Source organism: Suillus fuscotomentosus (genome assembly GCF_016647785.1).
Source record: "Suillus fuscotomentosus strain FC203 chromosome Unknown F5891scaffold_18, whole genome shotgun sequence".
Taxonomy (NCBI): domain Eukaryota; kingdom Fungi; phylum Basidiomycota; class Agaricomycetes; order Boletales; family Suillaceae; genus Suillus; species Suillus fuscotomentosus.
In genome coordinates this window covers 432,688-552,773 of record NW_024539530.1, presented here as the reverse complement: position 1 = coordinate 552,773, position 120,086 = coordinate 432,688, and the positions used below count along the sequence as shown (strand labels likewise).

Here is a 120,086-nt window from a genome sequence, read left to right as displayed (position 1 = left end):
ATTATATGTACAGGATTTTCGCAGGAACAACCACCTCAGCCACTTTCACATCCACGTCCTTTGACACCCGACTTTGACTTTCAGTACTCACACGACGAAGATGAAGATGGTGCAGTGGCTAGTCTCACCTTGGTGCAGTTGCAGCCACATGTTCAGAACTTACGTCAAGACAATGCAGCTGCTAATCTCATGCTAACACAACCGAAGATAGATGATGTACTCAAGAAACACCAGAAAAAGAATGGCCAGCATCGTCTCCCTGACCCTGAGGCTCTTGAAATACTATGCCGGAAAACTGAAACTGATGTTCAACAAGAAGCTCCGACATCACGATCTGAAGCAAAGCCCACTCAACTCGGGTGGTACGGAACTGGCTGGAAAGGCTTCCTGGAGGACGCGAAGGCAGAATGTCGTGCAGTCCATGCATTGGAAAACCCATTTCCATCTCTGACCCATGACTTAACACGTTCGATAACGGAAGTCCTCTTATCGGTCAAGCTTGCATGGGAGCAAGCTGGGAAGCAGGTAGAAACCAGTAAGTCTTCACATGTTCCTGAGTTCTGTGGTCTCAATCAGCATAGGTGTGTGGCCTGCACAGAAATCCAACATGGCAAGGCTGGTAAGTATTTCTCTGTCATTACAAGCATGCTCACACCATATAATCACAGCTCTATGACGATCTCGCAACTTGGCAGTCCGAATTGAAGAAGGTCGTGATTTCCCTTGCCCTGAGCATATTGGGTCTTGTTCCCCCTGCTGAGGTACCTGCCCTGGAACGGCCAGCGTGGGTCTCACATGAAGCATCAAGGCAGCGCAAAGATTCTCTGTTCCTACGAGGTGGATTTGATGCCAATGTTTTTATTTTTATTTCCCTGTTTCACCCCTCACTGTGCTGATGTATGATTTGAACAGGGAAAGACTAATAACTTCGCAAGTCCTGCACTTCGAGAAGCCGTTGTGTTATTTTATTATACCGGACCTTACAGAATTGCTCAGTGAAGGCCAGAAATATTTCGCACACAGCTGCCTTTGTCATGCTTGGCTCTCGTCGCCACTGCAGTATTATTTACTCAAGTTAAATATCAAGGTTACTGACTCAATATTTGCAGTATGACTGTGGTCTCCTTGGCTTCGAAAAGAATGGTACCAGCAAGGTCTTTCCAAACTTCACTGCAAAGGAGTACAAAACCGAATACAAGGAGATGCTGGAGATGATGGGTGTCATTTTGGAGGATGCGTATCATGGCCCGAAACTGGTACAGCAGCTCTGGGAGTGGGTGGCATACGGCTGGTGAGTATTTTTATATCCATTTTCTATGACACTGATCGTATTTATCCAACGGCAGGTTGGAAAGCCTCAAGGTTGACTCTCGTGGCGGCTTGGAGATGAAGCACACTCACTTGAAGGTGGTACTTAATTAGTTTTGTCGTGTTTTTCTTGTCGTCACTCGGATACTATTACTACTGCATGTTGGCCAGCTGGGCCGTGTTTGTTTACAGTATCATTTCTGTCAGCACAATATGATCAGATTTATTTGGAACTCCTTGTGACAGTGTGAGTGTGTACTACTGCTACTCTATGGGACTGGGAAGCACTGGGGGAAGGTAATTTACAAACATTCAGCAACTGCCAGTGTCCGAGTTGTGGACATGCAGGACATTCTGTGATGTCTGTGAGCAATTGTACAGTACTGTCCAAATCACTTTTGGAAATCTGCTGTCTGTCACAAGGGGACCAGGCTGTAGGCCTGGCACGCTGTGTGGGCTTGTACAGCTCTGTACAGAGCGTGTGAGTTTACTGATGAAGGTGTAATGCATCTAACATATTCCACCGACTCATATATCTTGCTAATTCTGTCTTGCCCAATATTAATTTTTTGTAATACATGTGTAGTACTTGCTAATCACACGACGAATGTTTGTTCTCAACAAAAATAATATGATGTTTTGCTTGCATGTCATGAGATTGTGGCCTCATAATGTTACTTTGACATTTAGAACATTATTACAGTAAGAACTCAGGAAATACAATGTTAGCGCAGTCTTGTCCTTTGTTTGTTGTTCCAAACTTGAAACAGACAGAACACTTCCATGCCTCTTCAATGCAGTGTACAATCGACTTTGAGCAAAGAGATCCGATCCTTGACAACCATTAATGTAGTTACTTACGCGTGTCACTCAATTCACTGTCTTAGTCTGTCCATGACAAATGGTTTGGATCGTACTTAACACGGGGAATGCAGTGGCTTTCGAAGGTAAAGTTGTAAAGTTACACTTTGACGAATCGATGTTTTGTTCGAGGATGCGACGGACGAAAGAAGGACAGAATAAATTCTATAAACGAAAGTAAGTACTCAGTCTCAATAGTCGAAGACTGGGAGACTACTAGCTGACCTATAAACAAAAGTAAGTACTAGAGTAGTAGTCAGTATTGTAGTAAAGAGTCTAAATAAATAATATCATACCTCAGTCTCAATAGTCGAAGACTGAGGTGCGAAGTAATATAAAACTTCTAATGAGCGCATAGTGTATTATGTAAGCGAGTGTTGTTTGTTGTTGTCCAAATCGAAGTTATCACTTATCTATAATCTTTCAACATGCCCACTCAACAAATCAAACTCTCGCCGTTCAACACTCCCATTCCTTTGATGAATCGTCCATGCTTCTTGCGCACAAGTGCCTTCGTCAAAATGTTGGCAATCTGTCCGTTCATGGGAACATACTCAATGCATATCTCTCCTTCCTCCAACTTTTCTCGGATAAAGTGATACTGTATCGCTATATGTTTGGTACGTTCATGAAACATGGCATTTTCGGCTAACAGAATTGCAGATTGATTGTCGATTTGGAGAGTTATTGGGGGAGTTTCTGAGAAGTTTAGTTCTCTGAGTAGGGTCCTCAACCAAACAGCCTCCTTCGTAGCAGCAGCAGTGGCCATATATTCTGCTTCGGTACTGGAAAGTGCGACTGAACTTTGCTTCTTCAAACTCCAACTAACTGCTCCTCCAGATATTGAAAATATATATCCGGTTATCAAACACCGGTCATTGACATCTGAGGCCCAGTCCGCGTCGACAAACGCATGTAAGTCCATTTCTGACTTCCCTTGATATGTCAAACATTTATTGACAGTGCCGCGTAGATACTGATAGACACGCTTTAGAGCAGTCCAGTGCGCATGTCCGGGGGTAGCTGCAAATCTGCTTAGAGCACCTACTGCGAACGCGATGTCCGGACACGTCGCAAGCATCGCATACATCAGTGCACCTAGGGCACTTTGGTAAGTCTTTACGTCGACTTCGGCTTCATTCACTTTGATGAGCTTGGTATTAGGGTCCATTGGCGTATTCACAGGACGACTGGATCCCATATCGAAATGCTCGAGTATCGATTCGATGTAGCGGCTCTGTGACAGCTTGATCGTGCATTTATCGCGGTCGCGAATGATTTCCATTCCCAAAATCCAGCGCACTTCTCCCAAATCGGTAAGCTCATACTCTGCTGCTAACCGTTTCTTCAGCTCATCTATCATCTTCTTATCCTTTGACAGTATCATTTTGTCATCAACATAGACGGCGACTATAATGATTGTGCTGTTCTCAACCTTGTAGAAGACAGAATGGTCTGCATTGCTGCGTGTGAAGCCGAGAGACTCGAAGACGGTACGTAGTCTTTTGTACCATGCTTTGTGTGCCTGCTTAAGACCGTATAGAGCACATTTGAGCTTCCAAACTTGATTCGACAAGTCACAAAAGCCAGGAGGGAGCTGCAGGTAAATTTCCTCATCCAATTCACCGTTTAGAAAAGCTGACTTGACGTCCATCTGATGTATATCTAGATCGTACTTGGCTGCAAGGGCAAGAAGGACTCGAATCGTCGAGAACTTTGTGACGGGGGCAAAGGTGTCTGTGTAGTCGATCCCTTGGACCTGCGTGAAACCTTTCGCGACGAGTCTGGCCTTATAGCGTTCAATTTCGCCATGCGGTCCACGCTTAATTTTATAGACCCATTTCGAGTCTACAACCTTGCGGTCATGAGGGCATTCAACTTCCTCGTATAGGCCAATCTTCTCGAAGATCTTCAATTCTTCGGTCATCGCCGTGTACCATAGATCTGCGTCTGGACCATTCATTGCTTCATGGAACATCCCAGGCTCACCATTACAAGCTACTGTAGCTTTGTAAGCCTCCCCATGTGTCTCCGCAGCCTCAATCTCGCCCACTGCCTCAGGTATGTCTTGTATAACCGGTTCCTCTCTTTGAAGTGTTGACTTCTCATAGGCATTTATGAAGTAGCGAGGATCATCGTCTCGCATAGGTGCACGTCGCACTCGCGAGCTGCGCCTTACTTCAGGTGGAGGAGCTGGGCGAGGATATGGAGCAGGAGGTGCTATTTGTCGAGTGGCTGAAGGAGATAGTGGTTGAACACGGTTTGTCTCTAACGCACGCGTGTTGTTCAGTGCTGACACTTCCTTGTTCTGGTCTTCAGGCTCGAACTTGACCATGCTTAGAGGAGCTGGCTGTCCATCAACATCATCATCCTTGTGGGGAGATTCGGTAGCTGTATTTCCCACTTCCGGTGCGTCATCGTCTGATAATTCTTCTATAATTGTTGACTTATGAGGAGCTTCCAGGCCTTGCAGGTCATCTGTGTTGTGCTTTGCAGCAGTGACCTGTTTCTCTGGGAGAAATGTGTCTATCTTGACATGACTAGGCCCTTGTGGATCTCCTTCATCGAAGATGACGTCTCGCGACTCGAGGATGTGACCGGTTGGATGATGCAGGCATACATAGGCCTTTCGATGTTTGGCATACCCAAGGTTGACGCATTTGAGCGATTTCACACCGAGCTTCTGGCGTTTTTCATCAGGTATGTGTACATGGGCTTTGCACCCAAATACTCGGAGATGGGATACTGATGGCTTGTTCCCAGTGAACGCTTCGTGTGGTGTAATGTCTCCATCTATCGCACGAGTTGGAACCCGGTTCAATATGTGCACCGAATATAGGATTGCATCACCCCAATATGTGTTTGGCAGTCCAGCATCTCGTAGCAAGCTGCGTGCCATTTCAACTAAGGTCCGATTCATCCGCTCTGCGACACCGTTCTCTTGTGGTGTGTATGCGTTTGTTTTCTCGTTATGGATGCCTTTTGACTCGAGATAGGATGCAAATTGTTTTGATCCATATTCCCCCCCACCATCACTATGAAAATGGTTGGGGCGTTCTCCAGTCTCGGTCTTTGCATGTTCAAAGTATCCTTTGGTGAGTGCAAATGTTTCATCCTTGGTCTTCACAAGTTTAACCACGAGCTGGTGTGAATAGGCATCTATGAATGTAACGAAGTATCGGAAGCCGGCGCGCAACACTGTTTCCATGGGTCCGCATACATCAGAGTATGTGCGATACAGGACTCCTGGGCTTTCGACATTGGATTTCATTGGGATTGGGTTGCGGTGTTGCTTGCCTTCAAGGCAAGGCTGACACACTGCCTTATTGTGAGTACTTGAACCCTTTATGTTGATCCCATTGACCATATCTTTCGAAATTAACTTAGATATGGAGTCGAAATTTACATGCCCAAGTCATCGATGCCATGTGTCCAGAGTTGCACTCGAATGGAGCATGCGCGAGGTGAGAGCTGTTATGGGGACATCTGGATCGAGCGGAGCTGATGGTCCTTGCAGAATGTATGCATGTGCTTTCTTGCAGGGCTTTACTCGAAGGATGTATAGCGAGTTTCGCTTATGTGCGAGAGCGACAGTCTTTCCCTTTGCAAGGATCTTGCATTGGGAACCATCAAAGGTGACTTCGAGACCTTGTTTCATGAGGCGGGGAACTGACAGAAGGTTCACATTCAGGTCTGGTATGTGATAGACTTCCTGCAGGATGGAGTGGATGTACTCATTTTCACCAATGTAGATGTTTATTTCAGCACGTCCGATACCTATCGCATCTATCAAGCGTCCATCTCCGATGATTACTTGTTCAGGTGGGTTCAGTGTGCGATATTTGATGAAAATTTCCTGCTGACACATCATGTTTGCAGATGCACCAGAGTCCACTATCCAATCATCTTTGGATGCGGATGTAGAGTGCCCATGTGCCATGAATAATTGGAGCAGTGTGTCATGGTCCGACGAGATGTGTGCGACCTTCGCAGATAGGTCCGTTTTTCCTTTGTCTTTGTCCACCTGCTTCCCACTCTTTGCAGCGTCTTCAGCAGCTTTCTTCTTTCGACAGTCCTTCTCCTCATGTCCAGGAATCTGGCAGTATGTGCACTTTTCCTTTGACTTCTTCTTGTCCTTATCCTTGCGCTTAGGCTTATTCTTTTGCACAGGTCCCTTCGCAATGAGCGCAGATTGGCTATTGCTAACCTGTCATTGCCTTTCCTCCACCAGCACTTGGGCTATGACGGTTTCGGTGGTGAGTTTGTCACTACTGGACATTAGGATCGTTCAAAGGGTGGCATAGGATGAAGGTAAGGATATCACCATCGCAACTGCGACCAGTGAATCGTCGAGCGGCTGACCAAGCGAGGACAGTATGAATGCCTTCTGTCGCATGGTGTTTAGCTGCATTTCCATAGGAGATTTGTCTGTCAAGGTACTTTGAAACAATTCGCCAATGAGTTGAGCAATTGTTTGCTTTCCTCTACCCTCGTATCGCTCACAGAGCTTCTTCCAGGCATCTTTAGCTATGGGCACATAGAGTATCCCATTCAAGGGATCATCTTTCAGCGTGAGAGCTATCTGAGCTCGTGCTTCCTTGTTCCTTGCTAACCATTCCTGGTGTTGAACAGGGTGCGTTGTGCTATCTGGCATCTTTTCACTTCCTTCAACAATTCCCCATAGTCCTCGAAGGTCAAGGATTAACTCGACACGGTACTTCCATAGTTGGAAATTTGAACCATCGTTTTCGAGGGATGGAATATCATATAGACAATTTGAGGCTTGTGCAGTTCTGCTTGTAGATGTAGAACTGGATGATATGGAAGGGATGTTCAAGGATGAAGCAGCTGCACCTGAATGGGCTGCAGACACTGAGGGTGTGTTCGACATTTAATTCTTGTTTTGGTTGATGTTCCTTTGTGGTACTGGATTGATTCTAAGCACCAGGGCTCATAACCTTTTGTTCGAGGATGCGACGGACGAAAGAAGGACAGAATAAATTCTATAAACGAAAGTAAGTACTCAGTCTCAATAGTCGAAGACTGGGAGACTACTAGCTGACCTATAAACAAAAGTAAGTACTAGAGTAGTAGTCAGTATTGTAGTAAAGAGTCTAAATAAATAATATCATACCTCAGTCTCAATAGTCGAAGACTGAGGTGCGAAGTAATATAAAACTTCTAATGAGCGCATAGTGTATTATGTAAGCGAGTGTTGTTTGTTGTTGTCCGAATCGAAGTTATCACTTATCTATAATCTTTCAACACGACCATGCATTCATTGCTTCTGATCTAAGTACTCACATCAGATCTTAGATACAATCAGAGATCCACCTGTCGACGGACCTGCCAATGGGAAGATCCAGTCAATGGAAGCCGATGCAGAAGAACAAACTAGTATTGGTCCTACCGGGGGGTGCAAGGGCCAACGGGTGAATAACTTCCATGTATGGTATCCAACCCCCCGTATATATGTATATATGATTTGTAAGCCTGTAAAAGCCTGTGAAGCAGCGCCACAAAGGGATACATCCAATTTGGACAGTGGATGAGGAAACAGGAGGATGTATCAGGGTTTCTGGCTAACAGTACAGAATAGATATATCATCATGACAGTATGGGCTGACTGCTGAGTGCTGCGGCTATTGCTGAAGTGCTGCAGCGTATGATTTCGCCCCTACTTAGTAACAGGTATGGTATGTCATAATCGTTACTAATATGTACCATATATGGTGTTACCCAGGTGGTCTCTTCACCGGTTCACTGATGCCAAAGTGCTGCCAAGGGTAGCACTCAGGTGCCTCAGTAGCCACTCTTCATGCGCCACTGACAGCATCCTGACCTTGATGATTGGGGCCGTGTCGGTGGATACGTATTTCAGGTTCCCGTCTTCTTTATCGTGATCAATTATCCTTGGAAGTCTGTCACTCACTGTTGGACCAATGTCTTAGCTTGCTTGGGTCAGTGATTAAAATAAAACCCAAGACGCTCATACTCCGTTCAAGATTCTTGCAATTCGCCCTTCAACACTGTATTTTCGTCGACTGCGCCTATGCCTGCCCTGACACTTTCTGGCATTAGCAATGCGTATGCGAGCATGCGCTACCCAGTGATCAATCCCAGTAACAGCAAATGTTCCACGATCCCTATTTTCTCGCTGAACAATCAGTACTCTCGCAATTTCCATCTGTACGTTTCTCTAAGCAGTGTATACAGTGTCATATCTTATTGGTAGCCATGCAGGTCGTGGCTTGGATTTTTTGTCGCCTTGTGAATGAGATTTATTAGATGTTTTGTGCACGTTAGCCACTAAACGTGATTTGTTTATACAGCTTATCGTGGTTCGCATTCGCCCCTCTCATTCCAGATGCCATCAAGACTGACTTGAACTTGACATCTGAGGAAGTCGGTACGTTCAAATTCCGAGCCCATGCACTGTTAGTTATGATCTGAAACACTGTTAAGGGAATTCGAATATTGTTTCGCTGTGCGCCACCCTTGTTGTACGGCTTATATCAGGTCTCCTCGTCGATCGTGAGTACAGTTCGACACCCTAGCACTTCATATATTTGATCTTGTAGGATATGGGCCCCGCAAGGTGATGGCGGGTCTTCTCATTATAGGGACGATTCCTTCTGGCCTTGCTGGAACCATATCAACTGTGCAAGGTCTCTACATTGTCCGGTTCTTCATTGGCATTCTCGGTGCCACATTTGTCTCTTGTCAAGCTTGGAATACTGCGTTCTTTGACAAGAATGTCGTTGGTACAGGTGAAACTCTGTTTAAAAATCTAATGTGTTGGGTATTCTAATATAGTCGAATTCACAGCAAATGCCTTAGGCGGAGGCTGGGGAGATACGGGTGGCGGCTTCACGTTCATCATCATGATCGCTCTCTTCAATCAATTACTTGCTAACGGTATGAGCCCTCACGTTGCCTGGCGGGTGGCATTTGCAATCGTTCCTGTTCCCATTCTCCTCTCTGTTGCTGCTGCCACTCTAATGTTTGGCACTGACCATCCCGCGGGCAAATGGAGTGATCGTTATAAAGCTGTTGCCACTACACTTCCTACGTCAGATGATCAAACGAGCAATAGCGAGAATATAAAAACAAAGTCTGGTGATGATATCGAGACTGGAGACGAGAAGAACATCGAGGTTACTGTTACTGCTGTTACTGCTACAAGTCAGTGCTTATCGTTCTCTTTTGTTGATTTTTCTTGTTCGCTTAACCGAATGTTATAGACTTGGTTTCAGAATTGGACGCTGCTGTCAACAATCCACTTTCCCTGAACACGGCGTATGAAATCGTTCTAAACCCACTGACCTGGCTTCCCTCATTGGCTTATATGACCACTTTCGGCTACGAGCTTGCTATTCAAGTCAACTTGGCTACCGTTCTGTATACCCTATTCAAGTCCCCCACTTTTGGCCAAACCAAAGCTGGCTATGTGAGTCTCCTTTAACAGTCGCCATGACCTATGTGATGACAGGTTTATCAGATTGCAGGCATATATGGTCTCCTTAATGTGTTCTTCCGGCCGCTTGGTTAGTCACTTTCTTCGCAAGCTAAGCTATCTCCTCCTCATAACCACCATCTCATTACAGGCGGATATTTCGGAGATCTCATATATGTCAAATTTGGTGTAAGTGCCATTGACATTGTGCATGAAATCGGTTTGAAGAGGCTCTGCAGGTGCCTGGCAAGAAGTACCTGACCATCGCTTGTGGAGTCGCTCAAGGGCTTTTATCGCTTGGTCTTGGTTTTTACATTGACAACCACTCTCATCCATCTCGTGAGTTCGGACCTCAATTTATCACTGATGCCTGACAGCAACACCAGTTGAGGTCATCATTGTGATCTTTGTCATTGTCGCAATGTTCAATGAGGTCGCCAATGGAGTTAACTTTTCTCTTGTTCCACATTGCAACCCCAGTCCGTGTTCAGTGTACTAAATTGCCAATTTTCATGACTGATCCTGTTCTGTCACAAGACTCCAATGGATTCATGGTCAGTCTTACATCACTTGGTGTGTGGTGATGGCAGAATGATTCAAACTTGACTGGTCTAGACCGGAATTGTAGGTGCCATGGGAAATCTTGGAGGGATATTCTTCGCGATTATCTTCCGCTTTCAACCATATCCTCTTGGCAGGGCATTTTGGATTGCTGGTGTCATCACAGTTGTAAGTAAAAGGTCCACCCACCCTATACAATGAGTACTGAGATAGCACCCCAGGGTGTGAACCTCTTACTCTGTATTATCCGTGTACCTCAGTTTTGAACAAGGTACCTAAGTACCATTCTTACAGTACGTTTCTTTAAGGAAAATGCTTTCGTCTGTTCGTATCGTCCAACCACATGAGCCTGCATCTTGACTGATGTGAGATATTCCTGTCCTGTATGATAGTGAGAATAATAACTGAGCACTTCCGAACTCTTATTTCAATCAATCAATCGGGAAGGCTGCGTCGATGTCAAAGTGAGTTCGAGCAGGAGAGTATCGACTGAACCTACTAGTTTTGAATGAAAGATGTCAGTCGAAAATGGTCATATACTCAGATCTCTTACCAGGGATGTTTCGAGTGACAACATGTACGATTGAACTAGCCTAGACTACCTCTGACATGTAAAAGAGTTTTTTTATAGCTAGACAAGCGCTTCAGGCGGTCTGATTCATCTATACTACGTTAGCCGTTGTCTCTACGACCTCGCACTCTTGGCAGTGGAGTGTACAGCTGTCGGTGCGCAAGCACTGCTGCTGCCATCGCATATGGTCTGTCTTCATTGTCCGTGTGACTCCATGCCATGATAATCTCCTGGCGATGCATCTAATATAATCTCGTTGAATTCGTCTAGAAGGTGTAGCATTTTGAATGCCAACGATACCATGAAAAGAGCACGCAGAAGCCATTGGGGTGCGGAAGGAGCATGCGGAGACCGAAATAAAAAGGAGCCTCAAAGATGTTGGAGCGCCAGCGGAGCTCAAGTGGCGCGCGCGCACGAATGTCGAAATCGCCGCGTCCTTACAATATGCCAGATTTCATTGTTTCCCTCACCGCTTCTAGCTGCTACATAGGTGCTTACAGTTGCGGGTCCCGCGCATGAGATATCCCAAGATAGCTGATACGATTGCAGCAGTGCTGAGTGCACTGGGTCTGATATATGTTGCACATCAGTGGAGGAATGGAATTGGTCGAATAATCCTGACTCATAGCCATTTGAAAAGATGAGAAAGCCGTCGTGCTAATGACCGGGGTAAGGGTTGCTAGCGGAAGGTGCCGAGTAACGCATCACTACGAGGAATCAGCGCTCAGCACGGGCATGAAGACAATGGTCTAGTGCCAGCTAGTACATCACTATGGTACCACAATATTGTCAGTCGATATTAGTCGTGCGCTGCGAGAGGTGACATCGGACATAGCTACGATCAAGGTGACCAATATGAGCCTCGAATGAGCTTGCCACTCTGGTGTACTTCATGCGCCCATTGAATATCGCAACAGGCGGGACTGTTGAATGGTACTATCAATAAGGGGAAGTCCGATATGAACTGTATTGAGATGTTATGTTTCATCGTAGGACCCCAGGCACCTGCTCTGGTCACTTCTTTGATGTCCAAAATTTAGTTACGTCCGCCAAGCCGCAGGCACTGCGAAACTTTCCAAGGGATTCAACTTCAGTCTTCCGTAAGTTCCATGCGTGCTAATCGATAACAGCTTATCAGTTGACAGAACTAAATCAGTTTCTGGCCGAACACTTGAAAGGACCATGACAATAACGAGATAAATTCCCCGCGTGACTTGAGAGATGGTTAGTATTATCGAACGCCGAGCAGTGCTAGTGGCGACCCAATATTTGACTGTCACCCCACAATTCTCAAGGACTTCAAGTTCATCCGCCGACTCACCTAGTGCATTCGATCACCTGCTACCACTCCGTCTATTGCTTTCATGTCCTTGGTACGCTCCCCGGACCTCACCAACCAGAAACTTCAGGATGGTCTACCTGTAGCGTTCTTTCCCTCATTCCTCGACGGGCCCGAAAGGAATGGTCCCCAACTTCCCCAGTGCCTCCCACAGCTCCCAATCAATGCTACCCCAACAGAAGTAGCTCAGCAGGTTGTGCTGAATATTTCAGCGCACAACGTTAATTTGACATTTACATTCACCAGGATCTTGACACGCCAGATAACTGGGTCAATCGTGTAAGGACAGTAAATCAATGATATCTGTGTGATTTTTGAGTCCTCTGCGCTCAGAATCCAGAACTCGTACGATTGACGGGAAAACATCCGTTTAACTCTGAAGCGCGACTCAATGATCTATTTGAGTGTGTAGGTATCTTGTTTCCGATGTTTTGCACGGGACTGAGAGCGTCTTTACAGGGATTCTTCACTCCACCTCGCCTGCATTTCGTGCGGAATCATGGTGCAGTGCCACAGGTCAACCACGAGATAGCTGCTAACTGGACAATCCATGTGCATGGTCTGGTGGAACGAGAGGTTACATTCACTCTACAAGAGCTCCGAGAAAAGTTTCCCGTTGTTAGCATTCCTGTAACCCTTGTATGCGCCGGCAACAGGCGGAAAGAACAGAATGTCATCCGCAAGACACTTGGCTTCAGCTGGGGAGCAGCGGGAGGTGAGGTTTCAACTCGTGTTAATTCAAACAAGTCCTCACCAACATCAATATCAAGTATCAACAGCCCTTTGGACAGGCGTATATCTGGCCGACGTATTGAATTACGTGAGACCAATTTGTAGACAAGCCAAATACGTTGTCTTTGAAGGCGGAGACAAGCTTCCGAACGGGCCCTATGGAACATCGCAGCGACTGTCATGGGCTTCCAATAAGGACAAGGGTATGCTCTTGGTAACTCGAATCATTTACAGTGTTACGATTCTTCCTGACCTTCTACATTAGCCCGGGCAATGAATGGTTTACCGTTGGAACCAGACCATGGTTTTCCCGTGCGCATCATTGTGCCGGGTCAGATCGGTGGACGGTCTGTTAAAGTAAGGTGTTTCCCGATGACAATGAACCCATAGTCAATTAGATACCACTTAGTGGCTGAGACGCATCGAAATAAGTAGTCGCGAAAGCCAGCACCACGTATGCCAGTTCTTGTACAACTCAAATAAGCGTCGACTGATGGTTTTGTTCATGCAGTTGCACTTTTGGGTATGCGTAGATCACTTTATCCTCGAGGATGAATTGCACTAATGTTGCATAGGACAACAAAATGTTACCAGCGCAGGTTATGCCTGACCAAGCCCGCGCTGAGAAGCATTGGTGGTATGACCCAAGGTTAGTTCGAGTGCTCTGGCGTTCCTCAGCAAGTTACTCACCAGATCGAGGATATCTCAGATACATCATCACGTTGGTTTAATCTTGCTCTCTTATGTACCACATGTTGAACAAGAGTCTTCAGGGAGCTTAACGTCAATAGCGTCATCGCGAAACCGGATCATAATGAAAATCTCTACATCAATAAGACGCCGGATGAGAATGGCACAATCGCATCATATCCTATACGAGGATATGCGTATGCAGGTGGAGGTCGCAGGGTGACCCGCGTCGAGGTTTCGCTTGACCAAGGGGAGACATGGACATTGGGAAACATGTACGTCTACACGCTTCAGAATCGATACCTCATTGATATCGTGTCAAAAAGTGAGTATCCTGAGGACCGATTCAGAGAAGTGCGTCACCAAGACCCATTTTATGGAACTCTTGACGCATCAGAGCGCGATACGTCCTTGTGAGCAGCAACCATTACCGCTGCAATGAAAAATGTTCAGATCCCATCTAGCTGTTGGTGCTTCTGGACATTTGATGTCTCGCATGACATTCTAGCGAGCTGTGATGTGTTGATGGTTAGAGCTATGGATGAAGGCCTCGCGTTCCAACAAAGAGACATGTAAGGCAGGACCGTACTGTGCGGGTTCATTAACATCAACTGTTCCCAGGTATTGGCATGCACTTGGCATGATGAACAACTGGTACGTCTTGATAAACCTGATATTCTGCGCCCTGTTGCGAGCTGCTGGCAGGTGGTTTCGCATTGCCGTTCATAGAACCATCAACGATGACGGGAAAATCGTCTTGCAATTTGAACATCCAACACTCGCTGGGACAGCGAATGGAGGATGGATGGAGGTGATGCTTAATCTTTGGTCCCAGAAACAAATCCTGATGGTAGAAATCAGCGCATGAAAGCGGTAGGGGAGGATATTACAAAGCCTGTCTCCGGCGAAAAAGGACAGGATCTCGCACCACGTGCTCCAAAGCACGAATCAGATAAGGTCTGCTTGACCAAGCCTGGCATGAATCGGAAAATTACTCTGGAAGAGTTCAGGGCGCAAGATCGACAGCAACCGTGGTTTGTCATCAACGGTGAGGTTTACGATGGAACTCCATTTCTAAAGGACCACCCAGGAGGCGGGGACTCTATATTGCTTGTAGCTGGCGAAGATGCGTCCGAAGACTTCTTCGCCATACATTCTGCAGAAGGCAAACAAAAATTGGCTGAGGTAAGTCCTCGTGATTTTGCAGTAGAACGTTGGTTTATGGGCCGTTTTACAGCACCACATTGGTACCCTTGTAACCAGTTTAACCAGAGAAAGGCCCATAACAACGCAGTCCGATGGAACCTTTCTAGAGCGCAGCCGATGGAAGGATATTGAATTGTGTGCCATCAAGCAGATCAACCACGATTCTTACCTGTATCGTTTCGCCTTGCCAAAAGGAGACCAGCCGCTAGGTCTGCCAGTTGGACAACATGTTTTCGTTCGCTTACGCCGACAGGATACCGGGGAGATGGTACAGAGGGCTTATACTCCGGTATCGCAACAAGACGCAGTAGGCTTCATCGACTTTCTCATCAAGTTCATATTCTTCATCAGGATATGCTCTTCGCACTGAAGTCTTCATTAGATTGTATCTTCCTTCCGCGTCAATCCCCACTGGAGGGAAGATGACCACTGGCTTCCATCAATTACGTATCGGAGATAGCGTGGAGCTCAAGGGGCCGTTAGGGTCCTTCATTTGGGACGGGCCAAGCACTGCATTGTGGAACGGGATAAGGAAGACCATCAAAGAAGTCGGCATGATTTGCGGTGGAAGTGGTATGACTTCGAATGCAACATCGTAAACGTGCAATACTAAATAAAGTTGTGCAGGGATAACACCGATCCTCCAGGTGCTTTGCAGTATCTTCCAAAACGCGGAAAGCGAGACCCGAGTGTGGGTGATCAGTGCGAACAAGACAGAGCAGGACATCCTCTGTAGAGAAGAACTTGACACACTCTTTGCATTACATGGCAGGGGGCGTTTTAAGCTGCACTACACGCTTAGTGTCGCTCCTGAGGAGTGGCCGTACAGCGTTGGGCGAATTAATGATGTGTTGCTGTCGGAGCACATGCCTCGCCACTCTGAGCATGGACTCATCCTAGCGTGCGGTCCTGATGCTATGATAACACATGCCGTCAAGCCCGGACTGCAGAATATGGGATGGGATATAGAGAAGTCCCTAGTAGTGTTCTGAAAGGAAAAGGTTGTAACAAGTCGCCTGGACAATGGATGATAGTAGTATGATAAACTACCTGCAAAGTGTTCGTTTATGAGGCGTGTATGCGATGTGCCACTCCTCTCACCCTCAACTTATGCACCATCGCCCAGCTTCCTCGCACATTTGTTTGCATGTGTTGCCAATCGGTGCTGGTATCGTGTGTTGGCGCTCATCTGCGTTCATCTTCCCTCTCTTTGACTCACTGACATCTACATCACGCCAACGAGAATGTCAGACACGCCGTCTCCTATTTCGCATCAATGTCTCTGGCTTCAACACCACATCCCCACCAGACTGCACTGGCCTCGTCGTGCCTCATCGTGGTACTACCACCACCAAGGTATACTGCAATGTTCGCTTTTCATCGCTGGCTGTTTGACAGTGAATTCCCATTGGGTGGATCGTGGTTTCTTCTCTATCACCACTTGGTATCTATTGTATCCCTTGATAACAAATTGACGAATGTAAAGTTATTTTTTGATCGAACAAGTTAAGCAGGATTTGTACTACAAGAATCACCTCAGCGCGAGGGAACTGAAACAAGAACGATCGTCGGCAAAGATATACAGTAAGGATGGTAGTGCTGAGTACTGAAACTCTAGGTAGTAAAGGGTAAAAGCCCTGGATGCTTGCGTTAGTATGACAGTCCAAGGCTAAGTAGTACTAGCGTGGACTCACGACCCAGTTAAGACTTGACAGTCGGTAAGGAGGTTACCAGAACCTATGCCAAGTACAGTCGGTTAGCTGTGGGTGGCAGTCAGGTGAGTGGTCGGGCACTCGCCTTGGAAATCAGACAGGTAAACCATGTTGTTAGTAAGGTGATATTGGTTCTCTGCCCTCTAGACTACGGGCAGGGAATCCTCACACTAGTTCTACAGTTGCGCTCTTCTCATCATGGCAAGGTGCTGAAGCATCGCAAACCAGTCGCCATTTGGCACGGCGGGGCCAGACGACCACCCTTGCAACCACGCAGCAATTCCACCTAAGAACGTTATAAATATTGTGATGTGTTGCAACTATACAAAATCGTACCCTTCATTGGTCCCGAAGGCCCAAACCCAACTGTGCGGAGAATCGTGAGAAGAGACTCCGGGCCATTGGTAGATAGCATGCTAATCATGATACGCAAGAGGGCCCGTACGAGATTTGGATGCTGCTCGTCGATGTCTCCTGTATCATCATTTGATATCAGGTTGTCAACGAACGGTCGTTTGATCGTGACACACCGATGGTCACAAGCATATGTTTAAGACCAGTTTTGAGAGAACCTGTGAGACTTTTAAGGAGTTCCTCGCTCACTCCGAGCTCGCCAACAACCTGCAGAAAACACTCCTCAAAATGATCAAGAACCGTGTTCATCATGGTCATGCGCTTCTCATGACCAGAAGCTTCACCAGGTGGTGGAAACTGTTCTTTGAGCTCTTCAAATAGGACACTGAAGGTGTTTACAAGGTTATTCGATATAGTGTAGAGAGGAATGCCACATTGTTCTGCGGCTTCTTTGACGACTTGATACAGCGTCGTGGCTGTGCTGGCGACGCTGTCCACAGACTCCCTCAATTCTGCCATCTTGTCAGAGGGACAGAATTCCCTGGCATGCTGGAAGAATTTGTCTGTACACCCCTGGATATCTGAACCGAAACCAGCAGCCTTGTCCCAACAAAACTTTCCAGCATTTGGAAAGTGCGAACCACCGTACAGCATGTGTGCTGAAGTAGGCAACGATCCAAGTTTTTTCGTCAGGCTGCCGACCGTTGCAGTGCCTTGACGAATGACTGGGTGATCGAATTTATCATATAACGCGCCCGCAACTTGCGACGGCTTATCGAAAAGTGCTGTCAATCATTTCTGACATCAGTCTAGTAAAGACAGTACTAATATTGACTGTACTCACATTTTCTCACTACTCCCCATCCTTGTCCTAGGTTAAAATGCAATGTTCGTCGTAGGATAAGAGTGCAACAAACCCGGCGGGCCTGTCTCCGAGTCAGTGAGACTTTCGTCAGAGGAATGAATACTTCAACGCCGCCAGAAGTAACTGGTCGCAGCGTTGATGTCAGAGTAGAGAGCCACCGTGACTGCATCGCAGTATGATAGTACTAGAATAGACGACTGTCACGGTTTACTCACACATCGCAAGGCATATAAACCTACTGAGTATGTGATTCGATTCACTGAGTCACTTAGGTAACAAGTTCGTGATCGATCTGATCCATGATGCAGCAGCCTTCATGTATATGTACACGTAGTAACACACACCGCAGCACATGTCGCAATCAGCGTGTTCAATTGAGCCTTGAGGCCTTGAGGCTTGAGGGTGCGTGTACATCAAGCACTGGTATTGCAGTACTGCAAAGCAAGTGCAGCTGCAGGGTGGAGTCACCGTGGAGATCAAATGGACCGGCACACGATTCACACGTGTTTTGAACACATGTTCCCAAGGCTGATAATTTACAGTAAGATAACACTTGGCACTATGTAGTACTATCTAGATTCGAACCCAGGCGGACTGGTCAAGGGTATACCGAATAACAGTCAGGCTCCTCAGTCTGTCGAGGGGTCGGCGTCCAGCTTGGCTACATCACTAGTGAACATTTCAATGTGCGCCTTCTGAATTGTGCGAGTGCCATTAAATCAGATCTATGTAACGAACAGGTCTGTAATACAGCAGAGTACTCGATGGCAGTAACTCTAGGGCCATTCTCTAAAATCTTGCGCTTTCATGACCATGTTGATTATCCGCTGCCAACTCATAGCTTGAATGAGTTCACCTGTACACTGAGCTCCTGACCTTTGGCAACTACAGAAACCTTGAGCATTGTATCAGCATTCTTGGGAAGCCCGCCGCATTGCGACTGTCCGCAAAGTTTGCGAATTTGAAAAGGGAAGTTGTTGAAAGGTTGGTCGACATTGCGTTCATAAGACCTATCATGCGAACTTGTGAAGTTCTGGGTCAGCCACAAGGCCACTATTTATGGTTGGACCGCCCAAAAAGTCGCTTCCTAATGTTGACTGTTGGTGTACTGAATAGTCATGCAGCAAACCTAGGCCATGAAACAAGCGCGCCATCCAGAATCTCTTACGGTTGTACGAGGACGCGAGATTGTTTCCATTGCCCAGCGATACCAGTGACGGTGGAAAGTGTCTAAGTAGTAGCAGGTGGAGGTGGAGATCGTAGTTGCGATGATGATGGTGCGCCCTGAGTTGTTGCGCTAGGTTGCTGAGTGATATGAATTTGGGAGGGCGAAATGAAGTTTCTGGCGTGATAATTTCTCTGCGCGAACAAGGGGCCAGTGATATCGATAAACTGTGCACGAGACCTCGATTATTGGCAACTCTCGCGATTCTGGTTCATGTCGTCTGTGCAGCATGTCAAAGACATAGTACATGTTGTGAGTTTCTCAGGCTGAACAGCAAGTTGAGCGCTGCAGCGCTGACTGTGCAGATCATTGAAGCGCCTAACGTTAACTCTCGCGCTAATATTCACGTGACACCATCAAACCGGACCGAGTGCTGCAGCGCTGAGCGCCTAGGATTATGTATCCGATACATCCACGACTGTAAATATTTGGGGTCTATATGGTACTTACAATTATTTTCTCCTTATTGAAAATGACTATGGTAATTCGCACTTTTCGTAGCCCGTCACACGACCGCTACATAGTTATCTCGCAAATCCGCAAATGAAATCTGACAGAGATCTAATCACAAACTCCCATTACATCCGTCATCCAGCACCCGTTTACTTGTAGATCTGGTCCCGCACCTGCCACGTATTGTCATACCAACCCACTTTCTCGAGCACGAGATATTCCACGACATTATGAGGTTCTGTAGATTTAGCATCAACTGGCTGGCCCTGCTTGGTAAACACCTTGAGTTCCTGGAGCAGCGTCAGTTCGTAGACAATTTACGTGTGCTGGAAGAACACTCACCTGCGCAGTCTCGAACTTGACTAGTGCATGTATCACTAGTCGGTTGCCGCGCTTCGGGGGTTCCTTCGCAACATAAACCTCACCGGAACGGATGGATACGATGGTAGCTCCTGGTGATATTGCAAGTGGACGGAATACTGTATTATTGTGAACCCCCAAAAAATGGAGAGTGTAACGTCGATACTTACAGCTTTTCTCTTGGAATAGGGCTGTGTCTGAAACATCGCTTAGAACCTTCCATTGCCAAACTTCGCCAGGTTTACGAGTGCGAACAATCTTGTTCACCTTGGTGGCATGGTCGGCTGTTGTCAGCGCCTTCAGAGTGGCTTCATCCTTGCTGTTGATATAATTAAATATAATTGGGGTCAGCAAAAATTATACTCACTCAGCTATGGCACGGCCTATAGCCAGATAGTTATCCATTGCAATGCGTCGTATTGGTGCTAACCAGGATGCTGAAGAATGTGAGGTTACGCTGCCCAGTTGACGCCATGTGCGTGGTAGGAATAAGTGACTAAATCGAAAATCATGATTTATTCCCGTAAAAGCTCGAGCTTTGGCGATGGTATACATGCTGCACAATGAGGATGAAAGGGATAAAAGATGCATGAAACATTGGACGCGAACCTGAACGTGTTCTTCAACCAATTGGAGAAATTGTGCTGTTTTGCATGCCAAAACGCGCCTGGGTTTGTGAAAAGCATACGCAGTGAAGCGTCGCGTGGTATTTCTACGTCTGGATGGGTGATAAACTGAGTCTGAGTTATCCTTCTATAAAGAATACACACACCGAGAGTCACTAACTTAGTACCCCACATATCCATGGTTGGAAACAGGTTCGACGTGTTTGCCATGTTCATCATGCTCTCTATTTGTTTGAGCTGCGCCTCCGTGCTGTCTGTAGCAGTGAGTGCCTTTTTCGCTTTCTTCTCATTCTTAATTGGAGATTTTCTTGATGCATTAGACGACGTTGTGGCAGACGCTTGTCCACTCGTGGTAGAAGCCTTGGACGTTGAAGGGGGAGTAGCTGTTCGGGTAGCGGATTTTAAGGCCGAGAACGAGCGTTGTGGATAGAGTAAACACCTCCTCTTCAGTTGGGACCCAAAGGAGACACGCGGCACCTTCACCATTGCCATCACCATCGCCCCTGCAGCTGGAACTTGTTGTGTAACACAGCGAGCTCGAGTAAAGACTTTGAATTTTGATGTCAATTTCTCAAAAAGGATGTCACCGGAATCTATGCGTGCGAACAAACTCGGCAGCCGGGGACGCGTGTGTTCGAGCCGGGGAAGATGGATATAAAAGGTTTGCTTCGCCGGCCAAAAATTCCATCCAGTTCTACCCGAAGCACCTTTGCTCTGAACCACCATCTCAATCATCATGCCTGTAAGACATCTCAACTAATTGTCTTTTACCGTGAGCTTATTTTTTCTCTCTCATAGCGTTCTTCGCGTTCCTCCCGTCCAGCTGCTAAGCCCGCAGCTGCAGCTCCTCAGCAGTCCCGCGGTGCTCATACGGCTGCAATGCCTCCTGCTGCAGCCCACAGTAACCCAGCACACGCCCCCGCACCACCCGTTCCCGCTCAGACATCTAGTGGTCCTGGGATGTTTGCACAAATGGCCGCAACTGCCGGTTCCGTCGCTGTTGGATCTACCATCGGTCATGGTATCTCCTCCATGCTGTTTGGCTCCAGCTCATCTGCAGCACCCGCGGAGCAAGCAGCACCTGTACAGCAGCAACAAGCATACCAGACAACCGGCGCTGCTTGTGAAGTTCAAGCTAAGGAGTTCACCAAGTGTTTGGACAAGGCAGACCTGCCAAGTTGCTCATGGTACCTTGACCAGTTGAAGGCTGTGCGCATCCATTCAATCAAACATAGTTCTGTGACTGATTGTATTTTCAGTGCCAAGCTGCTGCTGCTCCCTATTAATTTAGCGGAATTTGACGGTATATACTGTTGACGAATACTATCGTATGTTGTTTGCCCTTTGTCTCATTCCACGCAATCAGATATCCCTGCGAATGAATCGACACATTCGGATCCATCAGAACGACAAACATAATTCAACATTTGAGATGATCGAGATGCCGGGGTATCGCCCACTGTAAATAATATCAACATCAATCCTCACGTCACCGTCGGAGCGCTCCTAATCCTTTGGATACGTCCGTTCAGAACCTGTAAAGGGTACTCTAATGTGTAACGTCCAAGATGTCATTGTCTGATATTTGTATGGTATGGTAAATGCCCAGTGATTCGCTTTCGTAATCACACCCCAGCCAGATTCTTCAACATCGCAAATTCATTCTCGCCCGTTGCCTCGCACAACCCGTAGAATTGCGACGAGGGGTCACAAAGCAGCACAGCGGGACTGAAGGTCTTAGTTAACTTTCTGCACCATATATTTCGCGATGACTTACCGGTCAAACTCGACGATTTTGCCTTGGTCAAGGAGCATCACCTGGCAGTCCATAAGTAATGCACAAACCACATAAGCTGAATTTTTCATACCCTATCATAATCGATAACGGTGCGCAGTCGGTGCGCGATGGTGAGAATGGTGCTGTTTGCAAATTCTCTGTTGGGCGTGGTCAATGTCTCGTGAGAGGATTATTAATGTGGCAAAACGAACTCTCTGATCGTCTTTCCGATGAGCTCGTCAGTCGCGTAGTCAACGCTGAAGTTACGTCAGTTAAAATCCCAGCTTCTATCATACGATCGATATTACCTTGCTGTTGCCTGCAACATAGCCTTGAGGAGTGAAACGTAGGTGAAGGACAAGAAAACGTACCTCGTCCATGACCAAAACTTTCGAGCGTTTCAGGATTGCTCGAGCCATGCAAAGAAGCTGTTTCTCGCTAGAAAATTCGTGAGCAAGGTTGTTCGGTGGCGTTAACAAAGCGCTAACCCGGTAGAAAAGTTTTCCCCTCCTTCCGATACTGGTGACTCTAGGTTTCGGAAAACATTAACATTGACCGCGACACCGTCAATTTCGACAATATCATCGGCATTAGACGGAATCAAATGAACACGTCGAAGAGCCTCAAACTGAAGAACAGTCAGTATACCGTTGCGGTCGACTAATGTGAATATAAACTGACAATTTCTGCGTCTCCATACTCGTCGAATACATCCAGCGTGGATCGCACAGTACCGCTGAGGATAGTAGGGTCCTCTGTTTGTCGTAAGTATGATAATCATCACTTGGCAGGACACGCACGAGGAATGATAGTAAGCTTGCTACGAAGGTCCGAAAGTCCCATTTTGGAGATGTCCAGACCGTCGATGGTGATGCAACCCTCTGTTGCCTCCACGAAGCGGAAGAACGAGAGTGCAAGGGTGCTCTTTCCGGAACCTGTGCGGCCTAGGATGCCGACCTAAGAACAAAACTCAGTTGCTGACAAGGGAGTCTTCGACTATCTAGTACCTTCTCCCCAGGGTGGACCTCGAAGTTCAGGTTGTGAAGAACATCGGGCAACTCGGGCTATGGGAAAGGTTATGAGCTGATGAGAGGTTCCCACTGAAACCGGCTTACCGCATAACGGATAATCAAATTTTCGCACTTGACGCCACCTCGATCTGGCCAGGAAGCCGGCGGACGCGGCTCGATGTATTCAGGAGGCTCGCGCTGAAGCTCTGAATACTCCTTGATACGCTCCAGGGCAACCTGTTAGAGGTCCATCAATAACACCGCACGTCGCACAGTATGCTAAAGTACTAGCCATAGATTGTTCAAGGCCGACGAACCGTCGCACCTGAGTTCGAGATTAATAAGAAATCTAGACAAACACCAGTTCACCTACTAGGAACAACAACTGCAGGCAGTATCAGCATATCGTTCCATAGTCCATGATAAGCAGGCACATACTGTGAACGTCATGCCTCCAGCAAATGAAAGAGCGAATCCAGCGAGCGCAGCTGAGATGGTCGGAGTGGAAACGGCGATACAACCTGTTACACCAACGGTCACAGCGGACAAAAGGTCAAACCGGGCGGAGAGCCAGCGATTGACTAAACACATCAGCCAATGTCAACAACTCTCGACAGTTAAACGACCGCTCGACGTACCAGCCCATTGCCAATAGTTCGGGTTTATATTCTAGTAGGCATTGATCAGATGAAGTGAAAGCAAATTCTGTTTGACCCACCGTATCGACGTAGCGAAGCATGTCTCGCATGAACTTTGATGAAGCACCGAAAGCTCGAAGGATGGGCGCTCCGGCAATGGTTTCACCATAGATCGAATAAAGGGGAGACCGTGCCACGGAGTCTTAAGGTAACTGAATTCAATCCAGCGCTCTTGAATATGAAGAACACTTACCCAGGCGCCGCATATCTCTAGCAGCTTGTCCATAGTCCTAGGCACTTTAAGCATTTCCTCAAGCAAGAACACGACAAGAAAGTACCTTTGAAACTAAACACAAGTTCAACAATCAGTGCTGAGTGATCGATCGAGAAAAAAGTTGCAGACCATCATAGTAAATGAAGCCCAAGATAATGATAGCAATCAGGAATGGAATGCCGCCTGCAAAGGTAACAGACACAATCGTGACGACGAAAGAAAATGCAAAGATGAGACTTCGACCAAAGTGATCCGCGAGTCGACTGTCAACGCCTATATTGTTACGTGTCATTGTATAGGCGAAGAAAGCATCGGCTTAGAAAACGGACCTTCGAAGTCTTTCCCGAATCGATTCAGGAGTCTCCCCCGCGACACAGTATCGTGGAAACGAATTTGCGCAAACAACACAGTCTCCAGAAGTTCTATCATGAGCAATGTAAGTAAGTAGTCAAAAGTAACGTCTTGACCTCGACCCACGTTGGTATAAAACGGTCGACGCATGGATGGAGCCGTTATCTGAACGAGAAATGGTTCAGTAGGGGTTCATGAGAGCGGGTGTAGTTTGCATACACAGTACGAAGTATCTGTAAGTCGAAATCAAAACACCTGAAAGACACTTAGCACCGTGTGGTACAAGCCAACTGATTCAAACCTGTGAGAGTGACCTGCAAGGACATAAGTCATGGTGAGGGATAATACTGTAGAGCTGTGCTTACTGCACCATAAATGACAATGTAATACACCGGTCCCTTAGTGTCGGCCTCTTCTGTGCTCGATCCCGACCATGTCCTATGGATGCCAATGTCAATCATGCGACAGTAGACTGCTAACATTATGAACATACTTGAGCCACCAGTTCTCTGCAACAGGACAGAGAGCACCCAACACGAGAATGGACAAGAACCATACCCAGTACCCGTAGGCGCCGCACGACTTTACATAGAGCTTCCAGACATCACGACTAACGCGCCCCACAGCGCGTTTCTCGTCTTCCACAACTTTCCTAGGTGCTTTCCGCTCCAGATTTACTTGCGGTTCATTGATCACGGTGGAGCTCGTCTCAGATATTGGGTCAGGTTCCACATCATCTTGCACGAGCGTAGAAACGGGAGAATGGTTCCCAGGCACCGATGGATTCTTCGAAGTACTTGCCGTGCCCTGCTTCTTGCCAACGCCACCCATGGTCTGCACTAGTGTCCCTTTCACAGGAGAAGCTTCAAAGGCTTCACGTTCACCAGCGAATAGAACTTGGCCGTTATCAAGAGCGACAACATATGCAGCACCGCTCAAGCAAAGTTGGACATGGTGTGACACAAGGATCACCGTTCGCCCATGCATCAACTCTCCTTTAATGCACTTGGAGTAAATGTGATGAGCGGTGTGAGCATCAACTGCACGCAAAAGTTAGCATTTAGAAGCACGGCGCTTGAAACGGACGTACCAGCAGACAGAACGTCGTCGAGTAACAGTACAGATGCTCGGGAGTAAACAGCACGAGCCAAGGAAACTTGAAGGAAATTCAGTATGTATGGCAAGTTAAATTTCAGTTCACCGACCTCGGGCTTTTTGTCCGCCTGACAAGTTTACCTGGCAGCGCAACTTCGATCAGTATACATGATGCTAAGTGGCAAAACGCAACATACACCACGCTCGCCAATTTCGGATTGGTCTCCGTCCTCAAGGATCTTGAGATCGCTTATGAGTGCACAGATCTAAAGGTACAGTTAGTCGAGCTGTTATTGTCCTTGAAGTATGGCTGACCTCTAATGTCTTATGATATCGCTCTTCGTCAAGTGGCAGACCGAACAGGATGTTGTCTGGAAATCGCGATAAGCGTACTTGAAATGGTTGGACGTCCGCGGCTCACCTTGAATAGAAGCATTTCGCAGCCAGGCAGCCTTGAAGTACCAAGTTCTTCAATTCATGACATACCCCACCACCACTGCCGCTCACCTGTGGTACGTAGGCGCAAACGCCGGGCACTACCCACTCTTCCTGTGTGACCTTCTGATCGGCGAAGGAAGCAAGCGCATCTGGTGGTGAATGCGGACAAATGACCTGACCGGTGAGGATGTCCGCCTCGCCAAGTAAAGCTGCATTGTCGTGACATTGAGCAGTATTCCAGAATCTGCTCTAAAAGACGTACCCAATAACAACAGGGTCTTTCCACTGCCCAGCTTACCACAAACGAGTGAAAGTTGTCCTTCAGGGAATTTCAAAGCGAGATCAACGAGCATAAATTTATGCCGGGGCGTGGAAGCTGCCGACGAATCTGCAGAACGATCATGAGGCCATGTGATGGTAGCAGATTGAACGGCGATAGTGTTGATGGCTGGTGCAGCCGAGAGGGGAGGTACAGGTGCTACCTCGGTTAGTTGGAGGTACTTCCCGATCCGCATGAGTGAAACATGGACCTGAAGCAGATTAATGAAAGTTTCTGGGAGTGCATTCATGGCAAAACGCATTTCGTTGAAAACTACGCCAGACTTGTTAGCTCAAGTACCATGCAGATCATTCACGCCTACCCATCATCTAAGCAAATGTGTTCAATTTGTAAACATCAAGTGGACTGATGAGGAAAGGCTTACAGATGTGAAGGCAATAGAGGGTGTCAATGCCTGTTGACGCCAAACTGCGAAGTGCCAGAAAGAAACCAGGGTGACAATAAGAGGAGATGCTTCCCTAAGCTTTCCGTTAGATAAGGCAGAGAAAACCTGCATGAAAACATACCAGAGAGCAGCGAACACGACCTGAAAGGTGGACACATTAGGAGTCGGATGACAGAGAAGGAAAATCACGTACCTCAATCTTGTAGTTCAACTTTTGGTATTTCAGTTCTCTCTCGCGAACCTTCATCACGCGCTTTTCGAAGCTGCGTTCCCATGCCATGAACTGCAAATCGATGAGGGGGAATTTCAGAAGATTATGTGCAAAGGATCATTACCTTCAGCATGCGTATCCCACCCAGTATCTGTCAGAGGTGTCATTAAAGTCAAGCCAAGAGGTGTTTCACAAGGTAGTTACCTCGTTCATGAGTGAGACCCGTTCGTCCCTGGCTTTCATCAAGTTGTCCTGTGTACTGATCACTATTTTTCCTGCCAGGTGATTCAATGGCAAAAAGAGGCAAATGACCGCAAGACCAATAAAGCACGAGACGCCAAGCATGCTGTAGAGCAACAACGTCCCTACAACAATTTCCACCGGAGAATCTGAAAGAAATCAGAACTAGAACAATGACATGATCAAAGAATCTCACCTGCAATGGCGAAAAGATGATAAGAAAACTCGGCGACCCGATCAACATCAGTGGTCATCAAAGTCATGACCTGGGATTTGCTCGAAAATTCGTTCTCTTCCTCGCCCTTCTCTTTGTCTTCTCCGTTCGTAGTTGTCGATTTTGTATCATCTTTCTCATTGGATGTGGAGGTGCCAGAAGATACAACATCCTTCCGAACTAGCGTTTTTGCGAAAAGGATGGTATTGAGCTGCGTCCGCAAACGCATTTGGATAACGGAAGTTGCGAAGTACCACATTTGGGAGTTGACTGCAGCATGTCAACGTCAAATTAGAGGGTGTTGCGCTGAAAAAACTTACGTTGCGTGACGATAATAAGGGATGCAAACTGTCCCAAAGCGTATACCCATCCCCATCCTTGATCGAGGCGGTCAGGATCATCTTCCAGGTATGCGATGAGCTTGCGAACGAAGAACGGGGACCCAAACCACATTGGAGCAGCTGCAACGGCCAGGAGTATCTCTGCAGTAAATGCAAGCTTGTTGACACTTATGAGGCGCCAAGCGAGGTCCCATCCTGGCTTGAGAGGATTTGCACGAAGATTCGTGCGCATCCTAAAGAACTGATAAGTCGCTCGCATCGTAGCCGGAAGGATTGGCAAGTCGCCAATTTCGACCGAAACGGAAGTTCCAAGCTGAACGACGCGTGTCACGTAACGGAAAAAGAGATAATCGATTACAGAAGTGCCCGGAAGGCCGCAGACGTTGTCGTACGCTTTATTGGTCGTGTCGTCGATGGTTTTTTTGGAGTAGATAAGTGAAGGGAAAAAGTGTAACGGTGGTCCACAGGGTGTTGTTGCAATTATCGCAAAAGTCAAGGTATACAATGCGGTCATGCTATACCAGAAAGCAAGTAAAGGAGGAAAAGCTTGTAGATTGTGGGACGAGATGGAATCAGATGAAGGAAGGATTGCCACGCCAAAGTGAAGGACCGAGGAGAAGAAGGTCAAGGCAGTGATATGTATCACCGACTCGGAATGACGATCCGTGGTGGATTGTCCAACGGAACGAAGAACTAGAAGGCCAACGTAGAGTCCAAACGTGGTCCGAAATATGTGTTCTGCAAGCACATTCCGAGCATCTGGGTAGGCCGACCAACCCAGGGAAACGCCCTCAAGCACAAGAATGGCGGCTGAAAGCAATACAAGGAGTAATTTCCTGTTGCGCATCTAAACCAAGATAAGACCCTTCGTGATACGCGACCTATAACCATTATAATGCTCACTTTGAACCAAAACGCATCTTCGTCGATTGGTTCTCCGTCGATAAAATCTTCCGGTTTGGTCACATTAAAAGGATCATCCTGGTTCACATCGTCGACCAGACTAGTATCTTGGGTAGTCGGCAAGCGTATCTTCCGCTGTTGAGAGTGCGCAAAAAAGAGCGCGAGGCTACTAATTGCTGCCGCCCCGACGAGTGCTTCTGCTAAAAGCAACTGGTATGGAGGCATAATGTTCTACACCTTCGGAGCACAACTTCCGACGTCCAGTTACTAGGAAATGGAAATTCGGTTAGGTGAAGCACAAGATACGGGTATGCGCCCAACAGAGAAATATAAGAACGTTAGACTGGCATCAAAATCATGAGAAGATTTTGGTTCCGTTATCCGTATGATCACTCATCCATGACTCGCTGGAGCCGAGGCGAACAAAAACTGAACATGTGACTCGTCTACTAGTACTAAAATAAGCATTGGGCGATAGAAATTGGTCATTGCGCATTAGTAAGGACTGGGTTGGCTGCCAGCATAAGAGGCCATCCGCAGCAGTCCGCAGTACAGTCTCGGTCCACTGTTCCGCAGGCTGGTAGACCGTATCTACTCGAGGCTCTGGGTCACCGCTAGTGCTCATGCTCCAAATCGTTATATTCCACAGGCAATTTACTTGTCGTCTGGACTGATCAGCGAGCTTTGATCTTGAGCGCCGAGCGATAAGTTCGTCATTGATTGGGTAGCGGGTGCGTATCAGGCAGACATTCGAGTTCGAACCTATCTCCTGACCTGGACGTTGCGATGGCTCGACGAGGACACCTTCTTTACCTGTGTGCGTGCAGGTCAAGCTCGTCATTCAGTCAGGAGAACTCGCCCTTAGTAAAATGCAGCAGTGGTCGAGGAACCCTCCCATGGAGCAGTTGATGTGGATCCGCTGTATTGCAAATAGTACATGCTTGTTGTGCATTACTCTCAGGCTTTTGCGTTGCATGTACTTACTCGAATAATGTATAATCACGGATGAAAGTGGATTTCCACGGATCCAGATATAGTTTCAAAAATTGGAGAGACAAACTGCCAAGAGCTTGACCATGCACCCTTTGACGGGCTATTATTCACCATACTTCTGTGCACAACAAGTTACTTGTGCAATGGTTGTTTGTACTTGTTGAATCTTAAAGCTTTTTAGACCGTTAGGTACATACTACATACTATTACTAAAAAGCCGCTGTTCCTTTGAAAATGCATACTATCAAGTCGTCTTCTGGCTCTACTTCCAAGGCGTCCAGAAAGAAAGCAAAACTCAAGACCGTGAAACTCGACGCGTCCTCTGAACCTCCGAACAAGAAACTGAGAACTGTAGGTTTGTCATAATTCGGGAACGCGTTTTTGCCCGGTCTTATACTACGCGTCAAAACAAGCTAAATCATCCTTGCACTCACTGTCATATCAGTCTGCAAAACTACCTGTGTTTGATCTGATAAGATCTGTACCTCAGCCGCGACGACAGGAGTCGCCCGTGTCGTCGCAACAACCCTCACTTCTGCAGCCGCAGATCCAAAGGAAGGACGTGAAGGGCAAGGGAAAGCCTCCAGTTGATCGGGGCGATGATAGGCTTTGGGTGGACAAGTATGAGCCAACGATCGAGGTCTGCCTCAGTTCATCTCTGGTTGTGCCCAGCTGAACGTCGGTGCAATTGTTCTCGTTGGGTATCACCCATAGGCCGATTTGGCAGTGCACAAGCGTAAAGTTGAGGATGTACGGCGATGGCTCTCGGAGGCTTTTGAAGGAGGATCGGCCGGGAAGCTGCGAAAATATCGCGTATGTCTTGTCCTTTTGATTTATCCATTACTCAGTCATATCTCATATCCCGCGTATCTCCTAACAGCGGATTCTGGTCCTTACTGGGCCTGCTGGTACCGCAAAGACCACTACACTACGTGTGTTAGCTCGAGAAATGGGTTTCGAAATCGTCGAGTGGCGCAATAGTATGAGCGAACGCGGCCCGAGTACTTTGGTTGACGATTTTGGGGGTGATGAGCATCGCAATGTACTATTTGTATGAGATCATTGACTCTCCCTTCCAGATGACTCTTGGATGGATACGGAAGCACTGTTCGACAAATTTCAAGCATTCCTCACGAGAGCTTCCTCATGTTGTAATATTTTCGCGGCAAGCTCTGCAATCGTGTCGATGCAGCCACAATCTCACACCCAGCCAAAATTTCCATCACAGTCATCCACGTCTCTCCCATCTACTTCCTCGAGCCGTCCTTCTAACTGTCACTTGATCCTTCTGGAGGATCTGCCCAATATTCTACACCTTCCTACGCAAGCGCGATTTCACGATGCCTTGCAGTCGCTCTGCAGCTCTTCTGAGTCTGGACCCCCAGTTGTGATCATCATATCCGACTCAGGTCTCCGCGGCGAGAATGCTTATAATGATGATACGTGGGACGGTGCAGGCGGTGCGCGCTGGTCCAAGAAAGAGACTATAGACATAAGAAGTCTTCTTGGAGCTGATCTTTCCACTAGCCCATATGTCACGCGCATTGCTTTCAACCCTATTGCACCGACGCTGATGAACAAGGCTCTGCAGGCGATGCTCACTAAGCATTTTGCATCTACTTCTGGAAAGCCACCAGCCAAAGATGTTGTAGAGATGATTGTCGAGTCGTCGAACGGGGATATCAGGAGTGCAGCGATGGCACTGGAGTTTGCGTGTGTAGTAACGTTGACCAAGGGTGGTGGCAAGGGAAAGACCCGACGGAATGCGGCTGGAAGTGCACGGGCTGTCTTGGAGGTTGTCACGCGAAGAGAGCAGAGTCTAGTGCTATTTCATCTGATGGGAAAGATATTGTATAACAAACGTGAGTACTCGCTTTATCGCCACTTTGGTTCAACCTCACGAGATGCAGGCAAGGGAGACCCTCCGGCAACACATCTCTCCACCAGAGATGCCGCAAAGGAGCGTGAGCTAGATGAAACGCTCCTAGACCCGTCACCTCTGCCAAACTGGCTTTCGGAACATGATCGGAAGGCGAGTCGAGTTTGCCTAGAGGTACGACTTGCATTGAATATGATCCTAATGTATGCTGAGGAACTTTTAATTGGCTGGCAGACGATTGCATCAGATTCGCCCATTGACTCGTCGCTCCTGGGATTGTACATTCACGAAAATTATACTATGTTCTGCACTGATGTCGATCAATGTGACGGGGTCTGTGAAGGGCTTAGTTGGGTTGACTGTGTCGGTGGTGTGAGTACAAATATCATCATATTTCCCCCTTGTAATCTCCCCAACACAGAACCTTCCGTCCACCACCCCACACGCCTTTCCGACACTTGCACTGTCCACGCTTCATGCTCTCCCGACACCGGTTCCACGAAAGGGACAGAAGGTGTGCAAGCCCTCATGGTTTGATGTGCGTAACAAGGAGCAGGATGCATTGGAAGGCGTAGGCGATGTCGTGACCTGGTTGGGACACGGAGGGGCAAGTGACGAGCGTGCACCGGGAAGATGGACGCATGCGGATGTTGCGCTTGAGTTAGGTGGCTGGCTGCGCGCTGTTGATCGCACTGGTATTGCTCAACTGCAGCTGCCTCGAACACATAGGCTTTTTTCGTCCCTTCCGTGGTGTGCGGGAGGTGTTAGTGGGAATGTCCTCGGAGAAGACGAGAATGGGGAGGCAGATGGAGTTGATGGCGATGGTGATATCAGGGTTTTGGGAGCTTTGAGAGATCAAAAGGAGGGAAAAGGCTGGTGGTTGGAGAGCGATGATATAGAGGAGGCTGAGTAGCACAGAGACGGAGGCTTAAATCTAGGCTGCGCATACAACGATCTTTACTACCTTCGATCAATATTACAGGTGTGTCTTGATCTCGACGCCATGCTTTTGGGCCGTGTCGATGAAAAGCTGTTTAAACTCTGGGCGCCGCACTCCAATATTCGGAAAGCCAAATCGTTCTCGCATCGTCGCTGGAAATATCGCTAATAGTCGTAGTCCGTCTTTCTTTTCAATGGGCTCGCTGTTCTCTGCGATGCCGCTGGTCTTGATAGGATCGGGGCTGCGCTCTTATCGGCAACTTCCCTAGCGCCCAGCTTTTGGTGTCTAAGAACCTCGTTCTCTAGATTTAAGCGGAATGTGGTGTATGCGAACTCGCGAAGGGTCATGCAAGCGACGTCGTTTGTGGCATAAAGTTAAATGGTGAACAGTGACTCGAGGGGTGTTGGCGGCGAGACCACGTGATAGTAGCGAGAAGAGAAGGAACACTCCACGAATACGCGAGTAAGTATGTCGATATTGAGGCCTGCCAAAACAGATGACCGTTGAAGTGGCCTCTGCTGACTGGTACTAGTTTCAAGGTTCAACTAATTCATGACGAGACGGCGAGGGTCCAGGCGACGAACGTTCTAGCAATTACCAATGGTACTGGAGCAAATACTATGGAGGGAGCATTGCAGTTAGTAAGTCACAGTGTTTGATGCATCAATATGACACGAACTTGTGAGCTTGGGATGATGAACCAGCGCCGGACGATGAAGATGATGAGTACAAGGAGGGATGAGACGAACCAGCGTCATGGGTGGGATCGCTGGGATGGTGGACTAGTACAGGACAGTGAACCAGTGCCGGCCGTGGAACGATGGATTAGTGTACCAGCACCGGGGATGAACCCGTAGTGGACGGCGATGTGTAAGTGGAAAAACCTGGTTCCGAAGTCGGAGTCTTAGGTCCTAGTCACTTCCTTACGATTAGCTTCATGATCAGTACTAATGAATGAAACACATTTACTAATACGTAGTAATACCCACACATACCTTTGAATCAGGCTTCTCGACGTCTCCAAGAATCTTTGTGAACTGTCGGCCGAATAGTGACTTTCGGAGGTGAACTTGACCGCGAGAGAAACCAGGCATCGAGTACAATACAGGACCCAATAGAATCAATGGTACCAGACTCAAGTATCAATGACAGGAGCATGAAGGTAGCCGTCCTGCAGTATCTGGGCATGATGAAGGATTAAGTGAGGATCAAAAGTGCGGCAGGTAGGTCTTAAGTAGGTAGGTCCCAAGCGTTGCGCAACTTATGATGTCATGCGTGGATGACATACTATTTATGGCAATTCTGTCATTCTATCATACAACGGACCGCCGGAGTCGGAAATGCCGGGCGCCTGGGCACCGAAAGAGACTTTACACTGCTACGAATTTTCGTTCATGGGCAATAGGAAAATCTCCGTTGACTTCAAAGTTGCAGCTATCCCGTCTGGCATATTTCGGCTCCGTGAGATCCTGGACTGTGTAGGATTCTCCCGGCGTCGTACCTTTCATCGCATCAAGGAGCTCCACGACGAGCCTACTAGAAGTGAATATCTTGGCCCTCCACGAACTCTCAATTTCAAAGACTGACAGTATCTTCTCGAGCTCGTTCATCGTTATCTTGATTGGTTCCTTGACGAACTTACGGCCCTCATCAAACACAACCGCTCTACAATTGTGTTGGCGATAGCGTGCTGCCTTGGACATTGTTGTTTGACCTTCTTGTTCGCTGTCTACATAATATCCTGCTTACCTCCCTATATGACTATATCCGCAGATCACCTCTACCCCATCGACCTGTGGTGTACAGTCGCTCGCATTTCAAAACCTCCAACGACTTGGTCTGCCACATCCGCGCTCGTGTGTTATACCTGCAACTCATGGGCTCTCCTGTCTTATGGGACACCTGGCTTGCATACAGTCCGTTCACCAATATATTGCCAGTGCGTGCATCGGAATTAATCCTGTATATTGGACTTTGAATATGAGTCCGCTGTTGTTCAAGCGTTGACTTCCGTTGACGCTGTCCGAGCGTATCCATCGTGAACAAAAAGAGTCGCGCGTGTCAGTTGCGGCCGAGCAGACCATTGAACGGCAGAACCAATGGCCAGTCCTCGTTCCTAAACATACTGTGACTGGGTGCCAGGATGCGTATTTGAAAGCTTCGCGGTGGACTGTCCCCCCAAATAGATCGGGAGTCGTCGGGAATTGGCGCGTACGCGGCGTTACGATCTAGTAAGTCTGGCTAAAATTGACAGAATGTTAGCGCTACGGTCCACCGGTTGTTGTGTTCGCTACAGGATCACAGCTCTGGCCATGGTGGCCTAGTACAGTTATGTACAGTTTTCCGCCCGAGTGATCTAGACATGCTTGCATGATCATCACCGGTTATGGCTTCGTTACAATGTGGTCAATGTCAAGCTGTTCTCTCAAGGATGCTACTTGAGACACTTGATCAGATCACACCCGAATTGTATTCAATAGCCTAGTCTAGACTCTAGCAATGGCGAGGAAGTAAAAAACACATGCTCACAGTCTGGTCACAGACCAGAGCAACACCGGATAACGTTCATCGCCTCCCATATCTTCGGATACCTCCCTTAAGTGTGCATCCACCTTGACCGTCCCTTTCTCGAATACTTCCCCATCCCACATAGAAGTCCAGCTCTCGACGCTGTGGGCGAACATGTCAACCTCGATACCCCAATATACTTGATTCACGACACCCTTCTGTTGAGCACCCGCGTGCGCTCCGAGAATGATGGAGCCTGGTTCAGCGGAGAGAAGGCCAGCAAAAGCACGTGCCATGCGCAGTTGTTGATCTTCTTTAAACAGGTGGAAGAAGGCTGTTGCGTGAATTGCGGAAACACATCCGCGTAACGAATTCAACGAAGTGAGGTTATTGAGGTCGGGAGTTGAAACTTCTGTTGTCTGTAGCGACGCAGGCGGAGCCACAGCGAGGATTTCTGGGTCAAAAGCGTCCCCGCCCACGAAGTGAGCTGGAAAAGTCTCTGGAGACGACTTGAAGAGTTCATGTCCCAGATCCCAGAGTTCTGAAATACTTCGTTCAAAGTTATGTACGAGGTCATATGCTATGCTCACCTTGATGGAGATCAGTTCCAATCGTTTGAGCTGCAGGAAAACCATCAAGAATTACTTCCCTGATGACATTTCCAACTACAAACCATATATCATGATTAGCATCCTACGTAGAAGATGGAGGGGGCACATACAGCAACAGCCGACGTCAAGGAAAATTGGGTTCTTGTGTTCACGTCCGATGCGCACAACTTGGTGATAAGCAGGTAGCCCCGACATCCTGCGTCTAAAGGGCTCGATTTTTGTGTGTTTACTCAGCACAAACATACAAACAAGATACCTGGTAAAAGAGAAAAGATAGATGCACACGTAAGGAGCAACCTAGTCATGAACAATTAAGTTTCGCTACGGCAGGACGACGTGTCCATGGGTCTAGATACCTTGTATGCCTTTGCTTGAACATCCAATATATGCTGCTTCAGAGTTGCATCGTCTTCGATTCCTGTCAGATCCTTGTGAAATGCAGCGTCTTGAGGGCGCAAGTTATAAAGGCTTCCGTCAAGAGAAGGGAAAGTGCGCTGAATCTCAATCTTTGGAGGCTCTCTATTCGTCATGTCGCGTTCCTTGTCGGCACCAGGACCCAAGTAGCTGGAGGATTATTCGACGACGTGACTGTACTTAAAGCTCAGAAAGTTGACTGCGCAATATTAGTTTAAAACCCGGACTTGGGTATAGAGTAATCAATTACCAAACGCACTAGTAGTCATGTCACTGCACGAAGAGCGCACGCAGCGTAGCGCCCGCGATCTCCGCTATTGCGATAAGGGAACGGGTCCTTGGCAGCCTATCCGCAATCTCCTTTAAGTTAGTAACCCACGAATGCTTTCGTTGATTCGCTCTACCCGGATTCTGACCCAGCAGCGCGCTTGTGCACCAGTGATGTTGAAAGGTCAAATATCGTGTTCTGTCTTTGATTAAAATTCGAAACACTCACTCTATACTTCAGAGCAGCATCGCCCTAGATTCCAGTGAGCTTCTTGGAAATTGCAGCTTGGGGATGCAAGCCATAAAGACTTTCATTGAGGAAAGGGCAAAGCGGCGAGCCCTGATCTTTGTGATTTGTCCGTCCAAGTCATCTCGTGTTTGTTCGCGACACTAAGATGGGTTTATTTAACGACGTGGCTCAAACGTGGCTGTATTGAGTATTCTGATCCTAGAAAGGTTAGCTGCGCAGCATCCAAAACTGCTTGCCGGGTATGCGTAGTGTGATCGATTACAACATTGTGGTGTGAGTGACCTTCCAGTATTGCTATGGAGTATGCTTCAGTCGAGAAGAGTTGAGCTTGAGCGTGTAAGGTGCGGTAACGTTTCGAAGCTAGTCCGGACCCAGTTAAATTCTTTCTTCATCACCCCCTATGCTCCAGCGCGTGTAAATTTGGTGGCAATGTCTACTAAGATCTGACCATATCCATGCAAACCTCTTCCTAATGGAAACGTAGCACAGGTACTTACATCAACCCACCTTCTTCATTTTCTCAACCCTCCGTAATGCTCCCTGGGCTTCAACAACGCCCTCCCTGATGCCCATCTTGCTACATTGCTCGGCGCTCTTCTCGAACAACTTCTTTGCACCATCCAAGTCGGATGACATCTGCAGGGATCATAAATAAGCATTTTAAATGACTCAATAAAGATTTACTTCTCTCAAGCTCCCCAAATTGAAGAGCACCACGCCGAGCGCCTGCTCACAAACCTCCCTTGCATCATCAGCGGGCTGTCCCCATCCGAACCATTGTGAGCTTTTTGGCTGCGCTTGTGCTCGCTCAATGATTCCCAACGCTTGACGTGCCCACGCCTCAGCTTGCGCACGTACTTCTGGTGTGGGAGTACGGCGCATTATCAATTCAGAAAGATTATTCATGAGTTGAGCGGCTTGTTGGTGGTCTGTGCATGAGAGAAAGTGAAACCGCAGTGCTCTTGCTCACCTCGACATCGGTCTTCAACGGATACGTTATTTTCTTTGGGTGGCAAGAGTAAGGATATCGCCTGAAGGTACAGTGGCATCGCATATCTGTTGGCAGAGCGTCAGCTTGAATGAAAGGCTGATGTCAACATGAGAAGGAGATCAACATTGCTAACTGGATGAGTGCTACTCACTCGATTCTACCTTTCTTTGCATAAAGGGCACCAAGGGCCTCCAGTGGAGCACCAAGGTCTGTCTTTGACATCCAAGATGGAAGTTCGAGATCTTCTAGTGCACTAGACCCTGTATTTTCTTGCGCTTTTATGTTCGCATCCGAGTTGGCGTTTGTCATCCCAAGTCCAGATAGCCTCAAAACTTCCTCTACAGCCCATATGAGCCATTTCTCCTCCTCATCCAGGTCCCGTTCACTTGCCATTTGGCCCAATTTATACGCAAGAGCTACGCGTCGAAGGCGTTCCTCTTTGCACAAGGTGTAGCATGACCATCCAGGTGCTCCTTCTACCACAGCACTTGGCGTCTTCTCGGCATCTGGCGAGGGAGAATGTTGTTCGCTCGGACCGGCACCTAGCTCCCAAGCAATCTGCAGGGCCTCTCGAGAGTGACGGTCTGAGGCGACTTCGGAAAGGAGGGAGGCTATGCCTGATAGCTTTAGATACGGACATGGCGCGAATGTCTGATAAGGAAGAGACAGTGCTGTTTGGAATGCGCTAAAATCAATGGTCAGAACTCCATAAATAAAGGAGTACCACAATACAGACCGGGTAATGTATCTCTCGCTCAGCGATAAATCTCCTTGGTTCCTCGCTTTTATTCCTGCGCGGAGGTCTCCGCGAACCTGCTCTGGCCAAAGGGTAAAGGATGTGTAGAACTCGTATCTTTGAAGAGTAACTTGAAGATTATTATGGTTGAATGAAAAGTTCGAAGGCAAGACTCACAGTCCAAGACCAGTCGCTCCGATCCCAAGCGCGAGTAGCGCTGTGAAAAGTTTGGAAACGCGTACCCCGCCGACTGTACTATGTGGTGGTGCAGTTGAAGAGAAACCCCTACATGCCACTGGACGGGTAATGACTTGGCGCCACGCTGGTCGAGAGTTGAGACGTCGAACTAGTCTACATTGGCCACCCCCAATTGCGGCCATCGCGGTTGATTTTTGAAGATAGTGTAGTCACAACAGTACTGAGTGCTAAGTACTAGCACGTTGGTTTGGTAAATAATATGGTTACAGTGCAGATATACTTACATGATGAACTTACACTCATTTCCGAAGGTCTTGACTCACGTGTTTGTGGCAATTCAAAAATAGTGAAGATGCTGAAAATTCATTTACATAAATCATTTTCGAGTTTTGTAGGCCTCTGAACGGCTTCAAACACACCATCTCGCACCTATTTCCTACTCAGACCTCGCTATGGCCAACCAGAGGATCAGTCCTGACCGAAAAAAATGAGCTTTGTACCTCCATTTGGAGGAAGGACGGGAAATCGAGCACATGCTGCTGTTTTTAAAAGCGTAGAGCGTATAGAGCGATGGGAGGTAAGTCTTAGCATATTCTACATATTTTGGATGGATGCCGCCAGCAAGTGGCAAGCCCTTTCATCTAGGTCTTCTCAGGAACGAACTCGATGATTTTCCAGTGATAACCACGCCGTCTCTTTGCACATTCAGTGACTACTGTTCGCGTTTGTAGATTGTATTCAGCTCCATACATCAAATATAGCTACTAGCTATTCCACTCTACATGTTATTGTTACAGATAGTCACTATGCCTATACCAGCCTGGAGCATTTCCTACATTTACAGCAAGGAAGCTGCAAGGTTCACGAAGGTCCTCAGGCTGGTCAGGGAATTGGTGCCGCTCACTATGTCGGAGATCTCTGATGCCGTCGTTTGCCGTGAAGATACAGGCAGATCTGATCACAAGTCACTGTCTTTCATCTTGAACGAAGTTGAGGCTCCGACTCCGAGCAAGGCAGCCCAAGTGACAACGGTCCCTGGACAACCGCTACATCGACAAAGACTAGAATCTACCCCTGCACATCGACACCCCGATCTAGTCCACTCACATTTCCACTTATACCCGGAATGGTAAGCTGGGTATGAACGTCTGTGTTGATATGGTGAGCGGGGACGGGTTGAACTTGTAGAGTTTACTGTTTTTGTCCCAAATGTACATGGCAAGCGCGGTCAATCCAACATAGACTACGATGACGCCCAAACGAGAAAATCCGGGTGCTAGGTGAGCATGCCACGCCAAGGGCTGTGCCTCTGACGTCTTGACCGTTAGGCTGCTCCTTAGGGACGGATTTATCTTTTCATTTTCACTAGCCTGAGATTACACAGGCGACCCAACGCCACTCGTTGAATTTCCTAAACATAGGCTGTCAGCGCTACTTCAAGTTGCTTATCAGCAAGTCTGATAGTCTCACTTCATTGAATCTCGTACGTAAATGTATTTCCGAAATTCACCCAACAGTCTTCTTTCACCTGTCTCAAGACTAGTTGATGATATAGCCCGTCTCGCTGGCTTTCTCCCCGCTCACAAATGCCTGTTAGTGCGGGAACCTTACCTAACCTCGTTCTAGTCTGTGACCAGATTGTGATATAGAATTTTCAGACGCCCTTCAAGCCAGGCGCTATCAAATAGTCTGACTTTTTTAGTGTTACCGGGCAAGAGGACGGTCTAATCCCTGACACCTGGCGACCATCGTATCGTTCGTGTATACGTCCACCAACGGAAAATTGATAGTCAACATAGTGAGTCGTCATCCGCTGGCCTTGCTAATTTCAGTTTCTTACCTGCTAGTGAGGTAGTGAGTGTTACGAATTTCAATCGAAGACAGAACACGATACTTGGCCTTCTAATATCACTAGTGCACAAGCGCGCTGCTGGGCCAGGATGCGGGTAGAGCGGATCAGCGAAATCATTTCATTTATAAATTCGTGGGTTACTAACTTGAAGGAGATTGCTGATAGGCTGTCAAGGACCTGTTCCCTTATCGCAATAGTGGAGATCGCGGGCGCTACGCTGTGTATGCTCTTCCTAAGAGTCCCAGTGAGCAGGAGGCTGATTAAATGTTAGCTCTTCGTGTAGTGTTATTGACTAATAGTGCGTTTGGTACTTGATTGCTCTATACACAGCAAGTAAGTCCGGGTTTTAAACTAATATTGCGCAGTCAACTTTCTGGGCTTTAAGTACAGTCACGTCGTCGGATAACCCTCCAGCTATTTGGATCCTGGTGCCGACAAGGAACGCGACATGACGAATAGAGAGCCTCCAAAGATTGAGGTTCAGCGCACTTTCCCTTCTCTTGACGAAAGCCTTTATAACTTGCGCCCTCAAGACGCTGCATTTTACAAGGATCTGACCGGAATCGAAGACGATGCAACTCTGAAGCAGCATATATTGGATGTTCAAGCAAAGGCATACAAGGTATCTAGACCTTTGGACATGTCCTGCCGTATCGAAACTTAGTTGTTCGTGGGTAGGTTGCTCCTTACGTGTGCATCTATCTTTTCTCTTTTACCAGGTATTTTGTTTGTACGTTTGTGCTGAGTTAACACATAAAATCGAACCCTTTAGACGCAGGATGTCGGGGCTACCTGCTTATCACCAAGTTGTGCGCATCGGACGTGAACACAAGAACCCAATTTTCCTTGACGTCGGCTGCTGCTGTATGTACCTCCATCTTCTACGTAGGATGCTAATCATGATATATGGTTTGTAGTTGGAAATGTCATCAGGGAAGTAATTCTTGATGGTTTTCCTGCAGCTCAAACGATTGGAACTGACCTCCATCAAGGTGAGCATAGCATATAACTTCGTACATAACTTTGAACGAAGTATTTCAGAACTCTGGGATCTGGGGCATGAACTCTTCAAGTCGTCTCCAGAGACTTTTCCAGCTCACTTCGTGGGCGGGGACGCTTTTGACCCAGAAATCCTCGCTGTGGCTCCGCCTGCGTCGCTACAGACAACAGAAGTTTCAACTCCCGACCTCAATAACCTCACTTCGTTGAATTCGTTACGCGGATGTGTTTCCGCAATCCACGCAACAGCCTTCTTCCACCTGTTTAAAGAAGATCAACAACTGCACATGGCACGTGCTTTTGCTGGCCTTCTCTCCGCTGAACCAGGCTCCATCATTCTCGGAGCGCACACGGGTGCTCAACAGAAGGGTGTCGTGAATCAAGTATATTGGGGTATCGAGGTTGACATGTTCGCCCACAGCGTCGAGAGCTGGACTTCTATGTGGGATGGGGAAGTACTCGAGAAAGGGACTGTCAAGGTGGATGCACAGTTCAGGGAGGTATCCGAAGGTGTGGGAGGCGATGAACGTTATCCGCTGTTGTTCTGGTCTGTGACCAGACTTTGAGCACGTGTTTTTCTTGCTTCCTCGCCATTGCTAGAGTCTAGACTAGGCCATTAAATATGATTCTGGTGTGATCTGATCAGGTGTCTTTCGTAGTATCCCTGAGAGAACAGTTTGACATTTATCGCATTAATGGTAACGAAGCTATAACCGGTAATGATCATGCAATCATGTTTAGATCACTCGGGCGGGGAACTGTACAGAACTGTAGGTCACCGGAAAGACGCCACATTCCGTGGCGCCGCTGTCAGCTAGAAACAAAGAGACCAAATCAGTAACCACATACAGATGATACATACTAATGAAAGCAGCAGCAACTAACATCAGACGAACATCAGCAGTTCACATAGTAGCTCGAGCGCTGCGCCTAACTATCTTTATACTGACACACTCTCTTTCCGCAATCATCCTTTTGTACCTGTTCACTTCATGTGACGTAGTACGAGTTCGAATCACACCGTCCAAGTATATTTCCCCCACCACATACAAAAGAAAGCTTATGACGAGATTATGTCCAACGTAGGGTCTACGACCCCAAAGGACCCCACTCTGAAGTAAAAAAAAAACTGTAGGTCACCTGGGGGTGGCACCCTTGTCTTGACGAAGATACCATGACGGAGGATCGTAGTGGTATTCAGCGCGCCAGTCTTCAACTCGATTTGATGCCCGTGTACAGCCTTGGCCAGAGCTGTGCTACATAACAACCGGTGGACCATAGCGCCGACATTCTGTCAATTTTAGCTAGACTTACTGAAACATGCGCTAGCAAAGTCTAGAATGAAGTATTCCGAAAGGGGTGGTCAAGTTGGAGGCAGTGTTGATGCAGGAGATATATGGTGATGCGACGACGAACTGACACCCAATCTAATTAGCCTGAGATGTGTAGAAGCCTCGTAATCTGTTCTGGCCAGGTGAAGATCTGATTGTCTAGGCATGACCATCTATAATGTGTGGATATGAGAATTTACCTTATGAAGAACACCCTCGTTCCTGTAGACTTGAAAGAAGATACACTTCTGTAAGCATCTGTTTCCATTTTGTAATGCCTGGAAATATCTGGGGTCGTTCGATGAAAGTATAACGCTGCTAGAAAGATCACAAACGATAAGCATCATGGCGTTTGTGCTGCTATGCCAGTGGTAAGGCTACGTGCAATCAATTTCTGCTATCTGACATAAGACGACTTGGCCACTTGCAATTCGATGGTATTCTGGGATGCAACGCAGCTACCATCGAACCTTATCAAAATCACTGCACGAAGTGGGGGTATTTAGAGGGGACTTACCTCGGTGAACAATCTGGCCGCCCATTAAAGTATATTATACCTGTGGAATTCAGCCATGCCGCATTGCGATTATTAACCCATACTGTTGCGATATGGATATCACAGACAAAACTGAGGCTGAGCTTCCGAGTCCAAGAAAAGGGGTATTCATAAGAGCGCAGATACAGAGGAAGATACGACTTCGGAGGCCAAGAAGCTCTCACAGGTGACGATGCTATGGTAAACTTTGGTTATGAAATCCTACGACTACTACTACTAGTAGCGTCACCATAGCACACCGCACTGTAAGTGACTAGTAGATTAATGCTGCACGCGTCGGTCTCCGGTCGATGTATTGATACCGGGAGATTGAACCGCTGCGGGGATGTCAATGTGCTGTATCAGGCTGTATCTTTCGAATTGAAAGTAAATGGGACAAACCCAGAAGAGCTGACGACGGAAGTCTTTAAGAACGTTGAGTTGATGTTGAGTCTTTTTAAGCGTCAACTTGACTTTTATGCTGACATAAGCACACCTGTCCCTTTGTTAGGCGTGACTTCACTTATTCGTGGCAGCGCCTCCCTCAATCCCAAACATCATAGTCACCACCAGATTAATTTCTTAGTTGTCATCCATCGCAAATGGCTTCGAAGGATGATACGCAAGCTAAAGCGCCTCCAGAAACCCGCAATGTTGTCCAATTCCTCCGCAGCAGTAAATCTGGCATGAAAATACGTGTTGGTGCGTTGAATGGGAAACGCGTCGATTATTTCAAAGGTATCTGATCGTTTTGGAGTCAAATTTTTTCTGCCATTGTTCTAACCATGACCGTCATCACCACCACTACCAGGCAAATCCGCAGTGAAAGCCCTCCTCTCGCCCGCGTATGCAAAAGTAAAAAACGTACCCAAGGTCACTACGGAAGTCGAGGCTGAGGCCCTCCTCCAATCATCCATACAATACGCTTTTTACCTCCGCGTAGACCGCGGCGCACCCACAGGCTCATCCATATCTCCGCGCCACGTCACTGTCGTTCCGCAACAACAATTTGCCCAAGACGCGTACTTCGTGTGGCTCTACGAAGGTTCTCAATGGACTACATATGCTGGCGGACTTTTGATGGTCGCGCTTATGCTTGCAGCCGTAATGTTCCCGTTGTGGCCCCCAGTGATGCGTTTGGGTGTGTGGTACCTGAGCATTGCCATGCTGGGTTTACTCGGCGCATTCTTTGGACTCGCAATCATACGGTTGATATTCTACATAATCACCGTGGTCATAGCAAGCCCTGGAATTTGGATCTTCCCTCAATTATTCGCAGACGTTGGTGTTGTGAGTTGTGATGTTCTTTGTTTTTTGTATTCTTGGTTCTTAGGCATTTGGCGTAGATCGAGTCATTTGTTCCGTTGTGGGAGTGGGATGTTCCAAAGAAGAAAGCTGGGAAGAAGAAGAAGGCAAAGGCTCCCGCTGGTGCGAGTCCTGAGGAGCAGCTTGCTAATAATGGTGGGGCTTTTATCGAGGAGGTTGGTGACGAGTCCCCAGAGCAATCGCGTCCAGGGAGTCGCTCGGCACGGGTGGAGGAGGTTCCAGATGTGGATTCATAACAGGATCATCGCATGTTTGTAGGCAATGTTTATTATGCTTTCAGTGGAGCAAATGGGGATGAGGGGACTAAAATTTCCTTTACACTCACCAGGAGTTTTGTCTAGACTACGCATTTCTCACACTCATTCCCTGGTCCCGGTTCGATCCATTCACGCTCAGGCACTGTCACTCACTAGCTAGCCCCATATGCTATCTCGGTTTCAGATTGGTTTTGCGGAATTTCAAAGTAGACTTTCAAACAACTGCAATCGTGTTATAGCTGATGGCGCAACATGCATCATAGTACACGGCCTGGCACGATATGCCCTCCACACAGTAGTAACTTGGGATAACCGAGCGTACGATGCATACCATATTCATAACAGGCATGACATATAAAGTGATGACGATAAACGACAAGGACTAGCACAAAGCTTACAGCTTGCCAAGAGCAGCCGATTTGGAGTCCAGACCAGCAGCTTTTGCGCGCTTGCGCATCATTTGAGTAGACTTGTATCCACGGAGACCACCACCCCAGTGGCGGCGCTGATCTTCGTACTTGTCAGTGCTTTAAATTCCCATTAGCACTGAAGCGTAGATACAACATGAAAAGGGAGAACTCACAAATTGGCTTTGGCGGCGCTGACGAGGGTTGCAAGCTCGCGCTGGTCTTCGCTCTTGACATCTTGGAGAGTAAGAATGGCGGCGGTCTTCTTGTGAACCACGGTGCCCAGACGGGCTTTGCCCTTGACGATGACGTAGGGGACACCCATTTTGCGACAAAGAGCGGGAAGGAAGACAACCAACTCAATGGGGTCGACGTCGTGAGCAATGATTACAAGGGACGCCTTCTTCGCCTCGATGAGGGCGACGCAGTGGTTCAAACCGTATTTGACGAAAAGAGGTTTCTTATCCTGTAGATGATCTATATCAATAACTTGCAATTTACAATACGTCAAATACAAACCTTGGCAGGCTCCTTTTCCTCAGCGGCAGCTTTGGCTAGAGCCTCGAGACGTTCCTTCTTCTCGACCTTGCTCTCCGGGCGGTACTTGTTGAGGAGCTTGAAAAGCTGTGTAGCAGTGTTCTTGTCCAGAGTGTGGGAGAACTGGGCAATAGCAGGAGGAACTTTCAAGCGTTGAGAAAGAATGACCTTCTGGCGTTGAAGGCGGATGTACTCGGGCCATTTGACAAAGCGAGTGAGATCGGTCTTAGGACGAATATGTTGGCCTAAAAAAATCCATCAGTTGACAATTTGGCGAAACAAAGATGAAGCGAACCAATGCCAAAGTTCTTCGGCTTTGCCTCGAAGAGAGGATTTTTTGTGATTTTTGCAGCTTTGCCAGCAGCACCTGGTGCGGGTGCGGGCTTCTTGCGGGAACCGGCCTTGACTTTGGGGGGCTGGTCATTGAGACGAGAACGAATCAGCATGCGAAGCAGAGCACAGAAGTGCCTGCGACGTAAGCTGCATGTCTCGGAGCTCTAGCACTCCTGGATGACTGTGCATCCAACGAGTCCAGCAATAAAAAGTATCATCATCGTACACGACGACTCCACTTGACTTGATAACAAAGATCAAGATTTGCGCTGAACCAATTCTAGATGAATATAAGGATGATATCCTATGGTGTTATCTGGATGAAGGACTTGCCATCCATTGTGTTGAAGGTTGAAGAGTATGGACTGAATAGTGCTAGGGTGCTCCGACGCACACAGAGAACGACGCTTGCTGGTAACTCACCATTTTTAACGGTCTTGAGGGGGTAGGTCTTGAGGTTAAAGTCGTCGATGGTCGATCTCTGTATGTCAAAGTTATGTTTACACTCCGCTTCGGCAACACCCGACACTGACTGAGCAATCGCCAGTCACTAATCATTAATGGGTTCGGCATATAATGTCTTCTAATATTTTGAGACGCATCCTCACAAATGCACGAGTTTTCTCGACCGGACCCCCTCCCACTGCCCGTTCGCCATACCGCTATTTCCGAACACTAACCCTTGGCGGTTCCGTTGCCATCACCGGCTACACCCTTGGCGCCTTCTACCCGCATCCTTACATCACATTCATCTTCCCCCGGCCAGCCCCAGCGCCCCCCAACCCTGATTCCCCACAATCAATTATATACACCGCGACTCTCGAACAAACACTACAGACGCTCCCACTCCTCACGTCCCACCGTGCTCAGCCCGACGCCCACGAGTGGTACGAGAGCCGCCCTTATGCTAATTACCCAGAGCAGCTCCGCGTAAACAGCCTCACTGCAGGCGCACTTCGTGGCCCCGGAAAACTCGCGCTTCCACCTCTCGTACGCGCTAGGAAGGATGAGAGTGAGGCTCTCGTTATCGTGCATGTAGGCCGGGGTGTGTGTGGCCATGATGGGATAATTCACGGTGGGCTACTGGCTACTATTTTGGATGAGAGTTTGGCGCGAACTGTGGGTTAATTATTCCGAGCATTCAGCGTGTCTTGATCTATTGTAAAAGGCGATTATCAATTTACCGGAAAAGATTGGCGTCACTGCCAACTTGTCCATAAATTATCGCGCCCCGACCTTTGCGGATCAGGCAAGTACCTCTTCCTTACACATACTTACGTGCTTGACCGGGCACTAGTTCATCGTCGTCCGGATCAGTTTAGTCGACAAGGCAGGTCGCAAATCCAAGGTCGCTGGCAAAGTAGAGGACCTTAAAGGCAACGTACTGGTCGAAGCGCAGTCAGTCACCGATCTTTCGAACCTAACTCTTCTTACCCCTTCCTGTATTGTCCAGCGCAACTTTCGTTCAACCCAAATATGCCCACCTACTCAAGAGCAAAGCTGTTCAACAAATGATGGGCGACCCCGAACCTGCTAGATCAACTCCCGTACTCCTCAGCGAGGGCATGCCGCCTCCCCCATCCAAGGCATAGAGCAATTCATACCATTTAGTGACTCATAGCATACCGTTAGAGATACCTGTATCATAGACCAACCCTAGATGCAACTTACCGCGGAGGATGCGACAAACTCGTTTCCATTCCTCAAAGCACAATTTACACACATCGCCCGCGTTTTCCATCCGTGCCAGCTATATGTCACACCTTTCAAATGCCGCGTCAAGCCACCCGCGCTCCCTCTAACGGAACCCCACTCCATTTATCCAGCGTATTCAGACAAATATTGGGATCCGAAGAAGCCATGCCGACGCTAATAGCAACGCTACAGCAATTAACAACAGGCGTGTGCAAAGTGATGGTCAACGTGAGATCTGTACTGATCTGGGCCGCATGACAGCCAGCTGGTAATTAGCAAAGCGAGGCGAGTGCTTTGATTCGTAACGCTGGGCCAGGAAACGCCTGTCCTTCGGATCTGCGAAATCTGGAAACAAGGGTCTACATGCATTCTCACCTAGATCGGAGGGTGGAATGTCCAAATCAGCGGTAAATTTTATGATTGAGCACCCTGCCGCGGCGTGTGCGTATAGTCCTCCGCTTGTTATCCGCGGATTTTTGTAATCACAGGCGTGGTGAAGTCTTGTTGACAAATCAACTATGCAGTACAAAAACTGAATGATCCTTGAGGCGAAAGGGGCTCCGGGGTTCTGTAAATGCCTGATGATTGTGTTGTGATTCCCCGCCGCATGCCCTATCTTTTTTACCCGAGGAAGAGCGTTGCCCCATAAGAACATCATGTGTGCCAATACACTGTTACTGGTCAGGCTTCCGGGCTGACTGTCACCATGATCCGGGGTGGAGCTATCCTGCTTGGAAGCACGGCGTTCACTGGCTTATGTACCACCCAGCTAGACTGCTATGCAACCGACTTGCCGTGAAAATCTTTTGGACACTAAATATAAAATAAATCACGGCGAGGTGAAGGCCCTGTGCTACTAGTAGCCGGTCTGCCGCTGTGTTCTTGAACATTTAAAAATCTTTGCCCGCCTTTTGATTGGTCTTCATTAATAGGATAACCCAGCCGAAGGTGCAATTTGCAAATGTCACGGGTACCTGTGATCATGAGAACCGGGGCCAGGGGGACAAGGAGGCTATTGGGTGTATGGCAAAGAAACCCTAGGCAAGACCGATAGAGGAGTTCAATATGGATATACTAGTGGTGGAGAAATGTTTGGTGGTTGAAGTGCCCTGGAAAGATCACTCGCAGCATGGGCCTGCCTAAAGCTATGTTCAAAAATCAAGACAAGGTTTAGCAAGGACGAGGCTCCAAACCAGTTGGCTGCCGGATGTATTCAATGATCAAGCTGTTACATTGTTAAGTTATGTAGATCTTGGACTCGGAGAGCGTCAATCCTATTGCTTACACTGAATGCAACACCGCACCTGCCAGCTGATTTGGAGTCAGAGACTCTATGCAAAGGCCTGGGTCTGCGACAGATTTGAGAAATTTTGTCTGTTAAACTCGAGATGGAAAATTTTACAAAATCGTCATGATGACGGTCAGCGTGGGAGTCGACACCGGGCATCAAGTTGAAACTTCTTCATCCTCTTATCTCTTCTACCCTTCATTGAATGATGTCATCCTCAAAGGTTCAACAGTCTTATATCCACGGCCAATGGCTGATGCCGGCAGGACATTAACTCGAACCCTTTTGGAAGGCCCAAATGTACTAGTAAGTTCGATCGTCCGTTTGTCGTTCGGTGGTAGACTGGTGAGACGGGCTGGTCACCAGTCTAGTTTGGTGGTGCGACTTCAGTTAACAAATTTATTCATTCACTTAGTCGGTGGCAGGTTTTTCTTCTGTGAAGTTCCGGCCCCATAGCTCGGCGACCGGTCTACTACCTGGCTAAATGTTTAAGTCTCAGCTCTTTGCAGGATGGCTAATCCAAACAACGCCGTGACATTCAACAACGCTGCTTACCCTAATTCATGGACTCCCTCATTTAATGCCACCTGGACTTGGGGAGTAGACAGGACTTAGTACCGGTCAGTGTCATCCAGATGCTGCTGTGTCAATATCGGCGGACTTCTTGTTCTGGAATCCCTTCGAGTCATTTCACCCATCTTTTACTACCAGAAATATCCGGCGCAGTTGTGGACCCGAATTACGCTTATAGGTTATTGCTGGATTGGTGGAGCCTCGAGCTCGGCTGAATGGGGGCTATTTACCTGTATGTTTCCTCGAGAAAGTCTGTCAGCCGTGAGCACTGGGAGATACCTCTGAATCATTGCATGATCATTCTTGTCCATCTGTTACTAATGTGACGTTAGCTATATCATGTGTTGTTCAATGGGTACAGACTCGGATGTCCAGGATTAGAGTGAACCTCAATCTCCACGTCACCCCTGAATCTCAGAACGATACGTAACAGAGTATGCGATATTATTCGTGTCCGTGTAAGCTCATGATCCACATTTGTAACAAGCACTTGAGCTCAGTTAATTTTCTGATTAGGGTCATGGGACTCGCCGATGGGCCGCCGACTCTGGATCTGAACGTGCGCTGGATTATCACCGAGTTCGTATCCCAGCCTGAGTGTCATCAGATTGAGGGCCTGTGCTCAGCATTTATCAATGAGGCCATAATCTTTTTGGACAGATGCGATACATATCTTGAGACATTCATGAACTTGAATGTATTCGAATATGGCGTCCAATTTGAACAGTTATTGCATGAGCCACGGGCTCTTATTTGGCTGTGTCTCAGGTGCGTGTAGTACGTCCTGCATGCGAATAGGCGCTAGTACTGTGTGCCCTCGTAGCATCTTGTCGGTTAAGTTATCTCCTTCAGCATGACATGATCCGTAATATCACCGGTTACGGAGAAGGGCGTGCGCCCCCATGACAATTCATATGAAGTTCTACAGACGGCAACCTGGCCGAAGATCCTAGCCTCATCTTTACTTCGCATTCACTGGATCAAGCGCTGGCATTTGACCCAGCAGGCATGTAATGCATGTAATCCTAGCACGAATACCAGGTATGGATGTTACCTACTACCGGCTTCCTCACTTTACTATAGTCAGATTGCCCATCGCAAGCGAGTTTAGTGTCGGTTTTAATGATCGTGGAGTGTACCTTACAAATGGCTTGAGCGATTGGGAGAGTCGTGTTCTGTCTTCTTAAACTTCGCAATGGAATCATGGCGTGAAAAGATTCATGAAGTTACGTCCACGACTGATGGTCCAGTCTCCCATGTGGCCAACTACATCTTCGGTCTTATCTTATGACCAGTATCCATCTGGCATCAACGCCTATTAACGGTCTAACACCTGAAGCATAACCCAGTCTCTGGGCTAGCTTGTGCGAACAGTACGACCTAAAGCTTGGTGACTGACTTCGAAGTTAGGAGACGCTCAATTCCGAGTCGAAGGGCTCGACCTGTTCTACTACTTGGATACGGGGACAAGAACCCCGTTGTCAGTCGATCAAGCTGCGTCACGTACTCAAGGTTTCAAATTTGCAGCGATTTACTCTTGAGAAGTACGAGACAGTATGGTTCACACCGCCCGAATCAAGGGTGGTACCGCAAAAATAAGTACCCCCAGTTGGCAACCACAGAACCATGCCACAAAACATGCGCCATGATTACATCTCGACGGTGAGCCTTCGCGAGAAGCCGTTGATGAGAGGGTAATAGTGTTGCAATGTCCCAGCGATGTGACGAAATATTGTCACTCGCGCTGATTTCATGAGAGAGATCATCAATCAGTGACGGCGTCAGTTAGTCATAGATCCCCTTTACCCTCCGGCGATGTGATCGTCCCGAACGCGGAGAATTCCTTTCATGTGAATAGCAACAATAAATATTTCAAACGAGGTTAAGTGACCTTGCAACTATCTTGCGCTCATCGGGGGAAATTGACTACTACCGTTTCTCAGGCCTGGGTCAGACCGTTGGACTCGACATGACGCTCTAAGCGTCAGTTCTTTGTTTAGCCTATGAATTGAGCCCCCACACTTGATGTGCGGCTTTCCTACTGGTAACATATGCACTGATCATGAATCTGTGCGCCAGAATTACTGGGTTTCTCTCTCATCTTTCTGGCTGGTGAGTGCCTACTGCTCGGGCCGAAGGAGCCTACTTTTCTTGCCACAGCTCAGTGTTGCTTGAAGGTCTCAATAAAATAAACGATAATCGATTTCTATTGGCTGACTACGTACGCTACTCGACCCTGAAGCTACGTAACACCCCTATTTATTCCGGCAACCCCACTTTGTGATCGACCTGTGCATGGAAGCTCAACACGAGTTCGACCTCGGCCCATCAGAACCTTTCACCTCAGGCCCTCGGCAACGGTGAGGGTTTCATAGAAGAGTTGCTCAGTTGAAGCTTCGTCAGTTCGAGAAGACTCTCATGAACAAGCTGGTCGGTAGCTCAAAAAGGATGTGCAGCGGCTCAATGAACCCTAAATTCTGTCAGGGCACCGGCTTTGCAGGATTGAACCCGAGATAACCGACAGTGTCCAACGGCGGTGGCTTACATACATGAACCTGCCAATGAACTGTAAGCGTCTGAATCGGAACAGACTCGCAATCTCCCAGTGTGCAGTAAGGGACAATTTAAAAAAAGGTTTAAATTTCTGGAATAGTAGGTCCCCTGTTATGTTAAAGCTATTTTTGTTAATCATACAACTGTTCTGCCACATCCGGGAAACTTACAGCCATGATGTTTGCCGTTAACGCCCCCAGTGGAGCACCCTCAAGTTATATTAGCCAACCTCCAATTGGTATGCTTCACCTGTTTTGATCTATAGTCAGATCACTATATTACTGTATTCTCCTTCTATCATTTGATCGCCCACACTCCACGCCCACCAAGCGCGTTTTGAACGCTGCCCATCGCCGGCAGCATGATGACAAGCCAACGTGATCCCGATCCTCTACAGCCAATACCACCGAGCCAAAGCACAGATGACATTGTTCGGACGATCATGAAGGTCAGAAAAAGTTGGAAAACTCTGAAGGGTAAATCCGAGCCTGTATGGCCACCTGGTCTCGAAGCCATGATGCTGGAAGGTGCGGATTGTATTCATAACCTAATCAATAGGTCACGTGACTCTGAGCCCAGGCCTTCAAGAATATGGATCCGCTCACTACTCTCGGGACTCGGAAGCACATGTATTGAGTCGGTTCCCTCAACGCAATCAGTTCATCTCAGATTACATTTATCGCAAGACGGGAAAGCACAGATCATCAAAACAAATAGGCAGTCGTCTACAACAGTTTAAGGACACAGTCGAGGGTCGGGAACGTAAGTATCCGAGTCCGTTATCCTGTGCACGGCGTAACTAGAATTTACTGTTTTGGAAGTGATCGATTCGCTTACCCTGCAATATTATGGTGCGCGGAGCGAAGTCGACTTGTCCCGGAGGTTTTCTCCTCATAGCCAGGATGAATCCAACCCTTCTCCTTCCTCTATATATTCCAACCTTTCGACGTCAACCAGCGTCGACTCATCCACTTGCTCATCTGAATCCACAGACTCGTTTATATCTTCCGGACAATACATGTCATCGTCTCAACGAAACCACCTTCCTCAGGATATGCGTACCCCAGTATACATTGACATCTTGCCAGAGTCTAGCTCATTCTCATCAAGTTCCCATGCACCATTTTCCTCTCCATATAACTTGCCCCCTCCAGGTGTCGCTTCGCACACCTCCTCAGACACACCACGTCCCATAAGGGACATCGATTCCACTGTTACCTTCGTCTCCCCCTCAGCCGTCATTGGCAAGTCATCCTACATAGTGTTATTGGATGGCGCACCCATCCACAGCGAGGACACGAAACTCGAATGCGTCGGACCATATTTTACCGGTTCTTCCGGTGAAGGTCCATTGCTGTACAGCACACCTCTAGTTCCTAAGTACTGGGAGACCCTGTGCAAATCTCCAGGTCCGTATTTTCCGAGCTTGATGCGTAATAGACGTTTGATTTATTTGTCGCCAAAGATCCTACCGTATACACCATCATTCAGGATGTGTACCGTATTTTGGACCCAGGAACTCCCGCAAGATCCTCAGGTCGCCCACGCCCAGTTCCTATCTTCTCTGCTACATACCATTTCCGATATTCCGTCTCTGTACAGATGCCCACATCTTCCATATCACCACATGTCGCATATCAAGCCAATTCACAACTCTTCGCAGACGCTGCTCATGCTTCTCCCGATTTACTTGTCCCCATGCATCCACTCTCTTCTCAAAATTACCCTGTGCCCTCGAGTTTCTCGGAACAAGGGATCCTTCAGTCACACGGATACAGCACGCAAAACAGGCTGGACGAACCATTCATATTGGATGGCAGCCTTGATACCTTCTGCCTAGATGATTTCGTAACCAATATTCATAACTCGCCTGACACGACACACAATGAGACGATGGCACAGTCTTCGCCAAGCTTCCCGAACGACATCCGCAATTATGTGAGTAATCTACCCAATGAGGGTGACCTCCTGCTTACATCTCCATCAGATTATGTAGAACAGTAGTGCACAAATGATTATATTGGCATGTACTGTATGATTGTAATCGTATCGGAGTCACGGTCTTCTAGTAAGGCTAGGTACTTTTTTTGGTTCACTTTGATATTTGTCCCTTGCTAGCTTTAGTAGATAACTCATTGCGCGATTATTGTTATGATGGTCATCTGGTGTGACGTAGGTTCGTATTATGAGCATCTCAGACGCTGACGGCGGGTCATCGACTCGGAGCCTGTACTGACCATTCTCATTCCTCTTCTGATTGATGTCGCGATTCCGTAGTGATCCCTCCATTGTGAGGAGCGCTAAATTTCCAAGTCGGGTGCATGATACCTTATAAGCCCATCTAACCGTTGTGGCAGAAACCAATGATTTCACGCTGCGCGTTTAGTAAGTGAAACAAAGACACGATGAAGCATTCTGACAGGGCAATTTTCAAATTGCTTAGGAGTGTGATTACTTCTTGTTTCGCTTTCAGCAAATAAACTTTGCATTCCACAGCGGCCTCGATCAGTCCAAGTTACTGCTCTTTACTAGCGAGATGAATTATATCCTCGCCACATTGATATCAGGGCGAGGGTCAGTCAACTGATCGGCGCCTTTGGAATTCCTTGGCCAATTTAGTCCTTCCTTATGACCACATTTTGCGCCAGAAGACGTACTGCTTATCAGTATTAAAGACACGACCTTCTTGACGTCTTCCTTGGCGCCAGTACTACTTGCCGTTGCAGCGATGGAACTAGAAGGTAGCTGAATATGACAAGATCGTGGTGTCTGGCTCCTTGGCGCAATTATTCTTGTAATAGCATTTTCTACAGAATGCGAGGAGCTGAAAAGGCATTCCGAGGCCCAATGCCGAGGGAAATTAAAGTAAGCACGTACGAGGACAGATGTTTGTACATGGCCTGTAAAATGGGAAACACGAGGTGACGGACGTTAGATATCCTGTGTATTTTAGATCATCGTTTTCTTCTCAAGTAATAAGTGGATGGCTAGATAGGCAACACAACGTAGAATAAATTAGTACAAGCTTTGAAAATCGCGAAAGAAACCGTAAAAAGACCGTAACACACGGAAGAAAAATGTGGATTGTCGGTAAGAAGCTGACAGATGGATGATTTACTACAGAGAACGGCAGAGAATAGATGACTTTCCTTGATAACAAAGATGCGAGAATGTTAGCAGCCACACTAGTGACTAATTGCTGGAGTCGAGCAATCTCGACTTCATCGTATCGAGACCCGGCCGACGACCGGTGAGCTTTCGCTTTTGTCGTATCCAGTTACTTCCTGATCCACGTTGCAATCATTACCCCGTGGCAAGTATTGTGGAGAGTCAGAACGATCGTGTTCCACTATCTCGACTCGACGGGCCACCACCAGTCGCATTTATGCGTGACCGCGTAGTCTGCTGAAGATTTGAACAGAAAAATTCATCAGGGAGCTCATGGATTGGACTGCAGTCGTTCCTGTGTATTGGGAGAGGCCGGACCACGGCAGTGACTATTACCGTGCCGAAATTGAGTCAGGCGGGGACCTGAGTTTAGATTAGTCAACGGATAGCTCTGTTGCCCAAAACAGATACAAATCGCCCATTAGGATATGTTTTGCACATTGAACAGCAGCATCGACCAACTTCCTTCCATCACTGGTCTTTTTATGATTCTGTTCCACAGTATTTGAGCCCACGGATATTCACCCAGTACACGATTGGATGCGCGGCATGATACAGGAAAAGTCTCCCAAGGTAGTGACCTCTTGACATTCTGAGACAGCGGCAACCTAATCGATATCGCGATCAGGGGAGGCAATAATAGGCATGCACGGCTCTCGATACCAAGATCTGGACCCTTCTACACTGGACACGCTGTCTATTCGGATGTGGCTAGTATGTCGAAGAGTAGCCGAGCCGTGGTTCTGGACCTTGATGATATCACCTGCAAGTTGATGTGACTATCTCGTTTATGTGCACCCATACCATGGAGTCACCATATCAGTGGCTTCGTACCTTGTATCTCTGGCGGACGTAATGCAGGGTGCATCGGTGCACCGGTGAGGTAGGGAACGGTGGGTGAGCTCCATTTGCACTCATCTAAATAAATGTAAACAGGCACGTCGCGTCTGCCTCATACGGAGTCATACCGTAATAGTAGGCGGGCTGGTCAAGCTTTAAATTTCAAGGTTGGTGCCCAGTCTACGCACTTCACGTTGCCACCAATACTAATTATCGCATCCCGTTTATTTTCATTCTAAGCTGTACATAGTGTGTCATACCGTCACCGATAAATTTCATCAAGGTTTGCACATACAGTGTCCCCCGGTTCAATCATTTGACTCAATTCACCGAACTCTTGCCACACTACCACCTTTGCATACTTATACCGGCCCATCGCTGCTACCAGGATGTCTATATTGACCGCATCTGTGCATCATGGCTACCATGACATATATCCCTCCCCACCCGAACCTAAATTCCCCAATCAGTCGCCTGCATAGACAGCAATTCATACATCTACTAGTTTGTGTAATATATAATGTTGGAGATATCATATGACATTCCGCCGCAAACCCAGATGCAATCGACCCCAAACATGCGCTCGCAACGCGACGAACTTACTTCCGCTCCCCAAGAATCATTTCCATAGTCTCTTCCACAGCCCACGCCCCAATCCGCGCCCAGCGTGCATCCTCTCTTCTCAAACACCTTGTAATTTCTTCCGCTCCAACCTTGACACTCTTGCCTCGCATCCCCTTCGCGCGCATGATCTTTCGCACAGGTGCAGCAAGCAATGTTGGCGTCACAGAAACATAAGCCTCATCTTCCTCATACATCGGTGGATCAGAGAGATAAGCATCTTCTTCAGACATGACGAACTTGGACGAAGAAGCCCCAGTAGAAGAAAACATCGTGTTATTGGCGGTTGAAAACACTGAGCTATTCGCACTTGAGCAATTAGCAGTGTTGTTCGCAGTCTTCCACAACCCGCTTGTGTCGCCAGACTCAGGAGGACGCGAACCGGAGACAGCAACGGGCGTCAGTGGTTGGTCCCAGAGCACGATGCTACCCTCTTCATATAACTTTAATACCGCCCACGAAAATAGGCGCTTCATCTTCACACGCGGCACATCTGTGGGCTTGGTCCTCGTTCGTGAATGAGTAAGGGCTTTCGATAAGGCCACATGGGTATTGTTCGAGGAGGTCTTCTGTGTCTGCATAGCCTTGTCTTTTTCTGCATCCCTCTCTGCTCGGGCGCGTCGCTTCCTCTCGGCATGAACCACCCGGCAAGCGAGAAGCGCGAGTTCTGGAACGCGGCGTAGGTGCGAGAGCGTGAATGCAGGGCGATCGGGAGCACTATCATTCAGAGTAGATGCGCGTGGCGTCATGTTATCCGTTGTATACACCGTTCGTGCCTTAGGAGTCTGGTCCAATGGAACGCGCGGGCGCTTGGTCGGCGTCGAGAACAAATTATCATCTGTGTCCCAATGAAGGGCCACAACAGCATGGTCCATGTAATGCTTGAGGTACAATCGAAACGTGTTCTCAGTCAAGTCCCGCGCATGTAATCGGGAAGGGTGACGAAGTTTCGGTGGATCCTGAAAAATGAAGGGTTGGGTGGTGGTTGTATACAGTGCAGAATACTCACTGTAGATCCATGTTTAATTGGACTGGATGCGGCGGAGGTTGTACTATCCGTAAGTGGTGAGGATGGGGCATGATCGTGTGCTGGACGCTTCAAGGGCGTGCGGGGCGCGGGGATACCCGTCCCCGATGCCGACGTGGATGCCGCAGCTGGCTGTCTCCTTTCATGCCAGTTTCCAAGCTCTTCCGAACCAGTCTCACATGAAGAAACAGCAAGAGGCGCTGGTATCTCAAACGGTTTCGGCACGGAATATCTCGACTTGTGAAGCTCCGCAACTGTTTTCCAGTGTTTCCATTGGTCATTAGTCGACTCGCAGGGTTCTTCAAGTTCATTCCCATGTTGCGTTCGTGAAGAGAAGTCACGGGGACACGCTCAGTTTGCAGCGAAAGATAAGTAGCGCAGCACTTACCAATAGATTCGACTACTATTTGTCTTGTATCGTAGAACCGAGAAACTTTGCCGATTACTTGCACTGGGTAACCGATAGCAGTGACAGGAGTGGGTGGCGCAGGAGGAATAAGTGACGTCGCCTCCCATTTTGAGTTCTGAACCGAGCGACTTGCATCAGTATTCGTTGGAGCTTTCGGTGGCAAAGGATGACGAAGCACGCAGTCTATGACAGCCGTAGAATCGTCGACTATTGAACAAGCTCGGTATTTACTCGAAAGTTTAGCCACAAAAACGGTTCACTCACTCGTGTACAACGTCCGTTTCTCGTAGTCCTGGATTCCAACCACTATGCCAACAATGATCACTTTTCGACAGGGGATGTGTCCCAGCCAGTAAAAGTCGGCATCTGAATCCACGGTTGGTTAGGCAGGTATTGCGGTTAAGCAAACGAGGCAGACCTCCGGTGTTGCTTTCCTTCATCGAGAGGGCGTCTCTAATGAAGCATGGAGCAGTCGCTTCCTTGGTGAATGTCCACTTCCAGATGTCCTGTGTGGATGGAGATGTGCTGGAAGAACTCATGTCGTTGGACTTGAGATTGTCAGCAATCTCGACATTCGCAGTCACTGAGTGAGTCGTGTATCGGACTTCAAAGCTTCAAAGCTAATGATAGGGTCGTGACACCACTGACGCGTAAATGACATGTCCACGTGATGTCGTGACCTTACTGAAAGTTACAGCAACTGTGTCTCTACAGTACATAGCTACATATTTGCGCAACTTGCTGGAACTATATAACGAAGACAAGGTCAAGTGGCCAAAATATTCCTGTGCCAATCCTGATTGCGACTTCTCAGAACTTGATCCAACGTATCGAGGGCTATATTATCGTCAACCAAGACGAACCTCTGAGCACGGTCCGACCTCCAGAGCTCGAGATGCATCCGTGTAACGAGCAAGGCATGTACCGTGACCTGTAGGCTTTGATAACATCCTATTGAGTATCTCATTCCCCGACACCGACACACGACGTACTTTGAAGCCATATCACCGTACACAGACTGTCATGCCGACTGGTAAGCACAGGAAGCATAAAGGCTAGCTGTGAGAGATGCGCACGTACAGGAAGAAGCGCTATAGTCAGGATGACAAGAAGCGAAAAGACTGGTTAAATAGTTTCAGCAGCAAGCACGAACTGCCGAGACTATTGTACCACGTACAAAGTCCGCAGATGAAATAGAATACGTTGTGCTGAATGAGAATATTGAGCAAGTGATTGTCGTTTGTAAGACTTCTGTAATGTTTGATGGAGCGGTATAGTGTAAAAGACAAAATTTCTGTGAGAAAACTGGTCAAACCTGATAGATTTTTTTTCATTCAACGCTCACTCACCAAATTCAGCGACTACTAGTAAAACATAGGCTACAACAATGATGCGACTTTCGCCGACATTATAACAGCTGGTGATGTTGGGGATCGGAGGTTCGGATACTTGTAAATGCATCGATTGGTGTCACTCTTTGGCAGCGACGGGAACACATACTTGTCACAGAGTTGCCAAAGCTAGTCAATATATAGATGACTGGGATCAAAATTGCCTGTGAAATAACTGTCTCTCAAGAGGGACGCTCGGGAGGGATCTAAGCGTACGAAGAAGGAACTCAAGAGAATGATCAATATCCTCCTGCTTCTTCCCCAGATGGCGTACGTTCTCAAAATGAACATCCCTACAGGTATGATGTTTCATCGTAAAAATAGTGCAGAATAGGGGTCAAAACCTACATTCCGCAGCCACCAGTGTGATTCCCTCAAGCCCTGTAGATAAATGAGATATTTGTTAATCTTGGAGGCTTGTAAGGCACTGACATGAGTTTATCTGGAAGTATGTCTGACATTGCTGGTTGACACGTCAGATATCGTACAGCACACTCTGAAGAAAGCACCTCACACTCAATGGCAAGGCAGGTTGTAATACCTCTACAACACTTTCAATCATGCAAACAGTAATACGAACTAGGGCTCACGGTAGGTATCTGCAGCCAATAGCACAAATGGCAGATAGCGACACATCAGATACAGTATCTTGACCTTCCCCCACGTGGACTTGCGAAAATAGGCCAGCTTCGAAACCATTGGACTCAGAATCGCGAGGATAGCAATAATCGAAGATGGTGTACCTCATCGTCGAATGTGATGATATAGTCATAGACCTTTATAAATGTCAATCGAGAGGTACAGAGAAACTCTGGCAACAACACGAACCCAGATCACAGTTGTAGACACTGAGTTGATTTCAAATAGGCTGGTGCCAGTTGACAAGAGTTTCTCTCACCATAGGCGTACTAGGAAAATCCAGAGTCAGCATCTGCGAGGTCACTGTTTGCATGACTCACATTTAGATTCAAAAGAGATCGCCCTATCACGAAGTCGGTTGGTTCATAGAGAGCCATGGGGTTGGAGGAAGATGTCAAATGGCGTACCACTCCTCTTGCCATCTACCATCTATAAGAAGCCGATAAATTCAGGCACGGATATTCGACGGCAGTGCCGGAGCGGCCATTAAATGAGCCCCAAGGGTGTGCGCGAGTGATGAGCACTGAGGCGGTAGCAGGCTGCAAGGACACAGTTACGCTGGAACTCGCTCATCGTCCAAGCGCATATTGAACGCAAATCATGGAATGGAAGACATTGGCTAGAGGGGTGCTAAGTAGGAGTCTGGGTGAGTTGAGTATGCGTAGACGCGCGGAGGTATCTTGGGGCTATGTCGCCGGGCTGATCGGAAATATTATCGACTTTTCGCCAATCAGATGACCGAGAACCTATGATATTCCCGAAGAGAGATACTAGGAGATACCCGCGCGGAACGCCTTGATCAATGTCACTGGATAGAAGTATCAAGGGTTTCCTATGAACATTCAGATATTTGCCCGTCGGCCTGGGTTGTGATCGTGGGAACTAGAGAAGTTACTTATACTGGCATAGACTACAACGATGAGCCGCTGACAAGATTGCGACGTCAGACGAGCTTGTAGCATGATCTCAAGTTACGGGTAAATTCTTACTATTACTAGTAGGTAATCGCACTACAGCTAACATCATATTCATAGGCCAGAATCCATTTTTGTTCATTCACCTGGCTGCTGGATTGTGACGGCGGTTTCCAACTATAGTGAGAGAAGATGAGAAAGCTGCGCAGTCCGAAGTATCGTAATAGGCAGGACCCTTTTGTTTGGCCAGCTCCACGAATGAACAAAAATGGATTCGATATGATGCTAGCTGTAAGTTCTGGCGAGTCAACCACCTACATATGTATACGAAGGAGGATAGTCGTTCCTTCTACTAGTAATAATAGCGTCAGTGGTCAACTCCCGACAAGTGACTTTTTACTCATACCTGTAGTGATTAATCTCAGTCACCTTTGGCCCAGCTTGCGTGCGGTTGGCACGGTGATGGATTCACTTTCAAGGCTGTGCGTACTCGGATCAAACCAATGGAAATGATACACATCCTTGCCTTGGAATCCCCACTCATCAGCTCAGTTTAAAGACTGTCACCCGTTCCTTTTTGATTCCCACTCGCGAACCCGGAGATCGTACTATTACAGTCTCACCGAGCACTAGTGCTGCGGAAGCCAGAACGACGCAGGGAGGACAATGAATGCTATCAGTCATGACTCATCGTGAGCCCAACACTCACCACAGCGGATCTCCGTCAACTTACCTAACTTTTAGATAGCCAATACATATTCAGCGAATGAAAATCATGTATCGTTCATCGACGCGTCCAGGAAAAGACGTTGGCAACATTTACACGGAAATACCATGAATTGATGCAGACCGCAGCAGGCTCACCTGGCTCACCTCCCGCGAGTCGTGAGTATACAAAATGAAAAATGGATACACCCTATATTGACTCGGAGGTCCCAGGATTCACTATCACGGCCCGCTTGTCACTTGCCCGATTCACCTCAGTAATACGAACCGGATCAGCGGTGACCCGCGCCTGGATATTTTTTCATGTCACTTGTCTGGAGTTCAGTTTTTGACTTTTACGAGCTCTCGCACAGTTGCCATTTGTTGTCACATCACCAAAATAAATTCAATTGATTGGATTTGAAGAATGTTTTTGTACCTGGGAACTCCTGGATACCGCAGCATTATCATGCCAATTGGTATAGCTCACGAGATATCATAGCAGTGACTCCGTAGTTCGGCAACCGGTGAGTCGGTGACCTTCACGGCGCGACAGTGGGAATGTAGAACATAGTTTGCGTATAGCATTAGCGGTCTTGCCATGTAGGCGAACTGTTTCGGTCCGGAAGACACCACTGTGATACACGAGCTCCTCTCCTACAATATACTCCTATGACAATCAAGCGGCGTTATTTTCCAGAATTCATGCGTTTGACCCCAAAAGGGTGTCCTCTCCCTCCTCGGGCCAAAACTTCTCCTCAAGTTCCACAACTCTCTCCCAAATACTCTCCATCGCACGTACAGCTGAGTGCGAATGCCCATGGTGACGTCTAGCAAAGTGCCTGTTTGCCAGAGCCTCCACGTTCTGGACAAATTCCCCAAACTCCGGTCTCGTCCAGTTGTTTGTTAGCTGGCGAATCGCATTTGCAGTATAGTCTTCTGAGTCACTTTGGGGAGGGAACAGGGATTTTACATATTTCCATGCATCGAGATATACCTAAAGAGCCTGTGTCAAGTAGCATAATATGTCGATTGCGAGCCATACACACCTGTTCCATTGCCCACAGAAACACGAGTCCCTCTTCCAACGAACCAACAGAAGCTACCCTCGCCATCTCAGCTGTGTAATCTCGCGTGGCCTTCCGTTCTTTCCACCCATCGATATCCAATTTCCACTCCTCTGCGACCCCTTCAAAGAATGCAACCTCGCGAATAATCCCCTCCAAGCATATCGTCAGCAGGGCGAGAGTCTCTCTGTTCAATTCCTCCTCAACAGCAGGTCCATCGAAGGGAATTTTTGATATGAGCAGACCAATAAAGTGTGGGTATGCGTGTGCCGCATAAATGCGATCCTGACAGAGCCAAAACGCAAGACGGGCTGGAGATAGGGTCAGCGTACCAGCAGCTGTAAGAAATTCGTGCCGAGTGGCTGCGTTGTAGCATGGCCTCAAGGTAGCTTGGTCTTTCAGATGTTGCGTGATATGACTATGCATGTTTGACAACTGAGTGGTGGGAGTGAGCGGGTAGTAATGCACGCATATACGTCATCATACATCTTATCTTATCTTATCTAGTACTCACTTCCCTGGCAACTCGACTTCCCAGACGCGCACACATCCATCGGCGCCAGCGCTCAAAACACGTCCTGTCTTTTTACCATCGGTGACTTGTGCATCACCGAGCCAAATGACACAGTTAACGCCCCCTGGACCCGCCCCCTTAATGAGAACACGTTTCGATATGTTTTCCAAACTCCAGACGTAGAGGTTGGTGTCAAGAGATCCCGAAACAACATGGGTCGGAGACAGGGCTGGAAAGAATTCCAAGGAAGATATACGCGCAGTGTGCCAGTCCCAGCGAGTCGGAATAGGCTGGTGGTCCATGACATCATTTCAGTGTACCCGGTGTAGTGATTAGCAAAACTTACCTCACCACTCTGTGAGTGATATAACGCGATCTTTCCGGCAGACTGTATATGAGATGTTGGTAACGGGAACCTGAATCAGAATTGGTGCTTTAATACTCACATTTCCTTGCACTATCAATGCTCCATCATTTGAAACCGCCAGCGCAGTTATCGTGCCCTCGCTTTCCGGAAGTACTAGTTTCTCCGTCAACGTATTACCGTTCCAAGTATAGACGTGCACGCGTTTATCCTTGAGCACGATAAACTGAAAAATCACAGTTCACAAAATGGAGATGCTCACCTCCCCACCTACTGCAACCACAAGTCCCCCAGCGCCCACTGCGCTTGGTGCATATGATGGTTTCAGTTCGAAAACCCGTTGATTGTTACGGATTGCTTCAACCGAGGTGATGCCAGCGACAAATACGGTCTCGTCTGATGTCACTGCAACAGACTTGGGCTGCGACAATGAAGGGATGGAAGCAGGTCTATCACATCCATTTCAATAAAACAACGACGCGGAATAGCAAAAAACAGACGTGTATGTGGATCCCTCAATCTCTCTGATGTGGTCGTCATAACCCGCGGTGAATACTTTCCCAGAGCTTGCAGTCGCCATGCCAGATACAAGACTAGTGTGTAGCGTGCCCCCTACCAGCTGAACGGCATCTGAAGGTGATGTCGAGTCCACGTTGTATGATAACACTCGCCCGTCAGCTGACCCAGCGAAGAATGTATTCGAAGACGTTGACGAGGCTGCGGTAATTGCTTTTTGTGGAGCCTGTACGAAGAGTGTCAAATAAAGCATCATGAACTCAGGAAGGGTTGCATACTTGAAGGATACGAGTTGGCTTATCTCCCGTGCGCAGGTCAAAGACATTCAAATCACCAGACATAGAGAGTGACACAAGGTCACTGATACCACTCCAGACACCGCCGACTTGCTGATTTGGTACGCCACTGCCAACCGTCCAAGCCTGCAACGACTTACGAGACTCGATATCCCCTGGATATGACGAGTTCAGTCAAGTTAGTAAAGCGCAGTACGTTTGAGTGCGCACATAATCTAACAGTGCAATCCAGAGAAGTCGTAAAGAATGACTTGCTATCTGGGCTCCAAGAGCAGGACATCTAGTAGAGACAATGTCAGTCTCTCAACTCGAATCACGCTTCCATCATAACTCACAATGGTTCCTTTGTGTGGGCTGTCAGTAAACTCTGCGACCGTCTCACCAGTCTTCCCATCATAGAGGAATATTTTCGAGTCTGAGCCCACACTGGCGAAGTGGTCACCTGAAGGTCCAAATTGAACATCTTGCACGAATTTTGTGTGCGTTCTGATAGTCTTCACACATTTTATAGTCAAACACTCATACCCTAAAGAAGTTTCAGACCTTATCATATTTGAAGGGGACGCCTGCAGGATGTCAAGCATTCAGTGTTCGTTCAATGAACTTGAATGCTATTTACCTTGATGAAAGACGATGGAATTATCATCGGAGGCGGTAGCCGCCCTAAAGGGGCGTTGATACCTAATAGAAACAGCATTGATTACCTACCCGAGATGAGCTTGCTAGTTCACAAAAACGGTGACGACGAACCTTTGAGTGTCCACTGATTTGACCCGTCGAAGAGCCGGAATCGGCAAGAAAGGCATGACCAAATCTTCAAAACCACTGTCAGTCTCTGTCCGCTCTACATGGACATTGTGCGTACTTCTCTCTGCCGTCGCCAACCGCAATTATCCTCTTGCTTTCGCCATCCCAAGCCAGATCGTTGCTACCGATTGCGAACAGTGTCACTCAGATAAATTCTCGAAGAGTAGATCATACCACTTACACTTTCCCTGAGAGAACTTTGTATTCTCCTTTCACAGTTTGATCCTCGCCTATGGTATCCCATATCTTGACTGTAGGATCAGATTTGATCAGCGACTTTATCACATAGAATACTGTAATAGATGCGCACCTGTTCCAGTGATGTCTGCAGACGCGCAGTAGAAGCCAGATGGTGAGAAACGTGCAACAGTCGTGTTGTATGCGTGACCAGAGAAAGTTGTTGATAGGGCGGCATTCTAGGTGGACCAGCATTGAATAAATAATAAAAACGAATATCAAGATCAATCCTCACCTTAAGGTCACGGATCTAGAGGTAGATAGCCCATGAGTGAACAGCATGAGGGTGTATGATAGGCGACGACGCACGATCACAGTTTTGCCATTGGTATAGACAACCTTATCTTTACTAGCTGAGATCTTTGTCGATGTTCCACGTACGGTATTGGGAGAGCAAGGATATAAAGCGATTTGCTTGGATGACATTGCGAGGATCACTGAAACTTAGCAAGTGTGGTTGACAAGGTCAGGTGTGTAGACTGATCAAAAGCCCGGGCTGCGGATACGGTTGTGTCAGGGGAAAGACAGATTAGGAAACCAGCTTGACGACCAGTGACTAGTCTTTAGCCAGCCTGCTAGGTTGGGGGTAGAGGTTAACAATCTTGGTTCTACACATAAGCTAGCAGGGTCATGATCTCATACGAATACTTTTACAAAACTCAAGACAAAACCCAAGACCAAGATGTTGGAGCAGGAGGCGGAAAGTGAGGGTAGATCATAATGTAGCATACTAACCGACAATAGCTTAGGCGAAAAGAGAGGTTAAACAAGGGGGAAAGATCATTCAGTCATCCTGTGGACATTCTTCGGTAGAATAATTCTTCAAAGGATCTTTCCTCAACGCTTCTGCTTCAGATCCAATAACAGGTCCCCCAACAGTTTTTAGTTTCATCACCGTTTCAGGTGCAAGCATTGCAGCCGACGGGTCTATTTCAGGCTAAATCGATAAGCAGCCGTCAGCAACTTTGTACAGCCGTACAGTAAAGTTTACTCGCCTCATCTCGAAACGGTGTGAATTGAGGGATAGACGGAATGCCGCCACCGTTGGGGACGTCATGAAACGGTATCATGGTGCTAGTCCTTGTGGGAGTCTCCGGTACTGTGTCCTTCTGCCTGGATATGGGAACACGAGGTGGGTCCATTACAACCTTTCCTTCCACGTCCACGTCTGGTTCGGGGTCTCTGAAAGGTACAATTTTTGGTGCAATTGCTCCCGAATTCGACCCAGACGCAATTCGTCTAGTACGACCTGCTTGCTTTAAGGTGCTGCCTGCAGCTTTGCTGACCTCGGGTACATTTTCTTTGACCCGAGATTTACGTGTTCCGATATCAGGATAAGGTGTGACTGAGTCCATTGCGTCGGCTGACCCTGCTCCGGAAGGGTCCACGAAAATTTGGAGACGAGCGTTTGTGCCTAGCCGTGGTCCACTTCGAGACCCATTGGCACCGGCTTGCGATGATGACGAAGGAGTTGATACTGCGGCAGAAGATGAGGAAGTCACCCCCAACGCTGTTCTACGTGGGGGAGCATTTGGAGCGGGCTGTGGAGTCATTGTGGCTGCAGTCATCATTCGTTTCTGGAATTCACTATGCTTTGCTACAAGTCTATCAAGGGGAGAAGCCTGACGTGCAATTCCAAGTAGATATGCAGCATCTGCTTCATTGCGCCTGCGACAAAACCTTGCTTCAAAACGAGCCTTGCGTGAAGTGAGGCTGAAGCTTACCGTCCGGCTTTTTCAAGTGCAGCCGCGTATTCCTCATACAGTAAAGCATGATCGGTTCCAATATCATTTGCGAGCAAAAATTTGTAGATGATGGTCGGTTTCTCCACATAGCTCGCGTACAGTACCCAAAGTTTGAGGTACGTCGACGTCCCTTTCCATCGTCCTTCTCGGTTGCCCTTTAATACCCTTGTTGCCTCTTCCAGAAGCTCTAGAAGTCCGGACTCTGCGCTTTGCCCTTGAGGGTAATTTTCGAGAGTCCATTGAACAAAACGCGAGTATGCTTCCAGCGGATCATCATCATCATCTTCGAGTGCAATTTGGATGTTCGTACGGAAGCGCTTGCGCGCTGCGAGTAGTTGCGCATCCCGCTGTGCGTGAGGAGTTTGCAGGATAGCTGAAAGAGTGGTAACTCTACGACCAGATGCAAGTGGCTGGATATTCTCTTTAGCAGCCTCTAGGACGTCACAGTCCACAATCACAGGAGTTGGTTTGGACACGTCGTCTTCTATATTCTCCATGTGTCAGAGGATCAAGAGTGAATTTTGGTCAGTGAAATGGTTGTAACTGACGTTCATAAGTAGCAACAAAACAAGTTTGAACGCTACATGGTCACGTGAAATACGCGTGACCGTCTCCAGAAATCAAATTAGATCGAGACAGACCCATGAATGAGATGGCTTGAAGCAAATGGTCATGAAGCCCTTATACATACTTACCATCCCTGAAACTCAAATCTTCTCTTCCAGGCAGTGTACTAGTATGCTGCAGAAAATTCACGTGCCAACACTCACTTCTATGTACTGAGAATGAACTTCATCTGTTGTGCATAGCGAGAAAATGTCAAATAATAAATGATAGGTTACTGCATGATTCTGTGTAAAACAGCAGAATCAGCAACCCAGAGATGTCTATAATTGACCCAAAATGACAAGCACTGGTAAATGATTGTCGGGAGAGAGATCTCGAGTCTCGAGAAGGTGACCACCAGGACACGAAGACTGACCTGCACAACAGTTTGTGCCTGTTTCAGGTGCACAGACGTGCCCAATCAAGACAACAAAATTCTTGCAGCACATCAGAACTGGCTTACAAGTGAATTAATCTAAATGGTTCTTCTGACTCTGCATGGAATAATTACCACATCACCACGGATATTCAGAAACTTGTGCTCACCATCAATTTTTGGGCACGCTGACGCACGTCATGCAGATAAGACACGACCTTTGCAGCACACCAGAAATCAGTAAGAGCACGACCATCTATATAGTTGTTGTGTTTGAAAGCTGCAAAAAGGCTGTTAACGCATACTTTCAAGACATTATTTGCTTACCAAAAAATTTCTGAATTCGGGCGTGCTCACGGGCGTCAATGTACAATGGAGTTGGTAAGGTAGCGGCAGTGCATGCCAGCATTGAGACTGCAATATTCTGTAGGACCGGGAGTTCAAGAGGGAATGGAAAGCTGCAAAAACATACGAGAGTAAGTGTACTTGCCTGCTGAAGTCACCAGCAGCTGTGGAGGAGTGGATGTGTTTGAAAACATTAATCAAAGGTGAGACCAAACTGATACCATCTGCGCAGGTAAAGTACTTGGAAAAGCCTCAGTCATTTCGGTTAGAAAAGTCTATTGCATACTAAATTTGCGTGACCTTTAGATTCGAGGACATCAGTAGCAGCAGACCACGGGATGTGAAAGCTTAAAAAAATTGACCAGGGTAAGTGCGAGAATAAATAGGGATGTACACAACAGTACTTCAAGCTTCAAGGCTTGCCACCGGCGCGCTGACGCGCCTCCGTCACCAAAGTAAACTCGTAAGGCTGCCAATGCGAAACCTGCAATTGTGATATTCCGTAGAATCTCTCTTCTGACAGGAAATGAAAACAAGTAGTGTATTGACCCACAGAACAGTTACTGGCGATGTCGAGGGGTGAAGGTATTGATTTACAAGTAGGTACACAAACGGACCGGTACTAGCCGGCACTGCAAGTTTGCTTTTCAAACTCCGTAAGGTCCTGTGATCATATTCGAGTCGCACTGGAGGTTGACAGTACTCCTAATTCCTGAATGCGGAACGTTGGCGTAACGACCATCTTCCTTCATCTCAAATGATCTGGCTAGGGGAGACTATGTGGAGCATGTGTGGAACTTAGATATGAAGTCCGAGGTGATATTATCCAGCCAGTCGTAAGTTATAGTTATTATAGCCTTATGCACATCTCTCAAGCCTTGCAGTTGCGACAGGAAGTCCGAGGTGGTGTTACTGAAACAACTTCAACTGAAGGCACCACTTTGCAAGAAATACCTCCGCCGATTCAGTTATCTGCTTTCGCCTAAACACGGACGCCGTGTGCAACTGGTGGACCCGCCTGAATGGCGTCTGATTGCCCTGGTAATGCCAGGAGGTCAAAAGTTGTAGCCTCCTAAAGAACTCAGTGCCATGTTCTTGTCCAGCTGATTGGTTGCTTCTCAGGTTGTCAGTACATCATTACCTTGGTCCGTCATATCACTGATGGCCTATCCGAGGATGCTGTAATAACATAATGAGCGTTCATTGTCCAGTATCCATTCTCATGACTCATTCATCACCACGCGATGTGGTGGGATCCTTTCGCACAGCGGCGGCATAGTGGCATGATGGTGCCTATGCCAATACACGGTAATGCGGCCATACGTTATGCCACATCTTGGACTGTCTTTTATCGCTAAGTACGCGCCCGGATCATCGACACAATGAATCATTTACTCATTGTCTCGATATCATTTCAATATTGCTGAAAACCATTTGGAGTATATGGCCGAAATTGTCTATATTTTCAGCCGTATCGCCTTCGCCCCTGAGGCCTGATTATCGCATCAAATATTGACGACCGAGTCTGGAATACGCTGCGCATATGTTCTGATCCGCTGAGCGCGCTGATTTGTGTCGTTTTCTTATATGGGAGCCCTAGCCTTCAATGGCTACCCAATAATGTAAGACATGACATTGACAGCGATTGGTCTAGATCCGAGCGCTGCGCGCTCCTGGTTGGTTCCATTTTTCTCTTGAACAGAGGTAATATCAATACTAGTACCAATTACGTACAGACCTGAGGTTGCGGGACTGTAGCGGCAAATCGCTATCAACTTCGAAAGAAACTTTATTACAATGTTTTCTTGTGATACTGAAACACGAGGGGACTAGTGCTGCCTCTCTAGTACATGGAATGGTGCTAGGCCAAAAAAACATCACTTGGCTTTTAGTTCAATTATGTTAGATGTTCCTCCCGAACTTGGAAGAATTATTGCCGTTAATCGAGTTCGAAAGGGTGCAACTCTTACGTTTCTGGATATACATATCTTGTAGAAACTACCGCCCAAAAACGGATTTCTCCTGAGATTACTCTTCGAATCTGATTTCATGCTCAGCTTGCCGTAGGATCGTGAAAATTACAATAATGTGCGGAAACCGCGAAAGTTGAACTTGCGGTCCGAAAGTAGGACCCCAGAAGGCATAATGGCAGGTGTTCGTCATTGAGCGCTCCTCTGAGCAGCATGCCGCCACGGCAGCCAAGCACAGTCCCTAAATTTGAAAGCTCGCATAGTACGTGTTTTGCACCAATGCAAACATTCCCTTGCAAGTATCTGCCATTTATTTAGTGTCAAGAAGACACTTACATCCAGCTGACTCGTCCTGCCAGCATTCCATCTCCAAATGCAAACAACGGGCATCGTGGCAAGAACCGCAACCTCATGACATCAATGTCATGGCCTTTATCACCATTATCCATTGCCGAATTCCCACCATGTGCCTGAGATGAGGTACAGCGCGAGTTACGGGCGTGTCGTGGTGCGTATCTGTAAATACCGTATGCTTCTCTGCACCCCGCACCCCGCACTGGCTAGAGTCGCTATCTTGGCCGTCAGAAGAGCATATCTGCTCGTGCTCTCGAGTGAGATGAAGAACGACGCGCTATCTTCATAAACCATGATGCCGAGATAGCTTCGGACCCGGAAACACTCATGTTCGGTGATGAAGCTGTGAAAGATGGAAGGACACTGATCCATCGATTCGGAAGATTGAAATTTGAAACAAGGTTCGCCTCATTTACAGCTTAGCACGGGTTCAAGAGTATCTCTTCTTAGTGACCTTATAGAGCGATTTGTGGTGCTTCGCAATTATACCTGTGAGGAAGTCGATTCATTGGGCTCGGTCCCGGAGATATGAAAAATGACTTCTTGACCTTCGTAGACCTTCTTCAAGTCGACTTTAATTGTGCCATTGATTTCTGTCGATGTATGTATCGAGATTTGCAACAAAGATGGTCTCCTGCCGAGGTATTTCTGGAGGGGATCCAGAAGTTGAAGCCATTGTTGAAAAGTTCATCTAAATACGTATGATATCTCCGACTTGCAGCCTCAGCTGTCATTGGCTTGCGGGGTCCTGCTTCGGACGTTTCCGAGACGTCAACTTGGCATAATTTGCAGTTGAGCTGTAAGTTCATTAGATATTCACATGCACAACGAGGCAGCTCGTATCATGGCATAGTAAGTGTGGCGACAAGCTCCCGGGACAAGTGGAGTTGCATCTACACTAGTACTAGTCATTACTAGCACTCGGCCTGAAAGTTACGTATAACTGATGAGATATGCAAGCTAAATTCCGGCCTAGACTGATCACACTAAGGTTGCAAGTAAGAGGAATCAGTCAACTTGATATTGGCTACAAGTACGACTTGGAAGTCAAAATACCATGATCATAATAAGGATCATAAATTTCTAAATGATAAGGAATAAAAAGTATCTTCAGTACGATCACAAAATTCACAGGTCGTGCTAACGCTCAAAAACTCGTACAGGTACGTGACAAATTATTTGTGTTATCGTTGAGATAAATAAGTCCAGAACGCCGAAATTGATTGATTAATGGGCGGGCCCGACGACCTCTTGCTTGACCCTCGAGAAACTGGCAATGGTAGCGTCATCGAGACCGAGATGTGCTTTGACAAGCTCAGGTGGCGTCAGTGCAAGCCACTGAGTAAGAGAGATATCCTGGAACAATCCTGTAGAATGATAATGAGTTTGACACGCGGCATATAGTTTGATATACAGAACCTGATCTGAAAATTTCTAGAAACAGTAACGTGGAATTGCCAGTATTCTCAACGTAATGGCCTAAAAGATATTTAGAAGAAATGTCGAACACAATCACGTTAAACCCATACCATATGATGGCGGAATATATGCGATATCGCCAGCCTAAAAGGAGAGAAGCATTCGTTGTTATATAACTGCCGAATCGCGGAAATTCGGAGACTTACTTGGAAGTCCATTGTAGTTGCCTGAGCGGAGGATCCGTAAACAGTAATGCGGGCTTGGCCCGAACTGAGAAGGATTTAGTTGGATTAGATCTCAGGTAAAACTGATACCCACACGAAGAAAGTCCACTCAGGTTCCGTGGGGTGCCACTTCACAAACAAAATTTAGAAAGATGTTCTCGAGACAGAAGGATTTCCTCACGTGAAGCTCCCTGTTAAACCATACAGTTGGTTAGCTCGGGCTCTGACAAAGACAAGTAAGAATCACAAACCTCATACCGCCCACCTCGACAGTTACTTCAGCACTACAGACCGTGGTAGACACAGGGAAGGTACGCGTGTCTACGACCTTGTATGAACCTCCAGGTGCCTGAGTTGCGTTGACTTGTGACATGGCGAAGGTGAAAGGCATTGGGGTGTCATTCGGAATGACCATGTCCGACTCAATATTCAATGGAGGGGGAGTAGCTAATGAAGACGTGAATTTATGTGATCACCGGGAATGGGAAAAACCTACATGGGAAGATGTATAATTCGCTAGCTGGGATGTGATCGAATGCTGAGATATTTACCTGGAAGTTCTTTGCGATAACTTCTTTGGGCACATGGGCCAGCCAGTCCTATTGATCATGTTCAGGCAAGGACTCATACACAGACAAACGACCAACCGTAAGAAGGAAAGTGGAATCTTCACTGAAGGAGCCAGAGTCGAAGACCAACAAAAACTCTGCGCCACCGGCTGAAGTATTTTTGGCCTGGATACTGGATCACAGTTTAGCTCATTGCCTGAGTGTAAATGAAACACATACCTATGGGGATAGCCTGCAGGGAAGTACCATATATCTCCTTGTGACTGAATCGCAGTTTAGGCAAGGTGTATGAGCGGGTGTGATGTACTCACAACATCACCGACGTAAACTTGACCATCCGGAGTTACAGTGCTGATACGAAGGTCACCCTGGATAATATATGCCCACTGTAAAATGACCATTAGTGCTGCACTCTGCAGTTCAAGAAAGTCGTATACCTCGCCGTCATTGTGCCAGTGCATCTCACGGATGGCACCTACTTCCAGGCGCATATTGACGCCTGCCAAATCAGTAGCGATACTCATATCATTTACTGGCAAGTCACGTTTCATCACTTGTAGGCGAAATCATGACATAAACCACGTACTGTTCTGCTGCCTTGCCCAACCACCAGTCTGAAGGCGATTGTGACTTAAGGAAAAAGGCCACTTGAAGTTCGGTCTAGTATGCAGTTTAAGAAACGAGAAAACACCGTGAGGTATATGCCTTACAGAGAGCCGGCGTCGGTGGTGGGAGGAGCTAAGAGGTCGGGGTTTTGCAGCTCCATTGGAATATTTTGGGGTCCAAGGATGGAAGCCCCAAGGGTGCCACGGATAGCTTCAGGGATTATGTCTTCATCTTCATTCCATAGAGGATAGTTGGGGTCGTCACTGGCATAAGGGACAGTTGGACTAGCTGCCGGAGCTGATGTCACTGATGAGGAAGCTGGCACAGCAACTGCAGATGAAAGGAGGGCCAAAATCGAGAGAATTCGGCACCACGAGTGCATTTTTTCGAGTATGCAGAAGAAGAACCAAGAAACTTAAAAAAATTACACTAAGGAACTACACAATTTGAAGTCGATCCTTTTTATACGGTCAGTGAATCTCGGTTCCGTCATTGTTAACGTACCAGGAAAGGGTCGCCGCACCAGACGACATTGATTACGCACGCGATAATTGCGGAAGCATTAACAGCAACATTGTTGCACAAAATGGTATCTTTCCAAGCGGCGGGTGTACCTGCAAGTTTTAGGACATTACCGGTTGGCTATAGAATGAAACCTTCACATGAGAGGACAAACTCATGGCAGCACATTGGCGTCGTTTGGGGATGTATTTTTACAATGTCCCAGAATGGAAATTTGGGCACGTTGCCGACCCTGAACTTGGAGGAAGTTGTTTATGGCCCACCCAACTTGGCGGTATCCTATTGACGCTTTCCTGCTGATCTTTCTCCTATTTGACCATCCCTATGTATATCTAAGGAGCTATGGACTATTTTGAGCCTAAGAGCACTCACATATTCTGGCTGCGCACTGGTTTTCCGGGGTCATGAAACTCGACGATCACCGACAACTCATGTTTCTCTATGGATCGGTGCCGAGCCTCGACGGACGGGTTGTCTAAGAAGGAACTTTTGGAAGTGTCCGTAGTCTGGTCATCTTGGGTCGGCGGTGTTGTCCAAGAAGACGCGATATCCAATTCACGGGATAGTCCGACCATTCAGACTTGACGGAACAGTGGATGAGGTAACTTACAGGCTCAAGCGCTCAACCATGTTTAGCAACGTATTGATCTTTCCTAGAGACTTCAGTCACTTGTTCACACTGCCAGCCCACTCTCAGCGAATCCGGGTTTTGGAGTGAACATGATCTGAGATGGGTGTTCTCACTCATTGCTTTTCGTTCCTGACGGATTGAACATCAGATGCAAAAATAGACAGGTCAAGACGAATTCCAACATATCAACATATAGGTCATTGATACTATTGCTGGCGCTATTTGATTGCCGCAATTCCATGTGGGCGAACTTATCATCAACAGAAAAATCGGGATTCAACAAGTTCTCAAGCACATGCGATTCTATTTTGACGCAGTTTTCAAGTTTTTAATTGCTTTGAAACCAAGTAGCATGACGAGCCGCGCGAGTCCGGGTCCTCCCCTCTGTAACCCAAGAAGACTGAACCGAATCACCTTGTCTATAGGCTCCTGGCCACCAAGCTAGGTTTGCTGCGCAATTTACCCTGGCATGTTCTCGGGTTTTAAGATAGACGCCTCACAATCCGTTAGCTGCGCCATCCCTTCTAATTCTGGAAAATCAAATGTCTGTTATGGGGACCTCAGGCCATTAGATCAGTCTTACAAAGCTCGTACCTTCCTGCGTTAGCGAAGCCGGTGCATATCTACATTCTACTTCGGCATCATTCGCTGTCGATTTTCTTACGGGTATCGCGCTGACTGATACATCCCGCCGTGTTTACTTATGTTATCATTCATTCTGGCATATTATAATTGGTGCGCCCACTTTGATTCAACATAGTTTCTTCTCAATTAAATGAAGAACTTCTTTTAATATAATACAACCGTCGCCTGAAGACTCGTCAACGTCCAATAGCGAACGAGAGGCGCTGAGGAAGGCAAGCACCAGCGAGCACCCACTATGATGTGACACATGGGTAAATGCCAAATTACACATAACTCAAGCGAACCTGTGCCACATGTGTAAAGGATATACTAAATTTTATGCATATCTCAGCTGCTCCGAGTCCGTGGCCTCGGTCAGGATCCTGACATTCATGTCGACAATACCTTGAGGAGGCATCCGCCTGGCACCACGCTTTGTTATCCGGGATGCTCCCAATAAATTGCAATGATGTACTGCTCTCAAGGGAAGGCCGACTACCTCAGTGAGGACTCGTATCAATGAATCACGTACTGTCCTTGTCAATTATCAAATCCACTCAATTTTTGGGTATCACCGATCCTCGACATTATACACACGACCATGTATTTTTCAGGGCTAAAATCGAATTGGATATTGTGCCACGGCCGACTTATGGGTGTTCGAGGCTTGTTTTATGCATAGATGACTCTCTTCACACATCCCAGCAAATCGGGAATGCGATACGTGGTTACCCATGATTACTTATAGAATACTACTAGAATAATCTCCGAGCACATGCTTGTCAAAATGAATCTGAACAACCTGACAGTACACCCAAAGCGGTACATCGAGATTGCATGCAAATTGAAATCCCGTAACCAAAACGAATGTTTTTCGTCAATTTGACGCTGGTACGGTGTGACATAATGCGCGGACCCTGTGCACGCCGCAAAGTGTAGGGAAAAACGCGCTTCGCTCTGCGGTGCCTTTTCGCTGCAGTCAATACGTCAATTAAAAAGAAAAAAACTAGCGGGCCTTGCACTTCCGATGTCAGATTATCCATCTATCGACAAATCACATTGTTTATGAGAAAGTCGGAGAGTGATAGCCCAATTGCAAGAACTCTAATGACACGAGTCAGATCTATAACACATGGATGCATGTGTGATGCCGTTATAGATGCCCTTAAACCTCTTTTACAGAGCGGACATATATCGTCGCCGGAACATGAGACCTTGCTAGAATGCGTATATACTAGCAGGGAATTGAAATGCGTTCGGTGCGGATCATATAGGAGCTGCGCAGACTAATAGATGACGCCGTGGAGTGAGTATGGATATCATATGGCAGATAATGCAATTTATAAATTTTGACTAGTGAGCAGATCGGCGGCGAGCGAGGGTGGTGTGATCTGAGAAGAAGTTCACACAAGGTACAACTTCCTACTACTAGACTTTCGTGTGTTTCAAAACAGTGAACTCGACAGCAGTTATTTTTGTGTCGATTTCCGTGTGGGGACCGTCGGGGTACCAAGCTGGGCTTGGTTCACTTGGATACTCTTGGGATGTTGTTTCATCAGGAACGGTGGCACAGCACTCAACCTCGCGTATTGCTCACGTGACCTTGCTTAGCGGTGAGAACGGGCCCACACTGTTGTGCCTTCGGCATCAGCAAATTCCCCATGTTTTGAAATTATGCTGGGAGGCCCTTGAACTCGAACCACCACCATGGTTGTTTTTTCCCACGCAAAATTTGTGGGGCAAGGTCGAGTTAACCACTACTCACAGCCATAAGCTGGCCAGACACAATTATAAAAACTCCAACGACCTGTAACGGGCGCTCAACGAGTGACAGGGACAAGTGAGGGATGAGAGGAGAAGAGAGGCCAGGTACTGGCGTTGATTCGACGAGGAAAAAGGTACAAAACTTTGAGCCACATATAAGTATCTAGAATGTGATAATGTAAGGTGAAACATAACAATGAGACTGGGTATAGTAAATGTGTCAGTGATACAATAAGTCCATAAATATCCGAATGAGCTGTTCTGCACGGAACGGAGTACATCGACACAATGCTGGTACTGTAAAGAGACTGTGAGCTAAGTAGAATGGCCGTGGACTACGTAGAGTGACCATGACCGTGACATCATCCCCCTTCTAGAGCGAGTGAGGATGAGTCTACAGGTCGAGCCTTTCGGCAGGATGCGAGACATGACCCCCATGGGTCGTTGTCTGTGGTGGAGGCACGTACTCAGATCTCAACCTCTGACGTACGGCAACAGGTGATGGAGGATGGGCAGCAGCGGGAGGAATGGCAGCAAGGGCAGGTGCAGGAGGTTTGGGAGGCACAGTAGGTGTGATGGGTATTGGGACCTGTGCAGAAGGAGGGAGAAGGTTATCAGTAGACAAGGAAGGATTATGATAATTTTTGTTCATATCGAATATATGAGGGTGCGGGGAGCACAGATTATGATGATGGAAGTGTTCGATGAGTTCGTCGAACAAGTTGGGGATGTCAGAAAGGGGAAGCCACGAATCTTCAGATTCGGGTAGAGACTTCCACTGTATGAGATACTCATAACAGTGGCTGATTTTTCGACAGTCCATTATGGACTTGATGTTGTGGGCTGGGTCATCGACGAGGTCGAAAGGGAGTGGAGGCGAGTGGGTGTGGAATTGGGAAGGATCAGCATAAGGTTCAAGAAGTGAAACATTGAATACTGGGTGGAGGCGGGATAAGTAAGAAGGGAGATGGAGTAAGTAGGCGGAGGAGCCAATTTTGCGAATGATGGGTATGGGCTGAGTTGACAATGATCAAGTTTCAGGGATGGGTGTGTAGTCCGGATGTTGCGACACAACAACCAGACTAGTTGTCCAGGTTGGAACTCTGGAGCCTTGGTGACCTTCTTGTTGTAATGTTTGGCTTGGCTGTCTTGCGTGTGCTGCAATTCCGCGCACAACTCTTCGTGGATCATGTCGAGTCGCGCAGCAAGGCTAGCAGCTGCGGGAATGGATGATCGTTCAGTAACCTGTGGTTCGAAAGAGGGATGGTAAGCATAGTTAGTGAAAAAGGGTTTGTGATGAGTGGAAGAGTTCTCAAGGTTGTTAAACGTGAATTCAGCAAGAGGAAGATAGTCCACCCAATCGTCCTGCTGATATGAACAGTAGGCGCGGAGATAGGTCTCCAGCGTCTGGTTCGTGCGCTCTGTCAGACCGTCATTCTGGGGGTGATAAGCTGTGGATGTGCGAGTGTCAATCTTCAACAACGACATAAGCTCGGACCAAAACTTAGAGATAAAGATGGAACCACAGTCAGAGACAATAGAGTCTGGGAGGCTGTGCAGATGAAAGATACAATCTAAAAACAACCAGGCTAAGTCGGGAGCCGGTCACAAACGACCCATATTGAATCGTAGTCGTGTGATGCGGGGAGTTTGATGATAAAGTCCATGGATATGGCCTTCCATGGATGAGAGGGAACATCGAGAGGTTGGAGTAAGCCGTAAGGCTTGTGGCAAGGTGTCTTGATGCGTGCGCAGGTGTCACAAGCCTCTACGTAGCGTCTGACAAAGGTTTGCATGCCAGGCCATGAGTAGTCTCAAGCGATGAGTCCGAATGTTCAATTTTGGCCTGGGTGGCCTGCTATGACTGTATCGTGCCAGGAGAACAAGGTGTCAGTGCGTAAGGAGGAGGGGATGAAAAGCTTTCCCTTGTGGAACACCAGACCACCATCAGAGGTGAAGTCTGTGCTGCCACACGTGAGTGTGTCATGCCACTCAGTGTCCCCCTGAATCGCTGTTTTAAAGTGTTCGAGGAGGGCTGAGTTGTTGATGGCGAGGGTTGTGGTGGCATTAAGGCGAGGTGTGGTTGAAAATAATGAATCTGTGTGTGTAGGTGTTAGTATGACACAATTTTGACCCAATAGGGTCTCATCCCCCTTCTTTGGGAGGAAGTCAGGCTGATGAGAAGGAGCATCAGCGATATTGCTTCTCCCCGGGGCCCAAGCTAAGGAAAAATTGAAATCAGAGAGGAACATTGCCCAGCGTGCCTGATGGCGATTGAGCACGCACGAGGACATGAAATATTCAAGATTTTTGTGGTCAGAAATAACAGAGATTGAAAAGGGCAAACCAAGTAACCACGCGCGCATGTCGTGAAAAGTGTCCACGATGGCAAGTAGCTCCTTGTTGTGGACTTTGTAGTTAATTTCTGCGGGGGACAACTTGCGGGAATAGAACACCACTGGACGAAGGAGGCCCTCATGATCGGGCTGCTGAAAGACATCCGAGATGGCGAAGTCTGATGCATCAGTCGCGACCATGCAAGGTTTTTGCGGGTCGAAGTGCTGAAGGATCAGGGAGGACACAAATGCGCTTTTGAGTGCATTGAAAGCAGCTAGTGCTGCACTGGAAAATTCAAAAACAATACCCTTTTGGGTCAAATTAGTTAGTGGCTGGGTGATGCGTGAGTAGCCATCAATGAAACATCTGTAAAAGTTAGCAAAACCAAAAAACGATTGAACATCCTTCACTGAAGCTGGTACAGGCCATGAAATGATGATGTCCAGCTTCTTGGGATTCATTTTGATGCTGTCCGTGCCGATGACATAGCCGAGGTACTCAACTTTGGACTTGTCCCACTCGCACTTTGCGGGGTTAGCGCAAAGGCGAGTGTCGCAAAGCTGGTCGAGCATGAGTTGGACATGCTTATCATGCTCATCTTGAGTGTGGGAGAAGACCAGGATGTTGTCCAAGTAGACAACACAAATGATGTCGAGTAGGTCGCGAAGGGTGTCTTGAATGAAAGCCTGAAAAGCAGCAGGAGCATTAGTAAGGCCGTAAGGAACAATGAGGTGTTCGAAAAGCCTGAGTGGTGTCCGAAACACTGTTTTCCACTTGTCGCCCTCCTTTATTCGAAGGTGGCTGTAAGCAGATTTGAGGTCAATAACTGAGAAAATCTTACAACCTTGTACACGATCGAGCAGATCGTGTACAAGGGGTACAGGGTACCGATTCTTTTTGGTGATTGGGTTGAGGCCATGGTAGTCCATGCATAAGTGCAACTCGCCAGTCTTTTTGTGAATGAATAGGACTGGGGCACCTACAGATGAGGTCAAACTGTGAATGTGCCCATGGTTCAAGTTCTTGTGCACGTATTCAGCGAGTGCTTCACGTTCTGGAGGTGTGAGACGATAGAGGGGTCCGAAAGGAGGTGTCTTCCCTTCATTGAGCTCGATGTTGATGTTGTATGCTTGATGTGGGGGTAGTTTGTCGAATTTGGAGGGGGAGAAGACTGTGGAAGAATAATCTGTGTACTTGGAAGGTACAGCATTGAGGATGTCATCGTCGACGAGGGGAGTTTCTGGGACTTCATCGTCGATGGTGTCAATCGACAAAGATGTGGTAGCACGAATGTAGACAGGGGAGTGCAGATGGTGATAGTGGAGGAGGCAAGCCTCATCAGGATTGGAGCAAGTCATTCATGCGAACTTCTTCGCAGATACAAAATGGATGCAGGGTGCTGGAGGGAATGAGCTAGGAGGGACAGAGTGACCATAGCCATTCTGAGAGACAAGGGTAGAGAGGAACGAGGATGTAGGTCTACCCGGACTGGGGTCTGGATCAGTCTTGGGTAGCTTCAAGGGTGACGTGTGAGGCGCTGCGAACATGTGAGACAGGTAAGAGGTAGTGTCAGGTAGACTAAGGCCTAGCCCAACAGTTGTCGAGGAGTTGAGTGTCGAAGGAGTTCATGGTGGCGCAGGACCAAAGCCCTTTGCCTTGACAGTGATTGGGTGCTTGTGAGAGAGCCCACAACAATTGAGGGAGAGTATAGACTCTTCCAAATCGATGTCAGGATTGTGCTGGTGCAGCCAGTCTAGACCTAAGATAACAGGGTAAGCAACAGACATGACTGCAAGCAGTCATGTCTCGTGGTGACCAGAGACAGAGAGGTGAGTGATGACATCATGGGTGATTAGCCCAGATGCGATTGGACGGTCGTCAACTGCCATAATAGGTATAGGTGTGTCTTTGACACGACAAGGAAGAGAGTGACAGGTAGCAAAATGATCAGAGATACAAGATGTGGTGGCACCACAGTCAACAAGTGCTAAAGTATTAATAGGTTTTTTGTTGGAGAAAGAAAGGCGAATGGAAATAAAGAAGTGCAAGGGTGAATTCAGATAAGAATTAGAGGAGAAAACATACACTGGAGCAGATTTTACGAGTGGGGTATAGCTTCCATCTGAGAGACAGATATAGGTGGGATCCGGCGCTTCAAGGAGGCTCTGACATGTCCCATCATCTGCAACCGGATGCCCTGGGATGAGATGGCAGCCAGTTAGGCTTTTCCTGCGTCTGTATGTACATTGAATTTCTTCTTTGCACTGTAGAGACTCATGCCTCTCATGGCGTGATATGGCAGTTTTCACCAAGGAGTATATAGCACCAACTTGCAGCACCACTCTGTGTGCAGTCCACAGCTATCCCTATATGAGGCGCAGCTTTCCCGCGCTTCACGATGTATATGCGTGCACGTGTTCCCACACTTGAGCGCCCTATAGCGCCAGCCATCCAGATGCATCCATCCACTGTCCTCCAAGTTCTCTAGTGCGTATATTTCCGTTTCTCTCATTTGTATATTGTTCCATCTTATTTTTATCATGGACCCTTACTTATATATATCTCTACATACCTACTCGGTAGCGCTTCGGCTCTGCATTACAGCACTTAGGCACGCTATATAAGCGCCAGCAGTACATAGTACTCCACACCACTTTTTACCACTGAACTTCACCTCTAACTTTACCTACTACTTACTACCTAGAAAGTCGCAGTAGAAATCTATTCCTCTACACTTCGCATCTCTCTTCACTTATCTTGCATTATATTATCACTTAAGCTTAGTCTCTATTGTTTCCGCATACACGCGCGCGCTTTCCCGCACTTCGCGCCAATATGCGCGCGTGTTCCCGCGCCTTGCGCGCACCTGCGCTTTCTCGCACTTCGCTTCAGTGCATATCTCTAGATCCTTGCTGCACTTGTTTCCCCTTAAGGGTCGAATGCGCTTGCCATCTCAAGCATAGCAGACTAGGCAACGCACGACCTATAACATTTTTTAGATACAGTCAGGAGCATCATTTGTTCCTCTCAGTATTGTTGTTTCTACAGCACATTCTGACATATTCAGGCAAGTTTTCACAGTGTGCTTGGTGCCTCCACAGTACAGGCAGAGACCCTGGGCAAAACACTGGTCACGTTCCTCCTTAGTGAGAGGTTGGCATGGTACTGTCTTGGTTGCGTCGATCTCCATTGGGATTCCAGGGTAAAGCAAGGTCGACATAGATGGTCTGGGTTGAGAGCTGCATTGAGTGGTGGTATCATTGCCAGCCGGTTGGCGAGGTGCTGGTTTCTTTGCAGTCTTGCGCTCGACTTCTCGACGGTGAAGTCGATTGTTGATGGTGACCATAAGATCGACGTATTCGTCGAAGTCTGTGGGCGGACTGTGAACGGTTAGCAACAAATCTTTGACTTTGTCTTTCAAACATTCATAGTACTTTTGGATCATAGTTGAAGTGCTGAAGTTGATGTAGATGAGCAGTTCACAAAACTTGGATGCATAATTTGCACAACTGCTGGTCTGCCGGAGGCTTTCGATCTTGTGGAGGGCAGTGCCTTCAGTATCAGGATCCCTGAAGTGCTGCTTGAAATCTTCGATTAGTAAATCAACGTCATGGAGTAAGTCATTGTTGGTTCGGTGAATTGCCATGAACCATGAGCATGGTGACCCATTGTCCAGGTAGGTGGAAAGGTACAGAGCCCTGTCCATGTCAGTAGGCAAGGATGAACGAGAGAGTTTGGCAGCACTGAGTATCTCATCAATGAAAGCATCGACTTCGGTCACACTACCTTTGAATAGACGTGGCTCCTGCAATTTAGCAACACCCCGTGGGGTGACTGAGTCTGATGAACCCTGATGCCCCATGGCACTAGTGGGCATGGTGGGGAATCTGAGAGCAGCTATCTTGTCAGTGATGTCTTTGAGAGCACGTCCGATGGTACACTGGTTCTTGTCTAGATGAAATGAGCTTTGCCCGAGTGCAGTGATGGCATGCAGGACTTCACTGAAGTTCTCCAGGGTCGGGACGAACGTGGATGGGGATGGGAGCGGGTTCTCCATGTTCAAGTCTGAGCTATTGAGATTGGACATGTCAGTAGAGTAAGGCCCTAAGGCAATAGTAGAATAGATCTAAGGAAAACTACGAGCTCCAAGGGTCGAGTCGATGAGTTTGTGGTCAAATCAAACTGTAACGGGCGCTCAATGAGTGACAGGGACAAGTGAGGGACGAGAGGAGAAGAGAGGCCAGGTACTGGCGTTGATTCGACGAGGAAAAAGGTACAAAACTTTGAGCCACATATAAGTATCTAGAATGTGATAATGTAAGGTGAAACATAACAATGAGACTGGATATAGTAAACGCATCAGTGATACACTAAGTCCGTAAATATCCGAACAAGCTGTTCCGTATGGAATGGAGTACATCGGCACAATGCTGGTACTGTAAAGAGACCGTGAGCTAAGTAGAATGGCTGTGGACTACGTAGAGTGACCATGACCGTGACACGACTGACGAATACATTGTAAAACACCCAGACTGCCACACTAGCTCAGCAACAATGACAAAACAATGATGAAACAACACAGTCCCACCCTGCTGACTACACATACTACCCACTAGACCCTTAGCCTGAAAGTGTATAAAAAGTACTGAACAACAACATTGCTGCCTGAAAATCCACGGTGTAAAAATGTGTAATCCCTATCTCCCAACTACAATGTTCCCCACCACACCCACATAAAAAGATGATAAGGAAACATGCACCCAAATGTAAAAACAATGACCAACTGACACCTTTGTAATGACTAACTCGCCAATAATGACTACTCTAGGCAAATCAGACACCCCACAGACAGTCCCTTCATGCAGCAGCCCCTCCTACCCCAAAATGAACCCGGCCCTGACACATTGGCCAAACATAACAAGTGAACCCTGTCGAAAGCTGAGCTCCAATCCAACATATAACCCCCCCCCTCTAGACATTAACAACTTGTCTGCCCCAAGATAAAAGACAAAGAGCCCACTTCCCTCAAAATCCTCTCCCAGAACACCCGTCCATACCCCTCTACTCCATGTCTATCATCTCAGACACTGCACGCAGGACCACAATTTTTCCCACCAAATGTCATCCAGGATGACAATATAATGGAAGAATCAACTGACTTCCTCCCAGACCCTCCTTCCTCCCCTGACCCACAATCCCCCCCCTGACACACCTACGCTCACCCCCTGAACCATATGCAAACCTCCCCAACACCCAGACCTACTAGTCTACCAGGAATTCAAGGTGACTACGACTGCTGAAGCGCCAGCAGTTAATGCTCCCTTAAGCGACCTAAACAGCTCCATTCACGCTCACAACAATGTGATGGACCAGACTATGAGCACACCACCAAGTCCCACTGCAGCACATCAAAGGACTGCAGAGGAGGAAGCCATTTTGGCTCACTTAGCATTGGCAGAGACCAACAGGTCTGTTCTGAGCCAGAACAGCCCAAACCATAGCACTATCCTACCGCAATTCACCCCCACCCCCATCGGTGGCTTCCTGAGGGTACACATGGTGCATTCCATGCAGATATTTGATCATCTAGATAATAAAGTCTTGCTTGCCTGGTTCCAGGTGGAGCACCCAAAGCTAATGGTCTGTGCCTTCGACCTCTCTGGGAAAGACATAGCGGATAAGGCAGCAGCCATCACAGAGCACCCATGTGCCAGTATAGCTATGATTGCAGACTACAGTCACAAAGATGCACCCCCAATCCGTGTCTCGCCCCCACAACCCTAGGGCGGCAAAAGCTCTAGGGAGTTCCCAGTAGGGTTCTTAGTTCATAGTCTACCAGAAGAAATCAAGACTCTTCTTCTGAGTCAGCGCATATGGTCTATGACCAATATCACTTTTGAAGTGCTTCCTTTCCACTGCTCCAACCTCCCTGAACTATTATTCTGCCTCTCTGGCCTCACCACGTCTGATGTAGATGTCGTATGAAAGACCGTAAGAGATGTGTGGTTGCATGACGACAACAGACACTATATCAATGATACCTTCTCCATGTCTGGCTTCCCAGATGACAAACTGGTCTGCAAGGCCATGAGAGACTTTATTAATTCCGTGCGCTGTAGAGAATTATGCCTCTCATGGCGTGATATGGTGCTTTACACTAGGAAGTACATAGCACGAACTTGTAGCGTCACTCTGTGCACTACCCACAGCTATCTCTATATGACGCGCAGCTTTCCCGCGCAATGCGCGCCATGCGCGCACCATTCCCGCGCTTTGCGATGTATATGCGCGCGCGCGTTCCCGCGCTTGCGCGCCCTATGGCGCCAGCCATCCAGAAGCATCCATCCACTGTCCACCAAGCTCCCTAGTGCGTATATTTCCATTTCCTTTATTAGCATAGTTCCACCTTTATTTTTATCATGCATTCTCACTCATATATATATTTACATACCTACTCGGTAGCGCTTCGGCTCCGCTTGACCGCGCTTAGGCGCGCTATATAAGCGCCAGCAGTACATACTATTACTTACCTTACTTTTCCTACTTTTCACTTACTAGTTACTACCCACTTACTACTTAGCAGAATATAGTAGAAAGCTATTCCTTTACATTTTGCACTCTTATATCTCTTATCTTGCTTTATATCACTACTTAAGCTTAGTTTCTCATTTCCGCATACGCGCGCGCACTTTCCCGCGCTTCGCGCTAATACGCGCGCGCGTTCCCGCGCCTTTGTACCTTGCGCGCTCCTGCGCTTTCTCGCGCTTCGCTTAAGCGCACACTTCTAGATCCTTGCTGCACTCACTTCCCCTATAGGGTCGAACGCACTTGCTTCTCAAGTAACGCAGACTAGGCAGCGCGCGACCTTACAACTTTTACAGATACAGTCAGGAGCTTCTTTTGTTCCTCATTGTATTGTTGTTTCTACAACTGGAGCCCACCGCGAGGGGAGCAGTCAGCAAGATCTAGTTCCGCGCATTTCGCGCATACAGGTCAATATCTTTGCATTTCAAAAGCTAATCATTTTCTAGTCACGCATTCTCGCGCCTTGCGTGCGCACAATATTCCCACGCCTGTGCGCCTCGCGCGCGCACCTTTCTCGCACTTCACACTATTTAACACATAAAGGTCAATCTCTTTGCATATTCAAAAGCTAACCAATTTCTAGTCACGCATTCTCGCGCCTTGCGCGCGCGCTTTCCCACCCCTGTACGCCTTGCGCGCGCACCTTTCACGCACTTCAATGCCCTTCAGAATGCCCATCCACGGCACAGCAAACGCGCCCAAGTTTGATGGCACTACAGACAACCTTGCCGAGTTTATTGACACCTATGAGCAGCTCGCTGATGATGCAGGACTCCAAGGACTCGACCGCATCAAAGGTATTATCCGCTACCTTGAGCGTGACGATCGAGAACTATGGGGCGGAATGCCTGAGGCGCAAGTAAGCGATTACGACGCCTTCTTAGATGAGGTGAAGGTAATGTATCCTGGATGGGATGGTAAAAGACGCTATGCGCTCACGGACTTGCGCGCCATCGCGCGCGAATACGCTAACAAACCAATGTCTTCTTGCACAGAACTAAGCAATTACCTGCGCGCATTCAGGAAAGTTATGCAGCCACTCATGGATGAAGACCGTATTGGAAAGGCCGAACGCGACCGCCTATTCATGGAAGGAATCCCTAGTGATGCTCAGGCGCAAATACGCTTGCGCCTTATGATCAAGTTCCCTGACCACCACCCATACGACCCATACCCATTCATGGACGTCTTCGCAGCTGCGCAGTTCCTATTACCTGCGCGCGCTTTTCCCGCGCCAAGCGCACCAGTAAGCGCACCAGTTAGCACGCCTGTGGTAGCGCCAAGCACAACAGCGCAAGCTAAAGTGGCTAAGTGCAAAGATCGCCATCACGCGAACCATGCAACCCAGGATACGACCATTAGCGCTAATGCGACAGCTGGACTCTTCTACCGCGCACCCTCAGAAGTTGTACTTGACAGAAGGCCACCAGTTCCTATTCACGCGCCTCGTGCGCGCGCCCTTCCCGCACCTTTGCGCGATTCACGCGCACCTCAACCATTAACTGCGCCAGCACACAAAGCCATACCAGAACGCACCACTTTAGATCACGAACTCGAGCGCGCGCTCGCGAAGTGCAACCAGAAGCGCACTGTAGGCGCCTCTTCACCATCATCCTCAGCAGCACCATCTCCTTCACAATCCGCATCATCACCATCACCATCAATCCCGTCAGAAGTCAGGGATGACTCTAAACATCTATTGCACACTAACGCGCCAGTTGAAACACGCGCACCTATCGCTATCGCATCGCACGCGCCTATCGCTATAGCCTCGCCATTAGTCAGGGATGACTCTAAACATCTATTGCACACTAATGCACCGCTAGAAACACGCTCGCCCCTCGCTATCGCAACACTTAAGGAAGAAATCTCGCCAATCATGCCATCACCATCACCGCTACCACCGCTTGCATCATCAGAAGTCAGGGATGACTCTAAATATCTATTGCACACTAACGCGCCAGTTGAAACACGCGCGCCTATCGCTATCACCTCGCCAGAAGTCAGGGATGACTCTAAATATCTATTGCACAGTAATGCGCCCATTGTGGACGTTATTACGCCATCGCTTGAAACGCGCCCGCCTATCGCATCGCTTAAGGAAGAAACCTCACCAATCGCACCATCACCATCACTGCTATCGCCACTCGCATCATCAGAGGTCAGGGATGACCCTAAACATCTATCGCGCCTTAGCGCGCCTATGGAGGAGCCTTCTGCCGCATCAGAAGCTCATGTTGCACCTTGCATCAACCAGAGTTTGCCTCTGGTAACTCCAATTGTCACTAACGATCGCGCACATGTCGCGCTTTTTGCTTCCAGTGACTATCGCGCACCGGTAAAACATCCGTGCATCACGCTGCACAACCACCAAGCAGAGCATGTCTCAGGCGACCCTGGCGCAACTCAGGCGCACCATATTGCGCCTGAGGACGCGCAATGCGCGCGCCTAGAGGCAGTGTATATTTACCCTCATCTTGTTTCGCGCTTTTTGTCCTTTTCATGTTTGAAGCTCTTAAGGAGCTATATGATGATTCCAAACACCTTAATTTCATCTTCTCACCACCCCTTGTTCACGCGCCATGATCACGCGCATCGCACAATATGCGCGCGCGTTCCCGCGCCTCGTGCACTCATAAATTTAGCAGAGTTTTCACGCTACCGCATTTCTATCGCTTCTCCCCTTCTAAACCGCATTTCTATCATTCAACACAAAGTATATTTCAATCAGCCATCCAGGCGCGACTTAGGCGCGCGCCTGACACATACATATGCGCCTAACTCCCCTATCATCATCTTTAACTTTGCACTTCCCACATTTATTCGCATTCTTCGCGCTTTTGCTTACCATGTCAATTTCGTTCCTGCGCGCCTTGATGCGCACTATTCTCCTTCACCTATGCGCCTACTGCGCCTTGATATACCACCCTTACAGCCCATTCGCGCATCATTTGCGCCTAATTCAATGCTATGTACATCTCTTGCTAACGCATTCACAGAGAAATGGCCGTTCCTCGCGTGTTCGGCCAATATAATCAAATTCGCGCGAAATCGCCCCAAGGCGCGCACATCGCGCGCACCCTATCAGCTTGTAGGGCGCCTCTACACCCCTCACAGCGCCTCCCATTGGCGCGCCTTCAACCTGCAGCGCGTTGTGCAGGAATTCATTCTGCCAGTTACAAGCCCCCCCCAAATACACCAGCCTTGCGCATTCCAACCCTACCTTGGGTAAAGTGTCAGCTCGCAAGAGACGCGAAGCGCGCTAGTCACGCGTGCTCGCACGCGCTCAAGGAGGAGGATCGAGCGCTTCAGCGGCGCATCAAAGGAGGAACATATACCAACACTGTTTCATAGGATATTGTTTGTTTTACCCTGGGTTTCGTCCAGTGCTCTTTCATTTCATTTTCTCTCATTATAACACTGTCCAAAAGACTAATAACACACTGATATATGCATATAGGAATCACCTAGAAGAAAAACAACCATAGATCGTGCCCGCCTAGCTCAATAGTATATTTCCTCTTCGCACGCATGACGCGGCACCATGCTCCTTTTTACCTTAGAACGCGCACATATGCGCGCAGTCTTCCCACGCTCACGCGCATATACGCGCAATCTTCCCGCGCACATACGCTTCACGCGCGCGCGTGCGCGCTTCCCGCGCCTTTCTCATAGGAAGGTGTAGATGTTGACAGCTGCACGAAGAAGACAAGTCGGATAGGACATCCGCAAAGTTTACCATTTTCCCTTCATATTTTCACTTATAGTTTTACTCATGCTGTTCAAACCTTTAGCAACTAATATTTAGCACGCCTAGTAGGACTTGGTTTGGACATGGATTGGATTGCTCCTGGACTGCGCCACTTCGCGCCATCCCCACAGAATACAACACATGCGACACTCATGCACATTCTCGCGCCTTGCGCGCGCGCACTTTCCCGTGCTATATGGATATGCGCGCATCTCGCCCACGCTTTGCGCGCCACATCCATATCACCCTTGCATCATCGCCCCACACCCATGGCACATTAATCACATCAGAGTCACCCTCGCAATCCACCATGCTACACTTCATTCCCGCGCCTTCACGCATAGCGCGCGCGCATTCTCGCGCCTCGCGCGTAACATGCGCGCAACTTCCCGCGCTTCACACATACCATTCTTATGATCACGCATTCATCGCCCAACAACCAAAGCATCGTACATGCATCGCACATGCATACTATCACGCGAAACCCTCACCACACACACACTGAGTGGGGACACTCAGAATTTAAGTCCCTGGGAGATGTAGAGAATTATGCCTCTCATGGCGTGATATGGTGCTTTACACTAGGAAGTACATAGCACGAACTTGTAGCGTCACTCTGTGCACTACCCACAGCTATCTCTATATGACGCGCAGCTTTCCCGCGCAATGCGCGCCATGCGCGCACCATTCCCGCGCTTTGCGATGTATATGCGCGCGCGCGTTCCCGCGCTTGCGCGCCCTATGGCGCCAGCCATCCAGAAGCATCCATCCACTGTCCACCAAGCTCCCTAGTGCGTATATTTCCATTTCCTTTATTAGCATAGTTCCACCTTTATTTTTATCATGCATTCTCACTCATATATATATTTACATACCTACTCGGTAGCGCTTCGGCTCCGCTTGACCGCGCTTAGGCGCGCTATATAAGCGCCAGCAGTACATACTATTACTTACCTTACTTTTCCTACTTTTCACTTACTAGTTACTACCCACTTACTACTTAGCAGAATATAGTAGAAAGCTATTCCTTTACATTTTGCACTCTTATATCTCTTATCTTGCTTTATATCACTACTTAAGCTTAGTTTCTCATTTCCGCATACGCGCGCGCACTTTCCCGCGCTTCGCGCTAATACGCGCGCGCGTTCCCGCGCCTTTGTACCTTGCGCGCTCCTGCGCTTTCTCGCGCTTCGCTTAAGCGCACACTTCTAGATCCTTGCTGCACTCACTTCCCCTATAGGGTCGAACGCACTTGCTTCTCAAGTAACGCAGACTAGGCAGCGCGCGACCTTACAACTTTTACAGATACAGTCAGGAGCTTCTTTTGTTCCTCATTGTATTGTTGTTTCTACAGCGCATTGAACTCCTTGATTTCAAGATCACTGGCGGCCTATCAGTGCCTAGATTCAATATTTTCGCCACCAGTCCCACTAACGACGTGAAAACATGGATGGAGTTGAGGGGTTTCCTGCACCTTCTAGAATACCCAACCAGCCTTGAAGGCTGCAGTACAGTGGCAGCACTCTACCCATGCCAGATCTGCCACTCCCTCATGCGTCCGCGGGGCTTGTGCCCCTTCCCTCACATCCTGAAATGAAATGGGCCGAGACTCAACAATAGAGCTGCAGCGGGTGCACCCTGCTAAATGGGAAGATCCAGGGGAGGCAGGTCCAGATGTCACACCTAATATTGCCATACACAAACCTTCTACACAGTACATATAGCCTTGTAACAGACCCTCTTGCACGAGTTGTACACACCCAATGCCCCCTCAGTCACCATACACTTAGCCATCACCGACATACATGTACTACATCATACTACCCACTACCATGAATATACACCTGTTGCTACCCCAAAACACGCTGGAACTCATCCCTGCCTCAATGATCATAATATAAGCCCAGAACTTATTACAAACGAGAGTCGTTGATAAAGCAACAATGGTTTATTGAGACCTAAACCGTCCACCCTTGACTCCCTGCCCAAATATACTAGTCATGTCAAAATGGGACAGGAAAGCAGGAGTCGTCTCACAACTGCATTGTGCATGCCAGATCATGGAAATCTATTCAGGTTTGGACGAGCCGTGCTGAGAGGCTTGAGTTTTCACTAAGTAGCAGATATTGATGTTCAGGGCAATAACATTCATCAAAAGTGCTAACATGGTCCAACTGACAATCAGCCAAGATATGCTGGTTCTAAGCTACATAAATAACTGTAAAGTAGCTTAGTACTACAGTTACCTCAACCTTATATTGTTCCCTTCTAATATGGTCTTTGTTTCAGTCTTGGCTCTCACCCTCCTGGACACAGAGGAGGGCAGCTTCATACCACTGGGAGGCCCTCCAATGATGGTCCATGGGGATCAGGAAGTGGTCATGCCTTACCCAGGCAAGAACCAATGCACACTCATGATACAATCTGGAACACACCACCACGCCAACAACCAAACACTGTGCAAGGAAATGAACTCCGGAGGCCAGAATATCGAACCATCCTACTGAGACCAACATCAACCCAGCCATATATAGCAAACAACAATAACAAAAACATACCCCACACATGAAGCCCAAACAAACTTCAAAGACCCCTCACCACACACCCAGAACATAGGAACAGAAACAACCTACACAGACAAGCACTCACTCAGCCGCACACTGGGAACAGAAGCAACACGAACGCACCAATCAATCGAGTCCCACACACCCTACACTCTCCCCCTGCCGCCAAACCAGAATGCCAAAATGGCCAATCAACCCCTGCCACCCCCAAATAATATCCACCCATCCGCACCTCAAACAACGCCCCCTGTGCCTACAGCTACAGGAACCATCAGCGATGAAAAAAGAACAAGGGTGAACCTTAAACTAGCATCCCTAAATGTTAAAGGATGGTCCTCACTTGACCTCAGCCCAAGTCCAATATCTAAATGGTCAGCTATCAATAAAATGATGAGGGATCAAAAGATAGGAATACTTTGTATTCAAGAGACTCACCTGAGTCCTGAACACCAAACCCAAATAGAGAACCTATACATGTGCAGACTGACTGTACTGAACTTGAGTGACCCAACATGCCCTGGCAGCTCGGCAGGCATTGCATTTGTACTAAACAATGAAATTACAAACTCCACCAGTGCCAAAATGCAAGTACTGATCCCAGGATGAGCTACGTCACTCTCCATTAAGTGGTATGATAACAAAATAATAAATATATTAAACATATACGCACCAAATAACCAAAATGAACATAAGAATTTCTGGGAAAAAATAAATACTGAATGGTCAAGATAAAACCTTGGAATGCTGGACTTCATGATGGGTGATTTTAATATCACGGAAGATCTGATCAATCGTGCCCTGGCAAGGCTGGACAACAAAGCTGCAATTGACGCCCTTCAAGATCTAAGAACCACACTAAATATACAGGACACATGGAGGATCACTCACCCAAACAGAAGGCTCTTTACTTTCAGCAATAACCATCAGTCACTATCAAGACTTGACAGAATCTACACATCAGTAAACCACACTGATAGTCTACTTGACTGGGACTCACTAATAAGCCAAGTCCCCACTGACCACCAAATAGTAATAGTAAGATTTGCCCCACCCAACCTGCCCCACACAGGAAAAGGATGCTGGTCCTGGCCAGTGGGACTGATAACAGATGCTGCCCTCATAAAATGCACCATCGAGCTAGGCATGAGGATGCAAAACACATTAGACTCCCCAACACCACACTCAGAGGAAGAAAACCCACAGAAAACCTGGCTCTCATTCAAAACCAGCATAAATAAAATTGCAAAGGATGTTGCAAACACTCACCTATGCAAAATAAATCAAAGAATATGGACCCTCATGAAAGACCTGCACAAACTGGCAAATACACCCGAGATAGACTCATTGGAAAACATGAGACTGAACGAAATACTAATAGAAAAGGAGATTAGCCATCTACAATGAAAGAAATCCAAAGAAAAGCCTCACTCAATGCACAAGCACAATGGGCCACTCATGAAGAAACCATAAGCAAGTATTGGTCATGAGTGAACAGTCAAAAAACCCCAAGGGACATTATACATAGACTAAAGATCCCGGGAACCAACAGATATACAAATAAGTCAGAAGAAATGGCTGAGATCGCAAAGACATACCATGAGAATATACAGACAACCATAGACCAAGAAGATGAAAACAATAACGCTGCAGTGAGACAATGGTCCCTGGCAGAGGTGCCAGAAGAACAAAAACTTGCGATACCGACTGAATGCATGACTGAAGTACTGCATGAGGAGCATGTCCTGGAGGCCCTCATGTCCTCAAAATCCAGAAGCGCAGCCAGTATCGACAGAATACCATACAATGTATGGAAGACCCTACAACAAAAGCATAGAGAAGCAATAAAAGATGAGAAACCAAGCTTCAACATAATAAGAACACTAACCCATGTATTAAATGGCATACAAGTCCATGGTGTGACCGAAAACTCCTCATTCACAGTCAGCTGGATGTGCCCACTGTAGAAGAAAAAAGAACACTACAAAATAGAAAATTACCACCCAATCACACTATTAAACACTGATTATAAGATACTCACAAAGGCCCTCACTATCCAAGCTACACAAGTCATCCACAAATTAATCCACCCCAACCAAAGTGGCTTCATCCTGAGGCATTCAATATTTAACCTGATAGACCTGGCCCAGACAATGACCGCCTATGCAGACCTAATGGAAGAAGATGGTGCAATTATAGCGCTGGATCAGGAAAAAGCATACAATAGGATCCAATATACGTACCTATTCGAAACCCTAGAAACCTTCAGACTACCACAAATGTTTATAAACACAATTAAAAACCTCTACAAGTCAGCACACACACCATGTCTATTGTTCGACCTAGCAATAGAACCATTAGCATGTATGATATGAAACTTGACAAAAATAAAAGGTTAGGTCCTATTTGGCCAACAAATCTTCAATTGAAATTCACATTCACATTCAATCATGTGACCTTATGTTTGAATCTTGGCAGAATCCCGGATTGTGCCACCGCTCGTTGTTGTTTACTCCCACTATCATGCTATGATCTAACTCATCTAGTACAGGATCAGGGCACTCCCTTCAGTCTAAAGGACCTGTTGAAGCCAGTAACTCTGCCACCACACGTCACAAACAAGCTGCCAAGTGGACTACAGATGAAGACACAGCTCTGATTGAATACCTTCACCTCCACATTCCCGGTGATGGGACAAACTTCAAGAAGCAAACTTGGCATGGTGCTGCTGCTCATCTCAAAGAGAGGTTTCCTGAGCAACTGGGTAGTGAGAAAACACAATCAAGCTGTCAAACGAGGTGGACAAAAGTGAGTCACTGTGGCACATGTGCTGCATGCCATCTGCCTGGCATGCGGCACTGTTTCTTTTCTATATTGATCTGACAACAATTATCATAGCTCAAAAGTTCTTATCATGCTGTTGTGGACATTAAGAATGCATCTGGGTTTGTGTGGAGTGATATAGATGTAGTGTTGCCACGGCTCCGGCTTGTTGCTGGGTTTAGCCGTGGCTAGAGCTGTCGATAGCTGAGCCAAACAATGAGTTATGGATTACGTAATTTACAGCCCGGCCTGGTTGAAGTAGCTGCAGCTGCGGCTTGGATCCAGTTCAAAGCCAACTATTAATATAATATATTTAAAACTAAAACTAAAAATACATTAAGATCAAGTGCCAAAAATGGAAGCTGTAGCTTTAGCCTTCGAGTTGATCGTCCAAATTGCAACGAAAATCTAAACATACATTTGAAGCAATGGGCCATATGCGCTGCCCTGACGTTGTGTCTTTGGTGAAAAAATGGTGCACCTCCGATGCTACCTGTTTTGTTCGACGTCCCGTGGCTAACGGATTGGATCGAGTCGAATCGGTACCTGCCTGTGTTTGAAGTGGGCTTGGGACTGTGCGGACTGCTTCTACCGGGGTGAGCAGGTTGCCGTCCTCTTCTTCATTGACATCGTCAACAACGTCAAGATCGATGAACTCGCCATCGTCCACCGCGCGGCTTGGACCAGCCCTGTGAGCTGTACTGCCTTGAAGCCTTGTGGCGGGCCGTCGATTTCTGCGAGGATTCTGAAGAGTTGCAGTCACTGCAACATGGGGAGCTGCAGTGGGGGTGGATGCAGTGGGGGGAGCTGCAGGGTGGGTGGGTGCAGCGGGGGGAGCTGCAGGGAGGGTGGGTGCAGTGGGGGGAGCTGCAGCAACAGGGGATAAAGTCTGGGGTGTGTTTATGGGGGGAGCTACAGTGGCAGGGGATGGAGTCTGGGGTGTGTTGAGAGCACGTCGTCGAGGTGGCATGGTTGTAAATGTTGCGAATCCAGTGAGCGAATTACTGTTCTATATAAATAGTTGTTCTGTGAGTCCCAGAAAATGCAGCAGCGAAGTACTGACTCACCTGATTGTAAAGGCCAAAGAATGGTCCACATACATGTAATCGTCTCTCGAGTCTCAACAATCATAGGGTATGTCAACTGCCGTAGATTAGCGAAGTGAGATGCGGCTAGAGCCTCAAGGCTCATGGGGTCCTGGGCATCAAACAACCCCAAAATGTTGCCTAACATGCGGTGCCCTGGATATGCGCCTGGAAAGCTATTCCAAAAGAATGAATTAGCCACTAGGAGTTTTTGAAATGTGAGTCGGAAGTACCATACCTGTACATACATCATTCAAGGAATAGAAAATGGAGGTTTCCGATCTTCGAGCCTCGTGCAATCATGATTCATGAGTCATGCACGCCTTCTGACTGCGCCGGGTTTATGATAAGTAATATCGGTTGGATAGATCAAATGGAAGTACGAACCTGAACTGTAATCCCCCCATTAGCTGAGTAACTCAATTGAATCGACAGTCTGTTGGCACAAGATCTCCTATGCGGCATGCTGTAGTTTTTGAATGTAGCCTAGTAGAGTAGATTAGAGATTAGAGATCCCAGTGAATAAATGGCTATTGTTATTACCTCAAAGTTGTTGTGCATTTAATTTTGGCTCCAAGTGAGTCATAATGAGTCAAGTTAGCAATCATGCGGCCAATTTTCAGATGAAGTTAGTAAAGACAAGATGACGGTAGGAATCAAAATCAGAACTTCGGTAAAGCTCGAAAAACACACGGTTGACGGCGGCTGAGTAATACTTGGCACGATGTCTGACATTGGACATTGGACATTCAAGGGCATGCAATATGCAATGCGGGGAAGGTCATACATTAGTAGAGTAGAATACAAAACCGTGTCATGTAATGAGTACCTACTACCTAGTACCTAATAGATCCCTCAGCGACCTTCACATTTCAACTGACAGAAATAAGCAAATTTGTAAAAAAAACCATGTCCCTGAGGGATGGTCAGTGCCGGGGAGGACGAGAGAGGAGGCTAAGCGGCAGGAGACGAGAGAGGAGGCAAAGACTCATCGCGGGGAATGGTGGCAAAAAGATCAGGCAAGATCATGCCAAGGTATTGAATGTTCCATTATGGAAAGTGTCTCTGCATGTTTTGTGATGGTGGCCAAGAAGGTGAGCATGACTGGGAGATAAGGATTGAGATATGCACAATATAAGCGGTGGAAGAGGGGACACCATCTTTGAGGTTCTTGCCGGCAAAAATAAGACGCTGGTGACTGGTCAGGTGGGTCTGATAAGGCTAGAATAGAACTAGAGAAGGGTAAACTTAGTAAACAAAGAAGGCACAAGAAATAGTGGTGGCCAGGTCCAGTTCTGAACCGCGGTTCGAACCTGAACCTTTCCGAACCTGACCAGCGTCCGGTTCAAGGTTCAGGCAACAGGTGGAACCGGACCATTGGTCCAGTCCTTGGTTCGAGGACGATGCAGACTTACAGAACCGGTTCGAACCTGTTTGAACCGTTAGTAGTAAGTCTTTGAATTAGTAAGAATAGATCAAGTGATCCGCACTTACTTTGACAGATTGTTGATATCATGGACTCATCTGTGACTCCGATGCCTTGACGATGACACTTCAGATCCTCAATCAATGTTTCAAGGTTATTTATCAAACAAACTGACATTTTTTCAATCAATAATCATGGCGCCAGCTTAAAGCTGGAGTTCTATGGTGAGCTTGACCACAGTTTCCCGCCCACAATCATGACTGACCAGTGTGCTGTTGGTGCTGATGGCAATCTCAAAGATGCATCCGAAATCGTGTGGCACAACAACCCAGATGACGAGTGCCCTCTACCTGCCCCTGGTCACACCACCGAAAAATCTACTGCCCCAGTGCACCATTTCTTTACTGGTGCTCGATGTAGCGCTCGAGCACCAAGACCTTCAACAAAAATTGTCAACCCTGACAATGTTGCCTCATCGAGTTCAGCCTGGAGCAAGCGAAAGGCTGTGGACAGTGGTCCAGGGACCAGCCGGCGAGTTGCACGCAAGGTAATTCCAGCTTCCAGTGCCTCTAGTGACGATGCAGGCGATTTGGATGGTGAAGATGATGCAGAGTGCACAGAGGATGGTGCGGCAGAGGATGGTGCGGAGGCTTTGTATGCACAAACTAAGGCTATGGGGGATGCAGATCGTGAGGCAGGCAAGACTTGTCTCAAAAGCGAATGTACTGCAGACGTTCGCACCATCTTCGTCAAAAAGGATGACGGGTCTGAGTCTGGACATGTTTGCACCATCTGCGAGTGAGTTTTAACAATCATACTAATATTGCCTTTACTTACCTGACTTGGTTCTGTAGAAAGAATGGTGTCCCAGCTCACCATTGCTTCTTCAAAGGAGGTATGTCAACACTTTGTACCCATATCGCTAGGCGGGTGCCGTATCTTTGCTGACTAAGTACTATTGCTGATGGAGCAGTGTTGTAGGCATCCCGACCACTTTGCTGTTTATCAAGCATGCTGCAAGAATCTGCAAATCCCTATGCACACACGAGCATGTCCAAAGCCTGATGGGACTCTCCAAAGGTAAGTTTATTCTGTAATCTACTTACTACATACTCATTGTGTAATTCAGTCAAGGAAGTCTTGATGGCATTGTAGTTCATCAGCCTCGGGTGCCCGTTTTCACTACCAGCGGTCTTCTCGACTACATTGTCGAGCTGGTTGTATGTGAAGACAAGGTAATTCAATTGTTCATAGTTCAAATCACAATGCGCGACTAACTAAATCATACAGGCATTCCAACTGGTGGACAAGGGACCATTTTGGCGCTTGCTGACATACGTCTGACCAACCTTGTCTGACAAGGATATTCTGCACTGAAAGGCCCTTCACAAGGAAATCATCAAGAAAGCCAAAGCTACTGAAATGCGCATCAAGGAAATTCTCAAGGTATGTACTTGTATTATTTCACGAGCCCTGAATCCTGACGGTGTGGTGCAGGATATACCTGGCAAAGTCTCATTCACCTTTGATGCTTGGACTTCGGATCCTGGTGACCCTTTTCTTTCGGTAACTGGTCATTATATACATGCACCACCTGAACGTCCTAACGCCTGGAAACTCCAAACTGAACAACTTGCCTTTGCTCCAATGGAAGGACAGCATTCAGGAGCCAATATGGCCAACTTGCTCACACGAACTGTTGACCACTATGGTCTCCGCAAAAAGGTTGGTTGGTTCTCGTGTGATAACGCTGCCAGTAATGACACATGCCTCGTGGTGTTCGCCGACACTATCAACACCAACAAGAAGTCCGAGTCTGATGTGCAGAGGTGGGATCCAGTAGAAGGTCACATCAGGTATGATTTTGCCTCGTCATTTGGTGCATTCATCACTCACTCAATACCAAAGATGCATGGAACACACTATCAACCTTGCTGCGGGACATTTTCTCATGGCTGTCTCACCAACATCCAGCCGCACACTTCTAAAGAAAATAAAGGCGGCAGTTAAACACTCAGATATCAATTTTGATGCTTTAGATGTCGGGATTGATTATGAGGGAGCGGATGAATGTGAAGAGGATGATGACGAGGATGATGAATTCGGAGTCAGTGACTCAATTGGTAAGGCTCTTGCGCTTGTGAAACAGGTTCGTTGACTTCCATCTGACAATACATTCTACTAACTATTGTTTATAGATCCGTGCATCACCTCAGGCCCGCGCATTCTTTGCACAGTCGTGTAAACAAGCAGATGTCCCTGTTCTGGAGCTTACACAATGGATATGGACTTGGTGGGCGTCCATGCACAGTTTTATCACCCACATGTTGTTACTTCAAAAGGTACGTCTCTCATATGTTGCACGTCCATGAGCTCATTGTTCTTTATAGGGTGTCAATCTTTTTGTCGAGCTCGCGGACGACAGCGAGGAAGTCCCTGGCCTCAAAGGCAAATGTTATGCGGACTTTCATCTTGACAAAAAGGACTGGGAGAAATTGAAATTGGTGCACGAAGTTCTTCAGGTATGTGTATCTAGTTCTACCAGCTGTACTTATTACTAATACTTGCACAGGAACCAGCGAGCGCCACGCAAACATTTTCCAGTTCGTCCAATCCTTCCGTCTGGCGGACAATTCCAGTCCTCGAGTTTTTGCAGAAGTCCTGGGAAAATATGGCAGCCCTTCCTCGATTCTCACAAGTCCGTGATGCTATTCTCAAGGGATTGAACAATGTTGCAAAGTGGTATGACAAAACAAAAGCTACTAACACATACTTTATTTCTCTAGCACTCAATCCTAATGTCAAGGTTGCCTATTCCGAGCATCAATGGGATACGGAATCCTTCGAAGTCGGTCTCAAAGATCTCAAACAAGTGGTATGTTTAATATTTGTTGACCATTGAAGCCAATATTTGCTGACATGTTTCGATAGTTTGACAAGTACTATACTATTTCCCCCATCTCAGCTCCTGTGGATGCAGATGTCGAACAAGCACCACCTGGGCAAGCGCAATATGGCTGTTCCTGGGTCCTTGCTGCTATACAAGCACATCAAGCATCTGATTGCACCCAGCTTAGGCCTCGTGCTGAACTTACTGCATACCTCCAGAGTCCGCTTGAGCAGACAGAGGATGTTATGGGTTGGTGGGGTGTAAGTCTTTTTTCTCATCATTGCGAGTTCATTTACATTAACTTCATACAGCACCATCAGTCGCAATTTCCGACACTTTCAAGCATGGCCCGAGATTATTTAGCCATCCAGGGTAGTAGCACAGCATCAGAGCGTGCCTTTTCAAGCGGTGGACTAACAGGAACAAAACAACGGAACCGTCTCAACAAGGATGTATTCAAGAACTTGCAACTGTTGAAGAGTGCATACTGCAATGGCCACATCTCTGCCGCTAGTGATGCCGAGCAACATCTGGATTCGTTGATTGCTGCACTCCATGACAACACAGATGACGAGGATGGTGAACTGGTCTAGTACTAGTAGTAGCATTTAGTATTGGTACTTCTGTTGTCAGGCATGTTTTGTTTATATGATTTTTCTTGACAAAATTTTTATTATTTTGGATGGTTCGGTTCTCAGTTCGAACCCTTGCCAAACCAAACCAGACCATTATTGGACCGAACCGATGGTCCAGTCCATGGTTCTGCTCACTGGGAGAACTGAACCTATGGTCAGGTTTGCAGTTCTCAGAATTTGCCTGAGAACCGGACTGAACTGGACCTGTCCATCACTAACAAGAAAGGAACGAGGAAACACTCACCTTGTGTGCATGGCCATGTTACCTGATGGGCCCTAATACAAGGAGTGGGATTTATGGACCTCATGTTCATATCAACATGCCACGTGACATGTTCGAACATTTTTTTCCATGAATCAAAGTAAGAGGTGGAGCGCACACGTGAGGTGGACGTGAATGGGTTCTGCACGATCAAATGTTCCGGCCTGTTACTAGAATACATGTTCCCTGTACACAAACTCATCTACATAAAATATTTGCTCGTGTCTCAGGTACCAAAAAGAGTGAAAGATTGAATGATATAGTACGTAACTAGGTCTTTTTATGCTGTGGTATCTTGGAAGCAGTTACAGGCATGGGGCAACCGTTATGTGGGCGTAAACTTGAAGGCTCGAGTTAATGAGCGTGTAAAGAATGAACACAAACTACTCACACACGACAAGTTGATCTGCGAAGAGGTGTTGTCTTCGGTTGACACAGAGGCACCTCCTTGGCCACTGAGTGCTCTTTCGGGGATGGAGGAGGATGTGTAATGAAATGATCAGACTGACTGAGATCCAGCGAGCATGTAGCTGGTGCGGGTGTCATGGCACGAACATCACAGAGCAATGATCTAAGATAATTGTAGTCGGGATCCTCGGAGAATGCGAGATTGCACGAATAAATCAGCATAGTGGTGATCTCAGGAGGAATTCCAAGACATAAATCTTCAATGGTGGTGTCCACCTTGCGTGCCAGTATAGAAGAAGTGGGAAGCTTCTCATGGTCACTAGTAAACCATGGAAGGGAGCCGTGCAAGAAGTAAATCAACATGTATATAAGTGATTCGAGATCGTCACGACGACCAGGCACAACTCCTAGGTGGTTATTGATCGAAGCAAACACGGGAGTGCCAGTAAGATGTCCACCATGGCGAAATGGCATATGGGCTTGGGCGGTAGTGTTCCAGTACTCTTTCGCGACACCAAAATTGACAATAAAAATGGTTTGCTCTAAGTCTCCACGACCGACAAGGACATTTTGCGGTTTTATATCGCCATGAACGTAGTTGTGTGAGTGAATGTGCTCTAGAGATGAGAGCTGGGAAATATATTAGCATCTGCCAGTGCCAGGACACCATAAACAAAACTTACTAATTGGTCTCCAAAATTCAGGATGGTATGAAGGCTGAATTTTCGATTGTGCATGATAAAAAGGTCATGCAGTGATGGCCCGAGGAGATCGAGAACTAAAGCATGAAATGTCGCCTCTCTACCGAACCACACAGTGCACGGAATCCCAGCTCCTCCTTCAAGATGTTTCAAAATACAATATTCGTGCTCTAAAGAGGACACATTGTTGATGAGAGGCTCAAGTTTGATGGCAAGGTCATCATCATTTATAATGTTCTGTGCACGATACACAATGCCTAGTACATGTTAAATTCAATTTCAACATATAAATTGTACATGTAAACAACATATTACATACCATACAAGCCAGATCCTAAGATGTCTCCCAACCTAAACCTGCCATCGACCCGAATTGGGACCTTGTTCATTGTACAGTAAGATATTTGAAGAGTTATTAGACAGAAATGAGTTTCAAACAACAGAAGAGGTTGCGGCATTGCGCGCACAAGTTGGTTGGAGCCTGGTTCAACTGGCTCAAGCTGCCTTTCACACATAATGGGCTTGAAGTTGGTTCATGCAGCTAACTGAGGTGAACCGAGCCGAAGAATCAAGTGAGCCTACCTACTGCTAACCAAACTGCCGCATAACCAATAAAAGCCAAAGCCGAACCAGCCATAGCCGAGGTGCCCCATTACTATATAGATGGCGCAGGGATTACTTTGGAGTATGAATCTACTTGGACAAACTTTCTCAAGGTGCGCAATGGCAGTGGATTGTACTAGTAGTACTTGACTAATATATTGTTTTAAAGAGTCATGAGAATGCAAGCCCATTCAAAAACACAGGATTCCCTCATTTCAATGCCATCCACCAGATGTTGCCAAGGAAGAGCAAGGGCACTTGGGTCCACCACAATGACCCCCGCCAGCCTGCTAGCACTGCATCTTCTGCTGTCCCTGCTGCAGCTCTTCCTGAGGCTAGTACTGTGCCACTGACACCGCAACCACTTACCGCATTAAACCTCAGCAAGCTGACTGCGGCTGCCAATGAAATAACTTCTATTCCATCTCACATCCAGTCTGCTAGCGGCTTGCTACAAGACATTCCACCATCATCATCTGCTGTCCCATCCACATTTCTTGCGGCTCAGACTACTACCACTAGCTCAGGAGCTATGTCCTCAGTGCTCACAAGTGTCAGCTGCCAAGATAAGCGCAAAGTTAGTGTGATAGGCTCAGCCGCTGCTATGAGTGCATCAAAGTGGTCTCGACCTGTTTCAGCAAGTGTACAGGCCTAGCAAGATAGTAGCAAGGCAATGAACAACCTCACAATCACCATGGAGGAGATATGGCAAACATTTGCCAGAACATCTGCAAGAGCTTCTGCAGAAGACTTTGGCCATGCCATCTCCATGGTCTCCCAGTGTGCAACACTATCTAGTGATGAAAGAATTGATGTTATAGACTTCCTTGGACAAGACGACAAGCACATCATGAAGTTTCTTAATATGGATGAGAGCCTTCAGTTGATGTGGGTGCAGAGGCGGCTTGCTGATCTTCACGCTGCAACTCAGTCATAAAGTCATAATCATTGTAGCAAGTAGTGATCACATGCATGTAATATCTTTCAATCAATGTCGTATGCCTACAATTTGAGTGCCGGTCTGCATCAACGCTGTGCACATTCTACTACATAGTTGTCCCACATTGCATGTGCAATTGCGTCACAACACACATCTGCTCATTGTTGTTCTGCGGCATCTGCAGGTCCATCTGCTAACTCACCATGTGCTACATCTTCAAGTTCTTTATTATATATGCTAGGATCACATCTGCAAATGGAATTGTGGAGAGCGCATAGCACTGCTGGGATTCATGCCTGAACATCCATACTATATTCAACCAGCTGTTGGAGACTTTGCCACTGACACTTAAGCATACCAAAAATGTGTTCAATTATATTGCAGAGCCTTGCATGTTGAAGATTAAATAGTTCTTTTGCATTCTGAGGGCTGAGATCATCATCAGGGACTGCTGGAGCTTGTGAATATAGTACTTGACATACCGGAGGTTGGCTTGCTGCTACTCTTTAAGATGATACCAGACACCACGGTATAGAATGAGTAGTGCATCAGATGCTCCAAAGCCAGCATCAGCCAGAAAGTATCTTCCAGGCAGGATTGGTAGATTGTGCATGTGTGCATCATTCCAGAGTGCCACATCAGCAACAGAACCATCCCACCCACAGAGTGTATAAATGACTAAAAATTTGAAGTCACACATGAAAAGGCAGTTTTGAGATATGAACCCCTTGCAGTTTCACATGAACTGTTGATCCTCAATGCTTGTGAATGCCTGGATGTGGGAGCCATTGATGGCACCAAGACATTGGTCAAAATATCGCAAATGGATGTCATTTAATACTGTCAAGGAAGTGGGGGTATTGGCTGTGGGGAACCGAACTTCTGAGGAATACAACAGGGGGCTAGATAAGAAAAACAGAATACATTTGAAGTATCTACAAGTTTGAGAGTGCAGCAGTCAACATTCTGTGAACAATTGAGATGCCAGCATGACACACTGTGAAATCATATCAGACGAGCGCTGGAATCTCTCTCCAATGAGGCGAGTCGAGAGTCCAGTTACACAGGTATATAGAAATATTGCTAATTGTTCCTCCACCAAAACTCCATTGCGAGATGGTGCAAATCCATTTGCATGGAGAACTTGCAATAAACTGTCGAAGACGTCTAGACTGACACTGAGATTGTGTCGGATGCGATCTGGGTGGCCTGTGATGAGTTTTAACACCCATGCCTTGCCCGACAAGGCTGATGTGTGGTAGGGTACATGTTCATGAGGAGATAGGATGTGCATTGTCAGGCTGGTTTAACATTGTCGTGGTGGTCATTGTAAAGTCGTTATCGATCATTGATTATCAGTTAAAGCACATATATGTTTGTCGCATTTAATAGTAGATCGAGCCAGATCCTGAGGTTCAAACATAAGGTCACATGATTGAATGCAAATGCAAATTTCAATTGAATATTTGTTGGCCAAATAGGACCTTACCTCATCCCTGGCATAGTAGACAGAGTGAAGATCAATATATATGCGGACAACACAACCATATACCTCTCGAAAGAGGACAGATCTTCCAATCTCGAGGTGATACTGAAAGACTGGTGCTCAGTGTCAGGAGCAAAATTCAACATGGAAAAAACTGAAATCTTACCCATCGGTAGGCAATATCATGGGTATCTGGCACCCACCGTGGGTCATGGGTGTGGGTACCCAGGGGTATGGGTGGGGGTAGGTACTTAGGATACCCACACCCCTACCCACACCCACACAGTGGGTATGTAGGCAAAAAAATTATCTTTGCACTGTGATATGTGATTCAACTTTGTCAAATATGCTAGTAGTGGTCTCAGTGAATGGTATGCCTAGGTTGAATAGCCAACAACTTTGTTGGAAAAAGTTATTTTTGCTTGGCATACCTTATAAGGCATTGCAAGCCCTCAATTGATCAAGCTCATTTGAAGTGCTTGGAAGCGGACCTGAAAATCTTGCAAGTGAGGCTTAATTGACACTTGCAGGCTAATTGCAACCTCATTTAGGGACAGATTAAGACATATTTTTGCAAAAGTTACATTTACAGCCCCTTGTAAGCTGCTTGCGACACAATTGCAAGTCCCTTCCGATTGACTTGGAAAAATTTCGGGTGACCTTGCAACCCCTCAATTAGCCTCAAGAGGGGTCCCTTGCAAGGCACCTTTGGAAATTTCTGACATTCATTTTCAATAATACTATCTTTGTCATCTATGTTGATTCAATTTATCATGTTACATATAGACTATAGAAACACAACTTTGAACTTTGGTTCAGTAGTGTTCAATCCATATGTTACTGATATGTCAACTAATTATAAGATAAACTAGCCATAGACTCACCTTAAATAGCACTACAATTTTCATCAAGATACATAATGATAATAACAACTTGTGTTTGGCTAAACTCATCAATATGTATTTTTATTTTGCTCAAATTACTACTGATTAACAAAATAAGACTCACAACAGACTTGTCTCAACTAGTATTACAAGGATAATGTCAACTTTTATTTTTGCATTTTTCAGAGACTTACTGGTGTTGGGTTTTCATTTAGCTTTATCTCTCTCAAATGACTGCCAATTAACAAGGTAAGACTAGCAGTATATTTGTCTCCAGTATTACTACAACATTATGAAGATATCTAATTGTGTAGTACCAATCGTTCATGTCATACCCATGGGTATACTCTTTATGGGTGTGGATATGGGTAGCCATCCCTGGTACCCATGAATAAACCCACACCCACCAGTGTGGGTGTGGGTGGGGATATTACCACAGATACCCATGGGTATACCCACATCATTCCCTACCCATTGGCACCAAAACCCACCGGGAACGCTGAAGGTACAACAATTCAGATGGTGAGTCTGAACAATGTTGGGTCTTGCAGAACCTAGCTGCTATTTGACCCTAAAGGGTTTCTGGACCAGGTTTAAGGCTCAGAGGAGAGGAAATATCATAAAAACTTGCTGAGCACTCAGACTCATACTGATACTGGCGAAAAGATAACTTGATTATGTAAGCTACAAAAGTGCCAACATAAGGTAAGGTAAAAACAGTCTCTATCAGCCCAGCCAGAAATGAATCCCTATAATGCATAATAGAGCAACAACAAAATAAACATCCTGGATGAACCATGGCATGCATTAGTCAGAGTAGTGAAAGATGGTAATCCAATATGCACCCTGGGTGCCTGGATCAGCAACGATGTTGAACAAGCGACCTCATGGGAACCACTACTCCAAAGAATAGAGCAGAACCTCGTGAGATGGGAACGGTGTCACCCATCACTCAATGGGAAACACCTCATAATACAAATGATAATAGGTGGAATGACCCAATTTCTAACAAAGGCACAAGGAATGCCAAGATCAATAGAAACAGCAATAACAAAAAAGATATGAACCTTCATATGAGATGACCGAAGAACCCCACCAATAAGCTTACCCCATCTAGAGAGGCCAGTAAATGAAGGAGGCCTGGGACTATTAAACATTGCTGCGAGGAACAAAGCCATTGAGATCACCTGGGTCAAGGCCTTCATGGACATGACCCAATCCCACCCGACATGGGCATTCATCACGAACACTATAATAAACACCTTAAAACCGAGTAGAATCAGAAACCAGGAAGATATAACAACATTCCTCACCTCATGGGACCCACCAATGCAAGGCAAAAGAATCAACCAACTGCCGAAAACAATAACAAACCTATTAAAGACAACGCACAAGTACAATGTAAGCTTCACGCCTATAAAACTATCAGTAAACCTAAAAAGTCAAATGTCAGCATGGTTCCACCTTGGAGCCCCCCTAAAAACATACCATAAAACAAAGGATAGATGCCTGCAAATAAATCATCACATCAAATCAATTAAGGACCTTAAAGAAACAATGAATAAACTGACAAACATGGGCATCCATCAAGCAGTGGCTTCATGTGCATGCACCGAATGCATTGAGAACCAGCCTGGCAGGATGCAAGAACCCAGATAAATGTGCCCAAACAGCGAAACAAATCCTAGACAACCTAAACCCACTATTCAATCCCAACACATCCCCAATGAAAGATAACTTGACACTGACTCACCGGAGGCTAGAAAAGAATGCTAGAATGAGGACAAGGCATGATGGAGAGATACTCTTTGACCCGTCCATCACCACAAAGAACCACATATCTGAATGTTTCTGAATCTTTGTTGAACCTGACAGACTGATCCAAATACCAGTGTACCGACTATGCATACCAATAACTGGCCGAGGTGCAAGAACCGAACCTGTAACTATATACACAGATGGATCATGCAAAAACAATGGGAAATTTAATGCTACCTGTGGAAGTGGAATCTGGATAGCAGAAGGTAGCCCTATGAATAAAGCGGTCAGAGTACCTGGTGATAAGCAATTGAACCAAATAGGAGAACTAGCAGCAATACTAGTTGCCCTGCAGTCAATCAACCCACTAACTCCAATAAAAATTATAACCGATGAAGGTACAACAATTCTGATGGTGAATCTGAACAATGTTGGGTCTTGCAGAACCTAGCTGCTATTTGACCCTAAAGGGTTTCTGGACCAGGCTCAAGGCTCAGAGGAGAGGAAATATCATAAAAACTTGCTGAGCACTCAGACTTATACTGGTAACTGGTGAAAAGATAACTTGATTATGTAAGCTGCAAAAGTGCCAACATAAGGTAAGGTAAAAACAGTCTCTACCAGCCCAGCCAGAAATGAATCCCTACACCAACTCAAAGTACGCTATCAAAGGAATAACCACCCATCTCAAGGACTGGGAAGATACCAGATGGATAGGAATCGACAATGCCAATATGTTCAAGGCCATAGCATACCAACTGCGATGATGCCCCACTGAGATGACCTTTCAATGGATTAAAGGTCATCAGGGCCACATCGTAAACAAAAAAGCAGACCAACTCACACTCACTAGCACCCTCCGCCAAGACCCAGACCACATTAACACCTATGTCCCCAGAAATTTCAACCTACAAGGAGCAAAACTGTCAAAGATCACCCAAAAGCTGGCATACAAGGAAATCATGAAGAAAACCCACCTTGAATACAATAGGTCAACACTGAGCCTCCTAGATATCACTAGATACACTGTGGAATCACTGTTGTCCTCATTGGAAACAGATGGCGCGATATGGCGAGGATGCCGACACAAGGATATATCAAAAAAAATACAAATGTTCCTATACAAGTCATTAAACAATGTGTACTGCATAGGTGACTTCTGGTCACAAATACCTACATACAAACACCGAGCAAGATGCCGAATGTGTCAAGGTGAAGTCAACTCCATGGAACACATTCTAGTGCACTGTAATGACCCGGTAAGAAAGACAATATGGGACCTGGCCAAGAACACTTGGCCAACTAAACACAGACCTTGGCCAATGCCCCACATAGGTTTGATTCTTGGCTGCAGAACCATCTCTCTCCCATGAAGACTAAATGAAGATAACGCAAACCATAAAATGATGGCTGGAGCTTCACACCTTCTGCAAATATTGATCTCGGAATCGGCATACCTAATCTGGACCATGAGGTGCAAAAGAACAATAAGAGATACCTCACATACTGAAGAAGTAACCAAGAAACATTGGCTAAATGTCATTGATAGAAGACTGCAGCTAGATAGGGCAGTAGCAAGCAAAATGAAACAGAACACAAAAGCGGCAGCAAACGTAAGGAACACATGGTCAGAGATCATCAACGTCAATACACAGCCCCCCCAGGACAACTGGGTGACTAATCTAGAGGTTTTAGTGGGTATCAATCTACCCAGGCCCTCACAGACCATGGTATCCAGGTAGAATTAGAGTCTCACACTACTCCACATGGAGCGTGTGTAAGCTGCATTTTTCCTCAGATGACAACTAGTATTAGGAGTTGCTATAAGTATTTATGTAGAACTCGACAGTGTCAGTTGCTACATAATACAACCACTTTTCCAAAAAAAAAACAATTATGCTGGATTGTTGTCAAATTGTGATCACACTGTAAACATCACAAGCACTTGCAATTTGCAACCATTACAATTAATGGTGCATCAGGAAATCCCAAGTTCAACCTTCACTCACTTATTTCCAACTTTTTGCATCAAACAGTAGGGAGATGATGTAAAGTAGGAAAAAAGTAGAGGTTACTTTTCTAAGTAGATTGCTCTACTTAAATTATTCTCCACTTATTTCTGAGAGCTGCTTAAAAAAGCAGATCAAAAGTCACTGTGCTCATAAAAAGTGCCAAAATGATGAAACATGTTACCGATCCTTGAACTTACTTGTGTCTATTCCGTGTTATGATTACAAATATTGTCCGTTTCAGATATTACTGGTCATTCAGTAATCACAAACACTGTTCCCTATGTATGACATTGTTTGTCACATTAGTCATCTTTCTACTTCTGTGCTTGTACCGTGACTACTGTAGAGATATGACACTAACTTCATCACACATCACAAGCCGCCATGAATTGAAGCTATTCGACATGACCATCACACTGATTTTTCACAACTGAAGCTAGATTGTGACATGCAGTAAATTCAATAAAAAAACATATAGAGCACCTTAATGAGACCAAAAGTCAGTGTACATCCTATTTGCAATCTGTCTGTGCTTTCCATGCCCACAATCTACTTTTGGCATCAGTTTCAAGTTTTGGCATGACTGGGAGTGACATTGAAGGCAGACTTACAGTTCCAGTAAGTCCAGTGTTTAAGACCACACCCGGAATTGCTTGACAGCTTACAGGTGAAGCAATGTGCAACAATATTGAAGTACCAATAGACTCAGATGTCTGCCATCGATGACAGTGATGCAGCAGTTCATCACACCTGACTGAAGCTATTTTGGTCCAGTCACAGGTCACACTAATATTTGAAGCTATGAAGCTAAGTGTAGCATGGTCACAGCTGGATGTGGCTGAAGTTAGTGTTGTATCTCTACAGTATATCTGTCTGACTCCAACATGTGCACTATTGCTAATGCTGCCATGTTGTCTCCATATAGGATTGTTGGCTCTTTTTGAGCCAATTTAACATCTTCAAACAGATATCTCAGCCATACCACTTCTTTTGCCATATATGCCATCACTGCATACTCTGCCTCTGTTGATGACAATGAAATGACATTTTGTTTCTTTGAACTCCAGGTAATAGCTGCTCCATTTAGTTTGAATACATATCCTGATACTGAGATTCTATCATGGACATCATTAGCATAGTCTGCGTCTGTCCATCCCTCAAATGTAATATCTTTGACGCTTGTGGAATCTCTGCTTTCATATTTGAGTCGGAGATCTTTCATTCCTGCTGAGTATGTTAGTACTCACTTCACCGCTGACCAATGTGCTAGGCCTGGATTTGCTGTGAATGAACTGAGTCTTTGAATAGCATAAGTGATATTAGGACAAGTTGCTACTGCCAAATACATTAAGGATCTGACCAACAATACATAGCTGTTGCTATGATCTCCTATTATTTTGGTATCCTCCTTTTCAAGTACAGCTTTTGGATCCATTGGCATACCTACTGTATTGCAATGTTGAAGACCATATTTTGCCAGAATCAAGTTAATATATTGTGCTGGTAAGAGCTTAATGGACTTATTTTCACAATGTTGAGTTATCTCAATTCCAACAATCTTTTCGGCTCTCCTAGGTCTGTAATGTCTAGTATAACCTTTAGTTGCATTTTTAACTGATTCATCGGATCTATATTACTTGCAAACAATAGCAGGTCATCTACCTATACAGTGATGATTCCTTTGCCTTGTTCTGTTAATCTGATGTATATGCATGGATCTGATTTGGTACATTTGAAGCCTATACTTGTTAAACAATTATTCAATTCTATATTCCACTCACATCCTGATTGTTTCAGGCCATATAATGTTTTTTGAAGTCTGCATACTCAACCTGTGCCATCGGCATATCCTTCTGGCTGCATCATGTATACTTCTTCAGTCAGTATACTATTTAGGTATATACCTTTTACATCCATTTGTTCAATTTCCCAATCTAAAGCTACTGCAGCTGATATGGTCAATCATATCGACTCTCAATGCACAACAGGTGCAAAAGTATTTGTATAGTCCATTCCAGGTATTTGTGAGTATCCCTTCACTACTAATCTGGTCTTATATTTAACGATTTCACCTTCCTTATTTGTTTTTTTAACCAAAACCCATTTATTCCCAACTAAGGTTCTGTTTTCGGGAGGATTGACTAACTCCCAAGTACCCATATTGTTCAATTGGGTGAGTTCTGTTTGTATAGCTTCTTCCCATTTTGGCCAATCTGATGATACTCTAGCTTCAGTCAAATTCTTTGGCTCATTTGGGTTAATATGACCTCCTTCTGCTATCACTATGAGAACTATGTCTTTTTTTGTAAGTTGCAATAGTGGTTCTTCTTCATTTCAGTGTAGGAATACAACTCAGAGTGGGGCTATACAAAGATGGCTCCAAACTGATATCTTTATGTTGTGGTCTTTGCACTACCTAGTCTGCTATACTTGGTGAGACAAGTGCATTTGACCCAGGGGTCTGTGGTCTGGAAATAGTTTTGGGGGTCAGTGAGTGATGTGAGGTCAATAGTCCAAGCATGGGAAACAATCTCTGAAGGTATAATTACAATGTCTGATGCAAAAGCATTGAGTCTGATATTTTTCGGGTTATCAGGTTTGGGTTTGGGTTATCAGAAACTAGGGGGCTGCATGGTGTAGTGGTACCATAGCCTGCTTACCTGGGTAAACTGGGAGATAAGCGAGAAAAAAGCTCAAGTTCGAGTCCTGCTCCTACCCCAGAGGAACAATTGTTTTGATCTCCTCCAGTTTCAGCTGCTTGCTGACTGTGCTCACCACACAGCCAACAATACCAAACAAACAACTCTTACAACCAACTCCGCATTTGAAAGTGTGGGTAGTCCAGCAGGAAAACCGATACCAAGAACTGATGGTGGCGTGCAGAGTGGGGGGCCTGCACATCTGGGAGTGACAAACCTGAGAGCTATCTAAGTACCAATTTCGGCCCTGCACTGCAGCACATCAGTGTCAACCAATATTAGATGAGTGGGAAGAGGAGGGTTTAGGCATCATGTGGAGGTCCAGTGTCACATGATTAACCATTTATATCCTTGAAAGAAACATGTTGGAAGGGTTGTACAAGTAAAAAAGGGGGGATGTATATATACATTGGGAAGTTATGACCACTACAAACTTCTGCCTTTAGCAGGCGTTACCGTCCTCATTCACACTTGGACCATTGTTATAAGTTACATGTCATGATCACAAATATGCAGCTAGAAATACTTGTACGTACTGTCTAACATAGGGCTCTGCCCCAACGGACAATAAACAAGGATTTTTTGAAAAAAAATCAGAAACTAATAGTGAGTGTCGGAAAAGCGAGCGGTGTGCACAATAATAATGATGACTGATACGGACAGTGAAGGAATGATGATATTTGCAATGTCAACTAAGAACTACAAAATATCGGGTTTGACCCTTAAGCATCAGAGAATGACTCTCATCTACTTGGATGATGATGCTATGGGGAGTCCTATATTTATGTAGATACATAGAAATCCGGAACCCTATAGGCGAAAGTAGTAGCGCAATATTTTGGATCTGATGTCCTATGTAATATGACATGATGTACTGGCTATGGGAATACATGTAATAACATGGTCTGAAATGTTAGGGGTGTGAAAACAAGTAACTACGCACCTAGTGAGGCTAGCAGAATGAGACTGGACATAGGTAGGACAAGTGCACGCGATATCCGATAGTCTGATGTGAAACCCAATGTGATGTCCGATAATCTGATGTCCAATATCCAATGTTTTTGGGTTTGGTACATATTGAGTCAGATACAATAGAATAATTTGGGTAATGATTAACATGTCTACATGCATCAGAAAATAGACCTCTACGAGGCCACAGAGATGTCAGTCTCTACATCAGACTCTATATGACTTAGACCTATTGTCTTTGTCTTCATCAAAATCTGGTATTTCTGGGTCATGCATTTTTCAGTGATCCTGTCTAACTGTTTGTCTTTTAGTTCTTCTGGACAGATCACTACTCTCTAGTGGCTCTTTGTGCTTCTTAGAGCCATCTTGTGGTATGTGCTCTTGTATATCTCTATTCTGTTCTTCTTTGGAGTGTTTATTCATAGGTAGTTGCATGTCAGCTCCCCCTGATGTCTGCACTATACTGCCTATCTCCCCCTTGCACTGCACATCACTTGCACTCTTAGAGGATCCTATAGGTGAGGACAGGAATTTGTAATTACGACTCACCTTCATCTGACATGTCTTAGCATCATAATATTATATTGCCTTTGGTCCTTCTGTCAAGCCTACAAATATATGTTTTACTGATTACAGCTACATTTTAGATTGGACTGGTGTCTCCTGTAGCACATATATAGGTGCACCAAATTCCTAGAAGCACAACATGTCAGGTTTATGCCCACTCCATAACTATTCAGGGGTAACATTTTTTAATGCTAAGGTCAGTGCCTGATTTCATATATAAGCAGCATGTGCAACTGCTTCTGCCCACAGAAATTCTGGTAAGTTCTTCTCTGTTATCATTGCCCTTGCTAACTCTGTCAAGGTTTGGTTTTGTCTTTCAGATACTCCATTTTGCTGTAGTGAATAGGGTGCTGTCATTTGTAGTTCCATCCTTTTATTATTACACCATCCCAGCAGCTCTTTGTTAATGTACTCAGTACCATTGTCCACTTGAATTTTCTTTGGTGGATCTTTGCAGTGCCATTCTAGATAATTAATATATTGCTTTACTTTCATTGTAGCCTCATTCTTTTGTTTCATAAATTTCACAGTAGACCTCTGGGAACAATATCTATAAATGATATGCAGTATCACACACCTTCAATTGATTGTATATCTTTGTTGGACAGTATGTGCTTTTATTCATAGTCTTATTTTCGCTCTCACATTTAACTTATATAGGCCTTGACTGATAGTACCTTCGGCTATGTGATGACCTCCTCTAGTATCAAAATTAGTTAGCTCAAGAAGCTTGGAACTTGGGAAATCGTGAATGCACCTTGTGGCATCAACATCATACCTTGTCACTTTGTTCTGGTAACAAAATGTGGACCAGACAGACAGAAGCTCAAGCTCCGTGCACACCTCGTGGCAAATGGACAACATCAGCAACATGGAATTGACTATTTCAATATCTTTGTGCCCACCTCCAACATGTCCACCATATGCACCATTCTAGCTATGGCAGCCCAACATGACTAGGAAATTCATCAGGTAGATATCAAGAGCGCATATTTGTATACTGACCTTGAAGAAGAAGTTTACATGTGAGTGCCACCTGGGTACTTGAGAGCAGGAGATGAGGGGAAGATTTTGAAGCTGTGGAGGAGGAACTTAGTGAAGTTTGCATACTAATTTTTTTTCTTCTGGATTAGGAAATTTCTCTTTGCAAAATTCATCATTCTATCTACTCTAATATTATGAAACACTTTTGATAACCACAAACAGCCTCTCTGACTGTATTATCATATGCTAGGGTTTAACACCTTTGTCAGAAATTTCCAAAGGTGCCTTGCAAGGGACTCCTCTTGAGGCTAATTGAGGGGTTGCAAGGTCATCCGAAATTTTTCCAAGTCAATCGGAAGGGACTTGCAATTGTGTCGCAAGCAGCTTACAAGGGGCTGTAAATGTAACTTTTGCAAAAATATGTCTTAATCTGTCCCTAAATGAGGTTGCAATCAGCCTGCAAGTGTCAATTGAGCCTCACTTGCAAGATTTTCAGGTCCACTTCCAAGCACTTCAAATGGGCTTGATCAATTGAGGGCTTGCAATGCCTTATAAGGTATGCCAAGCAAAAATAACTTTTTCCGACATTCTGTTGGGAGTATCCTATGCACCTTATTAGGTGCTACCCTTATGATCGATACACCACATACCTTTGCTAGTGTATATTCTTAACTTGGATGTCTGATCATTATGTTGTATCCAATCATAATAAGACATTAGGATTCAGAGATATCTTTTTAATTATATGAGATGTCCATATCTATTTGACTGTACACTTTTCTTGCCTATGTCTACTGCTCAAATGACCCACATCATAACTTAGAGTAACAACACTGGAAATTGGGGTCAAATAATGGTAGGGGATAATGTTGTGGAAACGTCACATAACAGAAATATATACAGCAGATAACCATAAGATAAACATGTCACCTATATTTTACCATTTGTCCAAGTAATCAGCAAATTATCGCTCAATAAAGGAACTCATTTCCCCTGAATAATCAGAAGCCATTATTTGCACATTGTCAAGCTACTCAAAACAGCTCAATTTGCGGTAGGCCATAAATCACTCTAATCACTCAATTCCGTTCTTCCAGCCTTGCATCCTGCACATTTTGACCCGTCCACCTAAGCTGCACCCTCTTCCAGACCATAGTTATGGCAGGCCTCACAAGAAATGTGCCCAATAAGCCAGTCCATGTCCCTGTCAGGGCCGCCCAGTACTATCAAACCACAATCAGCAACAGGCACCAAAAGGAAGACAGAAACCATATCTAGCAGTGGTGTGACTGGTGGAAAGCGACCATGGCCAGCTGAACAGGAAATGGGAGACAGTGGATCTGGTCCTGCAACATTCCTCGACCTATTTCGACTTCAGGCATTTGAGCCAGATGAGTATCGCAGAATCCAAGGCACTCACCAGGAGGATGCAGGAGTGACGACAGTATCCAAGTGAAGAACAAGCAGAGGATGAGGACCATCTTGATAACGATCCAGATGCATATATCAACCCAGTACTTCTTGAGGAGAAGTGTCAGTCCCAGGGATCTCGTAATTTAGAACCTGCAAACAAGTCAGAGAACACATACATGTCAGTCACAATAACTTGCATTCTAGATCAAAGCCATGCAGATCAGCAAGGTAATATGATGGAGTTTCACATTGTGGGTACATGAACAATTTCGACGAAACCAATGCAAGTCCCTCGAGCTTGCGGCTGGCAGGTAAATCGGACACCTCAGTATTGAGAACAGAGTGAACAGAAAACTTGTGCTTGTGTCCATATATACAAAACTCGTGCCCTATCACATAGTCAGATAGATCATCTCACTATTGAGAACAGCACATACCAGAATGATAGCTGAATCATTTCGCTCACAAACCTGTCCATAATCTTGTTGAGTTGCTCAAGTGTTGGTGTAGGACTTATAGTCCTTGTGGCCTCGTAAAGGCTATTTTTGCATCATCCCATAGGTCCTCATGTTGTGTGTGCTAATGCTAACATGGCGCGCATCTTTTCCGCTATTGGCCGATGGCCACGGCTCGCGCACGTGTATCGGGCCGTAATGGCTTTTACTCAGCTCCATCGCACATCCTTATCCTGTCCTATCCATGTCCTCCGCTGGTCTATCGGTGTGTATTTCACTTGTTTTGGAATAGACTGACCATATTTCCGATACTAATTAGTTTATATCGCTATTACTTTCGTCATGGACCCTTATTACCTACAGCCGCTACCTACTCGGCCCCAAACAGCGCTTCAGTGCATCCTCATATATACTTGCACTTATGAATTTCATGTATCTCGGACCTCCCATATAGAGTCTATCATCCGCTTGCACGCATTACTGTCCAAACCTAAAGTCTAAACTTCGTATCAACCGCTGCACATATCTATCGGCCTTTTGCATTATTCCATCAGTTCCTTGCTTCAGTAGTCTTTGCGCTACTTACGAATCCACCGTCCTCGTCACTTCACCGCTCGGCCACTTCATTGTAACACTTTGCAGCACCCGCATATCTTTTCCACACAACCATGCTTTATCGCTGACCTGCACCAAACTGGTTCGGTGCATGGATGACTAATACTCTCCTATGAGCCCTATGCCCTATGAAATCATTTTTCCTGTGATCTGAAGTCAGACTGAGGCTAAGGGAATATTTTTCGCTTTTTTCATTTTATGAGATTATACGCGAGCGGACTGAATATTTTTGTACATTTAATTTTGCAATGAGTTTTGCTTAGTCAGCCATGAGGATGACTCAGAAAGATTCTCACACATATCAGGTGACTATGAAAAATATGTTTGCATAAGGTTACCCTGTGGGAAAGCTTACAAATCCTTAAATACGCATCTTATGTCATTATGCTACCAATCAATTCATCAGCCACAGATTGCACAAACATATGTACACAATATGTAATCACTTTCTCACTCTTTGTCTAGCTGAGTCATCAAGGGTCACCTGACCCATGGGCTATACACAGCTCTTGCTGACTCATCATTATACCAATGAGAGTTATGAATATTTACTTTTTGACTCAAAGATATCGGGTGACTTGGTACTATCACAGTAAAGTTATAACTTTAAGTATGAGAAACTAGTAGTATAGCCACCAATTTGTCTATATAAGGAGCTGTTTCTTGCCCAATAAAAAATGCCCAAGTGCCACTTTTACCCTCTCAGAATAAAATTGTGAGTGAAGTGTGAATCAGCATTCAGCAAGTGTGGTTCAAGGTTGGAGCTCACTGTGCTCAACGACCAGCACAACATATCTGAGCTCACTGTGTTGAACATCTAGCACATACCTTGAGCTCACTGTGTCTGATGACTAGCAAGACTAGTTTTATTTTCCTTTTGTTTCTTCTGATTGTTTCTCTCTTTTTCTCTGTTTCTTTGTCTCTCTGTGTCTGTGTCTGTGTCTCTCTCTCTGAGATTGTCTCTGTGATTGTTTTTCTCTCTCTGTCTCTCTGGAAACGTGTCTGAGATTTGTGACTGTGAAACTAACATCTCTGTTTCTCTGTTTCACTCTCTCTGTCTCTCAAGTTTGAGTGTGATGTGTTGGTGACTGTGTGTGCTGACCATCTCTTTTGATCACTGTCTCTGTGTGTCGTGATTGTTGTTGCTAACAGTCTCTGTGAACGTGACTGTGTTGGTGTTTCTGTTGTAGCGGTCTGATTGTGTTGTTGTTCCTTCCTATAAACTTTCTCTCAAGTATCAATGTTTCAGTCTCATTCTTACCCAGAAGTTTGGTGTTGTCTCTTTTGTCCACTGAAGACTTAGGATAGTCTTGTGGGGAGACTTTAGGTGTTGACAGTGAATCACTGACCTCAGACATCTGCGTGTTATACTGGGCCAAAGTAGTCATTTGCAAGTTAGGCTTTAGCTATTGAAAAGGGGACTTGGTATTGAAGTCCAAGGCCGCCCGTTCCTGAGTCTGTTTGAATACTCATTGTGAGTTCCTTGGCAGCAGTTCAATATTAGGCTAAGAGTGCTACGGTAGCTCTGACTAGGTCTGACAGTAGTCTCACCTGTTTTGTTCTTGAGGGGGATTATCATTGTAACTCCACACAACTTGCTGCACTAAGTTTGTGTATGAATCATTGTTGCTGTGTGAAGTGTTAGGAGGAGTATCTGTTCATATTGTGTCATCTCTATACTGTTAGAGTGACTGTGTCTCTTGATATTTTTGCTGTTGTTTTGTTGTTGTTGTTGTTGTTGTTGTTGTTATTGTTGATCGCTGACCAATCGGGTTCTGTTTCTGTTATTATTGTGCTTCATATCCATACTGTTGGATTGACTGTTGACTGTTGATTGTTGACTGCTGACTGTTGTGCAGAGCTATACATTGCTGACTGTACCTTAGGAGCAAAGACAAGCCACCCACGAACGACCACATTATCAGTCATTGGTATTTGCCTAAATCACTGACCGTGGA

General features: G+C 46.7%; 24 protein-coding genes across 24 annotated transcripts; 10 read left to right on the top strand and 14 right to left on the bottom strand.

Annotated features, from left to right (window-relative positions):
• Positions 1-7,966: 7,966 nt before the first annotated feature.
• On the top strand, positions 7,967-10,555 carry F5891DRAFT_1277292 (major facilitator superfamily domain-containing protein). Its single transcript, XM_041370262.1, has 14 exons — positions 7,967-8,358; positions 8,413-8,439; positions 8,502-8,578; positions 8,635-8,703; positions 8,751-8,939; positions 8,998-9,354; positions 9,414-9,619; positions 9,671-9,716; positions 9,777-9,814; positions 9,865-9,964; positions 10,012-10,104; positions 10,163-10,179; positions 10,241-10,354; positions 10,408-10,555. Exons 1-14 carry the CDS (start codon positions 8,222-8,224, stop codon positions 10,450-10,452), a joined length of 1,515 nt encoding a protein of 504 aa, XP_041227795.1. The 5' UTR covers positions 7,967-8,221; the 3' UTR covers positions 10,453-10,555.
• A 1,566-nt stretch (positions 10,556-12,121) lies between these two features.
• Positions 12,122-15,716, top strand: F5891DRAFT_1186797 (uncharacterized protein; the record flags this gene model as incomplete). Its single annotated transcript, XM_041366738.1, has 19 exons — positions 12,122-12,289; positions 12,343-12,375; positions 12,430-12,504; positions 12,556-12,811; positions 12,867-13,031; positions 13,094-13,185; positions 13,238-13,282; positions 13,340-13,351; positions 13,404-13,477; positions 13,538-13,549; positions 13,602-13,793; positions 13,845-13,931; positions 13,983-14,090; positions 14,140-14,172; positions 14,224-14,329; positions 14,380-14,703; positions 14,756-15,057; positions 15,107-15,297; positions 15,352-15,716. The coding sequence occupies 19 exons, from the start codon at positions 12,122-12,124 to the stop codon at positions 15,714-15,716; spliced, it is 2,640 nt and encodes an 879-aa protein (XP_041227794.1).
• Positions 15,717-16,177: 461 nt separating this feature from the next.
• On the bottom strand, positions 16,178-18,128 carry F5891DRAFT_1025444 (uncharacterized protein). Its single transcript, XM_041361362.1, has 7 exons — positions 17,895-18,128; positions 17,635-17,839; positions 16,967-17,575; positions 16,773-16,910; positions 16,522-16,722; positions 16,419-16,461; positions 16,178-16,361 (listed from the first exon to the last, which is right to left on the bottom strand). Exons 2-5 carry the CDS (start codon positions 17,822-17,824, stop codon positions 16,613-16,615), a joined length of 1,047 nt encoding a protein of 348 aa, XP_041227793.1. The 5' UTR covers positions 17,825-17,839; positions 17,895-18,128; the 3' UTR covers positions 16,178-16,361; positions 16,419-16,461; positions 16,522-16,612.
• Positions 18,129-19,431: 1,303 nt separating this feature from the next.
• Positions 19,432-20,866, bottom strand: F5891DRAFT_179585 (uncharacterized protein). Its single transcript, XM_041370811.1, has 7 exons — positions 20,759-20,866; positions 20,466-20,702; positions 20,303-20,411; positions 20,061-20,249; positions 19,864-20,012; positions 19,676-19,812; positions 19,432-19,623 (listed from the first exon to the last, which is right to left on the bottom strand). The coding sequence occupies exons 2-7, from the start codon at positions 20,536-20,538 to the stop codon at positions 19,483-19,485; spliced, it is 798 nt and encodes a 265-aa protein (XP_041227792.1). The 5' UTR covers positions 20,539-20,702; positions 20,759-20,866; the 3' UTR covers positions 19,432-19,482.
• A 410-nt stretch (positions 20,867-21,276) lies between these two features.
• On the top strand, positions 21,277-21,605 carry F5891DRAFT_1107338 (uncharacterized protein; the record flags this gene model as incomplete). Its single annotated transcript, XM_041363670.1, has 2 exons — positions 21,277-21,528; positions 21,579-21,605. 2 exons carry the CDS (start codon positions 21,280-21,282, stop codon positions 21,603-21,605), a joined length of 276 nt encoding a protein of 91 aa, XP_041227791.1.
• A 339-nt stretch (positions 21,606-21,944) lies between these two features.
• On the bottom strand, positions 21,945-28,959 carry F5891DRAFT_1172256 (multidrug resistance-associated ABC transporter; the record flags this gene model as incomplete). Its single annotated transcript, XM_041365577.1, has 41 exons — positions 28,537-28,959; positions 27,613-28,480; positions 27,275-27,562; positions 27,043-27,227; positions 26,963-26,989; positions 26,821-26,910; positions 26,749-26,768; positions 26,607-26,700; positions 26,544-26,550; positions 26,165-26,494; positions 25,972-26,111; positions 25,886-25,916; positions 25,780-25,835; positions 25,662-25,730; positions 25,575-25,605; positions 25,460-25,525; positions 24,863-25,409; positions 24,735-24,807; positions 24,671-24,683; positions 24,589-24,624; positions 24,496-24,534; positions 24,348-24,440; positions 24,148-24,291; positions 24,083-24,090; positions 23,998-24,034; positions 23,825-23,946; positions 23,745-23,775; positions 23,545-23,687; positions 23,480-23,491; positions 23,399-23,431; positions 23,212-23,343; positions 23,104-23,160; positions 22,897-23,053; positions 22,778-22,851; positions 22,585-22,724; positions 22,468-22,534; positions 22,405-22,415; positions 22,309-22,353; positions 22,188-22,254; positions 22,097-22,137; positions 21,945-22,068 (listed from the first exon to the last, which is right to left on the bottom strand). The coding sequence occupies exons 1-41, from the start codon at positions 28,759-28,761 to the stop codon at positions 21,945-21,947; spliced, it is 4,773 nt and encodes a 1,590-aa protein (XP_041227790.1). The 5' UTR covers positions 28,762-28,959.
• An 804-nt stretch (positions 28,960-29,763) lies between these two features.
• Positions 29,764-32,321, top strand: F5891DRAFT_949355 (Rad17 cell cycle checkpoint protein-domain-containing protein; the record flags this gene model as incomplete). Its single annotated transcript, XM_041374871.1, has 8 exons — positions 29,764-29,880; positions 30,110-30,169; positions 30,244-30,342; positions 30,410-30,530; positions 30,609-31,391; positions 31,440-31,582; positions 31,643-31,780; positions 31,830-32,321. The coding sequence occupies 8 exons, from the start codon at positions 29,764-29,766 to the stop codon at positions 32,319-32,321; spliced, it is 1,953 nt and encodes a 650-aa protein (XP_041227789.1).
• A 2,454-nt stretch (positions 32,322-34,775) lies between these two features.
• Positions 34,776-35,899, bottom strand: F5891DRAFT_179253 (uncharacterized protein). The gene is made up of 3 exons (XM_041370809.1): positions 35,578-35,899; positions 35,447-35,521; positions 34,776-35,397 (listed from the first exon to the last, which is right to left on the bottom strand). The coding sequence occupies exons 1-3, from the start codon at positions 35,708-35,710 to the stop codon at positions 34,874-34,876; spliced, it is 732 nt and encodes a 243-aa protein (XP_041227788.1). The 5' UTR covers positions 35,711-35,899; the 3' UTR covers positions 34,776-34,873.
• A 997-nt stretch (positions 35,900-36,896) lies between these two features.
• On the bottom strand, positions 36,897-38,505 carry F5891DRAFT_949363 (uncharacterized protein; the record flags this gene model as incomplete). The annotated part of the gene is made up of 6 exons (XM_041374872.1): positions 36,897-37,034; positions 37,083-37,315; positions 37,369-37,454; positions 37,541-38,074; positions 38,126-38,242; positions 38,303-38,505. 6 exons carry the CDS (start codon positions 38,503-38,505, stop codon positions 36,897-36,899), a joined length of 1,311 nt encoding a protein of 436 aa, XP_041227787.1.
• A 2,118-nt stretch (positions 38,506-40,623) lies between these two features.
• F5891DRAFT_1217855 (uncharacterized protein) lies at positions 40,624-41,838 on the top strand (the record flags this gene model as incomplete). Its single annotated transcript, XM_041369347.1, has 5 exons — positions 40,624-40,797; positions 40,854-40,894; positions 40,948-41,039; positions 41,093-41,167; positions 41,217-41,838. The coding sequence occupies 5 exons, from the start codon at positions 40,624-40,626 to the stop codon at positions 41,738-41,740; spliced, it is 906 nt and encodes a 301-aa protein (XP_041227786.1). The 3' UTR covers positions 41,741-41,838.
• Positions 41,839-42,348: 510 nt separating this feature from the next.
• Positions 42,349-44,602, top strand: F5891DRAFT_1127807 (translocation protein Sec62-domain-containing protein; the record flags this gene model as incomplete). Its single annotated transcript, XM_041364221.1, has 4 exons — positions 42,349-42,361; positions 43,668-43,778; positions 43,852-44,330; positions 44,387-44,602. 4 exons carry the CDS (start codon positions 42,349-42,351, stop codon positions 44,600-44,602), a joined length of 819 nt encoding a protein of 272 aa, XP_041227785.1.
• A 104-nt stretch (positions 44,603-44,706) lies between these two features.
• On the bottom strand, positions 44,707-46,013 carry F5891DRAFT_1217845 (60S ribosomal protein L7A variant 1; the record flags this gene model as incomplete). Its single annotated transcript, XM_041369346.1, has 4 exons — positions 44,707-45,150; positions 45,207-45,496; positions 45,550-45,812; positions 45,863-46,013. 4 exons carry the CDS (start codon positions 46,011-46,013, stop codon positions 45,018-45,020), a joined length of 837 nt encoding a protein of 278 aa, XP_041227784.1. The 3' UTR covers positions 44,707-45,017.
• A 456-nt stretch (positions 46,014-46,469) lies between these two features.
• On the top strand, positions 46,470-47,685 carry F5891DRAFT_1025370 (HotDog domain-containing protein). The gene is made up of 4 exons (XM_041361361.1): positions 46,470-47,019; positions 47,069-47,149; positions 47,198-47,298; positions 47,354-47,685. The coding sequence occupies exons 1-4, from the start codon at positions 46,477-46,479 to the stop codon at positions 47,490-47,492; spliced, it is 864 nt and encodes a 287-aa protein (XP_041227783.1). The 5' UTR covers positions 46,470-46,476; the 3' UTR covers positions 47,493-47,685.
• Positions 47,686-52,192: 4,507 nt separating this feature from the next.
• F5891DRAFT_1217841 (uncharacterized protein) lies at positions 52,193-54,005 on the top strand (the record flags this gene model as incomplete). Its single annotated transcript, XM_041369345.1, has 5 exons — positions 52,193-52,536; positions 52,589-52,771; positions 52,831-53,418; positions 53,475-53,947; positions 53,997-54,005. The coding sequence occupies exons 1-5, from the start codon at positions 52,371-52,373 to the stop codon at positions 54,003-54,005; spliced, it is 1,419 nt and encodes a 472-aa protein (XP_041227782.1). The 5' UTR covers positions 52,193-52,370.
• Positions 54,006-56,552: 2,547 nt separating this feature from the next.
• On the bottom strand, positions 56,553-58,686 carry F5891DRAFT_1025339 (uncharacterized protein). Its single transcript, XM_041361360.1, has 5 exons — positions 58,493-58,686; positions 58,339-58,440; positions 58,054-58,281; positions 57,648-57,964; positions 56,553-57,597 (listed from the first exon to the last, which is right to left on the bottom strand). Exons 1-5 carry the CDS (start codon positions 58,611-58,613, stop codon positions 56,617-56,619), a joined length of 1,749 nt encoding a protein of 582 aa, XP_041227781.1. The 5' UTR covers positions 58,614-58,686; the 3' UTR covers positions 56,553-56,616.
• Positions 58,687-58,690: 4 nt separating this feature from the next.
• F5891DRAFT_178293 (uncharacterized protein) lies at positions 58,691-60,836 on the bottom strand. The gene is made up of 15 exons (XM_041370806.1): positions 60,425-60,836; positions 60,364-60,373; positions 60,294-60,313; positions 60,209-60,241; positions 60,056-60,152; positions 59,980-60,008; positions 59,898-59,928; positions 59,814-59,846; positions 59,682-59,758; positions 59,575-59,629; positions 59,424-59,522; positions 59,252-59,368; positions 59,155-59,195; positions 59,067-59,092; positions 58,691-59,012 (listed from the first exon to the last, which is right to left on the bottom strand). Exons 1-15 carry the CDS (start codon positions 60,524-60,526, stop codon positions 58,841-58,843), a joined length of 942 nt encoding a protein of 313 aa, XP_041227780.1. The 5' UTR covers positions 60,527-60,836; the 3' UTR covers positions 58,691-58,840.
• Positions 60,837-62,426: 1,590 nt separating this feature from the next.
• Positions 62,427-63,216, bottom strand: F5891DRAFT_949583 (heme oxygenase-like protein; the record flags this gene model as incomplete). Its single annotated transcript, XM_041374888.1, has 2 exons — positions 62,427-62,720; positions 62,773-63,216. The coding sequence occupies 2 exons, from the start codon at positions 63,214-63,216 to the stop codon at positions 62,427-62,429; spliced, it is 738 nt and encodes a 245-aa protein (XP_041227779.1).
• An 84-nt stretch (positions 63,217-63,300) lies between these two features.
• On the bottom strand, positions 63,301-65,950 carry F5891DRAFT_949624 (WD40-repeat-containing domain protein; the record flags this gene model as incomplete). The annotated part of the gene is made up of 16 exons (XM_041374889.1): positions 63,301-63,594; positions 63,651-63,692; positions 63,751-63,879; positions 63,931-64,117; positions 64,169-64,410; positions 64,463-64,635; positions 64,691-64,760; positions 64,816-64,974; positions 65,024-65,046; positions 65,100-65,184; positions 65,231-65,294; positions 65,346-65,408; positions 65,469-65,538; positions 65,598-65,703; positions 65,760-65,774; positions 65,834-65,950. The coding sequence occupies 16 exons, from the start codon at positions 65,948-65,950 to the stop codon at positions 63,301-63,303; spliced, it is 1,839 nt and encodes a 612-aa protein (XP_041227778.1).
• Positions 65,852-67,823, bottom strand: F5891DRAFT_178609 (uncharacterized protein). The gene is made up of 3 exons (XM_041370807.1): positions 67,249-67,823; positions 66,520-67,192; positions 65,852-66,461 (listed from the first exon to the last, which is right to left on the bottom strand). The coding sequence occupies exons 1-3, from the start codon at positions 67,764-67,766 to the stop codon at positions 66,309-66,311; spliced, it is 1,344 nt and encodes a 447-aa protein (XP_041227777.1). The 5' UTR covers positions 67,767-67,823; the 3' UTR covers positions 65,852-66,308.
• Positions 67,824-72,147: 4,324 nt separating this feature from the next.
• Positions 72,148-74,120, bottom strand: F5891DRAFT_1186783 (putative oxalate decarboxylase/oxidase; the record flags this gene model as incomplete). Its single annotated transcript, XM_041366737.1, has 14 exons — positions 72,148-72,287; positions 72,340-72,399; positions 72,450-72,483; positions 72,546-72,609; positions 72,658-72,692; positions 72,745-72,754; positions 72,815-73,010; positions 73,060-73,162; positions 73,211-73,304; positions 73,352-73,395; positions 73,444-73,518; positions 73,570-73,664; positions 73,719-73,792; positions 73,843-74,120. The coding sequence occupies 14 exons, from the start codon at positions 74,118-74,120 to the stop codon at positions 72,148-72,150; spliced, it is 1,302 nt and encodes a 433-aa protein (XP_041227776.1).
• A 21,285-nt stretch (positions 74,121-95,405) lies between these two features.
• F5891DRAFT_978909 (uncharacterized protein) lies at positions 95,406-96,306 on the bottom strand (the record flags this gene model as incomplete). Its single annotated transcript, XM_041376821.1, has 3 exons — positions 95,406-95,530; positions 95,578-95,632; positions 95,755-96,306. 3 exons carry the CDS (start codon positions 96,304-96,306, stop codon positions 95,406-95,408), a joined length of 732 nt encoding a protein of 243 aa, XP_041227775.1.
• A 1,797-nt stretch (positions 96,307-98,103) lies between these two features.
• F5891DRAFT_949638 (uncharacterized protein) lies at positions 98,104-98,649 on the top strand (the record flags this gene model as incomplete). The annotated part of the gene is made up of 1 exon (XM_041374890.1): positions 98,104-98,649. The coding sequence occupies one exon, from the start codon at positions 98,104-98,106 to the stop codon at positions 98,647-98,649; it is 546 nt and encodes a 181-aa protein (XP_041227774.1).
• Positions 98,650-102,021: 3,372 nt separating this feature from the next.
• F5891DRAFT_1127800 (kinase-like protein) lies at positions 102,022-103,132 on the bottom strand (the record flags this gene model as incomplete). The annotated part of the gene is made up of 4 exons (XM_041364220.1): positions 102,022-102,164; positions 102,195-102,672; positions 102,726-103,000; positions 103,063-103,132. The coding sequence occupies 4 exons, from the start codon at positions 103,130-103,132 to the stop codon at positions 102,022-102,024; spliced, it is 966 nt and encodes a 321-aa protein (XP_041227773.1).
• Positions 103,133-103,578: 446 nt separating this feature from the next.
• F5891DRAFT_1186774 (uncharacterized protein) lies at positions 103,579-104,283 on the top strand (the record flags this gene model as incomplete). Its single annotated transcript, XM_041366736.1, has 2 exons — positions 103,579-103,989; positions 104,047-104,283. The coding sequence occupies 2 exons, from the start codon at positions 103,579-103,581 to the stop codon at positions 104,281-104,283; spliced, it is 648 nt and encodes a 215-aa protein (XP_041227772.1).
• Between the last annotated feature and the right edge of the window lie 15,803 nt (positions 104,284-120,086).

Bases quoted from the DNA above. Each gene is read 5' to 3' on its own strand.
- F5891DRAFT_1025444 (XM_041361362.1), bottom strand. From the start codon at position 17,824: ATGCAGTCACGGTGGCTCTCTACTCTGACATCAACGCTGCGACCAGTT. The intron at 17,576-17,634 runs GTGAGTACAGTC...AATGATTGACAG, and splicing joins ATGGGGAGTAGTGAGAAAAT to CACTTTTCGATAAGCCGTCG. The intron at 16,723-16,772 runs GTACGATTTTGT...TAACGTTCTTAG, and splicing joins GCCTTCGGGACCAATGAAGG to GTGGAATTGCTGCGTGGTTG.
- F5891DRAFT_1025339 (XM_041361360.1), bottom strand. From the start codon at position 58,613: ATGAGTTCTTCCAGCACATCTCCATCCACACAGGACATCTGGAAGTGG. The intron at 58,441-58,492 runs GTCTGCCTCGTT...CCGTGGATTCAG, and splicing joins GAAGGAAAGCAACACCGGAG to ATGCCGACTTTTACTGGCTG. The intron at 57,965-58,053 runs GTAAGTGCTGCG...ATGAACTTGAAG, and splicing joins AATAGTAGTCGAATCTATTG to AACCCTGCGAGTCGACTAAT.
- F5891DRAFT_179253 (XM_041370809.1), bottom strand. From the start codon at position 35,710: ATGTTTGTGCTGAGTAAACACACAAAAATCGAGCCCTTTAGACGCAGG. The intron at 35,522-35,577 runs GTATGTGCCCCC...TATGGTTTGTAG, and splicing joins CCTTGACGTCGGCTGTTGCT to TTGGAAATGTCATCAGGGAA. The intron at 35,398-35,446 runs GTGAGCATAGCA...GAAGTATTTCAG, and splicing joins TGGAACTGATCTCCATCAAG to AACTCTGGGATCTGGGACAT.
- F5891DRAFT_179585 (XM_041370811.1), bottom strand. From the start codon at position 20,538: ATGATGAACATGGCAAACACGTCGAACCTGTTTCCAACCATGGATATG. The intron at 20,013-20,060 runs GTGAGTATAATT...TTATATCAACAG, and splicing joins ATAGGCCGTGCCATAGCTGA to CAAGGATGAAGCCACTCTGA. The intron at 19,813-19,863 runs GTAAGTATCGAC...ACAATAATACAG, and splicing joins CCTATTCCAAGAGAAAAGCT to TATTCCGTCCACTTGCAATA.
- F5891DRAFT_178293 (XM_041370806.1), bottom strand. From the start codon at position 60,526: ATGGCAAGAGGAGTGGTACGCCATTTGACATCTTCCTCCAACCCCATG. The intron at 60,242-60,293 runs GTTCGTGTTGTT...ACATTTATAAAG, and splicing joins TGTCTACAACTGTGATCTGG to GTCTATGACTATATCATCAC. The intron at 59,929-59,979 runs GTGAGGTGCTTT...CGTGTCAACCAG, and splicing joins AACCTGCCTTGCCATTGAGT to CAATGTCAGACATACTTCCA.
- F5891DRAFT_178609 (XM_041370807.1), bottom strand. From the start codon at position 67,766: ATGGAGAATATAGAAGACGACGTGTCCAAACCAACTCCTGTGATTGTG. The intron at 67,193-67,248 runs GTAAGCTTCAGC...GTTTTGTCGCAG, and splicing joins GCACTTGAAAAAGCCGGACG to GCGCAATGAAGCAGATGCTG. The intron at 66,462-66,519 runs GCGAGTAAACTT...TTATCGATTTAG, and splicing joins TCACACCGTTTCGAGATGAG to CCTGAAATAGACCCGTCGGC.
- F5891DRAFT_1277292 (XM_041370262.1), top strand. From the start codon at position 8,222: ATGCCTGCCCTGACACTTTCTGGCATTAGCAATGCGTATGCGAGCATG. The intron at 8,940-8,997 runs GTGAAACTCTGT...TCGAATTCACAG, and splicing joins CAAGAATGTCGTTGGTACAG to CAAATGCCTTAGGCGGAGGC. The intron at 9,620-9,670 runs GTGAGTCTCCTT...CAGGTTTATCAG, and splicing joins GCCAAACCAAAGCTGGCTAT to ATTGCAGGCATATATGGTCT.
- F5891DRAFT_1025370 (XM_041361361.1), top strand. From the start codon at position 46,477: ATGTCTTCTAATATTTTGAGACGCATCCTCACAAATGCACGAGTTTTC. The intron at 47,020-47,068 runs GTGGGTTAATTA...CTATTGTAAAAG, and splicing joins ATGAGAGTTTGGCGCGAACT to GCGATTATCAATTTACCGGA. The intron at 47,150-47,197 runs GCAAGTACCTCT...ACCGGGCACTAG, and splicing joins CCCCGACCTTTGCGGATCAG to TTCATCGTCGTCCGGATCAG.